This window comes from Diplotaxodon limnothrissa, linkage group LG6 (genome assembly GCF_057381915.1).
Source record: "Diplotaxodon limnothrissa isolate DT_005_m linkage group LG6, D_limnothrissa_male_GT1.1, whole genome shotgun sequence".
In the NCBI taxonomy this organism is placed as follows: Eukaryota; Metazoa; Chordata; class Actinopteri; order Cichliformes; family Cichlidae; genus Diplotaxodon; species Diplotaxodon limnothrissa.
Genome location: NC_140601.1, coordinates 20,532,823 through 20,669,704, shown reverse-complemented (window position 1 = coordinate 20,669,704; position 136,882 = coordinate 20,532,823). Strand labels below are relative to the sequence as shown.

General features: G+C 41.0%; 7 protein-coding genes across 10 annotated transcripts; 4 read left to right on the top strand and 3 right to left on the bottom strand.

Annotated features, from left to right (window-relative positions):
- Positions 1-6,973: 6,973 nt before the first annotated feature.
- LOC146630463 (uncharacterized) lies at positions 6,974-21,639 on the bottom strand. Its single transcript, XM_085355864.1, has 6 exons — positions 21,529-21,639; positions 13,535-13,579; positions 13,177-13,215; positions 12,387-12,501; positions 10,328-10,489; positions 6,974-8,085 (listed from the first exon to the last, which is right to left on the bottom strand). The coding sequence occupies exons 1-6, from the start codon at positions 21,637-21,639 to the stop codon at positions 6,974-6,976; spliced, it is 1,584 nt and encodes a 527-aa protein (XP_085211990.1).
- Positions 21,640-39,266: 17,627 nt separating this feature from the next.
- Positions 39,267-62,136, top strand: mxd4 (MAX dimerization protein 4). Its single transcript, XM_085356925.1, has 6 exons — positions 39,267-39,456; positions 40,107-40,206; positions 43,537-43,566; positions 56,439-56,553; positions 58,661-58,823; positions 59,243-62,136. Exons 1-6 carry the CDS (start codon positions 39,393-39,395, stop codon positions 59,401-59,403), a joined length of 633 nt encoding a protein of 210 aa, XP_085213051.1. The 5' UTR covers positions 39,267-39,392; the 3' UTR covers positions 59,404-62,136.
- A 2,392-nt stretch (positions 62,137-64,528) lies between these two features.
- LOC146630461 (PRELI domain-containing protein 1, mitochondrial-like) lies at positions 64,529-77,529 on the bottom strand. 3 transcript variants are annotated; one of them, XM_085356923.1, is made up of 6 exons: positions 77,399-77,529; positions 75,916-76,122; positions 74,993-75,218; positions 74,056-74,169; positions 73,121-73,199; positions 64,529-65,542 (listed from the first exon to the last, which is right to left on the bottom strand). In XM_085356923.1, the coding sequence occupies exons 2-6, from the start codon at positions 76,005-76,007 to the stop codon at positions 65,421-65,423; spliced, it is 633 nt and encodes a 210-aa protein (XP_085213049.1). In that variant the 5' UTR covers positions 76,008-76,122; positions 77,399-77,529; the 3' UTR covers positions 64,529-65,420. The 3 variants fall into 3 exon arrangements, with proteins under 3 accessions (XP_085213049.1, XP_085213050.1, XP_085213048.1); XM_085356924.1 differs by lacking the exon at positions 64,529-65,542 and adding an exon at positions 65,670-65,762; XM_085356922.1 differs by lacking the exon at positions 64,529-65,542 and having other exon boundaries at positions 70,771-73,199.
- Positions 77,530-79,090: 1,561 nt separating this feature from the next.
- On the top strand, positions 79,091-82,138 carry ndufb6 (NADH:ubiquinone oxidoreductase subunit B). The gene is made up of 4 exons (XM_085355863.1): positions 79,091-79,342; positions 80,989-81,081; positions 81,810-81,854; positions 82,004-82,138. Exons 1-4 carry the CDS (start codon positions 79,163-79,165, stop codon positions 82,067-82,069), a joined length of 384 nt encoding a protein of 127 aa, XP_085211989.1. The 5' UTR covers positions 79,091-79,162; the 3' UTR covers positions 82,070-82,138.
- Positions 82,139-83,001: 863 nt separating this feature from the next.
- toporsa (topoisomerase I binding, arginine/serine-rich a) lies at positions 83,002-90,153 on the top strand. Its single transcript, XM_085355862.1, has 2 exons — positions 83,002-83,131; positions 87,246-90,153. Exon 2 carries the CDS (start codon positions 87,249-87,251, stop codon positions 89,646-89,648), a length of 2,400 nt encoding a protein of 799 aa, XP_085211988.1. The 5' UTR covers positions 83,002-83,131; positions 87,246-87,248; the 3' UTR covers positions 89,649-90,153.
- A 2,419-nt stretch (positions 90,154-92,572) lies between these two features.
- On the top strand, positions 92,573-113,731 carry mtap (methylthioadenosine phosphorylase). 2 transcript variants are annotated; one of them, XM_085355859.1, is made up of 8 exons: positions 92,573-92,653; positions 95,794-95,880; positions 96,035-96,093; positions 96,267-96,434; positions 106,773-106,875; positions 108,483-108,722; positions 112,927-113,049; positions 113,562-113,731. In XM_085355859.1, exons 1-8 carry the CDS (start codon positions 92,573-92,575, stop codon positions 113,598-113,600), a joined length of 900 nt encoding a protein of 299 aa, XP_085211985.1. In that variant the 3' UTR covers positions 113,601-113,731. The 2 variants fall into 2 exon arrangements, with proteins under 2 accessions (XP_085211985.1, XP_085211987.1); XM_085355861.1 differs by lacking the exons at positions 112,927-113,049; positions 113,562-113,731 and having other exon boundaries at positions 92,578-92,653; positions 107,969-108,546.
- A 2,351-nt stretch (positions 113,732-116,082) lies between these two features.
- On the bottom strand, positions 116,083-117,431 carry cdkn2a/b (cyclin-dependent kinase inhibitor 2A/B (p15, inhibits CDK4)). Its single transcript, XM_085356573.1, has 2 exons — positions 117,309-117,431; positions 116,083-116,343 (listed from the first exon to the last, which is right to left on the bottom strand). Exons 1-2 carry the CDS (start codon positions 117,429-117,431, stop codon positions 116,083-116,085), a joined length of 384 nt encoding a protein of 127 aa, XP_085212699.1.
- Between the last annotated feature and the right edge of the window lie 19,451 nt (positions 117,432-136,882).

The following is a 136,882-nucleotide window of genomic DNA, read 5'->3' as shown; positions in this document are numbered from 1 at the left end:
ATGTGTTTTGGATTTTGCATGTGTTTTGGATTTTGTACGTGTTTTGGATTTTGTATGTGTTTTGGATTTTGCATGTGTTTTGAATGTTGTACGTGTTTTGGATTTTGCACGTGTTTTGGATTTTGTACGTGTTTTGAATTTTGTACGTGTTTTGAATTTTGTACGTGTTTTGAATTTTGTACGTGTTTTGGATTTTGTACGTGTTTTGGATTTTGCATGTGTTTTGAATTTTGTACGTGTTTTGGAGTTTGCACGTGTTTTGTATTTTGTACGTGTTTTGGATTTTGTATGTGTTTTGGAGCTTGTACGTGTCTTGGATTTTGTACGTGTTTTGGATTTTGCATGTGTTTTGGAGTTTGCATGTGTTTTGGATTTTGTATGTGTTGAGGAGTTTGTGCGTGCTATTTGGAATTTGTAAGTGTTTTGGAGTTTATACATGCTTTGTCTCTAGGGGCCACCGTATTGTTCTAGCTTCTTTTGCTTCTACTGTTACAATCCTTGTGAATTTTACTAGTGTTACAATTAATACTTTTATTTATATTTGTTGATTTTGAGGCTTTATGCAGCCCTGGTCTGTATCTGATTACATGCAAGTTGCTCTGTGACTCCTTACTATACATTGATCAACTTGCTATAAATAGATAAAACGTGATAATCCACATTTAAACACCTTTTTATGTAATCTGAAATCTCACCGCTAGGTGGCGTTAAAGTATGTTTGATCACATGGGCCCGTAGTATTTGTCACTGTCACACTATTCTTTCACTGTAATGGCCTGCCTGTTTACTCACTGGCTTAGCCAAATGTTGGATCACGGTGCACATTTTCTTCATTTTCTTTCCCCCCACGGTGATAGTGGGTCCACCTCCACGTGTCGTTGAATGTGGGTGGTACACACTGATACCATCATGCCATCGATGAACCGGTTTATCCATGTTTTCTTCACTTGATGCTGTAGGCATTTTATTAAATGCATATTAACTTAGGAATGTATGACTATAGATTGTGACAGCAGATTTGAGCGATTCGGTTACTCTGAGTGTGTGTGAGTTTGTGAAATAAGAGTATTATTGTTGTTTTGAGTCAGGGCAGTGAAGTGAAGCTCAGCACTGGAGACGTGTCCCTTTTCAAAGGTAACACGTAAGCTCAAAACTTGTATAAGTGAGAAAATACACGCATTGGCCACTTCATTGGGTACAGCTGCTTGCTTATTAATAGGGGCCTTTCTAATTGGATTCTCTCCAGGTACTTGGACTGCGGGAGGAAGAAAGATTAGGTTAAGATTAGGTTAACTAGAGATTCTAAACTGTCCAGAGGTGTGAATGTGAGCACAAACATAGAGATGTTTTAGCCCTGTGACAGACTGACGACCCGTTCAGGGTATATCCTGCCTTTGATCCTATGACAGGTCGAATAGGCTCTCTTTCTTCCTTAAAGAAAAAAGGTTGAAATAATATGGTCAAGTTGACCTGGTGGAATTCAAACTGAGCATTAGAATGAGGAAGAAATGTGATTTAAGTGTATTTTAATGTGGTATTATTGTTGGTGTCAGACAGCTGAGTATATCAGAAACTGCTAATCTGCTGGGATTTTCACAACCATATCTAGGGTTTACAGAGAATGGTCTGAAAAAGAGAAAATGTCCAGTAAGAGGCAGTTCTTGCTGATTACAGTTGTTAGAGGAGAGTGGCCGAGAGTGGCTGGCTTTGAGCAGGTAGGAAAGAAAAAGGTAACTAAAACAACCACTCATTTTTGAATGCATAATACACCAAACCTCATTAAACCTTTGCCATAAAGAATTAAAGCAAATGTGAAGTTTGAAATAGGTCTAACTCAGTACTAGCAAGGTGTACCTAATAAAGTGGCTGATTAGAGTATAGAGGATCACTTCTCAGCCTCTTATACTTTGTGCTGTGATCATCACTGTTGCATTGCCAGCAAGGCAAGGACACAGATATCAAACTTCGGAAAAGTCAAAAACCTCTCAGAGTCAGAGCTGACTGCCGGATTTATTCTGAGTCATTCACGGCGACAGATACTCACGAGTAGGAGATTAGTCAGGCGGCAGATCGGGTGTATTTCACAGCAGAATATGTGAGAACTACAGGCGCGTATAATGTGAAGCAGAAGTACACACATGTATTTGGTAGCACATTTATTTTGACACAAAATCCACAGTTTTCTGTTCAATAGAGTTAAGCAGACGTCTGCGTCCAATATCGCAGAATCTCAGTGATGATCAGTGAGATGGAAGAAATCTAAATACAACCCCACCTTCTAAAAAACAAAACAAAAAAAACCCCCCAAACAAACAAAGCAAAAAAACATGATGGTGTGCAACCAAACAGACACAACAAACGTGAGAACATCTCACTCAGTATGCATCGGAAACCTCTGAATCTGCTTTACACCAAGATACAAAATCAACTTGATATCCATGATGACACGAAAAAGTTTTGGCTTTTTTTTTTTAAATCGACAGTTATTATGTTAACATTATACTCAACATTATCCTCACAATAAGCGACAGTGATTTTTAACAAGAAAACGGCACGGTTACTCTCTCACACATACGTACGACACGCTGAAGAGCCGCAGGTAGAATTGCACAAAGATACCTTCAAAGTACACCACATGTTGTAGTAATATTAATCGGAACTATTCCATGTACAGTCACATATACATACTGCTATATATGCTGCTGTCTCGTAGCTGCAGGAGTAGAAGGAGACAGTCTTGAGTTATCCTGAATCAAAAGGATTGGATGTTTTGTTTTTTGTTTTCTGGCAAAATGGTTCAACGGCTGTACCAATGTGAGGTTTGGGGTTTTTTTTGCATTTTTATTCAATTCTTTAACTTTTGCCATTACAAAATAAAATCAGTACAAATATATAGTAGATACTATCTTCAGAAGGAGAGAACAGTCCTTTACAGTCAAAACTCGAGCGAGGTAACAGTCTTATATCAGGCCTTGGCCAAAGAGTGGTAACAAAGGTAAAATCTGGGGCATATTTCTCCACACAAATTGGCTTCTGACAAGGCGAGACAAATCAAACCGCTTCTATTTACACTGAAGTCAAATGAAAGCAGGAGTCGGGATACAATAAACCCCAGTGTGTGACTCCTATGTTTCACCATCTTGTTCAGGTTCAGTCATAGAAATTAAACATCCATCCATCCATCCATCCATCCGCTTTCCACCAGCTCATCTGGGGCTGGATCAAAAGGGAATCCCAAACCTCCCTCTCCCCAGCCACCTCCTTCAGCTCATTCGGGGAAAGCACCGAGGCATTCCCAGGCAGTGCTGAGGGACGTAGTGTCTCCGGCGTGGCCTGGGCCTACCCCGGGGCCTCTTTCCACGGGGGCATGCCCAGGAAATCTCACCCAGGAGGCATTCTAATCGGATGCCTGAACCACCTCAGCTAGTATCCGATAGATCCACACGCTAACTTTGTGTTTTTGTTAATAGCTTCTATGCCGGTAGTGCAGTGGTTGAACCTGTTGCCTCACAGCAAGAAGGTCTTGGGTTCAAATCCATGAAGTGTTTCTGGGAGTCTGCATGTTTTCCCTGTTCTTTCTGGCTTACTCTCAGACTCCAAGCATTGTAAATTGCCCATTCATATGAATATGAGACTGGCAACGTGTCCAGAGTGTACCCCACCTCTGCTCTATGGCAGCTGGCAAAGGCTCCAGCTAAGCCTCCATGACCCTGAACTGGATAAGCGGAAGAAAGTGGATGGATACTTTCTAAACTAATATCAAGAGGACGCCATATAAAAATGGTATTTTTTGGCCTCTTTTCTAAGTGTAAAATTTAAAACAGAATGATGCCCCTTAAGACAATTATCCTAATTAAAATCTACAATAAAATGTAAAAAAACTAAGCACTCACTAACCAAAGCGTCAGTGACATTACAGCTCATTTGCTTCATGATCCATCACAGTTCAAAGGTTGTTGTAATGTGTGAAGTACAGAAAGAAAGCTGTGCGGCTCTTTTGCACAAATGAATGATAATTAAAGTCGAGGGAGAAGTCAAGGAGGCTCACAAACAGTCGTATCCAGGATTATCTAGCCTTGCTTCACTAAAGACAGACCAATACTCCAGGAGGAGAAGCGATTCTTGTAAAAATGACTTGTACAGCCTTGACCTTGAGCACAGTGTGGGTGAAGACACATCAGGTGATCACTGTGTTTCATTAAAATCTGACCAGTACTCTGGGAGGAGTATGGATTCTTGTGAATTGCGGTGGGACAAACGGACGACGGATGCCTCGCTATGGCGTAAGCGCACTGAACCTTCAGTCAGATGAGCTTAAAAAAAAATCAATACAAAACACTAAAGTTTAAGGTCAGTAACATGCAAGACACACACTGGGGCTTTAAAATACAACCCGATAATATAAGCTTGCACTTACGCCAAAGGCATTTTTTTTAAAAACTGCTGTGTTTGTACAATCGAGGGCCTTTGCCCAGCACAGCTAGCATATGAGTCATAAAGAGGTAAATGTCATTTCAGTTCATCTCATTTCCTGTCAGCCAGCATAAACCAGAATAAGGAAAAAAAAGTGTGAATACTATTGCTAAATACTATTTTTGCAAGTCTCACATGTAATATGAGCATTTTAAAAAGAGACTGCTAAGTACTCTTAGAAAATATTTTCGCCATTCGATTTACAGCTATTCCTAATCCACACACACACGCACGCACACGCTCAGATTAGCTGGGAAACTACGGATTCCTAACAGAAAAATACTTTTTCAACTAGGCACCACTGATCAACGACACACATTACCTAAAACTAATGAAAATGAGAAGAAACGCAAGGCTCCAAAAAGGCTTTTTTGCCAGTATGTCCAGAGGATGAACCATCTCTGTCAGGCCATCAGCGAGTCACTGCAGAGGTGCTTTGAAGATGATCATCAAGAGATCATCAGAAAGCAAACTGCCACTCAAACTTCCATGCAAACTCACATCTGAATGTTCAAAAGAGCAAATGTGACTTGTTCTTTTTTAGGAGTGAACTGTACTAAATTAGATTTCTCTCCACACTACTAAGAGTTAAAAGCTTTGCCCTTAGGCATTAAACAACTAGGGACACGAAAAAAGTGGCCTCCAGTCAGCGAACTACTGAGACCCTTGTCTCATAATAACAACTACGGCAAGACAAACATGTACAAATTGTGTTGTGAGACGCTCTCCGTTTATTTTTGAGCACATTGTTGTACTGACAGATAACTACGAGAGAGAACGTATGTGCTATCCCCCGCCAGGTGAGCATGGCAGGCTAATGTAATCCTTGGCCTTGCTCTGGATGTCAACTAGTCATCAACCAGGAGGCATTTAGAGAAAAACAGTCTGACTCTGCGAAATCCCGTTTTGCCACAGCAGTATTTAAAATAAAGGAGATTCTGTTCTGTGACTTCAGATGCTTCCATCGTACATTTACACCTTTGATATTTAACAAGCATCACTCGACACAAACAGTCATCACGATGGGCACGTCTTTCCAAAGTGACTTCTCGAAGCACACGCCTACAGACTGGATTGCCACGCTGGCATAACTCTGTTATTTTTTTTCTTTTTGTTAAAAACAAACAAACAAACAAACAAAAAAAAGCTTTCAGTCGAGCATCATGCTATAAAAAAATCCTCAAAAAACAGCTTTGAGTGCGTTTTTTTGTTGCAATGCATAACCTTTTACATTCATTATCAGTTTAGGCTTAAAGTGTGCGCCTAGTAAAAAACTCAACACGAGGATTCAGAGTGATATTGCCTTGCAAAAGGCAGGAGCACGTTAAAACTGCACTGAACCCAAAGACAAACAGCTGGCTAAGTATACAGTATACTGATGTAACAGTCTGAAACTATAATGTATAACTACAATATCATAGTAAAGCTTTGCCACCTGCACATTTAATTAAAGTTTGTACCCGCCCCCCTTTTTAAAAAAATCTTTAAGAAGGAGGCAACATAAGACACAAGGTATAAAACACTGACCCACTGAATCAATCTATCTATGATAAGGGAAGTGGGCTCCAATAAAAAAAAGAAAAGGTCTTTCAATGTTTAAATGCCTAAAAAGATGACCAATATTTTATGTTAAAATGTGTGGATTTGACAAAAGTCAGAATATTTTATATCCACAGGCTGGCAGCCGGTGATACGAGCTCCATTTCAGAGCTAAAAATGCTGCTTCGATGCTTCGTACAGAGAAACACTGACAAACATTTTATCATAGTGGCTCTAGCAAGAAAAGGATGCAGAAAGTGGAATTATTTTTAGGATTTTGAGCCATTTGCATTTTAAGAAAAGAACACCTCGTACTCCACAACAAACCCAAATCATCTCTTATAAATCACAAGAACTTTGAGGTCTGGGAATCCCAAAATAAAATACAGAGACCCCCTCCTAAAAATGTTACTCATCCGATCTGATGGCTTGCAGACATTTCTGTAAGCTCTCCAAGACTTTTCTTCAGTGATCACATTTTTCACTTCTTAAGTCTTCATCGACAGGCGGATGACAAATTAAAGGAAAACCCAGAAGCTGTTGGTATAGTTCACTCGTCTTATTAACGTAGTAGTCTTCCAGGGTTGTCCCCGTCCACAGGGCGGTCCATCAGAGGTCACAGGGTGGTTGGATGAGTATGAAAATCATGTCAATAATTTTGCTAATGCCTGTGCAGTCACCTGATCTCAGCTCAGTTATACACTAATGGAAGATTTTGGAGACTTTCTACAACCATCATCCAAATGCCCCTTTTTTTTTAAAGAAAAAAGGACAAAAAAAATAGTGTGCCATCCCTTCAGTAGATTTACAGAGATTTGTAGAACCAACACTAAGATGCAGTGAATCTGTTCTGATAGCTCAAATCTTCCCTAAGACCGATCGCTTTCTTTTTTTCCTTTAATTCGTCACTCATCCGGTTACACATGCTATCCCACTTTTCCTTCCTTCCATGGCTGTTTACTTACAGGGACTCCACAGTGATGATAGCCTCGTTTCTGTTAATGATGACGCTAGAAGGCGAAGAGACATGGCCGCGCTGCTCCGCGCAGTCGTCCGTGCTGGACGACTGTGCGGCGACCTTCTTTTGCTGGGAACAGTCCACGCCGTCCTGCAGCACCTTCTCCCCTTCCTTCACGACATCTTTCCCTCCCTTATCGAAGCGCCCCTTCTTTGGTTCCTCATCCTCTTGTTGCCCTCTTTTCACATGGCAGCGGCACACCTCAATACCCGAGTCACCCGTCAGCCGTCGATGCCGGAAATGGTCCTCCTCATCCTCGTCTTCGTCCTCCTCTTCTTCTTCTTTTTCCCTTTTTTGCTCCTCCTTGCCGCCGCAGTGCACAGAGACAGCCACGTTTGATAAGAGGAGAGCCTGCTTAGGAGCTGAGTGCAGGGGCCTGGTTTTTGGATCATGAGGTGACGTCTCTTCTTTCGCTCTCTGAAGAGCCATGGCTTCGAGTGGGTCCGATGGAACGAGAGGGTGGACTTGACCAGCGGGAATTGAAGATAGCAGCGAGAGGGGAGAGAGCGGAAGGCGAGAGGAGTGTGAAGGACGGGAGTGCAAAGTGAGAGCAAGTGGATGAGATGGAGGCGAGACTCCTTCACTACCGTTAGAGGAACATCTCTGCACCGGAATGACATCTGGAGTGACCGCAGGTATAACATCAGGTGGAACCTGCGAGGGTGGCGATGGCATCAGCGTGAAGGGGACCCCGACCCTTGGCACCACGGCCAAATCTCCTCCTGCTTCACTGGGCGTGGACATGTGGCTGCTGTCATACGTCTCATCCGTCACCTGGACAGAGAAGGAGGTGCTGGATGGGGAGGTGAGGGAGCAAGACTCACAGGAGCAGCTGGTGTAGTTATCAGAGCTCTGTGAGGAGGTCAGACCGCTGGGGCCGGGGCCCAAGTAGGGAGGGCAGGGGTGACGGTGGTGGTGATGATGGGGGTAAGAGGAGCTAGGACCTACTGTGGCACCTCCCTGCAGTGCAAAGATGGAGCTGTAAGGAGGGGGAGGGGTGCTGGGCTGCGCAACAACCTCCTCGTAAGAGGGCAACTTGAAGGAAGCCAGAAAACCTGTGACGAAAGAAACACACTTTTAGGCTTCAGCTCCGGGTACGCAGACTAGTGTTACATGTCAGTTAGCTTTCTCATGGGGTTATGCCTCATTGGTGTGGTGTGGCAAGCTCATTTGTAGTCAAAGCTTACTCCTCCCACATGCCAGGGCGGAGAGGGAGCTTCACGGTGAGATGGGTATGAGTGTGAACCTGCTGGCGTCACGCTCCTTTGGTTTTGTGTTATTTTTAGAATCTGTGAATTTTTCCTTCCCAATTTCTGTCTGAAGGTGTTTCTGCTATTCTAGCATGTGATGTCTATATTTTTCAAGTTTTGGGTTTGAATTCTTTACTATTCTATAGAGTGATCTCTGGCTTTACTTTATTCTTGTTCTCCTGAAGTCTTTTAGTTTTTGTGTTTTAGGTTCTTATCTCTGTTGTAAGTCGTTTTCCTTTGGGTCACAGTGGTCCCTCGTTTATTGCGGGAGTTACGTTCTAAAAATAACCCACGATAGGTGAAATCCACGAAGTAGCTAACTTTATTTTTTACATTATAGATGTTTTAAGGCTGTAAAACCCCTCACTATAGGGTTGTGCGATATGACCAAAATCTCATATCCCGATATAAGAATTTTATCGTCCCGATAACGATATAAATCACAAAAATGTAACATTTTCTGTAAATTCTGTGAATCTCGACTTGCCGGAAGTGTTTCCAGCTGCGCGTCATGTAGCTGGAGTCGAGTGTTTTAACCGATGCATGAAACGATACATTTTTAGACGCAAGTTGTAACGGCCGCTGTTTTCTTTGTGAGTATTTATTACACGACGTGCTGCAGGGAAAAGCCTGTTCTAACTTTTGAGTCTAAGGTTTATTTTTTAGCACCTGATGGCTCTTTTTTACTTGTCATCCGTAAATAATCTGCTCTTTCACGTGATTCAGTTTATTTTGAAAAGTCTCAACAGGATCTTGAGCTTTATTGTGAAAACTGTAAAAAAATAAATAAAATAAAAAAAGCATGCAAAATTGCACACAAAAAAATCTGTGAAACAGCAAGGCCGCGAAAGGTGAACCGTGTTATAGCACCACTGTATTTCTATTTTCCTTCCATAGTTAGTCACATCAAGACTCAAGAAACAACTTTTTTCCTATTACTTTCAGCAGTGCTTGTTCTCCAGCCGTCTTTCACTTCCCTAATTAACTCACAGTTTATAAATAGTTCAGTCTTCCTTATTGTCTGCTGTACCTCATGTTTCCCTTGAAAGTTTTCTAGCTCCTGTGTTTCATTTCTGTTGCTACATCAGTTATCAAAGTTTTGTATTTTCTAATACATGTCCATCAAAGCCTCCTCAGGCAAGCTGCAATAACATCTTTTAACAGATACTAAAACTCAGGATGTTTGCTCTCCATTTTTATTTTGTTTTAGTTCACAAAATTGGTTAATTCTTTTCCTTCCAAAAGTCTAGTTTTTATTTTTATTGTAGTTAACTAAAACTAGCTGTGCAAAAACATTTTAGTTAAGTATGAAACCTTGTGCTACATCTGGTGTTTGTTTACCACTTCTGGAATAGTTGGACGTATATGACGCAGCATGTGAAAGACCATCCAAAATGATAACCTTTAACTTTGTTTCCTAAAATGTCAAAACTTCTAGATTAACGTAATTTTTAACTGTGTCCATTCTTTGCGTGATCACGGTTTAATAACAATGCAAATAGGTTTCACTAGGTTTACAAGAAGCTGTCAATCGATCACAGTCCACACAGTTTTTCACCACAGGCAAAAGACGGAAAGCATCACTAATGGAGTAAATCTGCGGTAGACTTGAGAGATGTTTGCCGATAATAGAATTTAGATAACAAACATGTCCTCAAATGCATCTTTGCTCTGAGTTCTGTCTGTGCCTTTGGCTGGCTTTTGCACTGCATCACACACTGGTGAGTTGCAAACAGACTGATGTGCACACCAAAAGCTTCTATATGAAGATTTTTACTCGCTGTTACATTACAAGCATGAGCCTCTTTCCTCAATTAAAAACTCCACAAAACAGTTCATTTAACAAAACACGCTTACATTTACTGCTTTATTACTTCCATATGATGCCTGTTAACAGACTTATTTTGAAGTATCTAAATGTAGGCATATTTCTATTTCCTCAGAAAAAGTGGTGCAAGGAAATCATAACGCATGCAAAGTCTGTGGAACTGATTAATTTAGTATTCAAAAGCTACAGCATGTGCGATTTAAAATGAAGCAAACATACTGAGGTCCAGCATTGATGAAGGGTAGTTGCAAGCGCCGTTGTAAGCGATCAGATTGATTTCTCTTTGCCTCTGCTGCTGTTGAATTCTCAGCTTGGCCCGGCGGTGGCGGTAAGCACAGAAACAGCTGAAGAGGATGAGCACCGTCCACAAGAGCCAGAACCCTGTAGAAAACAGGAAATGAGTGGCCATCGAGATAAAGAAAACAAACAAACAAAGGAAACGTAACCTTCAGGTCTGTTAGCTGAATTTCATCTCAGATTTACTCGGCTTTCACACAAGTTTTGCTTTTTTATCAAAGGACTCATTGAGCTTTCAGGCGCATCAGGTAACCAACAGCCCAGCGCACACACTATTCAAATTTTCTGTTTGTGCAAGCGAGCCAATCCTAAAACAGCTGTCTTAAAGACGGGGGAAGGACACATAAAAGCACCGCACCAAGGCACATTTCAATAAGGAGAGATAAGGAAGAACTGAACACGATTTATGGAGGAATGTGACTAGACTCTGACGACCTATCACGGCAGCGGGGAATCCCAGCAGCGATAGGATTTAGGACAGGAACACCCAGGGTGGTTGCGAAGATGAAGACTGAGGGTTGGGAAAGTGGTAGCAATGTAAAGACCAGAAAGCAGCCGAACCCCCAAGACGACAGATGATAGATTACAGATCTTCCTTACTGAACGTAAACATTAAGGATTATTTTAAACTGAACCATGTAAGAACTAGAAACACTCCAAGAGCGCAAACCTCCACCAAGAAAGGAAGATGTGTAACATCAAAGTGAGGTCAGAGGTCAAATATGACATAAAATCTGGATGCAAACTGTAATGTGAGATTTTGAATCCGAACATAACAGTATCATCTCCTACAGGTTGCCAATATTAACAAAATTTAAATTTTTGAAATTTGACCTTTGTTTGAATTTAAAGGAGAGGTCAGCGGTCCAAAGTAACATAATATTTAAAATCTCCATATATCGTTCCCTATATGTCCATATGCTGTCAATAAAAACACTTTAGCCTTCAGATCAATCTACTGAATTTAACCTCCTAAGACCCGAACTCTTTCATGGCATGCATTTTTAAATTCTCTTTGCCATTTGGGCTGATTGGGACCTGATTAATGTAAAAACAAAGAATTACCAGATTTTTTTTTTTTTACCTGATTTTTGTTTCTGAGAGAAATGAGATCCACATATGAGGATATTTGCTTTAAATTTAGATAGAACAGAGGTAGTATAATGTCCTCGTAAGTGGAAATCAGGCCCTTGTAGAGCAAAATTTTGTATTTTGGTCTAGACAACCCAAAATGTGATGACCACATATGTGGACGCCAGGTCCTAGGAGGTTAAAGTAGAGGTCAAATGTGACAATGTGGTATTTCCTATGTTTTTGCAGTACACATCTAATTTGTAAGCATCATAGTTTCTAGGTTAGAATGTTTTTTGTCAGTTTTCGACCATTAAATCATTAAGTTGACATCGAAAGTAGTGCTTTAATGGGTCTATTAAAAGAAACCAGAGATTTCTTCTGGTTCTTCCTGTTAAAAGGGAGTTTTTCCTTTGAACTGTCACCAAGTGCTTGGTCATCTGGGGTTGTCTGAGTGTTTATTATGATTATGATGATTATGATGATTATGATTATTATTATTATTATTATTATGATGATGATTATGATTATAATAATAGGGTCATGTTGTTGTGATTTGGTGTTACATAAATAAAACTGAATTGAATGTAAGCCAAATTTTAATGGATTGTTAACATGACCCCACTCTACACGCCTACGATGTTTTATCAGAATTCATTCGAAGCTTTTTAATGTACCACGTTTACAGACAGGAAGAATGACAGCTACCAAAGGCTATAAAAAACATCACCTCCTTGGCGGAGGCAACAACATTAGTAGATTATGAGACCAGGACTTTAGAGCTGCAGGTAAGCATAATAGGACACCTTGAATGTTTCCCAGCAGGTCTGAGTAATGAACGATAAACAGCCATTAAATCAGAACCCTTTCCTCAGTAGCACAGCAGAGAAGAAGCGGTCAGTTGACTCACACCAGAGTTCATAGTAGTAGGTGCAGCAGCCCGTCTCCCCGCAGCAATGTCCCGTTTCACACAGGTAACCTGGACTGTTGTTCACTCCAGGACAGTACTTTGGATGCCTCGCCATCTAATAGATAAAACACCACATCGCAATGTAACCACAGTGGAAATATTGTAGGAAGGTCTAAACTGGAGCCCAGTGCTAATCGTTGCACCGCCAAGATGTCCAAAATCCAAAATCCACTGTGGAAACTCTGATCAGAAAAAAAAAAAAAAAAAAAGCAGCCTCACTGACAAAATAGTAAAATTACAGTAAATCTATTTAGCTTGCCTGTATAGATAACACATCTGGTATTCCTATGCTCTATCAATTTCTTCCCCCACTCCAATTACAAAGCAACATTTGCTTAATTTGTAGATGATGTCCCCTCTCTCTCTTTCTCTCTTTTTACGTCTATTTTGGTTTTGGTGTTCACAGATGGATCATGAAGTTAACCATTTATTATTTGTGTCTTTCTGTTGTTTGTTAATGAAGCACACAGTAAGTCTAACCAAACTTTAAACTACTGATACACACACACTTTTATGTGTACCTGAAACCCTAGAAATAAAAAATAGTTATCAAAAGCATCATCAGGTGAAAAGTATTATTTTATATTTCATATTAAATCTCTGATACTTTTCTGTTAACAATGAAATAAACAGTTATTGCATCTGTAATCTTACTTTTTATATGAGTGCATATTTAATGGCAGCTGCGGGTAAAAAAGTATTTTAAAAAATGTTTTAAAAAGCCTCCCACCTTATTGATTGTGCTCATTTCGATCTGTTTCACAGGCACCTATAGTGAGAAAGGGAAGAAACTAAAGCAAGTGAAAACCCAAACATTAAAAATGTGCACATCATAAAAAGCCAGCAAATTTCAAAGCTTTTACATTATAACAACCTCAATGAGCTCAGACACTTGAGCAAAGCCATAAACCATACTAATAAAGCACTGAGGAGAGGTTGCTAAATCTGTCATGTGCATAGTTACCACACAAGACCCAAGTGCTAACAAATAATTATGCATTACTATAGCAACCACTGAGGAAAAGGCTCTGAGGCCTTTTTACCCGTGTGGACAATATTTAGTTGTGGTTAAAGGTTGAACTCCCTACCGTAGCTTCTTCGGTTACATCCAGCCCTTGCAGGGACATAGTCATCTAGTAAAAGGCAGAGAGAGAAAACAGTTAAAATGGAGCTTAAAAAAAGTAAAGGGAAAACAAAAGATATGATGTGTTGTTATTACAGTAATTCAAGCATATAAAGTTGGCCACTAAAGACCCATTTTCCAGTATTAAGCCGGTGGCTACTACTGACTTTTCAAGAAGAAAGAAGGGAAGGTCGCTCATACAACCGTTCCCTGTGCGCTCCCCGTTTCAAATACATGCCTGTAACTACCAATTATTTTCATTACTCATTAATCTGTTAGTTAACTGTTAGAGTCATAAAACATCAGAAAAGTACCCCACGTCTATTCTCAAAGCTCAGCTTCACTCATATTTTGATTGAAACAGTGCTGATCACAGTCTGCATACTTTGTGTGTGTACAATGCGCACATATCTGTGCAACTATTCTGAGTAAGAGAATCACCTCTGCTCTCTATTCATGTCAGTGACCTAAACGTTCATGAATAATCCAACTCCACATGCTCCTCTGACAGTGAAGCGTATTTAGCCAAGAGACACTTGTGTTTACTGTTATTTAGTATAATATGTGGCACACAACTCTGCAGTACTGTATAGTATCCACTTGTAACACCTGATGCATCCACAGGGCAATTAACATTGCATCACAAAACATTATGTGACATTAGTGGAAGAGTATCAACCTGACAAGGGCAGACAGGCTCCAAATAAGTACCTGGCATTATAGCAGACACAGGAAAGGATACATAACTCACATTTTTCTCATCAGAAACTGGTGCGGTTGTAGATAGAAATATGTGTATATGATTACAACCGCTTTCCTTGAGATGCTTTTATAGAAAACTGCTTTTCAATTCAATTTTATTTATATTACACCAAATCACAACAGCGGGAAAAACGTTGTTTCAGGAAGAAACCTGAAACAACGTTTCTTCCTGGGGGTGACGGGAGGGATACAGGAGAAAAGACACACTGTGGAAAAGAGCCAGAGATTATTAATAACTAATGATTAATCCAAAGTAAATGTAGAGTGCTGTATAAACAGTGTGAGTGTGAGTAGGTGAAAAAAGATAGGTGGAAAAGAAACAGTTCAGATAGGAATCTTATGGGAAGCCCTCCAGCAGCCTTGGCTCGTTGCAGCATAACTAAAGGAGGATTCAGGGTCACCCGATCCAGCCCTAACTATATACTTTATCAAACTGGGAAGTTTTAAGCCTAATTTTAAAATTAAAGAGGGTGTCCGTCTCCTGAATCCAAACTGGGAGCTAGTTCCACAGAAGAGAAGCCTGAAGGCTGAAGGCTCTGCCTCCCATTATACTTTTAAATATGCTAGGAACTACAAGTAAGCCTGCAGTCAAGAGGGAGCCACTAAAGAGAAACTAATATGCTTCCTTTTTCTAGTCTCTGTCAGTAGATTTGCTGTAGTATTTTGGATAAACCAAAGGCTTTTCAGGGTGGCACGGTGGTTAGCACTGTTGCCGCACAGCAAGAAGGTCCTGAGTTCAACTCCACCATGAGGCCGGGGTCTTTCTGTGTGGAGCTTGCATGCTCTCCCCATGTTTGCGTGGGTTCCCTCCAGGTTCTCTGGCTTCCTCCCACAGTCCAAAGACATGCAGTTTGTGGGGATCGGTTAATTGATTAATCCAAATTGCCCAGCGTGAATGGTTGTCTGTCTCTGTGTGTTAGCCCTGCCACAGACTGGCAACCTGTCCAGGGTGAACCCCACGTCTCACCCTATGACAGCTGGGATAGGCTCCCGCGACCCTGAAAAGGATAAGCGGAAGGGAATGGATGGATGAAGGCTTTTCAGTGAGTTAAGGGCAACCTGATAATAACAATGCATTACAATAGTCCAGCCTAGAAGTATTAAATGCATGATCTAGTGTAGAGCTGGGCGATAGAACGATAACGATATGTATTGCGAAATTAACTTTTCTATCGAGGAAAAGTTAAACTATTGCGACAGGCCTCGTCTCTCTTGTCCTCTTTAAAAAAAAAGAAAAAAAAGAAAAAAAAAGAACAACAGCCAATCCAAATTAAGTAGCGCAGAGCCGAACCAATCACAGCCGCAGCGTCACGTCACGTGACTTGTTACGTACAGCACAAGTGCCAAGCCGCACATGTGTATTTGTTTGAAGCAGCCAGCCGCCGTGCCGCCCGGGTAATGGAGGAAATGAGTGTGCCGACTAGAGAAAAATCAACCGAGAGCGTGACCGAAGGTTACCGAAGAGAAAACAGATGATGGTTCCAATGCCGGAGAGATTGTCGAACAGAAGGGCCATAGAAGTTCCGTAGTGTGAAGGTATTTCGACTATTTCAAGTCTGACAAAAAACAGAGTAGCGCGCACTGTAAATGTGCCGAAAGCAAGTCTGGAAATACAATAAAGCGGTGCATGCTCAATCTCTGACTGGAAGCGCTAATTCGTCATTCGGCTTTTGTCAGACTAAAGTAACTGTTAAAACTGTTTGAAAAGCTAAGCTATACAACAAGGAGAGATTGAGAATTTCCCTTTAGTTCTCAGTTTATTTGATATTGACAAAAGTTAGTTTTGTCTGTTCTTCTGTAAAACAAACTAAGATTTATTTTTAGAATTAATATTTTGTTTCTAAGTGGAATTGACAATTTAGTCTGTTTCGTTTGTTCTATTTTGAAACTTAAACGCTTTAGCGGCTGCCTTTTGTGTAGTTTGCAATATTTGCCTTTATTTATCTGAAAAAGTCTCATGTTCCTTAAGTACATCTACCCTGTTGAACTTATTATGGGATGGGAAATAAATATTTAAATCAAAACAAGCTGCTGATTATTTCACATTTTACTTGTGAGCAACGTCACATTTAAATCTTACAAATATAGTTATTTGGCTTATATCGTGATAGATATCGTTATCGCCTGAAATGAAAAAAACATATCGTGATATGAAAAAAATCTTATATCGCCCAGCTCTAATCTAGTGTTTCAGTGTCACTCTGAGACAGGATGTTTCTCATTTTAGAGATGTTGTGGAAATGCAAGAAAGCAGTCCTACATATTTGTTTAAGATGCGTTTTGAAAGGCATATCCTGGTGAAAAAATAAATGAATAAACCCCAAGAGTCCTTAGTGTTCCTGGAGGCCATCCAGAGTAAGCATCTGGTTAGACACCATGTTTCTAAGATTTCTAGTACCAAGTACAATGACTGACTTTAGAAGCAGGAAATTAGGGCCTCATTGTCTTTGATACAGTATTTGGCATTTGTCATCTAGCTTCATGGATAGATAAAGCTGGATGTCATCTGCATAACAGTGAAAGTATATGCTATGCCCTCGAATGATACTGCCTAAAGGAAGCATGCATAATGTAAACAGAATTGGACCTTGCACAGAACCAAGTGGAACTCCATAATTAACCTTAGTGTGTGAAGATGACTCCCCATTTCCATGAACAAATCAAAGTCTATTAGATAGATACAAAATGTTAAAATTTCCATAAAAACAATTCCTGGATTCTAATCTTGATGTACCAACCAGGCAAAATCTTTCCCTCCAAATATCAATATCAATTCCATTTTTGATTTCAGTTTTAGCTATCCAGCACCAGTTTACAGTAACAGTTGTCTCAGGGTGCTGTATATTATAAATTAAAGCCCCTATATTGTTAGTAAGAGAACCCTAATCCTCACACAATCCATTGTAAGCAAGCATTTGGTGACAGTGGGAAAGAAGAACTGCTGTTTTAACAGGATGAAATCTCCAGCAGAAGCAGCCTCAATGAGGGGCAGCCATCTACCACATGGATATAAGAGGAAGTACTAAGGAAAATGAAGGGAAGTATAGGGGAACCACAAATGATAAACAAGGCAATAAACAAAGAGGCAGCAGATAATAGTTTCTGACATGCAGTAGTTGGATATGTTGTTTGTCCCTTCTCTTTCAGCTCTCTTTTATAATTTAGGCTTACGCCTTTGGAGGTTAACTAGAAGATTGGATGTGGTAATGAGATGACCCTCAACAAACTGGGAGCTGAAGGCTCTGCCTCCCATTCTGCTTTTAGAAACTCAAGGAATCAAAAGTAAGCCTACAGCTTGAGAACAAAGTACTCTCTTAGGATATTATGACACTATGGCGTTTAAAGATATAATAAGGCCTAACAGGATTTTGTTTTTTAAAAAGAAAGATTTTAAAATGAATTCTGGACAAATACAGTAGAGATTCTTCTGTAAACTGATAAATATTGGGTTATGTTACCTACCGTTGCAAATACCAGTGTCAAATGTAACAACCTCTGGGGACTTGGCCTATACTGATGGAAAACATAAAGAGTCAAGACAGGAAATGTTCTGTCATAAATACCATCAGGTTGAGTTCCTATGTGCTTCCTGAGAGGTAAGCCCACCACACGGCACAGGATATGCATACAAGTGTGATGAGAAGTCATTCAGGCTTCCTCAGATACCGCAGACTAACCACAAATGATTTCCACCCAAGGGTCCTGACAAGTCTCCATAACTTTGCTTACAAAACCCCCCAAAAGAATAGTAAAAAACAAACAAATAAACAAAAAAAAAACAAAAATTATGTGCAAATGGCATCATTTTACTTTCAAAGCTTTTCTTAGCAAAGTCAACCAGTTCCCCAATGTTTAAAATGTAAACAGACCAAGTTCCTCGAGCAGGAAGAACACTGAGGAGGCTCAAGTGTTATACACAAATATTTACTGCAACAAGGCCAACCAAGGAGGACAGAGTGCAACAAAACAGGTCAACATGTGAAACCACCGTCCAATACGACAACAGGACACATTTATACAAACACAACTCATTCATGTGTACTGCACAGTTTTTCCCTCTCTGAAATAGTGCAGGTAAAGTGCTGTGAAAAGTATTTGCACCTTTCCTGATTTATTTTTTCCCTCCATATTTATTACACTTACATGTTTCAGATGTTTTTAAATCATGATTTGTCCAAACCTACCTGGCACTATGTGAAAAAGTAATTGCCCCCCCTTGTTAAATCATGAATGAACCACATTGACCATATGAGTTCAGTTTTACTTGCCACACTCTGGCCTGATTAATGGTGGACCTGTTGAATCAAGAAATCACTTAAACAGAGCCTGGAAAGGGTACAAAGCCAGTTATAAAGCTTTTGGAGTCCACAGAGTCACAGTGAGACCTATTATTCACAAATACAGAAAAACGATTATTTGTCTGCAGACAGACGCTGAGTCGCTACACTCCTGCATGTATGCTCAGTAGGCACCACTGAGTGTCTCTGGTAAATGACCTCTGAGAGACCCCTCCTCAGACTGACCTCTTGTGACCCTGCCTAAGGAAATAATTATCAGCAACTGGAAGCCCAAAATAACCATTGTGTAAAACACTCTAGTATTCAGACCTTTCTCTAGCACATTCCACTTCAGAGCCTTAAAATGCTCCACACTTTATATTTTCTCATGACCAAGCTGAATTTTAGTTAAAAAGTCAATGCAACAGCATCAGCAAAGCTTCTTTATTTTACCCTCAAAAAGTCATATTCATTCACTTTCATTTCCCTTAGTTATCCATGCCTCAGCAGTTTGAGAGTCACTGCAATGCTACAGTAAATAATTACTCACAATGTCAACCATCACAAATACAAACAACCTAAATGGAGCCCTATTTATCAACCGAACAGAGACACCCAATTAATCTGCCTGTGAAATAAACCACACAGAGTAACAACAGCAATCAACAATTAATCAGAAGACTAGCAAACAAAACAACGTTACGACCTGCCTGTGAGAAACTCAGCGGCTGGTAGAGAGGGGGAAACTTATCCATATCATGGAACCGCAATGTGTGGGAGAAGCAACAATGACATTTAAAATCATATCCAGCCAGAGGTCAAAGACACACTTTTATGTTTCCATGGAGTTGCAAGACACTCAACTCAAGACACTCACACACTCAACGGCATAGCAGGTACGGTACTTTCCCTCGTTTCCCTAAGGGTCACTGCAACGGATGGATTTTTAAAATCTTAACAACATCAACAGTTTGCATATTACGATGAGTAATTGACTATAAATAAATAAAAGCAGCTCTTGTGAGTCTTTTTATTAAAGTAAGATCAAGCTATGTAAAAGCTTAATTGTAAAAAAAAAAAAAGTTGGGATGTTGAGTAAAACTTAAATAAAAATAGAATCAATGATTGCAAATCTCATAAAATTGTACTGCAGGCAGGCCAGTTCAGCATCTGAACTCTTTGATTTGGAAGCCATGCTATGTCATAGATGCAGTTTAGCGTTGTCTTGTTGAAATATGGAAGGCCTTCTCTGAAAAAGGCATCTTCTGGATGGGAGCACATGTTGCTCCACCATTAATGCTAAACTCTTTCAGCACTGAGCGAGTCTTTCCAGATGTGAAAACTGCCACGTCGACAGGTGCATGCCATCAGCGATGCTGACCTTTGAACTGAGCACTGATAACAAGCTGGATGCTCCTTTTCATCTTTAGTACGGAAGACGTGGTGTCCTTGTTTTCCAAAAACAAGTCTAAAACGTTAATTTCTCTGACCACAGAAAAGCTTTTTTTAAAATACACCACAGTCAAAGAGCTTTGGTCCAGAGAAAGATGGACTTTCTGGATAATGTTCCCGTCTGGCTTTGTTTTTGCTTGATAGAGTTTTAACGTGCCTTTGTGCATGGCATGGTGAATTGTGTTCACCATGATTTCTGGAAGTGTTCATGAGCCCCTGCTGTGATTTCCATGACAGAATCATTCCTGTTTTTAAATGCAGATCCACTTGAGGGCTGGAAGATCGTGAGCTTTTTGGCCTTGTTCAATGCACACAGAGATTTCTCCAGATTTTCACAGTCTTGATGATATTATGGATTGTATATGATGAGATATTCAAAGTCTTTCCAATTTTACATTGAAGAACATTATTCTGAAATAGTTCTGCAACTTGTAGACAGCTTTCTGCATTACTGGTGAACCTCTCCCTGCCTCCCTAAGATGCTCTTTTTATACCCTATGATATTACTGATCTGTTTCCATTTAACCAAATTATTTGGAAAATTTTCTTCCAGCTTTCTTTTTTAGCACCACATACTTTTCCAGCTTTTTGCTACCCACATTTCCGCTTTGAAATGTGCTGCTGTCTTAAATTCTTAAATTCAATTCAGCTAAATTTTTTCATGATAAAGTAAAATGTCTCAGTTTAAACATCTGATGTGTTTTATATGTTCGACTGCAAATAAAATATAGGATTATAAGATCTGCATTTTACACAGTCTCCCAATTCATTTAGAACTGGAGTTGTATTCACTGAATACTTTCAGACAACACACTCAAAGCAGAGAACAACACAGTCATTGAACAAACCACTTCCCCAGTTCAGTAGAATAATGTTCTTCTTCTTAACAGCCAAGAATCACAAGGTGTCTTGCATTAAAAAGCTCTTGTTTGTCCATTTGCAGGTTTTTAAGCCACATTGCTAAACAAGGAATTTTTACTTGTCCACAAGTCTTGAAAACTACAATCTAAAACTGAAATACGGCAAATCATAACCAAAAATTCATTAATTTAGTGTCTAAGTTTAAATTAATATAAACCAAGAATCTTTGCTTTTTCTTAAAGGATTTGCACACCAATCCTGTTATGTCTAAGATATTCGTTGTACACGACCACGTCTACAAGTCAAACTTACAGATATTTTGCATTGGCCACAGACTTACAGACAGCCTTCCCAATGTTAAAAATAATTAAATATAAAATAAAACAGAGACCTAAGCTGACTGACTGCAGTGGTGCACAAATACACGTGCTGTCTCGTGTATGTCACAGATGTAATGACCAAAAGGTGACGAAATAAAAATAATAATAATATGCCGAGGTCACTGCTGTTTGTCAACAACCCCACAGGCCGAGGGAAGCATGTTGCTCTGCAGAACAGCTGCTGACAGCTGCGTGCGCATCAAATGTAAAGCTGTGCAGTGCATTACCTCCATAGTCTGCAGCCCGTGGCAGAAAGTCAGCGTTTTCTCTGGATCCATGGCTAAACCCTCATCACCACTGTCCCATTCCACAGACAAGACAGCATCCCCATCCGCCATTCCCCCCAAACGGGCTGATGCCCCTCCCCGCCTCCGCTGCACGCTCCGGTGTACTGGGGCCGCTCTCTCGGTGTATTTTACGGCTGGACCTGCGCAAATTCACAACACAGACGGCTCAGTCGGCTCCTGTTGTTTGCTGTAGTAGAAGGAAGATGTTTCACTCGTAGAGACGGACGGAGCCGAGCATGATGTCATGCTTTTTTCCCCCCAGCCACCACAGTACTTACACGGGAGCGCTGTATGCTTTGATTGGCCGGAGCTCCCAGCAACAGCCTCAGAGAGGCTGCTTTCACGGTCCACACGGTGTTGCTCTATTAAACACAAATATAACCACAACGAAATAAATAGTGGCAAAAATATAAGAGCTTTGCCCAGGTATGTTTTTTTGCTGAGGCAAAATAAATGTCTGAATCTACTTAGTTTATATAAATATTAACAAATTAGTATTGAAATTATGAAAATAATGTTCTTAAGAGCTCAACTTTTGTAAAACTTTTGCAGCACACCTACCTGTATCAGATGCGAGTTAAGTTTTCAGTTCTATTTGACATTATTTAATAATATAACTTCCAAATAAACTGCATGCATCGCAACATTTCGGAACGTTTATTTACAACGGAACTGCTTCGATACTGTAATTATTAGCCGCAAAAAGCTGTGACGGCCTCCTAAGGCTAAATTGCTTGTTAAGTCCCAGCCAATCAGAATGCCCCCTGTTGCCACGAGGAGGCTGCTGGCGTGCAGCACGAGCGGAAACGACCGCTGCTGAAGGACAGTGACATTGATTGATAGATCGATTTATTTATTAATTTTAATGTTGTTGTTTTTTCAGGTATGCGCGCGCGCAGGCAACCACGTAAAGTAAGTAAATTTAAAAATTGTTGTGCTTTATGTTGTTGTTCGTTTATGCTGTGTTTGTTACAGGGGCGTAACAAGTCAGTTCTAGGCCCCGAAGCAGATATCTGTGTACAGCTTTAGCCTTGAAGTGGAGCATCATGGAAACTGTACAAGCAATAGATAGAAGAAGAAGAATGAACATGGAAAGCTTGAAATTAGCTGAATACAAAAGGCCAGAACAATTGGAAAAAATTGCAATTTTTCCAGTAAAGTTCAACAATTGAATCAAATATTTTTGAACTTTACTTTCTTTGAAGCGCTGAAAGGATCAATACTGAATTTGTTATATGCTGTCTTTTGAAAATGAATTTCAGATATGGAATTTATGCCTTTTTGTTATTGTAATGTCTTCACTGACAACCAAAGTCAGAGGTCAGGGGATTAGGCGTGTTCACGTTAGCTTAACTACACTTTGGCTCCTCCATCAGTCAGACGTTACGCCTTTGGTTTGTTACATGGTAACTTTGTCCAAGTTGTTACTATTTTCACTGCTTAGGCAGTGTTTCAATTAATTTGTTGTTGCATCCACCCGTTTTTGGTGTCAGTGGTTGTGAGGAAAAGTGACCAAAATTGTTAAATAGAAATCATCTAATTTTTTTTATCGCATTTGTCAGCATTTTTGTTTTGTTTTTCTATTGGTTTGTATGACTTAATGCGTATTCTGTCCTAAAACCCAAATTCCAAATCCTTTCATCAACTGTGCTGCCAGACCCAACGTGGGTAGAAACATAGCCAGCAGTCCACCACAAGAGGGCAGCAGACAACATGCTTTTGCTTTTGGAGGCTTTTTTCCCCCCCCTTCAGGGTTCAATGACCTGTTGTGGAAAACAACACTTAAGCTCAAAGTGAGCAAAACGAGGGTAGTTACAGATGTATACATTTGTAGTTAAGGAAGTCATTTAGTCTTTTTTTGTCTCTTATTCATTGTGACGCACAGCCTCTCCTTATGTTCTCTTCAGTAGGTGTGTTTAAAACCCTTGAAACAAAAGGTTAAAAAAAGACTCTCTAAGCTGCTTTTGTTGCCACACCTATAGTTTTCTCCACGTTTCACACCTGTGGTTGAAATCCCTCACTGTGTAATGCACATTTTAGAGCTTACACACTGGTTTTGATTCATCTTTCTAAGGTAAACCCAGTTAATTAGCATGGATTATAGGTTGCACTCATTATAAGGGTGTGTTATCTACTTTATTTGTAAAGGCACACGTGTTGAGATGGTGTCACAAATGAACTTTAACATTTCTCAGTTTTGGTGAGTATGCAAAGTTTGAAAATGTTTGCAGCTCCACACACACGAGCCAAGACAAATAATTTCTTTCCTTCCTTCTTTTTATACTGTCGCCTCATACCAGCTCAACTGTGGCACTGGACCCAGGTTTACTGTAATTTACAGAGCACTAAAGAGAAGACGATTGGTCAACTTGTTTGTGACAAAAATACACTTCCTCCACTCCATTTTATGCACATGAATGCCCACACGCACACATACACACACGCATAAAAAACAATATGCTTTTGCATACAAGAAACGGTCCAGTTTCTGTTTAGAATTCGCACACTTCATTGTAAACTTTTACATCCCTCGACTGATTTGTGAGTCAAACTGTGCAATATGATTTAGAGGAAACTCAAAATGAAACTAATTTCATATTTTGTGTATTTCCACAGTGAGGTTGGTGTTCTATGTAATAATTACTCTGGCTAATTGCTTTGTAACTTCTCTGTAGCTCATGAAATTTCCAGGTTACATAAATTTCACGCTAACTGTCTGAGACGTGACCATGCAGCACATGTCTTCCTCTTCTTCCTTGCAGTCTCACGTCAGAGTGTTTTCTCTTTAAATTCTGAGAGGGGAAGTAGGTACTGCACAAAGCAACATACATGCATATATGTCAGAATAAGGCTGGCATCCAGATCCAGCAAATAATTTTTCTACAGGCATAATTTAAGAGTTACTTGTTTTCTGTTTTCCAGGAAGCCCAAATCATCACCCTTCCACCGCCATGCTTAATAGATGACATGATATGTTTGTGCTCATATGCTTTGTTTGCTTTTTCACCAAACATGGAGCTGTGCATTATGTCCAAAGGACACTGATCAAGATTTCTAGAAGATGCAACTTTGCAAACCTAAGACATGCTGCCATGTTCTTTTGTAGAGAGAAATGGCTTTCTTCTAGAAACTGTTCAGTCTTTTTCTAATTGTGCTGTCATGAACTTTACAGGCCTCAGCTAGCATGGTAAATGTTAAGAGTCTGAGATATCACATCGGGGGTTTTCTGGAGTTTCTCTGAGCATAGCACGATCAAACCTTTGCTTGGACGTCCACTCCTGAGAATATTTTGGCACCTGAATGGTCCAGACCAGCAGACTGTCAAAACCTTTGCTATTACAAAGGTAGTCACACTTGCTGATTGTAAGTTAATCAAGTGCATTTGACTCTTAATTTCTATGAAAGCAGCATTCCTTTTTAAACGATTCAGATATGAAATATAAAAAAATAAATATAGATTTTCACCCATCTTATATCTGAATCAATTGTAGTTCCACAGACGTGTAAAGCAAATAGGATAATAATACAATAAAAGGACAGCTTATGTCTGTGATTAAGCGCAGATGGAGACTAAACTTGAGTTCATATTGCAGACTTTGACACAGTTATCAATAAAACGATTATATTACTGTGAAGACCGTTTCCTGTAGCTATGCGTGCTGTCATTTTTAAACCTATCAAACGCTAGGTGCTCGTAGGGCTCAGCACCGGTGTCACGGCAGACAACAGACCGGGAAAAGGCACAAGTGGTGTAACTTCCCCTTTCTCTATAAATCTCCAACAGAAAGCCCAAAGGAAGACGTCACCAAAGCTTAATAATTTGCTAATGCCAGGAAATGCAAAGTGGTCTAGCACTGCAAAAACAGCATGCATCTGTCTGCACACACCACACTGTCAATTCACATCCTGTGTCTCGTGGTCATGTGACATTTAAAAATGCCACTGTAAATGACAGCACAGTGCACAGTGGGTCCCTGATGGGCCCCTGAAGGGGAGAGCGAAATTCCATACGCTTAGCATTAGTATCAGCCATATTTCCAAGTAGTGAAGGAGCACTGCATGACAAATGTTAACTTTGTTTGCCTTTTTTTCTTCATGCAATCTCCTTTAATCGTATGCATATGCTTGACTTTTGAGAAAGCTACTAACCCACAGGTGTCCTTGCGATGCTTTACTGGTTTCTAAAGGCCCTGTTGTTTCCCTGAGTTTGACCTGCTATTTTAAAGCATGCAAAAACCACAGGTTCTTAATTCACTCAGACGTCTAATGAGAGCTCTGCAGATTAAAATCATTGATAAAATTCAGCACTGTAACATCAAATTGATTGTCTCTGTTTGAGTCAGCAGCCTCTTTTTTTTGGTGATTTTTAAATGCGCCATGAATATTGTGCGGCATAGTCCTAGATTGATATATTTCAAATCAGCTGATCTGAAGGGGATTTATTGACTTTGAGATATTTTTTATTTGATCTATTGTCTGGTATGGTATATTTTAAAGGACCAGTCAGAGTTTAAAAAATGTAATAAACTTTTAAGTGAATATATTGGAGAAAATAACTAATCCAGTGTTTGCCTGATAGCAGACAGAACTGTCAACCCACTGCGCTCAATTTAAATCTTCATTCGGCTCGGTGGAGAGGTCACTTGCAAAGGTCGAAGCTCAGTCCTGTGCACAAACGATGGCTATGTGTTCATGCCCCTTAAAATTTGTCTAAGAAGAACCTACATGCTCATAGTTACACCCACGGCCAATTTAGAAAAACAAAATTAACCAAACATGCATTCCTTTGGACTGTGGGAGAAAGCCAGAGTACCAGGAGAGAACTTAGAGACACATGAGGTGAGCATGCAAACTCCACACAGAAAGGCCTCAGCTGGCCAGTGGATTCACCCCAGGACCTTCTTGTTAATCACCAAAACACTGAGCTGCACGTAGGACACTCAACTATATTCTTATTATAGTGATCATAGTGTATGGCTGTCTATTTCCAAAGCCCTCCTAGACATGTTAATCAATGAATTTGTTTATGTAAAACACTCTTTTGGAACAAATCGTAAGGGTTTTTGTAAGTGAACTAAAGTCCATGTAACACAAAGCCACAGCACCCAAAAGATGGAAGGCTGACGTCATAGTGCCAGAGACCATTGCATGGATGGCAGCATGAGGAGGACCAAGACAACAATAGGCAGGTGGTTTTAATGATGTAGTTTCTGTATGGATTTGGTCTGTATCCAGATTTGACAGTTTTGTTTTGTTGCCTGCTCTGATTTTAAGATTGAAGAATTTCTCAATGCTTAATTCATTTTATATCAATTGCAAGACTCAATACATTAAGGCACTTTAAAATTTATTTGCTGTTTCTACAAGCAGCCCTTGGGCAATTTCTAATTTCTTGTCTCATCAGTCGGTTGGTGGTGATACATGACATTTAGCATGAGGCCTTTGAAAGATCCTCCTCCAGCTGTCCCTGGTTAAGAAACACAAGAGTCACTGGATCAGCGTCTTTGGGCTCTTTGTTTGAAGTATGATGGCAGTGTGTTATTAGAGCCACTGTAAATCAGCTGTGCCTGTGCTAATATACTTCAGCTGTCAAACAACTACACAGAGACACACACAGAAAAGTGTTCCTCTGATGTTTGTAAAGGATCACAACTCTAATCCGGGAGCAAACATTTGTCATTATGTTCTGCAGCAGCACAACCCTTCACCAACATACAAAAACTCAATACTGGTCAATATTCACACACGCACACACACAATGGGATTGAGGGCTTTTACACTCTCATTGTCATTGACATTCGGTTTGCAGTATTGTATTTCTTTGAGATTTGAGAGTTGAAATGACTGTTTCTTGAAAAGGCCACACCTTGGTGCTGTGAATTGAGGAGCTGTTTGGGGCAAATGCTTCCCTGAAACATTAGATTTTTCTCCACGCCACTTTCTTTGTATTTTCTGATGAAATTATTGTTTAATTGTAGGCAGTCTGAGGGAAAACATGATTCATCTCTCTCTAATGCTGGAACAAACACAGGGGGGGGGGGGGGGGCATGTGACTGACAGGCTGTTTAGCACTCATACTCGTACTGTGTTCCTCTCGTTGACAGTAGATTGAACTGACAGACACCTCCTTGAGCGCATGCACATACACACATGCATGCATGCACACACACATACACAGTGGAACCACAGGCCAGACAGAGCTCCATGACAAGTCCTGGTAATTCAACCATAGTTAACTTAATGAGGGTAGTAGACACCTTGACACATACACATACAAGGGGCATGCTATCAAACATGATTGTCGTAGTGTTGAGTGAGACAACCAAAACATCATATGAGAAGACTTGATCGGGTTACCTCTGCAGTCTGAAGTGTGCAGCTGCATAGCAGAGCAGCGTATCATAATCCACTGAATTAGTTTTGTTTGCTGCAGGCTTAAAAAGATAACCTACTGAGCCACCTACATCATGAAATAAGCTCATGGCGTTTTGCTTCTGTACCTCAGCCATGGAGGTTTTGATCATGTTAATACGACAGCAACAAATGTACATACGTACAGTGTGAGCAGTAATATGGGTTTCAGTTTATACTTCATTTGGCATTAACACTTGTTTTAAATTTGAGTTTACTTGTAATTGTGTGCACATCGGTGATGTAAAGAACACTTGTCTGTTCAGTCGAGCAAGAGAAAAACAGATCAAAGTGAAACGAGGATCACATTCACAGAAAGGTCATCTTTGGCCTGGGACAGGACTAGAAATAGATGTATATAGATTATTCTGCAAAATCCGATTTGAGGGGAAGTAAAACATTGGGGTCAGATAATAAGGGGGAAAACCACAAAATGAAATAGTTGAGTTTTTAAAAAAAACAAGAATAAACAACAAACAAGGTTCCCCCATATTAATGCAGTTCCTCCGCCACCCCTCCCTCTGCAGGACCGTGGTGACTTTCAGTGTTTAGTGCCGCTTCTGCTGCTGACACAAGGCTTTTGTTTCAGCCTGGCTCCAAAACAAGAGGAACCCAGAGGACCATACGAGCATAACAGGAGCACAACAAGTGAACCAAACTCGGACACCCTACTGACTCCTGTAACCCAGTTAGCAGAGGAAACTTCACACAAGTAGAAAAGCCAGTTCCTAGTGCATGTCTGCAATGTGTCTGCTTTCCCCATGTGAATGCTTTTTTTTTCTTCTTTTTTTTTTTTGCTGACAGTGGAGGGCTGACTAATTACAGTCCAACTACTGCAGCCACACTTTGATAGGCACCACGCTGCTGCAGCACACAAGCATCTGCAGCCTGCATCGCTGCAGTTTCTGGGGACAAGAACAAACTGTTTTCTGGTGAGAAACTGTCAATATGGTATGCATAAAAAAGAACTGTGTGATACTGTAACATGAAGCCTCTTTTCCACTTGCACTCATTTTTTTTATGCCACACCTGCTTTGAGTGCCACAATGTGAAAGAAATGCTTGTGAGAAATACTTTTGCAAACACCTTTTTATTTTTAGCTTTTGTGTTGTTTTTTCTTACCACATTGCTTGAGTCATGTTTTATCTGGTTTTGCCCTCTTTCTGCTCCTTGTGTGGATTTGTTGCTGCACATTTGAGTCCTTTGGATTCTTAGCTGGCCTCCACTGACTCTCTCTGTCTCTCAGTTTTCTCTTCTCCCCTGCTCTCTATTTTTCTTTTTTCCTCTCTTCTGGAGTCCTGAGACACAGTGACCCACTTCCAGTTCCTTCCTCTCTCCAAAGCAGAGTGTGTGTAAATGTTAAAGTTAACGGTTTTTGTTTTTGCAGCCTTTTTGCTGCACAACGCCCCCCCCCCCCCTTCCCTTCTTTCCTCTCTTTTTTTTCTCCCATACAACAAACCCAATTCCACTGACTCTCTCTCTCTCTCTCTTTTTCTGCGATTCAGAGAAACTCCGTCAGTTTCTATGAGCATATATGAGCATGTGTCCAAAGATGTGCACATATACTTGGAGCAGCAATGAAAAGATTTGAAAGTGCTTACACAAGTCTGGTGTCTGACATGCCATGCAACCTGTTAAACCTATAGCTGAATTCTGCCTCTCTCTCACTCCTGTTTCTTTTACCCCTCTTAACTCCAGTGTCTCCTCCCTCTTGTTTTTCTCCCTCTACCTTCCCCCCATGGCTGAGTCTGGCAGGGCCACGGGTTCAAAGATGTGCAAGCACCAGAATGTAGGTCAGCCATCGGTGCTGAGTTACCGATTAGAAACAGCTGTGTGTTTGTGGGCCATTTTCTCCACTGAGGCCATTGCAGAGAAACGGTGCAGAGAAAAGCTTTGCTGTCTTTGAACACCCTCTGCTCTGAAACTCCTAAACTTCATTCTACTTTCACCCCCCTAGAGATGGGGGGGGGGGGGGGATGAATCAGCCACTTTGGCTTTGGTCAGCTCATCTACAATGACATGTAAACAAATCTAGTCAGGTAGTGCTGTCCTATATGCATGCAGAAACAATAAGCATGTTTAATTTGTCGCTCTTTTGTTCATAAATGGTAGTTCCTTGATCCCCCCCCCCCTTTTTTTTTCTCTTTCCTCTGAGCCCTTAAAATAGTCTGGCATGTCTGTGGTTCTGTCTGTTGTGTTTGAATGAAACCATTGCTCAACTGCAGAATGTGTTTCCCTCCTTATGCTGTAACTAATGTGTAGCATGAAATAACTGGGAATGAGGGTGGGGGGGTGTCTGTAAATGACACCAGTACTGGCATGTCTAGATCAGCCCTGGATGCCCCACCAGAACAGCCCTTATTACCAGTGCCTGTCTATATATACAATAATTACCTTTTGCCTGTTAGAAATTCATGTTTAAAACCCCTAAATACACTAGTGTTGTTGTGTGGGAGGAGCGCAGGGAAAAACGACATCACTCCTTGCACATCCAAACTATGAAACAACCCTCCTTCTAGTGCTGTCTGAGCACCGGATATGAGCCAAACCCTGTACCTTGCAGCTGCGTGCCCAACATGTCAAATGGGGAAAAAAATAAATGCATGCAGACACCCAAACACATACATTTACATGTAGCAAACTCAACAAAGCAAATGTGCGTGCAAGCAAACAAAGAGCATATACAAAGGCTCAGATGCAATCAGTCACAGAAGCTCAAGTTGTACGGTATGTATGACCTCGAGTGATGTAGTCATCACAGCGGCGTGCTGTCTCTGACAATTGTCCCTGCCACGCCCTTTTGAACACTTGTGAGCTAGCTAATGAAAAGCTTAAGAAGGGCATGTCAGTAACAAAAGTACGGACGCACACTGACACACACACAACTCATTACTCGCACGGCACGTGTGCATTTTTTAAAGATTGGCAGAGCCCAGCTGAGAAACTGATCCTTCGACCAAAATATATGGTGTCCCCCATTTGTGCACTATGTGATATTTGTTCTGGGTCATGGCATCATTTAGCAGGAATAGTAAAAAGTAAATTACAGTGCAGAAGTGGTTAAAGATGTTTCTGCTTACTATTTGGAAACTCTCGTGCAAGTGAGCGAGATGTAGAGCCCCGACGCTGTTGTCACATGCTCCTGGGATGGTCCTAATTTCCGCATTAGGAAATTGTTCTGTAGACCACTGTGTGTTCATCTGACCTTGAGTTGGATTGTGGAAACAACATGAATACGAGTCTCTTTTTAAAGAACACGTCGGCAGGTGTTTCCAGTAAAATATTACTTTGCAAGTCAGGTGCCTAAAAGTCTGAAATTTCCATAGTTTCTGAATGGTTGCCCTGACTTGCAAGGGTGTTTTCCCAGTTGGGAAATTTATTTTTACCTTTTCCAGCTCTGCATGAATGTGGAATTAGCATAAAATTTGAAAACATAAATAGGTGCTTCCCATTAAACTACAAATGCGTGTGTGGATTTACTTCTGGCCTCTGTTCAGCTAAAATAAATGAGATGCACTGTCCATTTGAGAGTTACAGTTACAGTTGTTGGTGGGTTTATTCATTTTTTTTACATTTCTGACAAAGCAAGCTTTTCCTGATTGATGGTGACGCTTTCATAGGTTAGCTGCTACACATGCAGGAAAAAACTAACCTTAATAGTTAAGAAGGTCTAAGTACTCAAGTATTTCACTCTCAGGCTGATTGATGTTGATGTTTTCTACAATCAAAAACTACAAACTTCAAAGCAGCCTTTCAAGCCTACAGGGGCTGGGTGTCTCACTTCCAGTGAATACACGGAAGTGCACAGTCACAAGTCACAACAAGTCCAGAGGTTAGACGCAATGGCACAGTAGGGATCTGCAAATCCAGACATCCTGACAGGGAACCTCGGCAGAATGTCAAACTCGCTTCTGAACTGTGAGACATGAGCCTCGGTTTTTCTTTTTGTTTCAGAAACAGAGTGCTTTCATTTGCTGATATTCAGCCATCATGAGGAGAAAATCACATCCACTGGTGGGTGGTCTGTCACCATATGTCTATGCTGCCCACCCACAGGAGAAGATCGGCCTGGTTTGCATATTTATAGGGAGGATGTTTGCTGTTGGAGCCCGCTGTTTGAGTGTATGAATTAGCTTAAGTTCGCCAGTTGCCATGGTCACCGATATGGTTGTTTTATTTAGGCCTGCCCCCCTCCAGGCTTCCTTGACTTTCTGTAGCTGTATGGGTCGTGCTGTTGTCTGTGTTTCCGCCTGGTGGGACACCCCCCCCCCCCCCACTACTAAACCACTCCAGCATGAACATAAATATTTAATAAAAGTGAATCAAGCAGAAAATCTATAATGATTTACATCCTACATGGCATATTATGAATGCAGCAGTGCCACGCACTCAGGTTTTAACACTGCATGAGATCGTGGAGGACGCATGGAGGACATATGCCACAGCAACATGGTGCTGTCAGGACAGCACAGTGCCCAGGAGGGGAAGGAGGATGTGACAGTCGCTCTACCACATGCAAGGTAGGCAGAGAAACCCAGGAACTGGGAGGGAGTCCAAATGAGAAGAGCCAGACACAGAATATTGTCCAGAGTCCACCGCTAGTTCCACAAGAAAAGGGGTTGGACCACAAGATTTGGAACAGCAAAGGATAGCCGAACAGTTTGTCACCTTTCAGCCTCTCGTTGTGTGGACAGCCGTCAGCTCTGTGGGAGGAGCTGCACAGATGGAGAAAGCTGGGCATGCTGTATGAAGGGACATGGGAGGAAAAAAATTATTTTTTGTAGCCTCAGTGTGCACAAATAAACCCAGTGCATTCAACAAAATCACTAACAGAGGACCTAAAGAGCAGTCACCTCCAAAATAATAAAATCCACCCCCTTTTTTTTTTTTAAAGGACCAAGGCACAAATCACTTCAGAAGTTCCAAAGCTGTTTCATCATCTGTTAAGAACATGTTTTTAAGCCATATAGGCCCTGAAGGTATCCAATCTGTGAGCATGTGTACATCATATCAGTCTCATGCTGAGATTAGCACAGACGTTGTTCAAAGAGACGTGACACCTAGCACATTCACTGTGCGCTCGGACTGCAGTGCTGCCAAAGCGAATACTGACCTTACAAAACAGAAAAAAATGATGACCTTCTCAAGTCATCAGAAACGCTTGGTAAGAAGAGATCACTCACCACAAATGTTGCATGATTGTGGAAGGGAAATGTCTTAAAGAAATTCAGTTAGATAACGAAAAGAATGGATACACAGTAGATCCCATTTACAGAAGAGCGGTGTGGCCGATTAATAGTATAGAGCATGTAGATTGCACCCACACACAGAATATGACCTGGGAGGACGTCAAACAACTTCACGGTGATAGGAGCTGAGTCACGTGACCTTGTCTCGACCTGGAGAGAGGGCTGAGAGACAAAAGGCAAAACCAACACACCACTTTGAACAGAAATAAAGGGAGTGACGAGTAGTGGCATTTTGTGTCTGGGACTGCCCGACACATCTGAGAGAGTCTGACTGAAAGAAAGACATCTGATGGTTTGAAGCCTGCCAACATCAAAGGCTTTTAGTCGGGGCCGAGATGAGACTCGAGCTCAGAGGTTTTGTTGTGCGACAAACTGCAAGCTTCACCATGACAGCGTCCTTCCTTTTAAAAGCAAAACAATGTGATGCAACATTTCTCAGCGCACCTTCTCATAAACATTTGTTCGCCTTTACAGTAAAATGTTAAAATAGAAAACTTATTTTCACCTTTTTTTTTTAGCACTTTTTAACAGTTCTAATTAAACACTGATAAATACAATATTGTGGTGGTGATCGTGGCTCAAGAGTTGGGAGTTTGCCTTGTAATCGGAAGGTTGCCGGTTCGAGCCCTGGTTTGGACAGTCTCGGTCGTTGTGTCCTTGGGCAAGACACTTCACCCTTTGCCTACTGGTGGTGGTCAGAGGGCCCGGTGGCGCCAGTGTCCAGCAGCCTCACCTCTGTCAGTGCACCCCAGGGTGGCTGTGGCTACAATGTAGCTTGCCATCACGTGTGTGTGGATGACTGGATGTGTAAACCGCTTTGGGGTCCTTAGGGACTAGTGAAGCGCTATACAAATACAGGCCATTTACAATAAATAAGTAAATAATATTACATGATGCAATCTGATGTGTGGCTTGCAGTACAGTAGTTGGACAGACTTATTGCCTGTTGTGGACACACCCCACCTCGCCCTCAGGAACATTTCCAGACAGTTAATTCATTGGCATTTCTTTACTGCATCAACACCTATGACACACAGGAAAATGCATCAGGATAGACGAAGGAACATGTAATTTCAATGACTAAGACTGTTTGTGTCAGCGTCTACTACACAAAACCTGTGGTGCGCTGCATCACGCTAATACCGAGTGGTTAATTTTCAATAGCAAGTGTGAAGTCACATGAGGCGTTAGTACTTTTTCAGTCATGTGAATATGAGGTGTTGCTCAAGACCAATCAGAGCTTGCTCATAGTGAAAAAAGAAATCACCTACATGCATGAGCACGAACACTGAATTTTTAGATATCAGCTTTAACTCTGTGCACTCTTGAAATCGTCTTTACGGCTTGAGTTTTACTTCGTGGTGCAAAAATGGCAGAACGCAGACCACACTGAGGAACGTTGGCCCAGAGGATGTTGGGGAAGATGGGTGGAGGGATGAGACGGAAGGAAGGTAGCCCGTAAACAATCAGTGTCAACAAGATAAACAACTCCCTAAGCCTGCAAATCCCTCTCCCCTTGTCGCTCATTAGCGTTCCTGATTTACAATCGCACTGAAGCCCCATGAGTACACTGCAGCCTGGCTGCAGGGCTGGTAAAGCTAAGATAGAGGTGTTTTATTACCAACCCCCCACCTCATTTGAGCTAAAACTTTTTGGGCATTAAATTAGACATATATGTATTTACTGAAATAACACCGTCCTGGAACATATTTATAATTAAAGATCAAATGATAACCAAGTAAATAAAATTGACATGTCTTGTCATTTCTTGCCACGTCTTTGCTGTTTGCTGCCTCCGCTGCTTCAGATTATTAATTATTGAAAACATCTTTATGACTCATGGGCACAACTGTAAGTGTTGTGAGACTAGCTTAGAAGTGTCATGTAAAAGAAAAAAAAAGCAGTAACCCCAAATTCAGTCACTTAATGGAGGCGTTTTAGGCTGTTTCCTGTGAACATCGCTCTGATTAGGGGATTATCACTTTGATGCTGGTTGCTTAAAAAAAGTGTTTTCGATATTTTGTTTGTCACTGGTGACTAAAAATGGAAAATGTTGATTAAAAATGAAACCTTGCATTTTCATTTCACTGAATCTTCACCTTCTTTGATTTCTTGTCATCACAGTTAAGCCTTCGCTTTTGGTTTTTGATAACTGTATGTGGAAGGTTTCTGCAGATTTGGGTCTTGGTGTCGCATAATTATCTTACTATAGTACACAAAATGCCTGTGTTTGTTTCTTTGCCCATGAACTCCTCCTAGATGATTGTGAGCTGAGCTACCAAACTAGGCACACAGATATATCCTCAGGCTTCTGAGGGTTCTTATCTATATCAGACATTATGTTGTGACAATGTAACCTAGAAAAAACTTAGCGACTTGCAAATACCTGTTTTTAGCATTTATGCACCTGTGACACCTTATAAAAGCATTATGTCAGTTTTCAGTTCATGAGAGTAGCATCTCATTTATATCCACTAAAGTTTAATTGTGCAGGCCTAGCAACAGGCTAAAATGGGCAATTTTTAGCACCCCTATTTTCCCCAGTTTTCATATGTTTATTTGTTCATCTTATTCACGCTGAGAAAATTAAGTATATCAGTTTCATAACAGCACAACCAAGCCAATCAGTTCTGTACTAGTAAAAATAATACTCCAGCAAACAAGGAGAAGAGAAACAACTTCAAAGCCCAAAATGAAGAAGCTCATAGTTTGATTAAAAAAACAAAACAAAATACTGGCATATACAGTTTCTGATCATATTCTTACATTAACAACATTCAGTAATTAACCCCCCCCCCCCCCCCCCCAACATTAGTTTAAAGCAACCACTATTAAAAAGGCCAAAAATAAAGTCTCTTCCTCAGTTGACTTTATGACCTAAATTTCACAAATAGTCATAATGCTCTTATTCACAGTTCAGTGCTATTAATTTGCAGCACAAATGCCATTGGTCTGAGGCCAGATGGGGCTATAGCGTTGAGGCATTTGACTATGATGGAATGATGGATGAGGGGGTTGGAAAGAAAGAGCAAGTGGAGAGAATTGTCATTTGTATGACAGGCCTGAAGCAATGAGCAATGCAAGGCCTGGGCCGCTGTGATCATAGAGCATGCAGATGATAAGTCTATAAATAGGCGTATGCAGCAGGAGGGACAAAGGCTATTTCCTCTCATATGATGCAAAGGGATTGTTGGACTTCTGCACTGTAATGAACGCTTGAGAGGTTGACCAGTCACCACTTTTGAAATTTAGGTTCAGGTGTATAAAATGTGTGAGCCTGGTGTCTGATTTGGCCACGCTGCATTTCTTTTTAATGTCTAGTTTATGTCTGTAAAAATACTCTGCAGATGTCTACATGACAAGTGTTTCCGGTATTATTTTTAAACTAAAATAATTTAAAATTCTAAGCACACATTTTATATTCTGCCAACCATGCTAACTTCTTTGTGAAACATGTTTTGGCTGAATTTTCCACTGGAACCGAATGGGTTGTCAAACTATGCCACTGAATAATTACAGCAGCCCAAAAGCCACATCTTTCTACTTAAGAGCACTCGACTAAGAGAGGAAACAGAAGTGATAACATGCACAAGATGATGAATGCATGCTTGCATAAAGGATCTTTGCAGGATCAAGGTCAGTTTACTTGTAGGCATTTGTTTTATAGTGCTGACCTCCCTCTGAGGTCAAACAAATGCTCATACAACAAAACCCAGAGGAGGCAAACACACCCACTGTGTCTCCATAAGCCTGTGGCCTTCTGCGATCAGAAACCAGCTACAAGATTATGCAGGTTTCAGTGGCACAGTGCATCAAATGTACATGTGGGCCCATGATAAGAAGCGTTCAAGTTGCCTAACGTCTCTGTAATTACCCAAGGAATAGTCATGAGATGTAGTCCAAACGCAGCATCAGGCCTGGCCGGAGAAAATGCAGCAACTGAGCAGATGTGAAACACTTGCATTCTATGTGTGATGGGTTATATTCTCACTATGACTGTACCCAAATGCCGCAAGGCTAATTTCGTCTCTGTTTACTGTGCTCTTCGAGCACACATATTCTCAGTCCTCCTTGGTATTGTCTAAATTCAAAGGAAACGCAGATAAAAAAAAAGCAAATAATTCCTTTTTTCTGATCTGTGTGCATGGGAGGAGAAATCTGTTTACTGACAAGTAGGCATGCCTCATAAATGTGTATTAAAAGGAAAAACAAAGCATGGAAAGCATTCGTGCAATCCTGTCTATTACATTTCTCAATGCATTTGTTTATTTTGGAGCATTATTAAGCGAAAACAAGAGTTCAAGCTGACACTCAATATTAAGTCATGCAAAACACAGGAAATAAAAGCTTTGGATGTCCATCAATTCATATACAACTTGATTCGCACCTGACTGTGGTTTCTGCATGGCTTGAGATGACTGAGCCAAATTCTGAAACCAATTTTTTTTTTCAAAATGTCAAACGATCTAAAATCACCCGCATCCTGAACAACGTGCACAGTTTTAAGTGGACTGAAAATTCTCCAGCTGATAGCAGTGACAGTACGGTTAATATAATGCTTATAAAGATGATATTCAAGATTTAGCCTGTTTTCTGTGTGTTTTTATAAAGATGGTAGATATTACATATATTTCAATTTGAGTTGGTTTGGCTGCTTGTGGCACCCGTACACAGCTTCACACATTTTAGCTGTACTCTTTTTTTTTTTCTTTGCACATCGCACTTGTAAACTTGCTGACTGTCACAGACTTAATGTGTATTGTATTAAATCTTGCAATTCATGATATACTGCCTGCAGTTTAAGCACCACAAAGACCCTGTGAAACACATAGTATCAATAAAGTACAACAAGTACCTTTTCCTCATCATCCACACTGAAAGTCACTTCCCCCTCAATGGTATTTCTTCAGAAAGCACTCCCAACAATCTAATATCTGACTGCTAGATACATAAACTGCCAGCCATGCGAAGCATCTGCAGGCATCCCCCTTATTGCTCCAGCAATTGCAACACCCAAAGTTCAGCTGCAAGCCTACACAGCTGAAAATTAATAAACACTGGGCTTCGCTTCTGATGCACTTTTGCAGATGAAATTAAAGGTGTTGCAGACAGAAAAAGCTGCTATCAGAGATAAAACTAGAAAAATTGGAGTCACACGATTTGAAATATGCTGAGTGATGAATCATGACCTTAAAGTTTTAGAAAAAAAAAAGGGGGGGGGGGGGGGGGTATTTTAACGGCACTAAATTAGGTGAGTTTTATTTTATGTTATTTTATTTTGAGGACTTGGGTTTATTAGGACTTGGACTGGACAAAACCAGAGACTTTTTTTAAACCTCAAGGTGGATGCTTTGCTTTTTTAAAACTGCTTTGTAAAAACGAGTTGAGAGAATTTCAAAGGAACTATCTTTATTTTCCTCAAAATACCAGACAAGAAAAGTAGTTCATCTCATATCTTTTGCACCAGTAAAGCCTGCATACTTTCTGCAGACTCATAAAAGACTTTCACAATGACTTGGGCAGGAAATGAACACGAATACTGAAAAATTTTCTCATGTCACACACGCATACGTGAAATTGCTGACGTATATTTAACGGAAGACAAAAAAATAGACCTTGTTGACTAACAGACCGGAGGGGGCAGTTTACGCTAAAGTCCAAGACCAAAAGCATACTTTTTGAGAAGTCATTAAATTTGGCAACCAAAACAACATCCCAAGTTCAACCGTAGCACACGCCCAAGACTTCCTTCCAGCCAATCAGAGGGCTATTTTCCCGCCTCAACCCTATCATGTACTGAGAAGGCGGACAGCTCAGGCTTGTTGCTAGGGCATGTCCCTGCTCGCTTTAACTGCGCTCAGCCAATAGAGTCGGATCTTATAGTTTCCGCCGAATTATTGGTTGAGACAAATGCCAAACGTTTGCCTATACGGTTTTCCTATTGGCCAGCGCTTCCATCAGTCATTTCAGTGAGTTTTAGTTAGCTGCTGTTGATATGTAGTTTGGAGTCACCAAAGACTCAGAAGTGAACGTAGCCGCGCATACATACCGCTCTGAAACATTTTTTAACGTTTTCATTCCATTCATTTTATGACTTTATGACTAAGTAGTTTCTATTTTTTTAAATAACGAGACAACAACAAGATGGAGCTTAATTCCTTGTTAATTCTGCTGGAAGCTGCAGAGTACTTGGAAAGAAGAGACAGAGGTATTTCAAGCTAAACAGACAAGTTGTCAGCATTTCTAAGCCAGTAATTATGTCGTAAATGGGGATTGGGACGGCAACTAACTTCATTTTTTAAAAATAATTTGTTACGTTTTGACGTGCACTGCCATAGTGCAGGTATGATGTCACTTTACAGACAATGGGACATAGACCAGGCGATGGGTGCAAGCTGCACTCTGGGAGTCTGTATGCTAGACAGTGATAGGTGTAAATGTTTAATTTATAGTGTGTCATTTTTTATAAAATATGTTAGTATCATTTCCGAATGTGTGTTGTTGCAATCGAGTGTTTTTCCTTTGGATTTGGATGTAAGAAAATGAGTAAACAAGCCTGACATTGAAAATATAGGACAGAAATCGTTATGCAGCGGTGGCTATATCATAATATAGACCTCGGTGCTAAAAAAGAAAGAAAAAAGACTGCACTTTAATCGATCTTATTAATGATTTATTACGTGTTGTTCCTCTTTAATTGAGTCCCCGGTTGATATTTCACGTCTCAACTATTTCTCCAAAATGACTCACTGTCATCTATTATTATTAGGATGATTGTAATTGTTTTTGTTTATTTGCTTTGCCGTCCTTGCAGACCAAGCTTAAATGTAACACTCATTTTGCTTTCTGTGTTTACAGAAGCAGAGCACGGGTATGCCTCGGTTTTACCGTACAGCGCCGAGTTTTCCCGAAAGAAAACGAAAGCCTCGCCAATTTCCAAAAAAACTCAGAATAATAGGTAAATATAATCCTTTCTCCCTTCCCCCCAGCTTTATTTCTGACTTCATGCCAGCTTATAAAAACACACACTCACTCTCTCTCACACACACACACGCTGTCTCACTCTCCTGTCTGCTGCCTGGGCTGGGCTCTCTGTTTTGGGCTCTCCAGTAAACAGTGCCACGCGTACACTGTCAAGCCTGCTGCTCTCACTGTTCTGTTTCACTCACACCTATCTCTGAGAGGAGAGAAAACACCGCATACGCCCGTAACCTTTCGTTTCTGCACCTTGTCTCACACAGTTGCATCCAACCTCTGGAACTGTGTGAAGCTTTTAAACAAATGTGTGTATGTGTTTGTCTTTTTTTTATGTGGTTGTTGCGTTTAAGCTTTCGTGCTTCTGATGGAAGTAAATTGATATTTGGAAAGGAAAGGGAACCTCAGCCCAGCACACCCAGAGTTCATTACTGGTGTTGTCTGGAGGATTGAGTTGCTCCCACCGAGTTTAACCCCTTTATTGTGCAGCTGTGTAAGAAGTTAAAGCGAAATATATTACATAAGTGCACGGCATAGCTTTCAGTTTCGGTTTGTCTGCTTCTTCTTCTCAGACCAGTGCCATTGGCAGATTAAAGGTCATTTAAAAACAATCATGGCAATTAATGTGTGGCTGTGTAATGTGTGACCTATGAAGTTAAAACACCCGTGCAGGCTTATGTTTGCTTTCTAAAAGCAAAAATAAAACCATCCAAACTTTCAACTAAAAGTAGGCCATGTGACAAAGAAAAGCAGGAAATCCTCACATTTCAGAGGCTGGATCCATTTAGTGTTCAGCTTTTTTTTCCCATCCCCACCAGGCATGGAGAAACTTGCTTTCTAGGCTACATGCAAATTTGGTTGCCCTTCGGTCTCATTTACAGTAAACAGGCTATTGTTGAAATGATTGTGTCAATCTAGTTCCGTTCCTTAGAAGATTAACACATTACGATCTGATTTAATAAAGTGAAAGATAAAAAAAGAAGGGAAAAAAGCATTGGCTAATAATAGTTTAGGGAAGCAAAGTGTGGAAATGGCTCGGCAGTGAGTCTGATGGTTACGACAGTGCACGTAGATGTACGCTAGAAAGTAGTGTCATTACGAAGGGTGACACAGAGCATCGGAATCAGCAAATAAGGTGGCGATTGCTGACGCCAGTTGCTGTTTTTTGTCCTCCGTGTCACGCCAGTTTTGTGTCAGGTGACTGCTGAAAAGATAGCTCTGTAGATAAACCCCTTAAGATGAAGAGCGAAAAGGCTTCAAATAATTGCAGATGATACTTAATAATATTTTGATTTAACTGGCACAGAAATGAATAAAACAGCATTAAATAAACAAAATAACAAAAGTGTTTTTGCACGCATTTCTGACATGGGTATCAGACTTTTAGTGTGGCTCCATTCCCATTGTCTCTGTTAACTTCCACTCCTGTTTACAACGTGTGGGTGTTCTGATATGAAAGTGATACTTGCACTCGTTTGGCAGAAATGTGAAAGCAGCACCTTCCACATTCCTCTAATCCACAAGTTAACGTGCATTATATTTTGTGTACACCCGTGTGATCGAGTGAAGGGGTGTGGTGTGGATGTGGCAGGTGGGTGCGGCGCCTGAATAAGGCGGGCATCTACGCAAGCATATATGACAAACACCAGACCACTCGCTGGGCTTCATGCAGCCAGGCCTGCGTTTCCATACTTTTTCTCGTGACAGAGCTTGGGGCACATCCCCCACCCCCGTTACGCCGTTTCCCTTTTTACACTCGCCCTCAGCTTCTTTTTTTTTTCTTTAAGTGTAGACAGGAGCTGATGCAGGCTCCTAGTTATAAAATCAGAACAAAGCAGTAATGTTTAATGTTACATCTGCAACCTAACACGGATAATGTGTGTTAAAGCGTTTACTTAAAGGCTGTTATTACCCTGCTTCATCGCTCTGTCACACCATATGTGAAAATTTAGGTCAGCTGACTTCGTTTTCCTCCTCTAATTCCTTGATTTGAATGTAGGAAAACTTTTTGAGTCCTCCCAGCTTGCCTTTTGGCCATTTGTAGCTCATAAAAAAGTGATAAAAGGCTTATTTTAAATGCCTCTGATTGTTAGAGGATGATTTTATGACATGTAAAAGTCCTCCTCATGCCATCCTGTGGTTTTACATAACATGTAAAGGTGTGGGCTAACCTGCTGTAGTTACAGGTCTGTGAACATTCTCTTCCTCGGAATGATTTCCTGGTCGTGCCCTGTGCTTTGACTGGGACATTTCCCTGATTTGTGCAGGTTTGAATAGCACAACTTCCTCCACGATGGCTCTTTGTCGGCTTCTAAGATCAGCCGCCCAACATCCTGTGTTGTCTTTCGGGATGATTTTGTGCAGACGCCACATTATAGCAGTCGCACGGTCAGCCGTAACCCGTTTTGGTGCGCAGGACGGCGTTGTGGCACACAGCTGTGGGAACCAGTGCTTCGCGAGCACAAGGGCGCCTCAAACAGTGGAAAATGTGAAAAGGCTTGTTGTCAGTCTGTCCCTTTTGTTGTTGCTGTTTTTGTTTTTATTGCCGTGGTATCCATGACGGTCTCATGAACAGAGGGCCTGTTTCAGATGGACCGCAGTGCCCTCGCCGCTTCTGGCTGCGTGTCATAATAGGGGTTCTCCTCGGAATAGCCCACACACTGATGAATTCTGTGGCGTCCGGGCCTCCAGACGTCTGAGAGTGTTTTCATCCCGTGTCCACGCTGAGCAGCCGCGGCGGGGGCAGTGGTGCGTGGATGCTGTTTGTATATGTGTAGAGGGGGGCAGGCAGGCTGTGTCACAGATACAGCTCTCTCTCTCAGGGCCATTTTTGCCCTCGTGTGCGTGCTCTCTGACAGATGTCCCACAGAAATGGGAAAAGATTTTAGAAGTCGTTTATCATACATTTCCCAGTCTTTGCATGTCTGTGCCCTTGATCCACCTGACTGGTATCCATAGACAACAAATTTGTCCTGTTTTAAGCATTAAAATACTGCATTTATTTCTTATAGTACAGCAGCATTCAAATGCTTAAGGCCTACAGCCACCGGAAGGCAGAAGAGCTAGAACATAGAGATGAATCTAGGCTTCTCTTTGATCTCTTGACACACATTTTTCTGATTGTTTCTCAGATCTGTTACTTAACATATTTGCCCAAATTGCTTTCATCTGCCTTGCTCTCTGATCAAAACGTGTACTAACTAAGCCTCTCACTATTATACAGAATCTGATGTCATGTCAGATGATTTTTTTGTAGTATTTTAGTAGTAGTAGTGTAGTATTCCTGCCCTGACAGTCATCTTTGTCATTTCAGATCATCGCACAATGAGCTGGAGAAACACAGGTAAGATGACATCTGACCCCCCTCGATCTTGCCCGTGTTTGATTGTGTGTTGAGTGCGTGTGTCTTTTAGTTCCTGACATAGGTAGTAATTGAAGAGCTTCATGGGGGCTTTCAGGTATTTTCTCCAAATCAGAAACACTAGTACGACAGATCAGATCAGAGGTCGTCTTCAAAGAGCCAAAGATTTAATCTGTTAATTCTTGTGCCTGAAAAACAGATAATAACCTGATTTCAAAGAGCACCTTCACGCTGTCTCCGTTTCATGGATGAAACTCATGTCCTTGTAAGGAAGAATCTTGGGTTATAATCCTGCCCAGACTGACACTTTGAAAAGAAAAGCAGTAAATCTGGACTTCACCTATCATTCAGCACTGAAATTGGGCTTTTTCTCCTTCCTGGAGGCACAGAATCGCAGCTCATGGTTTGCTTGTGTGTGTGGGGTTTGTGTTTTTTTACTTCACAGCTTTAGAGTTTCTTGTCAGGAAGCAAACGTCTCTTTGATATCAAAAAGGCCTTGCTGCTTCAGAGTAGATTCTTTAAAAATTGCCTTGCAGACAGGAATAAGAAAACAGCTGATGTGACTATCAGCATGTGAGCAGTGGCTGAAAAGGGTGTGTGAGTGTTTGCGTGTGTGAGCGAGCATGACACATGCTGTCACCCACGATGAAGGCCAGTCACATGGCCGGGAGTGAGTAATGGATGTGCGTGGCAGAGGGAAAAACAAGCCCGGACATATTCCTCCCTGACCTGCGAGGCACAGGAAGGCCCCGGCTGATTACACTGCAGGTGTTGAGACACAGGAGTTACCTCATGTCCGACGATGGGTGTGGCTGGTTACCAAGCGCCTGTGACGTCCAGTCAAACTGACAAAAGTGGGTGCCAGTAAAGGGTTTACTCACTTCCTTTGTCATCACCGCAGCCACGAGTTTCTGAAAAAGTGGAGTTTTCATGACAGACATGTCACTGATTCCATGATGGAAGGAAAAGAAGAAGAAGCCCTTTGAAGAATAAAGTTGCGTTCAAACACGCCGTCACATTGCATCATCACCTGTGACAAGCGAGGAGTTATTCTGTATAATTTCATGCCTTGTGTTTTTTCCTGTTTTTGCATTCACCATGCCCGTTTGTGTGGAAACATCTCCACCCTCTTATTTGAAATGACAGGGCTGCATGGTCACAAGGTTTTGCCACGTGGTCCACCCTGAGTCAAACCCCCGTCTGAAAGCGTGGCCACAAATTACATGGTCAGCCACTATACAGGTGTTAACAAGGCTCAGACTCTGCCTTTTGGCACAGCCATGTCTGTTGTACTAGCGACCGTCGTGTGACTAATACGCAACATTGAAACTACTAATAGTTTTTTATAACTGACAAAAAAAGAGACTTCTGAGCTTCTAAAATGAGGCAATTTTTGCTCAAGTACCTTTTGATTTTCTTTTTAAAGCTAATGGCGGCACAAAATGAGCAACTTGAAGAATGTTTTCCTCAAACTTGTAAACGGACATTTGCGTATGACTATGAAGAATCTGGCATGCCACTTGACCACGTTATCAATCGTGATCAGGCTTTTGTTGCAGTCACACAGAAAGTCTATATCTGATAACCAGTAGCTATCATCCAATGAAGATTTAGCATTTTACATTGTTCATGCGCAAATTTATTTTTGAATTTTTAAGACTTCCTCTTCCACACCGACAGATGGACTAAGACGCCTTATCCTAGATATATGAAGCCTTGAATATTCAGCTGCTGGCCTCAGAGTCAGATTACCTAGTATATGAAACTTGCAATGAACCTTTCTGACGAGCTTCTCACATTTGATTTGTAGCTTAAAGATATAAAGAGAAGAGCTTTAACAGACATGCTCAACAAAAGAATTTTTAACTTCTGATTCATAAGAAAACCAAAAGTCTTTAGGTGTCCTGTTCAACCAGTTTAATGAATGTATGACCAGTTCAGGGGTATCTGCTTAAAGCATCAGCCCTGTTTGATCTGCAGTATCGCCTCAGAAATCTGTACCTCCCACACGCCCTTGGACGCGACTCCAGGGAGGTGGCTGCTGTTTGAGCCCTGACTCACTGTCTTTGTTTCTTCGTGTGTTGTTTTTGTTTCCTCCGCTGCTGCACAGAGCAATCCTTGTACTATACATTCACGAGGTAGATAAGGTGGCGGATGAACGTCTCCTTAGAGGCCGAAAGGCATCGCATGTAATAGTACCAAAATCACGTTTTCTTGCATGAGAATGTCCTCTAACCAGATTTTATTAAATAAGGGAACACTTTAGTATGCAGTTTTTAACTTTGAGCAGTTGACAAAAAAATATGAAATTATTTTGTTTCATTAACAACAGATGTTAAAATAAAGGAGATAAAACTGGAAAATGTTGATTGAAATTGGGAAAGACCTGATGTCAAACAAGTTTGGAAGGTGGTTTTCATCTTTTAAGATTTTTTTTGTTTGGTTATTACTTTTTTATTGTTTTTTATTTATTTATTGATTACTTTAAAATTATCTTTTAGAACTGTTTGTCAACAAAGATACCAAACTTTCCACATGCAGCCAAGACTGAAACGGTGTGGCTAATCGGTACATTTGCTGAATAATCAGCTAAATGATTAATCAACTATTCATTGCTGCTGTTATATGAAGCTGATTAAGTTGGAACTTTTTGGCTCTCTGGGTACCGTTCGCTGACCTCGTGCATGCTAGGTGTCTCTGGCAGCTGCTCCGGAGACACCCTGCATATATTTGTGTCCCATTATCAGAGTCAGTCAGCTGCTTCGTGGATGTGGAGTCCCACAGAGTCGGCTGTCCTGACACTTATCTGCTGCAGCCTGATTTTTAGCTGTGACAGCTCTCTATAGACCATCTCTTGAATGACTGTGCTGCTTTTTGTTTTTTTTTTCCTTCCCTCGTCAGACCTGCAGAGCATCAGCTCAGAGTCTATGTGAAACTTAAGTGCAGTGTGTTTGTTCTCCACGAGCATTGCTTCCTTCCCATTTCTGACTTTAACCGCTTTTGATCACGCTTATGACAGCTCAAGTTTCCTTTTCAAGCAACGCCAAGAAATTACGAAACTAGATGTTTTACTTTCCCACATATCACCTGTTTACAGGAAGCCCAAGTCCAGTCTGCATAATCTAAGCTGTCTGGTATGTTTGCCATGCCTGCCTCGATCGAAAAAGAAAAGAGAAATATTTAGAGTTCTATTTTTATCCCCACCCATTTTGGCTCTCAGGTGCTCTTGGTTTCAGTTTTTCGAGATCGTAGCGAAGCTCACGAGTTTGCAGGCTGATTTCGACAAACAGTATCCTCTTACACTACGCTCTGTATCACACTGCAGACAATGTGCAGCAACTGTGGAGCACCCATTGAACTCGGCTTTAAATTTACATGCACTTCATGGACACGGGAGCAAGCCCTCCATTTGTCATGGTCTAGTCTTCTCTCTAATTAAATTTACTCTCCATGTTTCTTCTACTCCCAGCTGTGAATGAATCACTTTTTTTTGGCAGTGAGCAGGTCCTTTTTTCCTCGAGTGAAGCACACTTATGTGTGTCTATGCCGGCCGGGCAGCACCTCTTTGAGTTACGGCAGCGTGCTGGTGGGAGGGATGCCCATCCACGGCCCTGTTACTTCACCTCCTTGACATCTTTTCTTTGCCCCACCCCCACTTTCCAGAGTCCACATCTGTCTTTTCTGTTATCTGTCTTTTTTTCCCTCTTCCTTCTCCTTATTCTCGCTCTCCTTTTCGGCCCTACTAAAAGCCCCTGAGTCAGCAGAAACTTGAGGCAGCGAGGAAGAGAAGGAGGGGCAGGGCTCTCTTCCTTCTCACTCTTTTTTTCTTAGTGACAAAACTCATCTGTTCCCATTTCTCCTGTTTTGAGGTATAAATCCTTGTCGTGTCTTCGATTTTATACCTATGTTTATCCTGTAAATGTGCAACGCTGCTTTTAAGGGCTGCTGTATATCCTGCTTGTTTTGCGTATTTTTTATTTTGAAGTTAAATGTCATGTTTGCCTCTCAGGGGCTGCTACGTAATTAAAGTTTGGAAAGTTTTCATTTTTTCCTTCCAGTTTTGGTTTTGGTGTGACGTCCTCACATGTGACTGCATGTGCACTTTAGTTCCCTGCTGTCACAATGCCAGTTAAATTCCCCTTTTTGTTGGCATCATGGAGGAATCATTGTAGTTAATGATGTCTTGTACGCAGTCTAATTACAGAACCTGTAGAGCAAGGATGTTGTTATTTGTCATGAGATTGAATCAGCCAGTGCTGAAAGAGTCAACTACATATAGTCGACTATATGGATAACTAAGTTTTTCTTTTATTATCTGGAATAGTTTAAAGGCCGGAAATTATTTTTCCATTATTGTAGTTGATGGTTTTGATTTTAAAATTGTGTAAAAAATTCAAGGTGACATTTTTAAAGTGACATAAAACTGAAAAGTGTAAAAAAACACACACACAAAAAAACTGTCTGCAGACGAAACAGAACAATCTGGGTTGAGTTAAAGATGCAGTGGGAATAAAAATAAAATCTAGACAAGCAAAGACTGGAGGGGGAGAAGAGGCTTAGTTTGAACTTTGACAGGCCTCATCCTGCAGTTCTCTCTCTGATCTAATGGTGCGCTCCATTTGAAGTGGGAAATCAGAAATCACGACTTCCAAGTTGGAATTGTCAACTGGGAAAGTCAGAAAAGCCCCACCAATGACATCACAATCCAAGATGTCGACAGAGCATGTAAACAGTAGTAAAAATGTAAACTGTCTGCAAGTGTCACAAACGCACTGTTTTTGTTTTTGTTTGCGACACGCTCAAAAAAGCATGCACTGAGCAGTGACGGGGCTCTGTCCACCAACGTGCTACAGCAGTGTTTTTAAAAAAACAGGGATTGCATTATGTCGCTTGAGATGCATGAATGGCTCTACTTTATGTATGAGCAAAAACAAATCCAGTTTTTCCTCGCTTTTCCGACCGCTACTACGAATGCTGAAACGCAATCAACTTGGGAGTTACGCCACTCCCAGCTTCAACAGTCAGCTTAGAGGTAAAGGAATACACAACTGCTGGGGACTACTCCTCAGACGTATGTGTGTACGCTAAAAATAAGTCAGTGGCAACATTTGACTTTTTAGAGCCTAAACAAGGCGTAGGAGGTCTAGTTCTGTCTTGGATTAAAAATTCCATAGTGGATTTTTGTCTTATGGCACTAAATCCTGTTGGATGACTCAACTTAAAAAAAATCTTATATATCTGTCAACTTACAATCAAAATGTAACAAACGTAGTCCTTATTAGTTTGCGTCGTTACCTGGAAGAACATAGGTAAAGAGAGTAAAGTTTGGGTTAGCTGATGCTTTGTCCTAATACATGTGGCCATGTTGGCGTGTAAAAGAAAAGGTTTGTCCAAACGTGTGTGTGTGTGTTTACTTATCCAGGCATGGGACAGTCTGGGTTTGTAGCTGAGCTGTGTGTGACTAAAGGGTAACAAACAGGCCACAGCTGGACGTCAGCAGCAGTGCTCCCATGTGGAATTTTCTCCACCCTGAGGTCACCCAGCTTTAAGAAGTTCATCAAACCCGTTTTTTTGTAAAGCCCGTGGACGATCTGCTCTGGCGGGTGGGTGAGGCGCGGGGGGTATCTTTACACGTAATGCAAATATTTCAGGCCACCGCAGACCTACATTTACAAAAGAATGTTCTCGTTCCAGCTCAGGTGTTACTGTGTTCTCCGCAGTAAACTCGGCTCGTTGGCACAAAACAGTCGGTGCTCATAAAAAAACAGCAGTGTAGGATGCACTTTAACAAGGTGTGTGAATAGCTTTGGGGTTTCCAGGATAGGAAAAAGAGAGCAATTAAAGAAAGACCCAACTAGACACAGAAGTGCGATGACTGAACCATTCATGGTTCGGCCATGGCTGAGGAGGAGGTGGAGAAGGAGGAGACAAAGACATTCTTGAGTGTTGCTGAAGGGAGGAACTTGAGGCAGTGTAGGACGTGGCTGTTATGTGTGTCAGCCAGGCACCCTGAAATTCAGGTCAGCGGAGCATACACACATACACTGGAATGCAGAGTTAAATAAGAGAAGCGGCTTATGGGGAAAGTTTGAAGATGGATGGCAGGTGGGGTCACAGAACTAGCAGGCCGAGTATTACTAGAATGCTTCGCATTCAGCGCTGTCTGCTTTTTTGGCACAAGTGAGCCCCAAGTGAATGTTTGTATGATTATGCACTGATAGGCAAGATTACAGCTGCAGGCATTCTGGTTTTGCACTTTTGTCCAGCAGTAGTTTTAAACCTTTTGGTAAGCGAGCTCTAAATCAGCTACTTGGAGAAACAACGTAAAAGTGGAAGGTAGTGGAAATCTCTTCTTTCCTCTTTTCCTGACCCCTCTGGATTTTTTCGTAGGCAGGCCCAGACCTTCATGCAGGACCCCACCCCACTGCTCTAAAACCCTCCTTCAGATGTAAACAACTCCAACTTTTACAGTCAACATGGAGCCAGGAATCCTCTCTCATGCCACTAGATTCCTGCATGTTAATCATTGACAAGGACCATTATAAAACCAGAGCACCCCATGTCAGGGGAACGTGTTTATGGTGCTTGCTGAACTTGTCTCTGCTAGTCTGTCCCAAGATTTGCGAGATGTACTTTTCATGGCACGCAGGGAAAGGCAATTAATGTCCAGGTCTGTCATCTGACGTTGGCATTGAAATGGGATGTGCAGAGAAAAAACCTTCCTCTATTTTTAAGCCTCCGCCATCTCTGTTTCGCTCGCACGCTCTCCCCTTTAAAATCTGTTTGACATCTGTTTCTCTGTTAACACCGCAGTAAGCTGGCTGTGCTGAGAAAGGGATTTTGTAATGATCCTCGCTCGCACAGGGGGGATTGTTTGAGTACACGAAAACAATCAAATGAATCTAATTACTTGGCATTCCCAAGCATGCCCCGTGGAAATTCCAGTTTGTTTTGTGGAAATTGTACTACAGTGAGTGAGCAACACACTGCTTCTACTCTTTCCTGTTGTTTAATCACCAGAAAAGCATGCTGAGCTTTTCCTTTAGAGTAATTCACCGATAAGTGAAGTAACCTCCCTCTGCCTGCTTTGCTGCAATCGTGTGTGTGTTTTCAGGTTTCTGTTTGCTCCTCGCGTGTGAGAGCAGAGTCATGTGAGAGCGAGCTCCATGTTCCTGCCGTCAGGAGAATGTGTTTATGGGGGACTTGTATCCGTCTGTCTCACCTTACAGAGTTGTCACTGCACACAGTGGGCGTGTGGGTGTGGCGTCCCCGATGACAGAAAACAAACATAACTCGTCCCAGACGACTGACATTTCATATGAGCGAGATAAAGACTTCTTGTGTCTCCCTGCGCCTCGGTGCGTGCCTTTCTTCTCACTGGCGTGGGCAGCGTGGTGAACCACTCTGTCAGTTTCACATGAGCGTGTCTTATTTTTCTGCCGTCTTGTTTTCCGTGAGATCGCTGTTAAATGGGAACGCTTACGGGGCTGACCTGCAGGGTGACAGTGAGACTAATAAAGGCTGGGTGTGTCTTGTGTTTCTGTCGGCAGGCCACTGGGCAGGGTCTCAACTTCCCTGCTCTCTCACTCCTGAAGATATATTCAGCCTGATATAAACCTGTAGCAGAAATTGCCATGTTTATAGCTAACAACAAAAAATAGTTTTGGTTTCTATGGCTGCATGGATGGTAACTGTACAGGTAGTACATTTTTTATGCAATAAAAGGGGGCGTGGTCGTTTTCAATGTCAAGTTTATGGTGACTAGGCTGTTCATGCTTGGCTGCAAATTCGCTCTCTGAGCTGCAACCTGTCGACCGTGTTTATGGTGCTGTTTTCTGACTAATAACAAGCTCTGCTGTGGTTAATTGTACTTACTACCGGGTTTCAGAGTCTGTGTGATACTTAGCACTTCTGGATCTGGGGGAAAAAACACAAACAACCAAAAGGTTAAAAGTGGCTTTAAAATGTGACTTGAATGTATGACATCACGGTGCCTGTGTCCATCTTTTATATGCAGTCTGCAGTTATGTCATATAATCAAACAAGCAGTCAGAGAGTCACATGGGTTTAAAGCAAACCTTCAGGTTAAAGAAACTTATTTAAAAACAAATGTAATCACATGATAACCCAAACTAACTACTGCAGGTTATTTGGAGGTAAAACCTGAAGTGGACAAGTACAAAATATCAGTAGGAAGTCCACAAGCATGTGCATGTACAGCTATGGTAAAATACATGGTCTTAGCCTTGTTTTTTAAGCTTTGCTGTAAGAATAACGAATAAAACTATAAGAATAACAATTCCTCAAGAACACAGTTTTTGTATCCTCTCATATGCGTCTTGAGATTGAATGACTGCAGTTCTGTGCCTGCTTAAAGCTGAGCTGATCAGAAACTCTTCTTCATCTTGATGTCTTGTGGGCTCAGCTCAAAAGGAAAATAAACAAACAGGCATAGTTGTTGCATTTTCTGCTTCTGGGTACTGGGGCAGCTCTAGCACTGAGAGCTAGCATTGTATCATGGCTTCTGATGACCTTTGACCTCTGTTTAGTAGGCCTGGCCCTGTGCCAGACAATCCACTCAGCCCTGTGCATATGGGTGGAGGAATGTGCTGGGCTGCAGTGAGCTCATTAAACAGTACAGTGAGCAAGGGGTGAAGGTCTGTTGTTTGCACTAGCTCGCCTTCTCAGGCCCTTTGTGTGCCGATGGAGCCTCCTGAGGGACACTGTGTCCACCAGGAAAGTGTGTGTGTGCGAAAACACTGCACAAATGGTCACTGCAACCTTTTTCCTCTGGTGCACAATACATCAATACCCCTAACGTGCACACCCAGCCTGCCACAGATGCACTTGAGCTGGAAAACAAGATATATTGTTTTCCTTCCAAGGCCCAGAGTGTGAGGAGGTCTGTGAGAATGGCCTGATCTGTACCCGACAACCTTGGAGCGCAAGTCAGCGGTTTGGCTTGTTCCAGTTTCAGCAGTGTGCAGCTTTCTGAGCAAAAGTTCCTTTTTTTTTTTTCACCTCCCCGGCGTAGTCTGTGCTTTGTTTTGGCTCTGAGCTGCTGATGGAGAAAAAAGATGGAGGGGGAGGGAAGGCCAGAGATCAGACACAATCATCCCGTGGTGGCAGCACATGAGAACAGTCAGGTGGTGATTTCTGGGCAGAAAACAAGTTGATCAACCAGATTCACTATTAAATCCTCAACTGCAGGCAAGAGTATGGGGCAGTCTGATTTAGCATTTTTAGCAGTTTTTATTTGCAAACTTTTATAAACAAACAAACAAAAGGAGACCTCTTGCAAATATTGATATTGTTGTATAACGAAGCTCCAATCCTTTCAAACAAAATCTGCCTCAACCCCAAATCAAAGGCTATCCTATTTTCATACCAGACAAATTGGAAAATTTGCAGTGATTCACAACCATGTGGCCCGGTGATGGGGGCAGTCTGCTTCCCATCATTAACATAGCATATGCGTTCACCTCGTGCAATGCTTTGCACAGCGGTTTTAGGCAATCTGATAAACACTGCGTGACCGGGGCTTTTTTAAGTAATAACAAACCTGTGTGAGAGGGGGTCCTAAACCCCGCTCCGAATCAGCTGTGTGCTCCTGAAGAAAAATTTCTCGTGGCGGGAGAACCCCTGCTGCTGCTGCTAATGCGAGGGAGCTTTCAGGGACACACGTGCCAGGTTTAATTCTCTTAATTATATGCAGCTAAGCGCCTGCTTCTTCTCGGCCGGGGCAGAGTGCACACTTTTGTTACTGTAAGGTTAACTAGTGGGGATGGTGTGGGAAAAGCTAGGTGTTTCCCCTCATTTTAACCTTTGTGTAATGCTAGGCTAACCATATGCTGGTTTCACCTTCATAGTTAGTATTCAGATATCAGAGCAGTATCAATCTTCTCATCTGAAATAGTGAACAAGTGGGTTTTTGTTCACCAGTTTCATGAACTGAAGATCTGCTAAGATACGTTTTTTTCTTTAACCGCAGAGATCACATTTGAGAAGAATTCTTCACAGGGGGGCAACGACGAACTTTTTAGGTGCAGCCGACAGACACCGGTCTCCACCAGTCATTGCATATGAATGCAGAAAAAATAAAAACCAAAGCTTCTTAAAGACTGACCCATTATTGCTTGATAGCAGGTGTGGACTGAACCAAGATCGACTCAAATTTTGAAAGCACAACCTTTGTAAGCCAGAGAGCTTCTGGAAACAAATATTTTGTCTCTGGCCTGCAAATTCTTCTTACTCATTTTTAGCTATTAAAGTTGGGTATATATTAAAAGTGTTCTGACACTTGGATGGCAAAAGGGGAGGGGCCTCCTTGAGGTTTTCTAAACCTGTCCAGTGGGCTATATTTGAGTCTTTCCCGAGCCGATTCTGTCCCCCATCCTGGGGGAAGGCAACTAATCCGGCATAACAAAGCGAAAAAATGTTACATGTAAGACCCTTTCCAAGAAGCTGTTAGCCCACATATTTGGCGAATCAGCCAACCCTAGCAAAATAATATTTTCATTTTGGTCCCGGCAGCATTTCACTTTATTTTTTTATCTTTTTTGCAGCTGCAGAAAACATGGGTGTGGTCTTCTCCCTTTGGTGGCGAGTTTGTGCGTTTAACTCTTTGCTCATTTGTTTCTTATGTGGTCAAAGGGCACCAGGGCACACTTCTCTCTTCTGCGTGGCAGGTAAAATATGAGGCCAGGATACATGAAGGGCCTGAGGTGAATAACACTGGTGAAAAAACACGGAAAAAGAGTTTTCTTGAGGTGGGTAGTCGGGCAGAGTATTCAGGGAAACGCCTTGTTTTTGTTTTTTGTTTTTCGCTATGAGAGAGCAGTAGGGGCAGGGTGAAGTGCAAGATGGTTGCCCATTGGCTCAAGTTACCCTTTGGATGATGCGTATGGAGCGCTGCCTAGTGCAGCTGAGCACACTGCACTGAAAGGGTCCTTTTTTCAAACCAGAGAGAAAGTCATCCACATACTCGGACCCCGCTGCAGAACTCCTGCTCCTCCCTGCCTGCTTCCCCTGGCTGCAGACCAAGCGCTTCATGTGGCTCGAATGGGGTAAGCTGGAGGTGGCCCCCACCCCTGTCCTCAGAAGACACTTGTTTTCCAGTGGGATGAGGGTGTGTTAGTGTTGGCAGGGTGGAGCAGAGAGTTGAAGGGGTTCAGCGGATGGGGGGTTAGGCGGACTTGCCTCCTGGGAGAGGAGGTAATAAAAGACAGAGCACTTTCACATGACCCTTTCACACACCTACGTGCACCTGTAGAGAGATGACACGTTGTTTATTAAAGCCATATCTTTCTGTTTTTAAGATTATTTTCTTAATAATTGTGCAATCAAATCCATCAAAATCGATACTGTGCATGAAGTGAGACTGGTCAGATTTATTGCCCACAAGATGTCTCTGGTCGAGGTCTAAGTGAAACAGACGTGGCTACTGAGATGGTCTCATTTTGCATAAAAATGAAGGTGACGCCCTTCCTGAAAAAGAGCTGGGGAGAAAAAAACACAGAGTGTGTAAAGATTGTGTATGATTGCACACTAACCGTGGACTCAAAGAGAGCCTCATTTCTCTGATTAGGTTTATCTAAGCTGCGGCAATGGCTGGTGGAGACCTTGTGTTGTTGGAGTTTGTTTACCATATAGTCAGAGTTCCTCAAAGGAACAGGAGAAAGGCAGTAGTGGTGGTGGAGGGAAGGCTAGCTCAGAAGAATGAAACAGTTCATGGACTAGCTTGACTAATGGAGGATTCAAAGGCCTTTTTGAACAAGTCTGAATGGAGCAAAGTCAGAGAGGGGATCTTGCTGATAGGATCTTCTCTTAAATAACATACAGTATCCATAAAAAATGTAACTCTGTCTTCACTGTCTCTCATATAAACATCCAAATGACGCTGTTTACTCGAGGATCCAGGGCAGGGTTGTTGGCCTGCAGGGCTTTGGCAGGGATGCAGGGTTCACAGTTTCGCTCTGCGACCTTATCACAGCTGCCATTTTGATTGGTGACTAATTTTTGTCTCTTCTTTTGCACGTTTTCTCAGTTTTAGCGTACGGTGGGTTTGCCATTTTGCGCACACGAGGTTTGGAAAATGTCGGTCAGACAGCTGTGCTGGAAAGTATGGGGACTACTATACTATGCACAGTGATATTTAGGTCAGCGTGTAGCACACTGGCACTCTGCCCATACGCTAGTGAGTGTGTGCACATGTGTTCAGAAAATTGTGAGCAGGTTTGGGGAATGAATAATCACCTCATAAATGAAAAGTGCATACATGAAAATCCCAAAAGTGTGTGTGTGTGTGTCACATGTTAGCTTACAAGAAGAAGATGGATAAACCGTGGCTGGATTTCTAACAATCTAATCATTAACACAGTATATCTCACTATTTTTATTATAATATTTGCAGTTGCTCGTGAACTCTTGATTAGTTCACTAATCACTGTTTGACGTAGCTCGTCTCAGATCATTACGCACAGCAGTGACAGTAAATGTAAGACTATCTGTGTCAATTTTGCACAAGTACAGCACAGCCTGCGCTTTGTTGTGGATGAGGAGCTTTGAACATGACTAACCACAGATCCTCTGAACCCCTCAACCCTTTGAAAATGTCTCACGGTCAAGCCCAGAGTCAAAGTGAAACCAAGCGTGCAAAAGAGCGTCAGGCCACGATCGCGCAACATTCGCTCGCGAGAGCAGGACATGTAAAAAGGAAAAAAGAAAAATCGGTGTGTGCTTCTCATGCACACACCGATTTTTTGTGTGTGCATGAGGTTTTGTGGAGGTTCTTTCTCACTTTCTGCCGGTGGATGTGTGCTGACTCACTTCTGTGTTTGCTTGTGTGCTTGCAGACGTGCCAAACTACGGCTCTACTTGGAGCAGTTGAAGAAGCTGGTGCCTTTGGGTCCAGACAGCACGAGACACACCACTCTGAGCTTGCTAAAAAGGGCCAAGATGCACATCAAGGTACTAAAATGCACAAACCTTATGAATCATTCAAGTGTTCACGTGGCACATCGCATGTTGGATTTAAGCGACGCATACATTTTAATGTTTTCACCAAGCATTTATCTGATGGAGTGTTAGGGCCACTTTAAGAAAAATATGTCGTTCTTTTTAAGATTATAGTCAAAAAGTGGAGACTGAAGTTGTCGTTTCAAGTCAAACAAACTGCCAGGGCTGCTCTGTAAAACGCCTTGTGTACATGAGTTAGTGAAACAACATCAAACATCAGCTGTCTTATTGTGTGTTGTGACACAGCATATCCCCTCCGTACCGCACGAGGGTGTAACCATCGGCATCCTCTCATCTGTCCATTGTCAGCTATTTCATTTTGCATGAATCCGACCAGCTCTTTGAAATTTTTTGAGGCTTTTTGTTTCTGACCAGAAGCAGCTTTCTGCACCATCTGTTCAACATTCTTATATTTGTCACCACACTGTGTTTAAGTGCCAAAAGAGAAATCATTTCCTTGTTACTAAAACTGATTCGAGTGTAATTTCATTAACTCACAAGGCATTTTGTAGAGGGTACTCTTAAAATAACACAATGCGGCCCTAATACTCTTTCGCAGTATGATGAGTGAATTTTTTCCTTATATTTTATTTTCTGAATAAACTATTGACGCTCCTCTGTGGGGAGGACCCCACTGGAGGGGCACCGAGCCACTGTGCATGGGTGTGAACACCCAAGAGAAGAAAAATTAAATTAAAAATTAGATCCAAGTGAGAGGACTTAACTTTTTCTTTTTTTTTTTTTGCTTTTGGAAATGGGGTCATACCAGAAGAAGCATGAGAACCTCTAGACTAAGCAAACAGAGTAATCTAAAAAATCTTCTCTGTACCAGCTTCATGCTCTACTTCTCCTGTTTCCTCTAAGTAATTTTTTTCTGCACTTTAAGTGTGTCGTTGTTTTCTAATTGTTCAATCAGGATGGATCGGTGCTCAATGAAAATAAAAATCAAACAAAAAAGAAGAAGAAAAAAAAAATCTTAACACAGAGCCTTCAAAGTAAAATATGTGGGAGACTTTGTGGCTGATGTTTAGATTGTGTATTTAATATTTGGCTTTGCCAACTTTTCCTCCATGGTTCATTAAACTGTTTCACTTCACAGACACCAAGTGACGTGCTAAAAAATGCTCTGCAGCAGCAACTAGTGAGCGGAGCTTAAAAAAAGTAGCAGCAGTGCTTCTACCCGTGCTGTAGAAGACCAACCATAAGTAGACTTTAGGACACGCCGCACTGATCTTGCTGTTTACAAGCAGCAACAGTGTGGTTGGTGGAAAATCCAGACGTAGCGAGTTTTAACCCTTCATTTCCTGTTTACTAAGCATGTCCTCTCTGCTCAGACGACCTGCGCTAATTCTCGGCATTGCGACCGTTTCTTCTTACGCGAGTTCGCTTTGATTCACCACTGAAAACCTTCATATACAAATAAGGGCACAAAAAAAAAATCGAACCCCACTCTGAGTCAAAATTTGACTTTGAGTTCAAGTTTATTTTTAGTTTCAAACCCGTGAACCTCACACAGTCATTTGGCTACTTCCCCAATAAAATGTTGAAATTCAAGGTCGTGTTGTAACTTTGACAGAGATCTGATTTAAAGCAGATAGAAGATAAATCTGGTTTCATTTTTTTTGTTAACTTGATGAGATCAAAAACAAGAACTAATATTCATGTTTCAGCTAAAGTAATACTTCACCCTGCAGCAGTGATACAATAGGAAAATACTGTGGTTGTCACACTAGGAAGAAGTGTTGTCTTTTACTGCAGAGGAAGCTTTTTTGGTCTGGATTGTGGGTTTAACCATGTGTATTATGTGGTGTGCAGTAAAGAGAAGGCAATTACTAGAACCCTGCACAGGCATGGACTGAGGTTGCAGATGAAAAAAATCCATGTCTGCAGAACAGACACCTTTAAACCAGTCTTAAGTATGCTAAGGAAGAAAATATGTATACTAGAGGTCTTCACTTCAGTTGCATACTTTAAAGGCAGAGCAAAAACGGGGAGGTGGTCCAATCCGGTGAGCATGGTCGTTAATTTTTCGGCATTTTTGTGTGTGCTTTGTGTGCAGAAGCTGGAAGAGCAGGACAGGAAGGCTTTAAATGTGAAGGAGCAGCTTCAGAGAGAGCACCGCTACCTCAAACGCCGCCTGGAGCAGCTCTCCGTGTCCGGATCTGTGGAGCGCATTCGCACCGATAGCATGGGCTCCACCATCTCCACCGACTCAGAGCAAGGTAGGCTGTCCTTAAAGAGCCAATCACACCTTTCTGGATTGCACTTAGACATGGATTGCGCGCCGTATTATTAGAGTACACTGTAAACGCTCTCCATGAGCCGGTTCTTTGTGCCTCAGATGTCTCTGTAGTGCTTAGTTTGAACTGTTGAGGTATGTTTGATATTCCTGAACGAAGTAACACACATGCAGTTGTTTGTCATTGTAAGGGATTATCTGCTGGGGCACAAAGATCTGGCTGTTTGTGCGGAGGTAATGGCTGCCTAAATCCGGGTTTAATCTCCAGGCACAGCAGGCTTCCTAATAAATATGCCCACGTACTGGTTGTGTGGAAATAAACAGTTTCTTCTCTCTTGATCAGTTTCTAGCAACACTAAAACCCCCCAAAACATTGTGTATTTTTTTCCTTCTTGTGTACAGAGGTGGACATCGAGGGCATGGAGTTCACGCCTGTTGAGGCAGACAGCGTGGACAGCATCAGCGACGGCGAGGAGGAGGACCAGTACAGCCTCCAGAGCAGCTCCAGTGACAACAGCTACACGGGCACACATTCCCACAGACTGCAGCCACACCACTGTTAGACCCATGGCGGACATCCATCTGTCGACCAGCTTCCTCACCCATCCACGCTTCCCTCACCTCATCCCCCTCCCTCCCACTCTCCCCCTTTTGTGTTCACCTACGCCGCCCACTACCTACACCACCTACACAAGACCACGATGGCAGTACCCCCGAGCCTATTCTGTCCACACTTAAGACTTGCTGACTTTTCCTCCCTTCTCTGACCACTGATCCTACCTCACCATACTGTATCCTGCCTGACCCCGCCCCCTCCTTACACACCTGCCCTTTTTACCACCCAAACAGCGCAGAGCAGAGCTTGTAGTTTTTAATCTGGGTTCTGTGGTCAGGTGCGCAGCTTTGACCTGTTAATTGGTTCGAGAAAAGTAAAAGGAGAGAGTTATTATCAGGTGGCAGTAATACCACACACAGTTTGTGATATAACAGATGAAGCAGTTTGGTTTGTTCTGCAGTATATGCAACATTGGGAACCTCGGTAGTCATTTTCATCATACAGATTCTTCCCTTTTACACAACAGGATTGTGCAGGAGGTGTCCTGTCCTTTCCTTGAAACATCTGATTGGTGAAAAATGACGAAACCTTTAGAGTTTCTCATTTGGAGGCGGTGGCAGGATGTTCTCAAACCGCTGCCACCGCCCGAGCGTACCCAGTATGGGAAGCATTTTGCTTCACTTTTCGTGCGCATCGAACAAACAAAGCACGACTCTGATACCTTCACAGTCACTGTGCACTTGCGAGAAGTTTATCCACCACATCGAACTCTCCACAAAACGGTGAATTAAGCTTGCCCTTAAATGTCCAAACTTCTTACTGACTCAACTCTGCACACATGCTGAAAATGTGTCCACAGACCACCTGAGAAGGTTCGAGAGCTGCAGCAGAGCAGGAAGAATGTAAATAGATGTACAGATACTGTAGAAACCCTCGTGTCTCCCCTCTGGTTGGGTTGCCTAACCACTACTCCACACTACTGACCACTACACTATACCACCCTATGGTGTGGATGGACTACTATGTCAAACAATGAGAAAAAAAAAGGAGTTTCCTCAAAACTAAAACTCTACTCCTTACATTTGACTCAAATCTTGTTTCCTTCTCAGTAGCTAATTGATGTAGCAATAAATACATGAGGCAGGTGCTTCCTCTGAGTGTTTAATCGATTCTGGCAGACCATGAGGTTCTATGGGAGACTTTTTTTTTTCTATTTTTCTTTTTTTATTTCTAGATGGGGATTTGTCGCTCACCATTAACAGACCTGCATCTCCTTCACTAACGGATGCTTCTCTGTGAGCGCGTCACCATCTACCCAGATCTCGCATTTCTCTGCAGCTCTTGTCGCCTTCTCGGTCAGAAGTCGGTGGTATTTTAAATATTTGTTTAAATCGATTAACAAGTCAAAGCTGTAAACACCCGGGAGGGGAGGGAGGGCAAGCTTGTAGTGATTTGTTCATTTTAGAGGCACTCGTTTTTATCTAACCTAGCAAACTAATCACTTTCCTTATCCCCTCGGCTGATCTGTGGCTTATTTGCGAAGCTTCGGGCACGGCTGAACACCGATGTAGGTGAACCTTGTTCTCTAACCCGTCTGTAACTTATGCACATTAGTCACTGTTGACGAACAAGGCGCTTCTGTCGCTCTCTGACCGTTTAATAATCCTTAGCCCCGGTCTCTGGCAGTCCTTTAGAGCTTGGCACTTTAAAAAGAAAAAGAAAAAAAACCACACAGACACAAAAAGGGGCAGGCCATTGAGACGGATCTGACCCCACCCAAAAAAAAAAGAAAAGAACTACAAAAGACTCGAATGAAAAAGAAAAATACTTGCATACAGAATCTACTCGTCACTGAAAGTGAGTTTAGCCAGTGTAGTCTATATTTCTTGTATTAAATTTTGTATTATATTTTCCTAAATGTTCTCTTGTAATGAAAAGACAAAAAAGAGTGAGTATATCTATCTTATCTATATATAAAAAAAAATATATATATAAATATATATAAAAATATGAGTGACAGCCAGACAGACAGGAGGCCAGGCTTGATGAAGGGAGAGTGGGAGCAGGGGAGCTGATAGACTGGCCCCTCTCCCTTTGGGTGACTCTCCTGCTGTCATTCTGTGCCTTGGTGAGCCTTCGACCTCCCTCCTCCTCCTCCTCTTTGGCCCTTACTCAGGTCACGCTCCCCCCTGTCCTCTCCCCCTCTCGCTTGCATCCCTCCCTCCTCCTCCTCTGGCGGGGCCTTTTTTTAATTTCAACGTGAGACACTTCCATGCGTGAGGGCCGCGTGAAGAGAGAAGACCTCATAAATGAGTAAAAATTATCCCCCCCACCTCCCCCTTTATCTCAGTTCCTACTGAAGCCGCTGTTGTACTACACCCTGTCCAGGCACTCCTCCGCCCTCTCGCTGCCCGCCCGTCTGCCAGCGCCGCCTCTGTCATGGAGATAAAACAAACACACACACACACACTGGTGAACTCCCATGGCAGCTTCCAGTCGCCCCGAATGGTCACCGAAGGGGTTAAAAACTTCTGGGCTTGAAGCGTGTTTATCTTTATTTTGATTTTTTTGTCATTTTATTATTGTTGTATGTTGACTTGTTTGTTCGGTGGGAGCCACTGGGAGAGGAGCGATAAAAAAACAGAATAATCCAATCAATGGCAGCTTAACGGTGTTATCCTCCGAGCTCCCGGTGGTGCGTCCCAAACAAAGTGTTACCCATCGATCAGGGGACCTCTTGAGACACAGCAATATTACCATCTTGTGCTTTCTGAGGGAGGGTGGGGCGGGCGGGGCGCAGGGTTTTTAAAGACAAGCAGGTGGTTTTTGCTCTTGACTCTGTGGTGCATTGTTTTTTGTTTTTGTTTTTTTTTGGTGACCAACTCTTATATATATTTTTTAATTTTTACCTCCTATCTGCACTCTCTCCATATTCTGCAGGAGGGGAAAAGAGTAACTATAGATGAGGAAAAAACAGCTGTTTGTTTTGGGGTTTTTTTTAATCATCGAGTTTACATTCATGTCAAAGACTTTGTACATGACTGTTTGTAGCAAAAAATGTCCTTTTTTCAGTTTGTCAGTCAAATGAACAACTGAGTAAACCATTACTAAATGGCATATTCTCTCGCACAGAACCTCCCACAGCGATAATTGACATAAAAAGAAGCAGAAGACAAAAAGAGGGAGGGAGCGGGACGATGAGGCGGTGGGGGGGGGGGGGGGGGGGGGGGGGGGATAGATAGATATGAGATTAGAGATTTTAAAAACACATACATATATTTTCACTCAGTGTAGTGTATGAGCAGCTGATTGGACATGCAGACATTTTGCTTGAATGTTGGATGGATCGTGTTTATGGGAAAATCTTTTAATGATGTGCCTTGGGGGGTGGGAGGGTTCTTTAAAGAGATTGTACCACTTAATGAACACTGTTGAATCAGTTGCCCTAACTTTAAAAAAAACAAACAACGAAGTTCCCCATCTTGTTCCACTTCCCTTCTCGTGACAGAAGAAGCAAACGGTTAACGGCAAGACACAGAGACACAGAGGAGAGTGGGGTTGTGCTGGGGTGGGAATGTTCATCAACATCAAAGTGGGATTTTATTTTAAAAAACAAAACAAAGTCATAACAAGTACACAAGAAAAGATTTGATGTTATTGCTTTCATGCTGCTGTTGCACAGAGATTTCTAAGAGCACAAAAGTTTGTTTTTTGGGTGGGTGTCAGCAGGCGGAGAAGAAAGAGGGTGGTGGGCATGACGGAGTATGGGGGGCGTCTGCAGCTCACGTGCACACAGATGAAGTGAGAAACACGTCTTTCTGTCCCTTAGCCTGCTGCTGCTTTAAAGGTGCTTCTACAAACCCACAGAATGACTTCCATGAAATCTTATTCCTGCCAAATAAAGAGTCACTTTTGAATCTTTTTAATGATTAATACGATAGCTTTAACTACCTGTAGGCTTTAGGTCAGCTTCCTGCTTTCTGCACTTCAGCCTTTTATTTTGTATTTTCTCCTTAATTGTTTTGTCCTACAACGTTATGGTTCCTTTTTTTCTTTGTACCCACATAGAAGCTAGAGGCTGAACTGGCTTGGATTTAGTTGAGGGGGAGATGATGAGGGGGTTTGTTTGGGCTGAGGGGGGAGTTCTGTGCCAGAGACCTGTGAATATGTTGCTTTTAAGCAGATGTGTAATTCAGAAGATGTATAAGTTCCATTTTTTTTTTGTGCGTGTGAGCGTGCGTACACGAGTACCTGGTGCTGGCTATGCTTTAGCAAACACTTTAAGGTATTGTGTATTCTCTCATTGTAATATAATTAAAATGTTTTATACAGAAAGCCGTGTGTGCTGGTGTCATCAGTGCTTTTCGGGGGAAGGTAGCAGATTAAAAACTGACGACCTACAGCTGAACAAAGCTGAAAGAAAATGTAGGTAAAGACGTTGAAAAGTTTCGGGGTTTCCTGTTTGGTTTACGCAGCTGTGAAACTGGAATATTGGGGGGATGTTTAAAGTTCAGAGTTCATCTTTTGTCAGCGTGACAGCGAAGAGACATTGGGTGACGGCGTCAACAAACAGGCGCAATTAATTCGACAAATAACTTGTCAAACTTTTATTAAATCTCAGCTTAACACTGACGAGCTTCAAAACATGTCTAGCTATTAAACTGAAAGTCCAGAGATTTATGGACATCTTACAGCACAAAACCCTAAAGACTTCTTAAAAATACATCACATGAATAATTTTTAATGATAAATAAAATGTTGGAGCGAAAAAACAAATCCAGTCGATTCCATCCTGAAGGGAATGCAGTTGTTGAAAACAGTTTACAACAGGGGTGTCAAACATACAGCCCGAGGGCCAGAACCGGCCCACCAAAAGTGTCCAATCCAGCCCAGCAGATGGGTTTAGAATATTGCAAAGAAGAAAAACTTACATTTTTGACATTTCACTGCATTTGTCAGTTTTATTATTTTATTATTACTGACAAAAACATCACGCACAGCATAGCATAATACACCTAAACAAAAATAATAAAATTATTCTATAAAATTAACAGTAAAGATCTCTTATTTATTCATTTCATTTCATCCAGAAAAAAAAATTCTGTTATATTACAGAACAAAAAGACCCTTTTTCTGTTAATTTATGCTATTATTCCTTAACGTGAAAGCCAAACAGCCGTCCTTGTTTTTCATAATGCAGAACAACAGATATATTTAAAATTGCACTTCATGTTCATAACACATCATCGTTTAAGCGCGTAGTTAAACTTCTTTACACTGAATCTAAAGGGCAAACAATTGGCAGTGTGTTTTTAAGACTTTATTAGGCAGTACTGTAGTTTCACTGGTCCGACCAACTTAAGATAAAATTACTCTCTATGCTGCCACAACACAGAGTTTGACACCCCTGGTTTACAATAAAATAAACTTCAACAGTAAAGAAGATTTTACTAAAGCTTTAAATTAGCTTAATTTTTTTCTTGTGATTATCCATGCATCAGTACAGACCTGCTGGCAGAAACATATATGCTTTCCAAACATAAGAACGATATTACAGCAGACGCTGTGTGCTGACACCTGTAACAGATATTCTCTGCAGTTTATTGCAGTGTCAAACCTGAAAAAATGAACCGTAAAGCATTTAAGTACAGTTAAGCATTCAACTACAGCTCTGATAACTAACCGATGAAGTTAAATTAAAATTACAAAGTCACGTGATCGTGATTTGGTCTAATTTGAGCTTTTAGCTGGAGCTCAATAATAAATGATATGTTAATAAATATAATAAACTTGAAAGAGCCAATGAGAAGAAAGCATATGTGCTGATAATAACGATGTTTATAATCGTCTTTGACAGCAGATTTGTCAGCAGAGGTAACCCGACAGAGGAGTCAGACTGTTTCTTATTAAGAGAAATCGTAAACAGCGAGCATACAGCAAAACTTCAAGATGATCGAGATGATCAAAGGCAATCATGCCGAGTCCACACACACACACACACAGACACACAAACACACAGTGCTTTCAGATAAACTGCCGGGGTTTCTGTGGGACGGCAGCAGCTGAAGCCAGCGTCTTGGCTGCTTCTTTGGCCTTTTCTGACGCGTCCTTCACTGTGTCCCTGAGCAGCCGCTGGGGCGCCTCTCCTGTGGGAAGAGAGCGAGGGTGAGGCGGGAGAGAACGAGGACGACAGGCATCAGCAACACTGTGAGATCCTTGCTGAGATCAGGATGCTCACTGACACTTCTGTGGCCGATTTTCTCGTGACTTTCATGATTTAGTAGCTTGAGAAGTGTGCTGCCTTTTTTTGTTCTTGTTGTTGTTTTCGGAGCCACCCACAGGAAACAAGCACACAGAAACACACGCCTTCAAAAATCAAAGAGAATACTTTTACTACAGTGAAGATAAAGTGAGCTCCTCTCCGTGCACTTGTTAACTTTTACCAGATAGTGCTCACTCAGTTCAGCGCTGTTACTAAGTCAGACCTAATGATCACAATTGTGACTTTCCTCTAACAGTCATTAAAGGTAAGGAAAGGTAAGGTGACACATACAAAAAATAAATACATATCAACAAGGACCTTTCTAAAAAGGCTTCACTGAATAAGTCTGCACTCTCATCTGTATGCTGTCAGGAACAGCCTCATACTGGATTTAGCGCCAGGGGCTGCACAGTCTATTTGTGTCTGCCCTGACTATGAACCCCACAACCTCGTGTGAGAACAACAACCTGAGTCACAAAAAGACACAGTGATCCCCCCCCACTCAAACACGAGATGATAAGGAGATACATTTCCTTCAATTCTGCACTTTTATTTTTTTAAACCGAGACGTAGATATGAAGTGCGAGTGTGCGTTAGCGCTGTCAAAGGGAAAGGGCTCTTTGTGTGTCTGAACGCTGACAATAACAGCGGGGAGGGACTCCTTACGGTCAAAAACAAAAGTCTCTCACGTTTTTTCAAGGCAGCATTTTTTAAACAAAGCAAAAATTGCTTATTGGATTTAAATGTAGTAAGCAATATTAAAAAGAAAAAAAATCCAATCAGCAAACTATAGTAAAATTCATATCAGCAAAGATATGAACTTCTGGAGACGTGTGGTACTTTCAGATACTCGCATGCCAACTGTCTAAGAAAACATGTTTTGTATCCCAAGATTGTATCTTGGATCAAATCAAATAAATGCATAATTATAATAAAGGTCAATCAAATGGACCAATATGGCAAGGCCATGATGATCCAATAGGTAAAGTAAATCCTTCAGACAACAATTCTGATGGCTAAAGAGCCAAATGGGACAGGCGGAAAAAGAAAAAAAAAAAAAAAAAGTATTATTTTGTATTTTGTCTGTGAAGGTTCTCAGTCATCCAGGTCATCGTAGTCAAAGGCGCTTGCAAAGAAAAGCGTCTGGACTTCTTTAAGTTGCTTGAAGACGTTTCACCTCTCATCCGAGAAGCTTCTTCAGTTCTAAGGTCAAATGGTGGAGAGTCCCAGATATAAACCTAGTGGGAGTGACCCCCCACAGAGGGACAAAAGGACCCCCTGATGATCCTCTAATCGCCTGAGCCAAGGTGTGAAACTGGGTGTGGGTCCCAATCAGCCAGAGTTTCGGGTGTGTTCATTGTGAAACCTGGCCCCACCTTATCATGCGAATTCCTGAGGTCAGATGGCCCAGGATGTGAGTGGGCGTTAAGGCATCTGGGAAGGGATCTCAAAACTGGATTATAGATGGCAGAGAGTTGGTGTCGTAAACCCCCGCCTCTGTTCAAAGATGGTCGCTCACAGTGGACATAGATTGCTTCTTTCACTCCTCTTTCAAACCATCTGTCCAAAATGTGAACATTGGCATCCTCGAAAGAGTGTCCTTTATCCTTAAGATGCAGATGGACTGCTGAGTCTTGTCCTGTGGAGGTGGCTCTTCTGTGTTGTGCCATGCGCTTGTGAAGTGGCTGTTTGATCTCTCCAATGTAGAGGTCTGAGCATTCCTCGCTGCACTGTACAGCATACACCACATTGTTAAGTTTGTGTTTTGGCGTTTTGTCTTTCGGGTGAACCAGTTTCTGTCTGAGCGTGTTGCTGGGTCTGAAATACACTGGGATGTCATGCTTGGAGAAAACTCTCCTGAGTTTCTCTGATACACCGGCTACATAGGGGATGACAATGTTGTTGCGTCTGTCCTTCTTATCCTCCCTCGCTGGTGTCTGGTCTTCTTTTCTGTGCCTCTTTGCTGACTTTAAGAACGCCCATTTAGGATAGCCGCACGTTTTGAGTGCTTCCTTTACATGTGTGTGTTCCTTCTTTTTTCCTTCAGGCTTAGAGGGAACATGTTCTGCCCGGTGGTGTAGGGTCCTAATTACTCCAAGTTTGTGTTCCAAAGGGTGATGGGAGTCAAAGTTCATCCTGAACCTACACAACCCAGAGAAGAAAACACACCTGATGCCAGTCAGGAGAAATGGGTTAAGAACTTTTCAGACAGGATTCTCACTGAACCTGAAAAGAAAGTATTAGCCAAAGGACTCAATTTTGCCATTTCTCCACAACAGTTGCCCATAGTGGACCTCATCACAGCCACAGAATCTGCCATACGGATTAATAAATCCGTATGGCAGATCATGGGGCGATGACTTTACCTACTGAGCTATCCCTGCCCCTATCACTACTCTCCTCAGTGACAACAATACCTACGAAGCCCTAAAGCGAGACCCCACAAGCAGCTACAAAAAGAAAGTTATAGCTTGCCTTCAAGACTTTGAAAAGGACAAAATTATTGACCGCCTTACATATCACCGCCTTTACCCAGGGGATGCCATACCCTGCATCTATGGACTTCCTAAGATCCACAAGGAAGCTGTCCCACTCAGACCCATAGTCAGTAGCATAAACTCAGCCACTTATATTGCAAAACACCTTGCTACCATCCTTGCTCCTCTCGTGGGGAACACCCCACACCACATCAAGAACTCCACCGACTTCACCGACAAGGTCCAGAAACTTACCCTGGATCCAGATGAAACCATGGTGTCCTTTGATGTAGTCTCTCTCTTCACTTGCATACCCACCACGGAGGCCGTGGAGACTGTCAGAAAACGATTACAAGAAGACAGCTCCTTGGAGGACAGGACCAACTTCACACCCGATCAGATCTGCACACTGTTAGACCTCTGCCTCACCACTACATATTTCAAGTACAACGAAGGCTTTTACAGACAAAAACATGGCTGTGCCATGGGCTCCCCCGTGTCACCTATTGTAGCCAACCTTTACATGGAGGAAGTGGAAAGGAAGGCTCTTGGCTCTTTCAAAGGAAGAGTACCCAGCCACTGGTACAGATATGTGGACGACACCTGGGTCAAAATCAAGACACAAGAAGTGGAATCCTTCACTGCGCACATCAACGCTGTGGATAAAAACATCAAGTTCACCAGGGAAGACACAAAGGACAACTGTCTGCCTTTCCTGGACTGCGCTGTGCACATTGAAGAGAACGGCAAACTCAACATCGAAGTTTACCGGAAGCCCACACACACGGACCAGTACCTCCTCTTTGACTCCCATCACCCTTTGGAACACAAACTTGGAGTAATTAGGACCCTACACCACCGGGCAGAACATGTTCCCTCTAAGCCTGAAGGGAAAAAGAAGGAACACACACATGTAAAGGAAGCACTCAAAACGTGCGGCTATCCTAAATGGGCGTTCTTAAAGTCAGCAAAGAGGCACAGAAAAGAAGACCAGACACCAGCGAGGGAGGATAAGAAGGACAGACGCAACAACATTGTCATCCCCTATGTAGCCGGTGTATCAGAGAAACTCAGGAGAGTTTTCTCCAAGCATGACATCCCAGTGTATTTCAGACCCAGCAACACGCTCAGACAGAAACTGGTTCACCCGAAAGACAAAACGCCAAAACACAAACTTAACAATGTGGTGTATGCTGTACAGTGCAGCGAGGAATGCTCAGACCTCTACATTGGAGAGACCAAACAGCCACTTCACAAGCGCATGGCACAACACAGAGGAGCCACCTCCACAGGACAAGACTCAGCAGTCCATCTGCATCTTAAGGATAAAGGACACTCTTTCGAGGATGCCAATGTTCACATTTTGGACAGAGAGGACAGATGGTTTGAAAGAGGAGTGAAAGAAGCCATCTATGTCCACTGTGAGCGACCATCTTTGAACAGAGGCGGGGGTTTACGACACCAACTCTCTGCCATCTATAATCCAGTTTTGAGATCCCTTCCCAGACGCCTTAACGCCCACTCACATCCTGGGCCATCTGACCTCAGGAATTCGCATGATAAGGTGGGGCCAGGTTTCACAATGAACACACCCGAAACTCTGGCTGATTGGGACCCACGCCCAGTTTCCCACCTTGGCTCAGGCGATTAGAGGATCATCAGGGGGTCCTTTTGTCCCTCTGTGGGGGGTCACTCCCACTAGGTTTATTTCTGGGACTCTCCACCATTTGACCTTAGAACTGAAGAAGCTTCTCGGATGAGAGGTGAAACGTCTTCAAGCAACTTAAAGAAGTCTAGACGCTTTTCTTTGCAAGCTCCTTTGACTATTTTGTATTTTTTAAAGTTATTTATTTTCATTTCATTAGTTCATTTTTTTTAAATTAATTAATAAATTTTTAACTTATTTATCTAGCTGCCAGCATTGCTGAAACCATGTTAATAAAAAAAAAAAAATCCACCCCTGTGTGCGATCAAAATGTCAGAAATATTTCAGCATTCCCGTCGTCTGGGTTTACCCACACTGCCTGAACGTTAAAGAGTCCTTGCAGACTACAAACACGGGTGGGAAATAACCTTCCGGTCTGTTTCTGTGCTGTGGCATTTCAGGTGATTTTCATTCATTATGTTATGAAACAAATACGGCTGTTTACATTTAGACATCTCAGGACCTGACGACCTCTGAACACACCCTCATCAGTCCATCTCTCTGTATGTGCTCTTAAATAGCAAACTAACACATAACCATAGATTTCTCCTTTACACTGACAATTTCCCTAACAAATGAACGAGGTAAGGACAAACCTTTTTGACTAAGAAAATCGAATTCATCATTGTGTTTACCACCAGAATACAACATATGCTGAAATCCTTCTAAAAGTGAGTTTTGCCACTCTGTAGCCGTTTCGGTAATGCCTCTGGGCCGTTATTTTGAAGGTGTGCGTGTACAAACAAAGACTGAGCAACAGTGCTTAAAAATGCTCTCATAAACGCTCTGCTCACATTGATTCTTGCTTAACCCATATGGAAAAGATATATATAAATCTTATAAAGTTTGTATCTGTCTTGTATGAAACTTGTATGTTTTGGATACTTACTAAAAAAATATATGAAAGTAATGAGAAAGTGGCCACTTTCATGAGTAAATCATATAAGTTTTTACTATTTCTTTTCCATATGGGAAGATAAGGCTGAAAAACCTTCCCTCTGCCCCAAGCTTACACTTCTCTTCCAAACATGTAGAAGAAGTGTAAGCTTATACAGTTGGTATGAAGTGACCCAAAGGATACATTGTGTTGTTTACATCAAATTCTATTGTCCAATTTTGGTGAGCTTGTGTAAATTGTAGCCTGAGTTTCCTGTTCTTAGCTGACAGATTGCACCTGCTGTGGTCTTCTGCTGCTGTAATCTATCTGCTTCAAGGTTGTACATTCAAAGATGGTCTTGTGCCTTCTCTGGTTGTAATGGCATAACAACATGGTATGCAGGGTGCTCAGCTGCGAACAGGAAAGTACTGCAGAGGGTCATCAACACAGCCCAGAAGATCACTGGCTGCTCTCTGCCCAGCCTGGAGGTCACTGCAAACTCTCGGTACCTCAGCAGAGCTGGCAATATCATCAAGGACCACTCTCACCCCAGCAACCAACTGTTTGAACTATTACCGTCAGGCCGACGGTACAGGTCACATAAAACCAGGACAAACAGATTCAGGGATAGCTTCTTTCCCAGAGCTACCACCGTAGTAAATAAGCACAAAAACAATTGAACCTATTCCATACCGTCACTGTCATTATATTATGCTGCTATTCATACTGTCATTATATTAATGCTGCTATGCTGTATATATTGTACATACTATTGTTTGAGTACTTACGATTGTTTTTTTGTACTTTTTATATTTTACATTTATATTTATTATTGAAACTTGCACCAAGGGAGTGGCACTCCAATTTCGTTGTACATAACCCCTAACCCTGTACAATGACAATAAAGGCTATTCTATTCTATTCTATTCTAATGAGTGACAATTTGAGTTACTGTCGCCTTCCTATCAGATCCTATGGCTCCAACAAGGCAAAACTGCAGCTCACTGGACATTTTCTCCTTTTCATTCTCTGTAAACGTAGAAATGGTTGCGAAAATCTCAGCAGATCAGCAGTTACTGAAATACCCAGACCGGCCCATCTGGCACCCTCAACCACGGCACATGTAAAGTCACTTAAATTCCTCCTCATAATGATGCACAGCTTGAATTTAAGCAGGTTATCTTGACTGGGTCTAAATACCTAAATGGCACCCAGCTGCTTCCACGTGATTGGCTGATTAGATATTTGCATTAACAAGCATCTGAACAGGCCTGCCTAACAAAGAGTCCAGTGAGTGTGATCTTCTCTACATGAAGGTTTGTGCCAAATTTGATGAAATTCCTTCAGTGGTTGATGATGACTCAAAACATCACAACCGTATTTAATTCGTTTTAAAATAAGAATCACATCAGAATCAACTAAACAACACATCTACTTCTATACTCTAAACTACTATTTAGATCACTGTTGCTCAGACAGGGTAAAAAGTTACTGCCTCAGCTACGCTGTCTACTCTGTGCAGCAACATGTGACAACCCCCGGGCAACGCCTGGGATGGCAGATGGATGCCTCAGTCCTAGCACACTTACCATGACGCTCAGCCTGATGCCGATTCCTGTAGTGGCATCAACAAAAGTGGCAACAGGACGGAATCACACAATCAAGACACACGTACGCTGCATCAGCACAACACACAGTTTGGAACAATGTAAATATTATCTTATTCTTTGGGGTTAAATTTGACTTTCCACACTTAATGTACAAATTATTTGAGGTTATTCGTAGTGCGCAGACTTACAGTACTTTTAAAAAAAAAATCCCTCAAATGTGAACATTTTCAGGTTTAGCTGGTGTCCTATTATTTTAAACTAAACCCTACCCAATATGAGAAACTGATAAATCAACACTAGAAAAAGTGACTCATCTGCAGATGGTTCATCTCTAAGTGTTGTTGTTTCTTTAATACATCTCTTCATACATCCCTCATTATGATTTACTCTGTTAAACTCTCTTTATGCAACACTGACTACCTAAATTATTTCTGTCCAAACCTAAATTAGGAAATTGTGCCATTTGTGACTGTAGCTGTCATGGTTTCACATCCCCCCGCCTTTTATCACATGGCACGTGGAGGAGTAAGATTTCTTCAGGCTATTTGTCAATTATGTATTTTCAGGATGCTGGGAAGTTTAGTGTTGAGTCCAGAGTGGCAGGGGTGAGCCCCTTCAGGTTGTTATGACAGCAGTCCTGTGTTTCTGGGGCGAAAAGAAAGCTCCATTTCCTGTTTAAGTTTTCCCCCCTTCCAGAAATGGCAACAGTTAAAAATAAGCTGTTTTGTTTTCCTCTGCTTTTCCTCCTGCTCTCTGCCCTGTTTCAGCTGGAACACACATGAAGTGTACATACCCTGCAGGTTGGACAGCGCGTATTCCAGCCCCTTCATGGCCTTCACCTGGTTGCTCTTGAAGCGAGCCAAACCAAACTCCTGTGAGAAGACAGAACAGGAAATGGCTTTACACAGGGGAGATTGTCTGGGAAACAACACCGTCTTGTCACTGCAAGTCTCTGGGGATATCCAAACAAGCCTGGCATCTTCCATATTTAATGATTCCAATTTAGTAGACTTATTTTTTGTTTTGTTTTTTTGCTGTAATTTCACTTCTCCCACTACTTTATTTTAGCATGAGCGCTAAAGTAAAGATCTGAAAATTCAGGACATCGGCCTCTAGAATGAAAAGAATTGCATCTATTCTATCTGAACCGCCGTAGAGTAGATGAAAGCAGACGAATAAATGCTTCTAAGAGTACTCATATCATTCCTGTGCTGACTGACATCTAACTTACCTAAAGGGCAGATGGGCTCTTACTGAAAGAAAAGAATTCATTTACCGTCTTGTGTCTATCACACAAAGGAAAGCCAGAGTACAGACTGTATATAAAAGTTGGGAGAAGCAACCATGACATCGCTGTGTGGTTTGTGGATTATTTTTTTTGAATTTGCAGATTTAGCACGTTAGACATTTATAGATGGTTAGCGCAAACAGTTGATCTTACTAAGAAACTAAGAAAACGGCACAATAAATCTTTATTCTGTTTAGTTTACTAAACACGGGATCATAACTTCTTTTAAAAAGGAACATCATGATTTGAATTTAGCAACCAAGTCCAAAAATGTAGGAGGATAGTGCTTACTTTGAGCTCCTAAATCAAATAAGAAGTCTGATTGTTTCCTCACAGAGGTCTGCTTGCAGCTACATGAGTTGCCCTCTGCTGGCAATGAGAGTGAATGCAGGTCTCAGGCACATTTATATACAGTGGTTTTGGCTGGGGTCTGTCTGTACCTGAATGGGTTTGGAGAAGCCATAAATGCTCGAGGATATCCACGCCTCACGTTTCAGCTGTGTGGTCGCTGGATGCTCCACTGAGCCTTGGAAAACACAACGCTCCTCAACAGACTTGATTGGGAAAGAAAAGTGACAGCAGGTTATAATAAACTAAGATGCAACTCAACAGATTTACTATGGAAGTCATCATTTCAGGATTTTAAGTAACTCGTGGTCTTGGCAACAAGATTTCTGGAGACGTAACTTCACTAAAGACGATCTTTCTTTCTGCAAAAGCCTTTGAAGGATTTGAAGAACTGTTTTTGTCTCAACACCTGCACAGAACTACCATGTCTCAAAATGTTTTCCATATTTTCCCATGAAGCCATCATGTTTCAGACTGCAGCAAATTAAAAACACAAGCATCATCAAGTATGTTGCAACGTAGTGCAGTTTTCATTAAAGTTTTAAGAAAAGATCATAAAAATATAACATTTAGTTGTGTGTATAAATGCGTGTGCGAAATAAGGACCTCTGTCCTTGTGTGAACTGATTTCTTTATTCCTGTTATTGTCTGTGCCAGACTCTGGCAACCCACAGTACTCTACAACACCTGTAACCACAACAGTGATGTGATGTCAGACCACATTACTTTCCTTATATCATGGCAGCAAGATGACAGCTTTGACAGAAGTCCTACACAGTTTCACATGTAAAAAAACAAAACACAAACAACACATACCTACTTTCACAGCAACTTCAGCAGAAAAACAAGCAGAGTCAAGTGAAAATTTTAATTTCTCTCCACCACACAAGATCACAAAGGCAATGATGATTAAAACCCATCAGGAAAAAGGCATAACACAGGAAACTGGCTGCGTGTTGATTAGAATCTCTCTGAAACAGCTCAACAAGTAGACGGCAGGAAAAAAACAACAACAACACAAAGCCTCACCATGAGAGTTGTGTGGTTGAGGTTCCAGGTGTAGGTGGTCAGGCTCTTGTTCACTGGGTCCACGATGGAGTCCTCGATGATGTACACAGAGCGAGACATGCCGGCGGGGAAGAGCCGCTCCGCCCAGCGAGGCAATCGATTGGTCTTCATTAGAAGCCGTCTGGAGAGGAGCCGGTGGTCTGCTGTTACCTCCCGGTACACGACGTCCTCCGTGAGAACATGGGTGCTGGGTGACACAAAAACACACAGCCACATCACCTACAGGGTTACTGTGAGGCTTCTCATCTGTTTCTAGTGTATGTTCAAAGAGTGCACCATCATAATATACACCAAAAGAAAGAAGAAAAATATATGCAAGTAAAATATTCTGATGTCGTCTAAGTCAGGCATAAAAAAAACAAGAAGCACATAAACCACCTGCCCACCTCGATCAGCCAAACTTAGTTTTGCTTCTCTGATACACTGTCTCAGTTCTCAATCTCACTCAAGACTGACAAGCGTATTTTTGCTTGCGAGCCTCCAAAATTGAAACAATATACAGGCATCACCTGCACGACTGCCTAGTTTTGAAGAATGATTAAACAATACACTAAAACATTGCACTACATAATTATTTACATTTTCTAAACCACAGTTCAGCAAAGTTAATGTAATTCCTACTTTCCAACTAGTGAGGAGATCAGGGGAAATAGAAAGCATTTAAAAGATATCACACAGCATTCAAATGTTCACTAAAAGTAAAAGCCAGCAATGGTAATCCCAAAGTCAAAAAGGACTCGTTTTTTTGGCACCTTAATTTTTAGTAGCAAATTTTATGGCTCTCCATGTGACGGCTGAAGGAGGACTGACATCTGAAGGCATGCTGCTAGTGTTTTCTAATGAGCACCTTTGATAAAATACTGATTATGAGAATGCTGGAGTACCTGAATGGGTTTGGGTACCTCTGCCAGAAAGCAGAGACAACATGGTCCCATGTACTCCTGATGTCGGTGCTGCTACAGAAATACTTGACCATTTTTTTTTTGATGGTGTGCAGGACGGTGTGAATCCCAAACCCTGAGGTCCCTCGCTGTGATTATACAAATCAGTGAAAAGTTTGGTGCTGACTCCATCCACAGTCTGTGGTGATCCTGCAAAAGTGAAGGGAACAATGAGTAAAAAGGTTACGCGGATAAAAATGCTGAATAAAGAGTATTTTACTGCTGGGTGGGATGGACATGGTCAGCACCAATAGTCAGATAGGCTGTGGCATGTAAACGATGGTCAGTTGGTAATAAGGGGCCCAAAGTGTGCCAAGAAAGTATCTCAAACACTATTACAACTTCAACAGTCTGCACCATTAATAAAAAGCAGGATGGATCCACGCTTTCATGTCATTTACACAAAACCTCTGATCCTACCATCTTAATGTCTCAGAAATAGAGACTAATCAGACCAGGCAGCATTTTTACAAGCTTCTATTGTCCAATTTCAGGAAGCATGTGTGAATTGTGGCCTCAGTTTCCTGTTCTCAGGTGATAGGAGTAACAGCTTGTTCTGCTGCTTCAGAGCTTGATGTAGTGTTGGCTCTTTCGCATATCATGATTGTAACCAGTGTTCATTTGAGCTGCTATTGCCTTCCCATCAGTTGAATGTTCTCTGACAATCATTCAGACCTGCAACCAGCTCACTGGATATTTTCTCTCTTTTTTTGGGCTTATTCTCTATAAACCCTAGAGATGGCTGTGCAGGAAAATCCCAGTAGATCAGCAGTTTCTGAATGCTTAGAGCAGTCCGCCTGGTACCAACAACAACGCCACATTGAAATCACCTTAAACTCCAGCAGGTCATCTGGAGCATACCTGCCGGCCTAAATGCACCGAGCTGCTGCGATGTGATCAGTCGATTAGCTAAAACAATGTGAACAGGTGTATCTAATAAAGTGGCCGGTGACTTTATGTTTTTCGATTTTGTTGTATAGACTTCAATGGGTCCCCCAAATATCCATTTTTTTCCAATTACAGCACCAATAAAACATTTTTGAAACCACCATTTGTTATCTTTTATTGACTTTTCACATTTTCATAGCTCAACATGACGTAAGTCCTTACGTAATATACGCACGTCACCTTGACATATGGTTGGCTGGTTATCGTTACCGTTGGTTTGCTGGACAGCTAAGAGCTATCAAGTTAGCTTCCAGAAACCACTTAATTAACCACATAATTCAAGTGATTTACCTCTAAATGTTATACTGAGCTTAAGTAAAAGACCGGTTATTTCACAGCTTAATGTTAACTGAGTTCAGAGTTTGACAGGAGGTTTACAGCAATAATACCGCACTTCAAGTTTCGGTAGCCTCCCGTTCCGTTAAATGGCCACTAACCGAAATGTGAAACATTCCGGAAATAGTATAAGCAAGCTTACCTGTAGTTGCTGCTACTTTAATGCTAGGCTAATAAATATTAGTTGTTTGTTGAGCCTAAAGCCAACAAACTAACTGATGTTAGCTAGTTATATTCATAGTGTCATATGAACCCGGTCAGCCAGCTCCGAGTCGTAGGTCGGACCGTTTTACTGTAAAGCCACTTCCGGTTGTCGTTTTAAAGTAAAAGCTCTCACAAACATTTCTCTTTTCACGCATTGGAGACTGCTGTGTGATACAAAGACCTGATGGCTAGTCCCGAATTTTGAACCTTTAAAATATATATATATTTAACGAGGAACCTACAGTTTTCATAAAAGTACTCATGAAATACTTGTATTTAGATTCCCATCGTGCCTATTCTTGCCTGCTGGTGTTCTAATTTAAACAGTCAGCTAAAATAAACATTAGCTGCATCCGTTACAATGTAGTAAAGACACTTATTTAATTCTAGAAAAACAGTGAGAAGATGAAGCCAGTGAACAGTTTTTACAGTTGTTCACTAAACGTCACTATGAGACCACCCTGCAGTAGGATATGTATGGTTGCCCATTATATCATTTCACACTCCTTGAATTTGTCCCAGACCAACAAATTGCCAAAGCTTCTGCTTTCATGGAGATGTTACACTTGCTGATGATCAGTGAATGCATTGCATCAGGAGCACCTGGCTGCTACTTTACTCTCTTAATTCCTATGGAAGCAGTAAGAGTGCACTTGGGTTTTTTATTTACAGGGCTGCAGAGAGTCCTGTGATAACTTTCTTTTTCACGTGGCTGTGGTGTTGTTGAGCTCTCTCTGCTCAAACTCACATCCCAGTTTGCAAACCAGACTTTTAGAAATCATTGTTTTTTTAATGCTCACATGAACTGTGGAGTAGCCTAATCAAGACACTGTCCCTTTAAAAGGCCCGCTGAGGCTTCACGTCAGTCTTGTGTTTTATTTTGCCATCTAGTGGGCAGGATGAACCACAGACATGACAGTACCAGACATTTAAATTATTGATGAAAATCTCATTAATTCAGGTTTTCATTCTATTCTGGTCACTTTGAGGCTTTTGTCACCCACAAAACCAATTTCTGGATCAAACTATTCACAGATATTTGCAAGGAGGATGTAATGTGACAGAAGAGCTGGTGCAGGGATTACAGTCTCTGCATCAGTGTCAGGAAAACAAAGGAGATGATCATGGAGATAAGAACGATCCTCAAAGGGCTCCTGGCAGCAGCCTCCCAACAACTACAGACATGTACATAAGCAGATGCTGGAAAGAGCCTCCTGAAGCTTAAAAGACACTACTCACCCAGCACACACACCGTTTGTCTCCCTCCCTTTGGGAAAGTGGCTGCAGAGCAGAACCACCAGACTGAGGGACTTCTTCCTGGAGACTGTGACTCTGCTGGCCCAACCCAAAGGTAACAAACATGAGAAAACACCTGTGTCTTTGTAGTATCCACCACACACATTTAAAATTTGTTTTTTATTTATACTGTGAATTTATCATCTATTCCTGATTTCGGTATATATTGCTATTGTGTGAGCCCGCTTTTGTTCCGCTTAGAGCTGAGTGCAACATTTTGTTTCACTACTGTCATTGGTCCTCCAGTAACCAGTTCATGCAGCAGGTGGCGCGCTATAATACACCACAGAACGATATGTGTCCCATTTCCGACTCTTCTTCTTCGTCGGTGCACTTTCCTGCAGAGGGAAGTGTCCTCCATGGTGTCATTGTAGATCTTTCGAGGTTGAATATTAGTAAATAAGAGATGTCTGGGTACACACCAGACCAAAAGCTCCGTTTCGAGCAGATAACGAAGCTCCGGAGGCAGTGGCTGAAGGACCAGGAGCTCAGTCCGAGGGAACCCGTGGTACAAGCTAAACCGCCTGGCCCTGTCGCCAAGTTCTGGGCTGGTTTTCTGGAGCCCAAGAGCCTGTGGAGGGTTTACGTGAGTTCTCGTACACAGCTGATCCGACGACCGCTAATAATGACATTTACAGCTGGAATCAAACCGAGCGGTTTATCTGCTACTAGTAGCGTTTCATTAAGGACAAGGGCCAGGGTAGCTGTTTATTGCTAACGTGGTTGGCCGCGTTTACTTTGCAGGCTTCATGCCACACACACACAGACCGCATCTACTACAGCTTATATTGTGATGTTGTTCTATGTCAGTGACACAATCTAAGGTTTTCCTTGGATTATCTTTAGTAGATACAAGAACTAAACTGCCTCAACTAAGCAGAAAATACTCTAAAATGTATTTTTTGTAATGGATTCTTTGTTTCCTTGCCACAGAATAGCAACAACAAACAAACAAACATAAAAAATTAATGCTCAAATTGTAATTTTTAAGCATGGTGTCAGTAAAATCTGTTGCTTCAACAATACCTACTTAGTTTAAAATATGCACTATAGTTTAATGCTGGAGAAAAATTATGGTTTGATTGACTCACCAATAAGTTTACAGACAACATTTTAAAAGTGACTAATCCATACCTATGCTATTAAAAATGTTGTGTATTATGCATTGTTATGACCCTGACGAAGGCCATAAGACATAGCGGAATAAAGGAGAATAAATAAGATAAGATAAGATAAGATAACCTTTATTAGTCCCACACGTGGGAAATTTGTTTTGTCACAGCAGGAAGTGGACAGTGCAAAAGTTATGAAGCAAAAATTAGAATACAATAAGAATAAATACAGTACACAACTGTACAGAATAGAATAAAATAAAATACTATATACAGTAGAATAAAATAAAATAAATATACAATAAGATAAAAATAGAATACAAATACAAATACTATATACAACTGAGTAAAAATACAATGATGACAGAAAGGATTATTGCACTTAGTATTATTGCATATGTATGGATGTGTGTGCTTGATCAGTTAAAGTCTTTATTATGGAGTCTGACAGCAGTGGGGAGGAAAGACCTGCGAAATCTCTCCGTCCCACACCGTGGGTGCCGCAGTCTCCCACTGAAGGAGCTGCTCAGTGCTGTCACAGTCTGCTGCATGGGGTGGGAGATGTTGTCCATCAGGGATGACAGCTTAGCCGCCGTTCTCCTGTCACTCACCACCTCCACTGGGTCCAGAGGGCATCCTAGAACAGAGCTGGCCATCCAAATCTGTGCATCCCTAGCTTTTAGAAAATGTTGATACAAGGGTAGTCACTGCAGAGAACTTTACACAGAAAAGAAAAGAAAGTCAAGCAAGACAGAATAAATGTGTGTGTGAATGAGAGGAAAGCGGGTGTAATGGTGAAGATGCTAGAAGTAAAGATGGTGAAGGTGAATGGGCAAGATAAGATCAGATTAAATTATAGAAACAACTCAGGTTAATCAGTTTGGAGAGGTTCAGATGGTTTGGGCGTGTGCAGAGTGTGGCTTAGTGGATATATTGGAGATAAGATGTTGGGGGTGGAGCTGCGGTCTTCATAATCTGTAGAACACTGAAAATCTTTAGGCCCTTTATCTAAACCGTATATCACATATTCCACGTCTTTAGCAAAAGAACAAACTCAGTCCCTGTAAACATTATGATTCTGTATGTTCTTCTCTTTACTGATATTTGTTTGTCCTTGCAGACCTACAAAGCGTACAGAGGTGGAGTTTTCACATTAACACGGCTGCTGATACCCGCTTGGATTGTTCACTACTACGTGAAATACCATGTTGCTGTAAGTTTCCACATTTGATCATTTTTATTTATATCTAAGCCTTTAAATACAGGAGATGGATGATAGAGCCATAATATGAAGTTCAAGAAGATAGCTATTTTTTTTTAAAATTGTATTTAATTTGTTTGATAGTATGCAACCCAGGTAACTTGAAAGAAGAAATGGTAAATGGTAAATGGCCTGTATTTATATAGCGCTTTACTAGTCCCTAAGGACCCCAAAGCACTTTACATATCCAGTCATCCACCCATTCACACACACATTCACACACTGGTGATGGCAAGCTACATTGTAGCCACAGCCACCCTGGGGCGCACTGACAGAGGCGAGGCTGCCAGACACTGGCGCCACCGGGCCCTCTGACCACCACCAGTAGGCAGCGGGTGAAGTGTCTTGCCCAAGGACACAACGACCGAGACTGTTGGAGCCGGGGCTTGAACCGGCAACCTTCCGATTACAAGGCGAACTCCCAACTCTTGAGCCACGATCGCCCACGAAAAAAAACAACTCTAAAATGACATCCTGTACTTGTGTACAACTTAGCTTAGAGAATAACTTCACAAGGCAACTAAAAGAAAGAGTTTTAAGTTACAGACATGCAGTATTAACTTATTCTTGGCCAAACTAGAGAACCCTGCACCTTGAATTTCGTTTGTAGATGGAGATCATGTGACTGATTCGATCAGAATGGGTAGCATATTAAAATTCCGTGTCATTGTTCCCTACAGCAAAGGCCGTATGGCATTGTGGAGTTGAAACCCAAGCTGTTCCCAGTAAGTGTGACCCATTTATTATTTATTACTTCCAACAGTTAACTTTTTTTTGTTTCTCACATAATACCCCATTTATTCTTCATATATTTGTATAAATGTAACTGAATGTTACCTTGTTTTACCATAACTAATACTTTTTTTGTGCTTAGGGTGACACGATCCTGGAGACGGGTGAAGTTGTTCCAGATCTCCCAGAGACCCACGGCCATCATTGAAGAGGAAATAGTTCAGCTTTTTCCTTGAGTTTCTCTTGTAAAAAATTCTGTATATGTGATTAAAATACTCAAAAGTTATGAGTGTGAGCTTGACTTAACAGAATAAATTAGTGATAGTGTCTTAGTAGAATTCCATCCATCCATCCATTGGCTTCCGCTTATCCTTTTCAGGGTCGCGGGGGGGCGCTGGAGCCTATCCCAGCTGTCATAGGGCGAGAGGCGGGGTACACCCTGGAAAGGACGCCAGTCTGTTGCAGGGTCAACACACAGGGACAGACAACCATTCGCACTCATATTCACTTGCACATTCACACCTAGTGGCAATTTGGATTATCCAATCAACCTATTCCCACAAGTTGCATGTCTTTGGACGGTTTTAGTAGAATTTTTTTTTTGTTTGTTTTTTTTAATTGTGCAGTCAGTCGATCAGAGTTCATTTTTGCAAACATGGCCATGTGCAGATGAACACTTGAAAGATGCCTTTAAAAAAAAACCTTGTGACCATGATAATGTGACAAAGATGTCACCTGGGATTTTCAAATTTATACCAAAAGCGTATTTACTTAAAACCTCGACCTCAACTTAAAGATCACATGTGAAGTTTTCTGAAAATCATGTGAATGCAATAACTCAAGAAGAATAAGATACCTAGGATTTCTAAATTCACGCCATAAGTGCATCTAATCCATAAGTGTATCTACTGCACTTATGGCATGAGTTTTAAAGAAAGTCATCCTTCTCCGAAATGTTTTTGCATAGGTTTGCTGACAGGCAAAGGGCACTAAGAATATAATTGTAAATATGACGATAGTGCTTGATATTATTGTGAAGGGCGCTAATTTCCCCATCCCCCCCGAAGCCTGAAAATTGAACTTTTATTGTGAAGGAAGTTAGCGGAAGTTCCTCATTGAATTCACGGTCTGTTATGGAAGAAAAGGGGGTTCATAGTTCTGTCAACAGCCGCTTCAGGACTGATGGCCATATAGAAATTAATGTGTTTCCACAATAAGGGGAGAAGTAATCAGGTGTCACCGCATTCGTGGCTGTCTGAAGGATTCAGAGGTAATTATTACTTAACTTTTCTCGAACGTCCCGAGTAGCCACGGAGTTCCAAGCTTTGTAACGTCCGTAGCTAGCCTGCTAACTTGAGCTAACCTGGTCAATGTGTGCTCAAGTTTGAGCACACTATGTTTTGCTAAGTCACGTTGGTGTTTATGTAACATTTCATATACCCCAGGGGCTTGTTACTATATATGTAACAGCTCTTAAAGACGATTTTTAAGTTACAGTGTCTAGATATTATTCAACTTCTCCAAAAGGAAACACAAGTGTTGTAGTTGCTATGCTAACAAAATGATAAACAGAAACAAAGTGGGAAAACGGTTATTGGGGGCATTCCGGTGTATAGATTTTATTCTGTGACATGTCTGTCGAGATTATCGATGGCCAAGAAAGACATTTAGGGGCTGTGTAATATGTATTTTATCGCTCATGTAGCTCATAAATAGTTGTTCCGAATGGCTAATTGTAATAATATTACTGTTAACAATATCGCTCGCCATGTTATCCTCAAGCAAGCACCCATTCCTGTTGTTTGTAGTGTTTTTTTTAACCAACGTTTTAGTATAATATAATAACATGTAGCCCTACCAGTATATCAGTGCTCAGACATGAGCCTGCCACAGATGTGCCATCGTCATGTGTGTATATGTTGTATGATAGGCAACAAAATGAATATTACAGAACATAAAGCAGAAAAAGTTGTGTGGGTGGTGTTCTTATCTTAAGTCAAATTCATTAATAGACAAACAGTAACCTTATCGTGTACTCTTCCCCTCACGACCCCACAGGAGTATCTCGCCATAGCGAGATATTTATATTATTTATTAGTGATGGTCATCAGGGAAAGACAAATGCTTTACATGCTTTTAACATTGTAGACCCACCACTTTTCATGCACCAGAGTTTGAATTGGAATAGTCCTCCAGAAATAATGACACTATTTTCTGGAGAATTGATTGGTCAGGAGGAGGTGATCTCTGATCTTGCTCTGGAACTGGTTAGGTCTGCAGTATAAGTTACTATAGCAATGTTCCCCTGGTAAAGAAGTGAACTGCTTTCATAGTACAGAAAACCCAGATTTAGCCCTGAAGTTACATGGATAATCTTCAGCACCTGCTTTGTAGGGGGTTCTGGTCTATGATGACTTACAGCTGAATTACAGATGTAAAACACAATTAGTTTGTTATTGAGGCCGCAGTTAAGTGTTTCTGTACTACATTTAATGAAGACATGCATGTGGTGTTTTGTAATGTTCGTTTTAGCCAATGTGAGGATAAGATAAGATAAGATAAGATAACCTTTATTAGTCCCACACGTGGGAAATTTGTTTTGTCACAGCAGGAAGTGGACAGTGCAAAAGTTATGAGGCAAAAATTAGAATACAATAAGAATAAATACAGTACACAACTGTACAGAATAGAATAAAATACTATATACAGTAGAATAAAATAAAATAAATATACAATAAGATAAAAATAGAATACAAATACAAATACTATATACAACTGAGTAAAAATACAACGATGACAGAAAGGATTATTGCACTTAGTATTATTGCATATGTATGGATGTGTGTGCTTGATCAGTTAAAGTCTTTATTATGGAGTCTGACAGCAGTGGGGAGGAAAGACCTGCGAAATCTCTCCGTCCCACACCGTATAGAACAGGAGAAAACAAATAATGCTGACCAGTACAACACCCCACCTCTTTTACCGTATTTTCACGACCATAAGGCGCACTGTGCTAAAAGGCGCAGTCTCAGTTATGTGTGCCCTTACTGTATTTAACACACACATAAGGCGCACTGGACCATAGGGCGCATACAAGTACCGTATGCGTATTTAAAAATAAAGCGGGAGCAAACCTGAATTCGGTACCTTACTCACATTTCTATTGCCGGTAATCGTCATCATCAACAACACACAAGCATACAAGTGTGCATATTTAAAAATAAAGCAGGAGCAAAACTGAGTTTGGTACTCACATTTTTATTACCAATAATCGTCATCATCAACAACACACAAGCATACAAGTGTGCGTATTTAAAAATAAAGCAGGAGCAAAACAAAGTTTGGTACTCACATTTTTATCATCAATCAAACCCATCGAAGTCCTCATCCTCTGTGTCTGAATTGAACAGCTGCGCTAAATCTCCATCAAACATGCCAGGTTCACTGTCTTCACCGTCAGAGTCACTTTCCGTGCCGTGCGGCTCCTCGGAAACGATGCCGGCTTTTGCGAAAGCTCGAACAACAGTGCCAGCAGACATGTTAGCCCAAACATCTACAATCCATTGGCAAATTGTGGCGTAACTCGCCCGGCGCTGCCTTCCACTCTTAGTGAAACTGTGGTCTCCACCGGTCATCCATCGCTCCCAGGCCGCTCGCAGCCTTACTTTGAACGGGCGGTTCACACCGATGCCCAGCGGTTGGAGTTCCTTTGTCAGGCCTCCCGGAATGACAGCAAGCTCACAGTTCATTTGCTTCACAAGTTTTTTCACATCGGCTGTGAGATGGGCACGCATAGAGTCACAGATCAACAGCGATGGTGATGCGTGGAAAAAACCACCTGGTCTCCTTACATACACCTCCCTCAGCCACTCTTTCATCATTTCCTCATCCATCCAGCCCTTTTCATTTGCCTTAATGATGATTTCTGCTGGAAACTTCTCTTTAGGCAAAGTCTTTCGCTTAAAAATCACCATAGGCGGCAGTTTCTGTCCATTAGCATGGCAGCCAAGCACAACAGTAAAAGAAGACTTTTCATACCCCGTTGTGCGTATCGCTACCGTGCTGGTCCCCTTCTTCTCCACAGTGTGACTCACCGGGATGTCAAAAGTGAGCGGGACCTCGTCCATGTTTGTGATGTGGCTGGGCTGGATGTTTTTGTCGCCGATGTGTTTGCTGCAGTAGGAGCGGAAGATGGCCAGCTTTTCCTTATACCGTAATCCGCTGGAAGTTGCTGCGCTACCGTAGTCCTGGTCCGGATGGAAAAATGGCACCGTTTCATAAAACGAAAGCACCAAGACGGACCTCCTTGGAAATGTTCAATGTTCATCTCTTCAGCTAGTGAAACTGCTTTTAGCCGAATGGTGACCGTCGAAACGCTTCTCCCGCTCGCTCTTTGCTCGATGATCCACCGCTCGAGTCTTTCCTCCAACTCGGGCCACCTCGCCTTATGTCCGCGGAAACTCAGCTGCGTTTTCTTGACCTGCCGGAGCTTGTTTTCCAGCTTCCTCCATTTGCGAACCATCGATTCGTTAATCTTAAATTCTCTCGCCGCTGCTCGATTTCCATGTTCCTCCGCGTAGCTGATGGCCTTCAGTTTAAACTGTGCTTCGTAAGCGTGTCTCTTTGCCATTTTCAGGGTTGTTAAAACAACGATGTCCTGCATAATGCACATACCTGTTCTTTTATACAGGTATGTGCGATTGTCCCGGTATATACGATCAATGCCCACACTTCACCCTTTAACGTTCTCATGGTGTTCTCTACTACGTCCTCCTTACAACGCTATAGGGCGCGCCGCACTTTTTGAAGAAAATCTAAGACTTTTAAGTGCGCCTTATGGTCGTGAAAATACGGTATCTCTAAAACATGTAAATGAATGACAATATTGTGAAAAAGTGAAGATTAGGGACATCGTAAGTGGCTAACAATTGTATGTTGAAAAAACTTTTTTCAGTGCAGCCATTTTTACCCCAACACCGCAGGTAAACACAGATGTTACTGATCACATCGATTAAGGCTTTGGCCTGACTAGAACAGAAGCTTCATTAGTGGCATTGCTAACACCTGTGGCTGCTGAAAAAAGGTGTTTACAATATGTGTGAAGATATATTTGTAACTTTAATGTTTTCAATGTTGAACCTGACAGAAACCAAGTGAAGTCGCACAGTGTCAGAAAATGTTATCAATGTATAATGTAAAGTGAGCCACTCAATAACATCTGTATAAGTCACAGTGTAATCAAGTGCATAAAAGTTACATTCTTGTCCTCTAACAGTGTTTATTATAAAGTCAAACTAGTAAAGTTTAGAGCTCCATGAATGCCTTTTTTGGGTAAATGTATTTAACTATTTTTCATTTTCAACGTGTTTTTGTTATCATGTCAGATCATGTCAGCAGTCAAGCTCGCCCTGCAACTGAGCCAAAAAAATGGCAGAAAAAGGTCCTCCGAAACAAAATCTGCAGAGGTGTCACCCGACTCCAAGTGCCCCATCTGCTTGGACACATTCAGCAACATTTCCCGCCTTGACCGCTGCTTGCACAGGTTCTGCTTCCGCTGCATTCTCGAGTGGTCCAAGAATAAAGCAGAGTGTCCGCTGTGTAAACAGCAGTTTAATTCAATTTATCACAGTATAAAATCAGAGCAAGACTTCAAGACTTATGACCTGCAGCCAGTGGACAATGGCTCTTTTGGTTATTTTCAGGGAGTGCGGTTTAGATACCGCACAACTCTCACCGCAGCCCATCGACAGTTGAGAGGAAGGATGTCTCTGGCTCCTGACATTGGTATAATATCTGAAGGCCCAACAAATTCTTCCCAACAGCGGCCAGACCGTTACATGCGGCGCATGATGATGAGGCTGGCAACCCAGAGGAGAGCTGCAAGGGAAGGCAGGGCGGTGGCCAGTGTCCGAGAGCAAGAAATTATCAACTTTAGACGGGAGCTGTACCGACGGGGGGTGAGGGTTCGAAATGTTCAGGATGGTGGCCGCTCCCGAGACACCTCAGCGGAGTTTTACAGAAGAAATCCAGCCTGCCTTCACAGACTGATCCCCTGGTTGAAAAGAGAGCTGAATGTGCTATATGGAACCCATGGCTCTTTGGGCAACATGGTTCAACATATCATCATGTCACACATTACACGATATAACATGGAAGACGGAGCTATTCAGGAAGAGCTCAGGCACTACCTCCACAGTCACGCAGAGCATTTTATGCACGAGTTCATCAGCTTCGCAAAGTCCCCCTTCAACATGGAGGCATATGATCAGCACGCTGTCTACGACTGTCCGGCGCCTTCCTCAAATGAAGACAGCAGCTCCAACTCATCAATAATCGCTATCTCAGAGGATGAAGACAACTCTACAGGGTTGAACAACCCAGATGACTCCACATCTGCTTTGAGCCTCTCGTTGTGGGATGATGAGACACCTGGGCCGTCGTATTCTACGACAGCAGAGCAGGGCAGGACAGAGCATCTGTCACTCTTGGACTCAGACTCTGACAGTAGTTTGGAAGAAGAGACGCAAGAGTTTGCGTCACCACAGCAAATGAGTCCTCATAACCAAACAGACCTGACTCAGGGCAAACGCAATAATGAAGACTGTGTATCCTCTGACAGTGATGACTGTGTCATTGTGGGTTTTGTTAAACCAACAGCAGATCGGACTCCTCAGGTGGTTCAGCTTTCCTCTGACTCTGAGTGGTCTGCTGACGATACTCAAGAAGTGCCTCTTCAGCCTCAACACATTCGATTCACCAGTAGCAGTCCTGCAACTCTACATAGCAGTGATCGTAGTGGGGCTGGACTATCAGAAAATGTAGACACAGATGATCGTCACCACTCAAGTTCAAAAGAAAGATCAAGCAAGACGTATAAGAAGTCAGACAGAAAAGGTCAGGGTAGAAGATTTGACAGCAAAGAGAGATCTAAGGAGAGGCACAAATCAAAGGACAGACACTATAGGAGGAGGAGGTCAAGAAGTAAAGAGCGGAGGCACTCTAGCAGAAGCCCGGTGATCTCCCACAGCAGTGTGAGCACTTATTCCACTGAAAAAAGTTATTCTTATTCAAATGGCAGAGACTACTCCAGGTGTGACAGATATAAAAGGGACAGTGATTACACCTACCAGTCATATAGCCATTACAGCCAAGAGAGAAACGATAGTGGGCTCCATTACACACAAAGGCACTCGTACTATTACAGCAGCCGCAGATGCTCAGGTTTCCGCTCTCGCTCCAGTAGCCGCGACAAGGATTTACGGAGACGGTACAGGAGGCGCTCTCGATCCAGGACTTATTCCAGCAGCCGCTCCCCTTCTGCCAGAAGGAAATCTCATTATGACAAGCCTGGTGGGAAGAGGAAGTACAAAAAAAGACATTTAGAGGACCCCTCCAGTACCACAGCGTTTAACTCCCATGCAGATGGTGACTCCTCTGCATTAAGAAAACACAAGAAAAAAAGCAAAGAGAAGCACCGTAAAAAATCCAAAGAGAAGTCTAGAAAGACCAGCAGGAGTCTCAGTGTGGAGCTCCTCAATGAGGAAAAGGCACATGAGCGGGGCAGGCGTCACCATAAGAAAAAGAAGAAACACAAGAAGAAAAGCAAAAGGCACAAGAGCAGCGAACGCACAGAGAAGCGTTCACCCACTATCATTACCATTGATAGTGACAGCGATTCATTTGCTAATGACAGTATCACTCAGGCCACTAATGCTAATAATGATAAGCCCGCAGACGATAGGACAGATGACACAGTAGACACTACCTCTGCAGATACACTGTTGTAATCCTATATCAGATTTTTACCCTCAGCTGCTGCCACCATTTTTTTTTTTAAATCACAACAGTGTTCAGTAGGGTGAAAGCACATATCACATGTTTGCTATAGTGATATTACATTGGACACTGACAAACTGATGGTATGATGTATGCACAATGAGAAAGATGACCTTTTTAGACCTCCATGGCCTGATTTAAAACAATGCTTTTATATCTGTTATGTGCTACTATGTGTAAGACAAATGGAATAATATTGGAAGTGTCGTCTTTTTGTTGTTGTTGTTGGTTTTTTGTTTTTTAAGAGTCAGTTCTTACTCTGTATTATGTGCTGAGGGTCTCTCAGGGTTAATGCTGATTACAATTTGTGCTGCCATCAGTCGGCTATAATCTGGAGACAAAAGAATATAATGTTTTGATTTCAAAATAACTTCATTTGTATTGAATTTTATTTCTAAATAAATTGTAAAGATTCATTGTGTGTCAGAGAAAAAGAGCATAATTACCAGTCACAGTATTTCCCCCCTTTTTTTACTGTATTACGTTACAGCTTCAAACTCAAGCAAACAGTATAAAACAGGGCAGATCCAAGATGTGAATGGAGAATGTACGTAAAAGTACATTCAATTTATAGAAAAAAAAAATTGGTGGTGAAATGTTTGTAATGAATCTGAAAACATGCAGTAAACCACAGAAAATGATAACAATTAAAACCTTTATGAAGGTACTTAAGGTATGTGTTATTTTAAAGGGTTGTAAAATAATAATGCAAAACAGAAATAAAGTATTCAAACACAAAATCCCCATATTACATCTCAAGCTTCAAATGGAGTGGACTACAATATTCTGGTGAACTGAATTGTCCTACTATGTAATAGATGAGATCTCTGTTTGTCTGCAAACTCCTCCCACACAATCAGGAGTTCAACAATGAGAGCTGGCACACAGGTTACATCATTGTTCCCCTGAAGTTTCTTGTGTTTCTTTATCAGATGCTATGGCATCACTATATTGCCATATGTAGTAACACTGTAACACTTCATAAAACCATTTGATTTTGTGATAACATCTCATTAGTTAATATTGAATATATTTGTTGATGACACTTTAGTTTATGCAGTCAAGCTTACTTTACATAGTGACTATACCGTCTAATGTTGGATAAATACCATTCTAAAATCACAGTTTATCCAGGACACTATTTTATGCATTTCTGTCAGGTGCTTGTTATTCATGTTTATTTGTATTTTTAGTTGTGTGAAAAGGAAAATTTCACAGGACTCTCCCGTCATGGGAAATATTAAGCATACCTAATGAGTAATGTTTCTGTGTGACTTCATCATTTTGGCCCACACTTTGTTCCTTGAGGTTTGCATGCATTCATTTATACACTGGTGTCTTAGTGGTCTGCCACAGCGTTTCAGTCAGGTTGAGGTCTGGAATTTGCACACCTTGATTCTTTTCTTTTTCAGCCATTCTGTTGTAGATTTGCTGCTGTTCTCACTGGCTTGCTTCACAACAAAATTTCATCCAGGCTTTAAATGTTGGACAGATGGGGTCACATTTGACTTGAGAATACTTTGGTAAACAGAGGAGTTCATGGTCAACTCAATGACTACAAGGCGCCCAGGTCCTGTGGCTGCAGAACAAGCCCAAATCATTACCCCCTACATCACCCCACTGACACTTGGTATGAGGTGTTTGTGCTCATATGCCATGTTTGATTTCACGACACAGGTCACTGTACATTATTATGGTCAGACATCTCCCCTTTGGTCTCATCTGTCCAAAAAACGTTGTTTCAGAAGTTGTGTTTTTTAAAGTTGCAAACCTAAACTATGCTAAAATGTTTGGTTTAGAGAGAATAAGCTTTTTCCTGGTAACCCTTCCAAACAAACCATACTTGTTCATCCCTTTTCCAATTTTACTCTTGATGAACTTTAACTTTTAACATGGCAGTTAAGTGTGTAGTGTAGTCCCTGTAGAAAAGTAGATGATTTTTTAACCTCATAGGACCTGGCGTCCACATATGTGGACATCACATTTTGGGTTATTTAGACCAAAATACTCAATTTTGCTCTACAAGGCCCTGATATTCACTTACAAGGACATTATACTGCTACTGTTCTATCGAAAATTTAAACGAATATCCTCATATATGGCTCTCATTTTTCTTAGAAAAAAAAAATCAGGTAATTCTTTGTTTTTACATTCACCAGGTCTCAGTATGCCCAAATATCAAAGAGAAATTAAAAATGCATGCCATGGAAGGTCTTAGGAAGTTAAAATAATCTCTCCGAGCACTGCATGTTCTGAGCTTGGGTGTAGCCTTTGACGTTCACTCCTATGAATACTGGGACTTTTTTAACATACGCCTGAATGGTCCAGACCAGCAAACTACCAAAAACAGAGGCGCTCATATTTGCTGACGAGTGCCTACTTGTTAATCAACTGCGTTTGATTAGCAATACCTGGCTGCTACTTACTCTCTTAATTCGTATGGAAACAGTAAGGGTGTGCTTAGTTTTTCACAGGACGGCAACTGTTGGTAAACCATAAGATATGTAAATATGAAACCAAAATGAAAGTTAAGCGAGGAAATAATATTTTACTAAATGGTTGTATACTCAGTGAACAAAATCTTGCATACCAACTTTTCATTATATACCTGACTTGTTTCTTTAATGTTGCACTGGACGTTTGACGTGGTCATATATAGATGTAAATTGTTTTGCTGAATACAATCATACGATTACTTCATTACTTGTTTTCTTTTTAATTGTGCATTTAAATATATAAACATCATGACCAGAACAAACATTACTATAACAGGGATGTTTTATACATAAAAATAATCAAACGTTGCTTTGCTTTTATTTTGGAAAAAAACCCCAAACAAACAGGAAGAGGAATTTGATGTCCCGCTTCCTTTCGGATGTATAAAAGCCGGAATTTGTCTAGCTCTACTGTTAACAGCAAGAAAACTGTCGTTATGGCATCCGCTGTACCTATTAAGGTATTAACATTTACTTTAATATCGTTTTAGTGATTGAATGCTGTGTGTTTGTCTTTGACAGAGGAGAAACATCCATGAAAAATGTAACTTAAAGGCTGCTGGGGCGCCGTTAGGTATGCCAGGAGAAGCCCTTAACCGTTAGCACAGTGTTAGCAAAGCTTTACAAGTCTGTAAAGTACGCTCCCTGCCTTAATAATACAAGCTAAAATTCAGGTGCTAACGTACTGATTTCTGTTAAGGTGTCGTACTGTTAAAAGAAGCTAAAGAGTGATTATGTCAGGTACAGCTGGTATGGCACGTGGCCAGAGTAAGTGCACGCGGCTGCTGTACTGTTACAGCTGTCAGCAGGGTATCAAAAAATGTGTAAAACTGTGCAGGTCATAAAAGCTCAGTACAAGAAGCATGTTAAAACATTGCATAACTACACTTCTTATCAGAAAGATGAAGTGGGGAATGAAATTGATTGCTGTGTTTGTGCAAGCAGCTTTTCAACTGCTCATTAACACAAATGTGTAATTAGCAATCAAATGGAAGCAAGTCCATGCAGATGGATGTTCAAGATGACCTGCTGAGCACCAGAATATGGAAGATTGGGGGGGGGGATTTCAGTGACTTTGAACGTGACATTGTGTTAGTGCCACACAGGCTGGTCTACTGGGATTTTCCTCCACAGTTTACAGAGAGTTGTCTGAGAAAGAGAAATTATCCAGTGAGCAGCATTTCTCTGGGAAAAGGTGCCTTGTTAATGCTACAGGTCAGAGGAAAAAGACCAATCTACTTCGAGGTGATGGGAACAAGCTCACCAAAATGAACCATAGAGAACTGGAGAACCGTTGCCTGGTCTGCGTATTGATTTTTGCTCCAGCATTCAGATGATAGGATAGAATGTGGTGTAAACAACAAAAGCATGGATTCAGGTGCTGCTGGTGGTGTAATGTGATGGATATTTTCTTGGCACACTTTGGCCCGCTTAGTACTTAACTGAGCATCGTTTAAACACCACAATCTACATGAGTATCCGTAGTTTTCAAGTGAAATCGGAGGTACTGGGACACACCCATCAACATGCCTGTAGCTGTTCATACTTTGAAACCACAGATCCTGGCAGCAGTGTAAGGTGATCAATTCTCTACAAGTTGCAAGTAGATGTCACTGAACTGGAGCTTTGGGAGAGGCATTGCCACTTTCAACGATTTAACTAGAGCTGCTGAGGCACAATATGGAGTTTCTCTTCATATCTTTGTTTTTCATCCATGGATAGATGATCCAAGCAGAAACAGGTGTTCCCCCCTCCTTGTCTTGCGGTACATCTAACTGTCCGCTATTGGTTGTCACGACAAGGTATGTTTTGCCCTGTAGGGTAGTGAGTCACATACTTGGTTCATGGCGCAGCTGTGGGGCAGATAGACACACCTGAGCTCAATCAGCTCATCACGCCTCCCTATTAAACGCGCCGGGACCTGAAGAGTTGGTTGTTGTTGTGTGTAGGACGCAGCTGGAAAGCTGCGGGCGTGTTTTAAGGAAAACGACAACCGGAATAAACATGTATTTAAGAGCGAATATGTGGTCAGGTCTGTCCTTACTGCCACAATGACTTAAAACTATGGAATGTTAATGACCATGTCTATCCCTTTATGACCAGAGAGCAGCCACCAAATATGCAACAATAGTATTTATGCTGCAGGAGTTGCTGCACTAGCTATGACAGTGTACTGGTGTGTGCTAAGCAGTTGTGAAGTATATTCAGTTCTTGGTTGAAACTGATAGAGGGATGTTGTGTCAACCCTATGATTGTTTTGGACTATGTAGTTAGTAGGAGTGCAACGATACACGGTTCGGTTCAATACTTTGGTGTCACGGTTCGATATTTTTTTGATACAAAAAAGGTTAATGCCTTTTTGATTTGTCATTTATTAAAATTATAAATATATATTTTAACTCAAAAGTACAGTTCACTACACTATACGCTTCTTCTGGGCTATATTCTCAGCAGCATATTAAACATATCAGGTCCCCATAAGGAGAATCATGTGCTAACGGCTGTCTAAATAACTCAGGTAAAGTTTGTAGCATGCCTGCTTGTTGTTTTTGTCTGCTTCCACTTGTCTTTGCACTAGGATGATGTCGGAGTAAATGTGCAGTCATATTCGTTGTGTTCCCACTAGTGCTGTCAGAGTTAATCTCGTCAAAATGACGTTAACGCCACAACACGGCTCGTTCTCCGTTAACGAGCTACCGCGGATCGCCCTGTGTGTCAGGCTGGACGACGTCAACGCGTTAACGAGCAAACTGCGCTAACGCACTAGTTCCCACCAATGTAATTGAGCATTGCGTGGCACATCGACATACTGTTTTACTTTTGTCCATGACGCGCTTACCTTCAGGGTCATACGTCACATGAAAACCAAAATAGTTCCAAACGCCAGATCTGAATGAGGGTGGGGGAGGTTCAACTTGCCATGTTCCAACAAGAGCTTAACTTCTGTCTTGCTCGCTTGCCCTGCGCTCGGTGAATCTGCGTTCGACTACTCCGCCTAGGCTGCACTGTCGAGCACAGATCCACTGAGCGCTCAACACAGACAGCATCGTCAGAAGGAAAGTTGATAAAATAAATTAAAAATGTTGTATTGTTCGATACATATGCGTACCGAACCGAAAGCACTGTATCGAACGGTTCAATATCGATACGAGTATTGTTGCACCCCTAGTAGTTAGTGACATTCTTAAAATATTTCACTTATTTACATTTAAACATTTTCTAGACAAAAATTATAAATGAGCCACGAAATAAGCTGTTGGATGGAGTTTTTCTCCTATTAAAATATAGTGAAAGGTTAAGTATAAATTAAATCATTTAATAAATGGCAAATTTGGCACTATTGTTGGCGGCTCCTTTCTTTCGTTTTTTTGTTCTTTTTCCTTTTTTTTTTTTTTCTGCATCAATTCTGTGGTCTTCCTTTCAACATCCTTTGTCCAATATATCTTCTGTACTTCCATTCTTCACATGTATGATAGTAAATATGTAATTAGCTGCTTTGAGGTTTTGTTTTGTTTTTTTATTTTGAAACGTCTTTTAAGAAACGTGTTTCAAGAGATTCATTCTATAGACTGAAGTTATGAACTGTTCTCATATCTTTCAGATTGGAATAATCGGGGGTTCAGGTCTTGATGATCCAGATATCTTGGAGGGAAGAACTGAGCGCTATGTTGAAACACTATATGGGAAGGTTAGTTGTATCTTTTGAAGTCGTGCTCCAGGTGAAGTAGTATAAATATTAGACTCTATTTGGGTTATGCCCTGTCTTACTTGTGAAATATTGTACTGCCTTGACAATGAAGTTTGTGTGTATATATAAATTATCCTGGTCCTCCTTTAAACAGCCATCAGATGCCCTGATATTGGGGAAAATAAAAAATGTGGACTGTGTCCTCCTAGCAAGGTAATGTGTTCTCTTTTTTTTTTTTTTTCCCCAATTGTGAAAATTTCCTCTCCTTTTTCTCCATCTAGTGGACAACTGTATTATTTGCACATACTAGTTATTTCATGTGTGTGTGGATAGATTTTTTTTTTTTTAAATTACACGTATTAAATGTTGAATTGTGCTATTCATAGGCACGGGAGACAACACACCATAATGCCATCCAATGTCAACTATCGAGCCAACATTTGGGCCCTGAGAGAAGAAGGCTGTACACATCTGCTGGTTACCACTGCCTGTGGCTCCCTCCGGGAGGAGATCCAGCCAGGAGATATTGTCATCATAGATCAGTTCATTGACAGGTTAGTTCTGCGAGTCCATTAGTAGGTTAAGATTCAGACATACGTTTTTTGACACATCATGAAACTAGGTTATCTTTCAGGAAAAGTAGAGCATTAAGTGTAGGCGGTGTCCCGTTTTTGTAGGTGGAGTAAAAACCTGGTGATAATTCCTATGAACACTTCCTGTATAGAGTGTGGAGCTGATCAACAGTTCAGTACAGGGATGGCAAAAAAAGAATAGGGAAAATTGTTTTGATATTTTTTTTATTTTCTTAGATAAACAAAGACCTCTACTATTCAAATATGAAAAAGGAGCTCTGCACCACACTCAGGACTTTCAATCAAACATGTAGATTAAACTCTTAACCCAACACTTGCATTCTTGCATGGCTAGGTGTATCTACTAAAACTCTCAGATGAGTTTGAATCCTCGTGACCTCAAGCTCCAGGTCAGATGTGAAGTTTCTGAAAATCTTGTGAATGCGATAACTCAAGTCTAAAAGATTAATATGGTGTGACAGCGCATTCATAGTTTCTGTGTACTGATTGAACTAAACTAGCAGAACAGATTTGTCTTTTGAGTATATAGACAGACCAGTTTTTGCTAAATGTTTATTTTTGTTCCTATATCTAGACTGACTCTGTCAGAAGTCATTATTAGTGGTTATCCTATGAGTCTGTTGTGCATCCTCCCACATATCGCAGGGATTACTGCTACTGGTAATCCCTGTGATTGGGTTTTCTAATTATGAAATTAACTTCATGCTTGCAGAATTCTGTTGCGGAATACCATGTTTACATTGTATTCACATTAACACATTGGCCAGGTTACTGGATAAGCCTAGTTAAATGTTAGTCTAGTCTGCCACAAGTCTTACAATCGTCTTCATTATAACGTTCACATTAGAGCAGGGGTGTCAAACTCAAATACACAGTGGGCCAAAATTCAAAATGGAACAAGGTCGCGGGCTAACGTTAATATTTATGGAAAAAAAAAATCTTCCTCCAGATATAAGAATGAATCTTTTCTTATAGACTCAAACAAGTTTAGCTGAAAAACTGAATATGGAACAAGCAAAGCTTAATACTAAACAATATATATATTAGCTGTATAATACCAGTAGGCCAGCTCTAATAGTAATTTGGTATGGCTTCGTGGGCCAAATGTAATGAGGCTGCGGGCCAAATTTGGCCTGCGGGCCAGAGTTTGACACCAATGCATTAGAGCATGGTGAGAGTGGTGTTTGAATTTGTTTTTCTTCAATTTAGAGCTTGCAGTTAGGAGGGAGAGGGAGAGATAAGTGGGTTTTTTTTTATTTTTTTTTATTTTTTTAAAACAAAATTAAGTGCATAACATGCTATATTTCAACCACATCCACAGTATCCCATTCAGGGTTCTCAAGCCTGTGGCTCTGTAGCAACTATTGAGGTTTTTGCCTGTTGCTTTGGCAAAAACTTGATGGAGATGGAAATGAACAATTGTTATATTTAAATATTTTTATTTCTATGTATCACTGCTGTAATTGACTCATGCTTGCTATGGCTTCCAAATTCAAAAATAGGTCACTGAGGAAACTAATGAATTTACAAGTGCTCGTGCTGATGCCTTTTAAAACTGGTCTTTTTCAAAATCTTATGTATTTATTTACACTTTTTTTTTTAAAAGCAATTGGACCACTTTGTTTTTTTTTTTTTTTTTTTATTAAAGTAGACTATTTCAAATTTGATTTATTTGCACACATAAATAGGCATCATGGTGGTAATTGGCCTAACCCTAAAAATATTTTTCTTCTGCCTCACAACACCGTTTTATAATTTATAAAAACTAAGAAAAAATAGAAAAAATAGTTCTGTAATTACATTGATGCTACAAAAACATTGGATCACTGTAATGAAAATGCAACTACAGCAAGCATGTTGGAAAGATTTTAATTATTTATTAATAACCTATACTTATGAGTATACAGGCTTCTAAGGTACACATGTTTTGCAGATCCATGCTGAGGGTTGTTTTACTATCAAGAGTGATTTTTGACAAAATTTTAAAACTTCTGACCTATAGACAGTTGATTACATTAAAATAAATAAAGAGTTCATATTTGTTTAACCATGACTAACGACATATTAATGAAGTTTGCTGTTTTGGCTTGGTCTGTAGTCTCCACACTAAGCTGTGGCCACCTACGGCACAATGTTCCAATTTTCCAATAGAAAGCATTAAAGTCTACCACAGGAAGCTGTCCTCGTAGTGCTGCAGACCACAGTGACAAGCACCTGGGGAGCCTCTCAAATGGACTGTTTGACTGTCCCCATCACTGCCTAAACAAAACTAATAACTGTCATTAAAGACATTTCCTGTTTGAGTTCACCGGCGTTCATGATAAGCACAAATGTGCATTCTTATAGTATCAGATATTTCAGGCACCAGTCTCATTTATGCATATGACAACCCAGCTTTATCTGTTCATGAAGCCAGGTGACACCCACCATTTAAAGAGATGTGAAGCCCTGGATGACCTCTAATTTCCTAAATCTAAATCCAGGTAAAACTCAGGTAATTGTACTCGGCCCTATTACTATTATTACTCAGGATTATCATGTTGTCCTAAAAACTCTCTGTAAAGCCTTCAGTTGATCAAGAATGCCACAGAATAAGTATTGACAGGGACTAGAAAGGGAGACCATATTTCTCCCATATTGCTTTTCTTTATTGGCATCCTGTTAAATCCAGAATCAAATAATAGTAGGATAATGGTAATGTTGTGGGTGCAGTGTTCCTTGACCTAAAAAAGGCTTTTGACACTGTCAGCCATGACATACTTCTTTTCAAAGCAAGCAGTTGATTGGTTTGAGTCCTATCTTCACAAAAGAGAGCAGTGTGTGAGGGTTGATAAAGATAAGTTGTCCATGTTGGAAAACAGAATGGGTATTCCCCAAGGATGTGTTCTTGGCCCATTGCTATTTAGTTTGTTTATAAATGATTTGCCTGCCAGTTGTCCAAAAGCTAACTGCCAACTTGATGCAGTTATACACGTACCAGCTAAGTCACCTGGCGAGGCAGCAGACACCTTAATGGTACATCTAAATGATGTCCAAAAATGGCTGGAACAAAATCATCTTGTATTGAATTAAAAACAAAAAACTGTTTGTTCTATTAGGAAACGAAGTTCATCTAATGATTTTAAAATCAAGTTGGGGAACGAAGAAATAAAGGAAGTCAAAGATTTTAAGTTTTTAGGAATAATTTTAGATTCACATCTTAAATTTGACAAGCATGTAAAGAAGATTTCTAAGACGGTCAAGGCTAATCTGAATTGTTTTAAGTTAATTCGGCACTATACCCACTTAGCAGCTCAGTTATTTATGCATTCCATGACATTCTCTCATTTGTCATATTGTATGACAGTTTGGACCCAAGCAGCACCATCTACAATTCAGTCTGTGGTATCCTTATATAACCAGTCTTTAAAAATAATGGATAAAAAAATCTGTTCGGTGGCATCACTGTCACATTTTAAAGAAATATAATCTACTTAGTTTTAAGAGTTTTAATCATTTGTTTTCTTAAATTAGTTTTTAAATGTATAAATACGATGGCCCCAGAGTGTCTCAATAGATGCATCCAGAGACAAGATGGTAATTGTATTACTAGGAGCAAGGTGAACGGCAACTGCAAGATATTATATTGCAGATCGACATTCGGTCAGTCAGCTTTTTCCATAAAGGCTTGCCATCTGTGGAACACACTTCCAACCGAAATCAAATTGATTACAGACATCAGATCCTTTACATTGAAGGTTAAAGTTTGGTTAAAGGGAAATCAGAGATGTAGTCATTTTAACTAATGATTTTAATTTTATTTTAAATTGTCTATTAATTGTAATTGTATTTATGATGTAATTTGGTTTTATGAAAATGTATGTTTTATTGCTAAATGTACCTATTTTGATTGTAAGCCCAACAAGGGACAATTGTTGAAAATTAGCAATAGCTATAAACCTATGGGCGTTAGTTCAAGTACAAAACTGATGTATGTTAAACTGCACTGTCCCTTTTTAAATAACAAAATAAACAAACACATTTGAAGTCCTATTCCAAACAAACAAGCTCTTGAATAATCAGGTAGTACTGTTTTACCCCAGCAGAGCGCTTTGCTCTCAGACTGCAGGTTTACTTGTGGTTCCAAGAGTTTCTAAAAGTAGAATGGGAGGCAGAGCTTAAAATCAAAACCAAATCAAAATTTATTTCTATAGCACATAATAATACAACAAAGTTGACCAAAGTGCTTCACAGTCGGTCAGAGCAATAGCATAAGACAGAATAAAAAGAAACAGTTAAAAGGAGGGCAGGAAACGACACGGATTTAAAAAAAAAAAAAAACCAAAAACATAACTAGCCACGAAATAACATACTAGTTTGAATCAAAAGCCAGGCTAAAATAAGTTTTAAGACGCAATCTAAAAGACTGGATGGACTCAGAGGAACGAATATAAGGAGGGAGGTTATTCCAGAGTCTGGGAGCTACGACAGCAAAGACCTCGGTTGCGTCAGGAGCATTTAATTGGAAGATCCAAGTGCCTTATTAGGGATATACAAATGGAGGCATTCGCATAGATAACTGGAAGCCAAATTGTTTAAAATTTTAAAGGTAAGCAAGAGAATTTTGAAATTGATACAATATTCTACAGGGAGCCAATGTATGTTGGCTAAAACTGGTGTGATGTGGGCATAATTTCTAGTACCAGTTAGGAGAGGCGCAGCTGCGTTTTAAACTGGAGCCGGTGAATAGAGGAAGATGGGAGGCCCGAGTAGAGGGAATTACAGTAGTCTAACTTGAAAGTGATAAGAGCGTGAATAAACTTTTTTCCTACGAAGGGAGGTATGGCTTTGTCTTAAATATCTGACGCAGCTGGTAGAAACAGGGTTGTTTTTTTTTTGTTGTTTTTTTTTTTTATTTATTTTTTCCCAACGACAGAGGAGATCTGTTTCTCGGGTTTGAAAGAGCTGTCCAGGAAAACACAAAGGTTTCTAACAGTGGGCGAGAGATGGCTACCAAGGGGACCTAACGCATCAGTTAGTTGTTCCAGCAGGGTGTGACTATCAAACACTACAACTTCTGTCTTATCCTCCTTCTGGCCTCTCTTCTGGGGAACCAGCTCCTAGTTTGGATTCAGGACATAAACTTCCTCTCTACCTTTTAAGATTAGCCCTAAAACCTTTGTGTTTTTTTTTTCTTCTTTTTTTTTTTTCTTTTTGATAAAGAATATAGTTAGGGCTGGATTAGGTGATTAGGCATTAAGCCCACACCTGCTCTAAGTTCAGACCCACAATGAACGAAAACATTCTGTGCATATCAGAGATACAAACTTTATGACACGTGTGTGTGTGTGTGTGTGTGTGTGTTTTTAGTATCCGTGCAACAATTACCGGTAGTAACAGGACAAGTGACTGAACACTGATCGTTGGCTTTTTAAAGACAGACTGGTATGTGCAGTAAATATTCATGGGAACAGGTTGAATTGGTTTATAACCTGTCAGTTTCCTTCTTGTCAACAGAGTCAAAGTGTGACTCAGAGTAACCTTGTTGACATAAGGATGACTCTCTTTTTAAGTGTCTCTGTCCGTGCACTGAAAATACTTGACTAAAAGAAATCATCTCCAAGTAATAAACTAATAAAGATCCAGTATTTTGAGGATTTTATAGATGTAAACATGCAAATAAATACACTCATATATGCACTTTCATATTTAGTGTCAAACCACTTTCTAAAACAGACTAGATATCTTATGGCAAAAAAACTGAGTCTAGTATTGTTTTATCCCTCAAAATCCACAAGAATTTGCAGCTTCATCTTTAATGCTCATTATTTTGTATTGTATGGAAAAAATCCTACTTGAGAGAGAAAACAGCCTCTGGTTAGGAAGCACTTGGTGACGGTGGGGAGGAAGGGGCAGCCATGTTCTACAGTATTTTATTTATTTTTCAGGTGAAGGGAAAGAGCAGAGGGAGAACAAGCATTGAGATACGATGATATATGACAAAACAAACCGGGGGGACGTAGATAAAAGGGTTATGGCTTGCAAGTGATCGCTGGTATTGTATGGCTGTGGTTAAAACTGTAGCACGCGACTGAGTTCTTGCTTAAACACACTTGCTGGTAAACCTTGATAATTTCTTTCTGTTTCATGGAGGGGGAAAAAATAGCTTGTCAGCTGTTTCTGACCTCAAGGCATACACACATACTTCTGCTGTAGCGTACCAAGAGCACAACCTTGTGGGAGTGTTGTTCTCTCAGTTAGCTGACAGCAGAGATTTTATTAAATGGCACAATATGTGCATTGAGAGGTGTAAAAAGGATTCCTTATGACTCATGAGTTGGCATGCATCTAGCTGAATTGAGGTAAGTTGTAGTCTGCCTTCCCTAATTTATGTCAGTGTGTTCTATTATGAATTTCAACATGAGTGAGTTTGCATGTGGGTTTGCCTGTTTTGTTGAAGTCGATAAACTACTAGTATCAAGAACAAACAAGATCTGTTTATCGGAAATGAGGAAGTTGCTTGTTGGGACATGCACAGACTTGTCCCACAGCATGTGACAGCATGCTGTGCTGCTGAAGGCTTTACTTCATGCCATCACCTCTGCTTATTTGTTGTGTGCAAACCACATGGTCACTATAAGAGCTTACTTTGTCAGATTCTAATCATGGCTAACACTGTGCTAAATTGTACTTTTAAAATGCATCTACGGACTGTCAGGTTCTAAGTTTAGCCTTTACAACAAATGCTTTTGCTTTTGGATGCAGCTCGTCTTATATTGATTTATGCGTGCTCAATAATCCAGGAAAAAAGTTTATGTAGTTCATGTAGATTCAGTGTTTTCAGCACAATAAGTGTTTCATCACTGATCCAAACAACTTTTTTTTTTTTTTTTTGGTTTCAACTAACTGCAGGTTTTCCCAGCCACATGAACAATTCCGTTGCATTATGGCCGACATTAGCACCATTACCTAATAATGGGCCACAAGATCGGTGCCATGACTGAAGAAATTAAAATTACTCTTTACTGCTTTATTTATTTTTTGTTCTTCTTTGGCCACTTATGAGTTTGGGTTGCAGGGTCAGTCTAAGCAATAATGTCCAGACCTGTCTCCGTCTGGCCACCTCATCCATCTCTATCCATCGGACATTTCTGAGCTAATAAACAGATGGAATCTCTTCAGTTGTTCCAGGCATTTCCAACTGGAACCTCCTTCCAGTTGGAAATGCCTTAAATGCCTCATCTAGGAGGCATCCAGGCAACATCCTAGTCAGATTCCTGAACCGTCTCAACTGGTTCCTCTTGATGGGTTCGGAGCAATGTTCCCTCTAATTTTTCACGTGTCTGAGCGAACACACAAACTCCCTGAGCGGTCCCTTGGACCACTCTGAGCGACATCAGACGTGTGCACTGTGGTCACGCCGGCATCTAATCCATCCAAGTTACATGGTTTATTAAAATAATCAAATTACAGCATTTACATTTATGTTAGACTACTTTTAATTAACTGCTTTAGCCCACTTACAATGAAAATGTAAAAAATTCTTCACCTGTGCAGTATGTTAACACTATTGGAAGTACAAATAACTAACTCCAATTTCGAAAACACAACTTGATTTTTTTTTTTTTAAATTTATATTATAAAGCTCTGGCTTGTATTATGAGTCTGTGGTCTGGGAGACAGTCCTGTAACTCTGTCTGCAAAATATAGTATATAATGACTAGGGATGGGTATCGAAACCCGGTTCTTGTTGAGAACCGGTTCCCACTGTTTCAATTCCTTGGAATTGTTTGCCATTTTTGCAAACGATTCCCTTATCGATTCCAGTTGAGGGCAACTTGCAAAGTAGATATTTCATTTAAGGGAGGAAACACTACGAATATGCAAAAGCATTTGCTCACAAAACACGCGATGACCTTAAATGAATGTCGTGTTTTAATTCTGCTCCGGACTCGTGAATCTCAACCCAGCAGCAGTGGTAACGTTTGCACGTCCTCTCCCGTTAATGCGGCAGGTAAATAATCAACTAACGGTGCATATTATGTTAGCGCGATCTGCCTTATTACAAAACCTGCCATTACTGTGCATTTAGGTGACCATGATGAGAGAGACAGAGTCTGGCTCAGATGCTGGCAGTTCTCGCTGCAGTCTACCGGTAGCGTCTCCTTTCAGGCCAGGATAGACGAATGTCACCAAGCAGTGACTAAGTTTGTGGTAAAAGGCTGCCGCAGCAGGTGCCCCCGATTTTCAGTAAGTGAATGTGTTTAATTGTAGGCAGGGACATTACTGGATATTCTTGTGTAATTGCTACAGAATAATTTATGTTATACTTTGTTATTGCTACAGAAGAATATTTATTTTATTATTTTACATTTACAATCCAGCCTAGGCTTACAATGTTTTTTCCAGGGTCCCCAGGAAAAAACATTGTAAGCCTAGGCTGGATTGAAGAGCCGTAGGCTGGATCTCTTAAGGTCTCACTGCTGGGTTTGTAAATGGCCTGTATTTATATAGCGCTTTACTAGTCCCTAAGGACCCCAAAGCGCTTTACATATCCAGTCATTCACACACTGGTGATGGCAAGCTACATTGTAGCCACAGCTGCCCTGGGGCGCACTGACAGAGGCGAGGCTGCTGGACACTGGCGCCACCGGGCCCTCTGACCACCACCAGAAGGCAACGGGTGAAGTGTCTTGCCCAAGGACACAACGACCGAGACGACCCAAGCCGGGGCTCGAACCGGCAACCTTCCGATTACAAGGCGAACTCCCAACTCTTGAGCCACGATCGCCATGTTACTCCTAAATTTCTATCTTGTTCAAAGAGAAGATATAAAACAAAGTTCTAAGCCAGCAATGTCACCAGCACGGCCCAAAGAACAATCACACCCACTTCAACTAAAACTACTCTTGCAGATGTCAACATTTCACCTTAACTGCATTTTGTTAAGGTGTTGTTTTGAAACAACATTATGGCTTATTTGACCAACATACAGGTCTCCACTATTCATTGTGTTCCTTGTCCCAAACATGTCTTTCCTTATTATTCCGTGTAACAGTTAAAACAGTCACACAGCCTTCTCTGAACAATTGATGCGTCTACTTAAATCTTGGGAAGCACTGACATTAGCTCTAGTCATGCATGTTGAAAACAAAACCAATGATCTGCAGCCGAGGCAACTCGGTCTTCCATTTCATGATTTGTTTTTTTGTTTTTTGTTTTTTCCAAGTATGAGATTTCTCTTAAGGTGCAAAGCACACTGAGGCAAAGCAATGTGGAGTGTGTGCTGATACGTGAATCATCAGATTTGATGCATGGCTGGAATTCCCCTCTTTATTTTAAAAACAAGTGCTGGTGTCCCATTGACGAGCGCGTCATTTCATGCTGCATACCTTTTTGATTGGTTATTTGGTCAGTATCTTTCATTGCAAGTGTATTGCTGTATAATGCAGGACCACTGCTTGAAGCCACCATCAATGTATCATCACAATTCTTTCACTTACGTAATCTTTCACCTTTTGGATTACTAAAGTAGTCAGATGGGTCTGTTTGGTATATACCAGCAGAACCTCAGCATGATGCAGCTAATGCTTTTGAATACAGTTAAAAAGGAAATCATGTGAATGTGCACAAAGTCACTTCTGGCAAGCTGTACAAGACAAGTGCAAAGTGGCCATGAAGGCAAACAGTGGCTACTTTGGTAAATCAGTAATATGAAGTAAATTTCTTCTACATTGAAGAACATGGCTTTGTCCAAACTGCATCCACACAGAATTCCCTTTATACAAAAGAAGCTAAGAGGCTACATGGAGCACAGAAATCCTGATGTTTTCAGGTCACTTGGATAAGTGAATCAGCCTTTTGTGCAATCCTGACCTATTGCCATGAAGAACCATGGGGACACAGGCTGGCACTTTGCCTCTTGCAACAGCACTGACTCAGCGGAAGGGAAAACTTTAGGTCGGTTGTTATAGCGAAGCTTGAGACCTTCTTCCATTCTGTTGATGTTTATAGTCCTGACTGCTGTGAAACTGGTCATGCCACAAAAATTTGCAGATTTCTGAGCCAAATAGTCCTGATTATGAAATGAATGAATTCTGTACCTCATTCATGTCGACATGTTGTCTAGAATGATTTTGATGGCCATTCCCAGTATTTCTGCAGTTATTCCTCATATCTTTTCACACTTTTTCTCAACTTTAGGTCAGATAAACTCATTAAAAAGAAACAAAGTTATTAATCTTACATCTTTAAGTGTTTTTATATTTTTGTCATTGAAACAAATCTGCTTTTTTTTTTTCTGTTTTGTTTGTTTGGTAGGACAACCAAGAGGTCTCAAACACTCTACGATGGTCAGCCCACCAGTCCCCCAGGTGTCTGTCATATCCCCATGGCTGAGCCTTTCTGCAACAAAACTAGAGAGGTAAGTCTATAAATCTAAACACGTCCTACGTCAAACTTGTTATTTTGTAACTGACATGTAATTTTGCTCAGTACAGTGGTCCCTTGCTATAACACGGTTCACCTTTTGAGAGCCTCGCTGTTTCGCAGATTTTTTTTTTTTCTTTTTAAAATAGTGCATTGTGTTCTGAGTCCTGATCAGCTGTAGACCATTGTCAGTCAATCTCCTTCATGCCGTGTCTCCTGTACAGTACAGAATGCGTTCAGCTTGTCAAATTTACATAAATCTTCGATCGCTAGCAGTGTGTGACTGAAGTGCTGCACTGTGTGTTTTCTCCCCAACAAACACAACAATGTCGACAAAACGTTTTGCACCATCAAAAGCACCCGTGATAACACCCAAAAGGCAGAGGAAGATGCTAATCATCGCACAAAAAGTTGGACTTCTGGACATGCTAAAGGAAGGTAGAAGTTACCATATTTTCCGGACCATAAGGTACACCGGACTATAGGGCGCATTAAGCGAAACAAAACAGTCAGATAAGTCAAACTTTACTCATCTCATTGTTATTGCTTCCTCTACTTCCGTACCATTGATTCATTAATGTTGAATTCTCTGGCGGCTGCTCTATTCCCATGTTCTGGACCTGAGAATAGGGTCTGATCTTTGGTTTCATTCTATAATGCTGGACTTATTTTTCTACGAAGGTTTGAACTTTGAGTGTTTAAACAAGAGAAAATGTGAGTGTTCATGCCTGTCTGAGAAAAGTGTATAAAGTGTGTAGTGAGGGGTTTTACAGCCTTAAAATCTATAATAATTGTAAAAAAAATAAAGTTGACTACTTTGCGGATTTCACCTATCGCAGGTTATTTTTAGAACGCAACTCTCGCGATAAACGAGGGACCACTGTATACTAAATTCTCCTAAAGTGATTATTTTTATTCAGTGTAAGTATTGATAGCATAAAGTGCACATCACTGTGGGTCTTTTTGTCTGACAACGTAAAGGAGGTTTTTTGGGATGCTTTTCTAGACGTTACATGACTGAGGTGCATATGAGAGCACAAATATCCGATGCAGTCAAACTGGACATTAAATGGTCTTTAACCTGCCAGCTCTCTAGCACCAAGTCTAAGCGATGTCCTGTTGGATGGGAAAGTAATACAGGTAATTTGGTGGTGAGTTGTGTGTCCTGTCCTCTGCGGGCTCTGCTGTGGCAGCACCCTCGACTGAACCAACGTACCATTCTAACAAATATTAACCCCGCATCATTTCCAGAAATGGGAACCTCGACTAACGTGGGATATCTGCTGCTGTGTGCTGATGGAAAGGCTTTACTGTCTGATTGCTGGTTACCTACTGTTTGTTGTTTTGTTTTCGGGCCACAGAATGCACCAGGTTGAATAAAACCATAATTGTCTTTAAGTTTCCAATATTGACATGAAAAACTTCTCCTGGTCAAGAAAAATAATGGACCTTCAGAGACAGTGTTTTCATGGGGGTAGCGTCTGTGTTTAGAATGAATGTCTGCTTATCTGCAGTAGACTGAAACGGCATACAGATAAGCAGTTGCCACCCCACCTTGGGGGTTAGTGATTTATTCCAGAATGACGGTGATATTCCCTGCAGGTTTTGGTGGAGGTGGCGCGGAGTCTGGGGGTCAAATGTCATGTGCGAGGGACCATGCTGACTATCGAGGGGCCTCGGTTTTCTTCGCGGGCAGAGAGCCTGATGTTCCGCCAGTGGGGTGCTGACGTCATCAATATGACCACCGTGCCAGAGGCGGTCCTCGCCAAGGAGGCTGGCTTGTGCTATGCCAGCATTGCCATGGCAACAGACTATGACTGTTGGAAGGAGCACGAGGAAGCAGTGAGTGGCGGGCCAGAGGTCCTAACTGTCGTTTTTATTACTTTGATGTTTCAAGCTTTTATTTGTCTTGTGAGTCAGTGGCAGTGGATGATGCCCTGTTAAAGTGGGTCAGTTAACGGTGCATCGTGCCTCTTCCCTGGCCCACTGCACAACAAACGCCAACCTAAACATTTTAATTTTACACGACGAAATTAAAGAGCATTATTTAAGAGCTGAATGAATATGACTGATTTTAAGTGTAAGCTTTTTGATATTAGGCCTGAAGATAATTGCACAACTTTAAGAAAAGGGTAGCATAAAGCTAATGGCATTAGGTTGCATTTATATCATTTATTTGCAGCCTAATCATCATGTTTGTTCTGCGATCCTCAAACTGGCTCCCTTACTTTATCTTTGCTAAGCTGTGATCAGCAGAGTTTGCAGGTGAAGTTCTCTGTTTTTTGGCTTTGAAAAAATAAATCACTTTTTAACATTAATTTCTTAACAATACACTTATTTTTGGGAGATTAAGGAATATGCATATCATTCTCCTATGCCAAAGCTTAAAGACACAAATCACACCTCAAAGTATGTAGATTCATAATACTGTGACTAAATGTCAACAAGCGCAGCAGACTGTTTTGGAGTTTACCTTTCAAACCCTCCTAAACGACAGTCACCCTGTTCAGCCTGATCCAGCACATGCCCTGATGACTTGTGTTGGATACATTTAAAAAACAAAACAAAGACGACACTAGCAAGCTAAGTATTGCTTATCATAACATCTTTTTACGCATTGCAGACATGGTTTTGTTTCTTTACAATGGAAAACAAAATTTACCAACAAATAGAAAACTGCCTTATACCACAACATCAGCTCTGGGAACTTTCCTGCTGGCTGGCCGACCAGGTAGAATCAATGACAACCTTTTAACTCCATGGTGCTCTTCAGAAGCTCATTCAAAGGCCATCTTGGCAAGCTGTGCGAGGTCAGCCTTGGCCAGGTCACGAGTTCCCTCAGTTGCTTTTGTGCAACACAATTTAAACGCACGTCCACTTCTTGCGTCAAATAGCGCACTAAAATAATTTCAGTGCAATTATATCCAGTCCTCCCAGATTACCTCTGAGATAACAAAGTCTGATATGTTTATGATGCCAAAGCAATAAACACTCGTTTTGTACAGAAACATGTTGTCACGTCTGCAGTGTTCAGCTCTGGGAACAAAATTAGTCTTGCCTTTTTGTAATTAGAGTTAATGGGTTAGTTTTAAGCCATTTAATTTTAGTCATTCGATTCAATTAAAGTAAAAAAAAAAAAAAAAATGATATGGCCAGTTAAGTAGCAGAGGGCACTGTTTATCAGTCTCAGCTGCTTTGGCATTAATGAAATTAACAGGTGCACTAGAGGGACAACAGTGAGACAACTCTTAAAAGGGGAATGGTTTTACAGGTGAAGGCCACTGATTTTTTTGATTTTATTTTTTTTTTTTAACCTCATCTTTTCTGATTGTTTTTGCACTAGTTTTGCATTTGGCTAGCATGAGGCCTGGATATCTGGATCCTAAAGAGGTTGCACAGGTGGGCCAACTCCAGGATGGCACATTGATGCGTGCTATTGCCAGAAGGTTTGCTCAAGGAGAGCTGAACAGGGCTGTAGAAAGTCAAATCCATCAGAAGGACCAGTATCTGCTCATTTGTGCAGGGAAGAACAGGACAAGAACTGCCAGCGCTCCAAAGTGACCTCCAGCAGGATACTGGTGTGAATGCCTCTGATTAGCTAGAGAGCGTCACCCTAGCTGTCATTAGGCATCAGTTGTGTTTCATTTCAGGCTGTTCATGAGCCAAGTGATCTGGGAGATCCCCCAAGACACCATCCATTGTCCCATTAGGAGCATGGTCCAACATCGCTGGGCAAGCATGTGGGGGCCAAACTGAGTACCAGTGTGAATTACAGTAATGAAATGTCAGCAAAATGGACTAGTCCGCTGCTTTTGATCTTCAGGATGCCTTTGAATTCAGCTCTCTGTAGGTTGATACTTTTCAAATTGATCATTTCCAAATTATGTGGCATCCTTTCATTCCTCACACACTACCCAGTCCGTATCAGTATAGATGTCCAGTATTATTTTTTTTCCCCCACACTGAAATCTAATAAATTTGCTTTCATTTTTTTTGAGCAGTGTATTTTAAGTAGTGGCTGTAGTTTTAAAGTTTACTGTATCACAACGAGTTTCTAAACCAGATCGTTCACTCTCACTATAAATGATGGGTTAGAGGTTTTTAACATCTGTGCTCCATAAGTAGATAAAAGTATCTGTGGCTTCTTATGGCTTCCGAGTGACCTGGCCTCTGTCAGGCGCTCTGGATTATGCAGTTGATCTACTGCGTGTGGGCGAGCGCCGGCTTATGTAGAACTGATCCAGCCCAACTCACAACTCCACTTCCGAGTTCCTGCAGCTGACCTCTTCCCCCTCCTGTTAGAGAATGCTCGCCACATCCTTCCGCCCGCCCCCCCCCTCACTCCCTCGCAGCTTGATACTACCTCCTGGCCTCCCCCCCCTTGTCCCTCTCCAACCAGTCGGCTTGTTTGCCAGTCTCCGGTGGAAGCCCTGCCAGAGGAGGTTGAGTCACACTGAGTCATCAGCTACACTGTCTTCATCCTGACAAATACCACAAAAACATGAACCTAATCATTGAGTGTGACATAAAAACAAGCACTCAAGGGAAGGGTTAATGAAGGTTACAGGAGGTACACAGGATGGAAGTAATGTTGTGCAACTTACTGTAATGTACACTGTAGTTGTGGCTGAATGAATTTCAGAATGGATTATGAACTAATACTTCACTGCATTTATACAAGAATATGGGAATGAGAACTCCACGTTTGTGCGGTATAACTGCTTATTTCACCGTTTTGATTTTTAGTTCCTCCATTGTATTGCATTAGCCACGTGAGTAAAGTGATTGCTAGTGTCGTATACATGGTTCAGTAGGCTCGAAACTGAACCATGTAATGAGTCACTAAATTTCAGAGCACAGGTGATGGTTGTAAAATGTACGCAGCAATCCCAGTACAGGTGCAAAGAGCAAAATATTGTTTTTCCACCTACTGCTGTGACTCACTCACAGGTCCTGACGTGACTGATTTGGTTAAGCCGGTACTTTCACAATCAACTGTTCTCCGTGTTGTCCAGTAGCTTTGTTTCTGCTGCACTCGTACATGAATGTTTTAATTCTTTTTTTTTTTTTTTTTTTTTTTTTTTTTTTTTTTAAATATGGTTTTACTAAACCAGTGCTATTAAGATCATATTCACATACCTTTTTTCCACCAGCACAGTGAAGGTGCAGTCAGTTGTGCCTTGGTGCCAGATTGAAGGTTTTATCAATTTATTTTTAAAGGATAACATTACAGGGAAGACAAGCATGTGCTCCATTTGCCAGACATTTGTGAATTTCTCACACACACGACTCTGGTTTTGGTGGTTCTTAGCTCAGCAATTTTGTGTTGCCCTACTGATGCCGGCTTTTTAGCATCACTTCCAGTCATTTGTGGAAATGCACTAAACTGGTTCCACATTGGGGGACTGAGTACTGTTCACAATAATCTTGTAAATTATAGCCACACACCACCTTAGTAATGCAGAAAGTATTTTCACACTAAAGATCATCGGTTTTTGTTTTCAAATTGGTAAAAATTACACCTGTAATGCATAGCTGCAAAAGAAATTATTGTTGTTGCATGTAGAATATGAAAGTGTATCTTTCTTGAGAAAGCGGACATCTACATTAACCGCACTGGCCTTTTACGGGAGGAGTGGGTGGTGTCATTTTTCAGCTGAGTGGATTTTATTCACCATTATGTTGAACTGGTTATTGGCGTTTTTGTGCAATTGTGACTTGAGTAAAGAGGCCACATTATGTGTGTTACATCTTAGCGACTGTGAGTTCACACTGTCGTTCTTTTAAAGTGTATACATAATCTATTCATAATAGCTCTGATTTTACAAGATGGTGCCTGTCTTTACATCATGCTCTGCTTTCAAGAATTGTTCACAGAGGAGTGTTTACTTCACTCAAAGTAGACAAAATAAAAATACACACCAAGATGGTTATTTTCGAAATGCGTGGCTGTGACATTTTAAAGGAAGTGAAATTTGCACCATTGCAAGTGATTCCTCTTAAATGGCTGCTATACATTTTTTCTCTTTTCTTCTTCTCGTCCTAGGTCTGTGTTGACAATGTACTGAAGACGATGAAGGAGAATGCAAACAAAGCTAGCAGTATCCTGTTAACAGCAATACCCCAGATTAGTCAGATGGACTGGGCTCAGACAATAAATACATTGAAAGTAAGCCGTCAGCTTTATGATGATTCATTTCCATTCTGCAAGTTGTGAAAGAGGGTCTGTTTGCTTTCTATCTGGTTATCGTGAACTTTGATCTCACTTATTTCTCTCAGCATTTCTAAAGAATAACAAAACCTGATGGTGCATGGCTTTTTTTTTTTTTTTTTTTGGGGGGGGGGGAGCCTATTAACAAGATGATTTTCTAAAAGGGGGGGCTCACTCAGACAATAGGACACATTGTGCTATGTTGGATCTCTTGCAGTACTTGCACCATGATAAACATGTATTAATTAAAATTTTGAAAAACACTCTGTATCCCAGTGTTTTTGCACAGACTGCCTGAATTTCCTTAGTTTTCTCTTCAAAACTTTCTTTAATGACAGTGCTAACTTTTGATGAAAAATGAGTACTTTCTTAAAGACAATGTTGATAACGACTTTTCCTAAATATAGAAAAGGCTCCTTCACTCTGTGTCAGTGACACACTTTGGTAATAACATATTTTCTTTCTTCCAGTCGATGGCTCAGTCTTCAGTAATGATACCGAAGCACTAAATGCAGAGGAAACTACTAGAAAGGATAAAGAGACCAGACAACCACCCACACAGAGTCAAACACCGACTGCAAACTCAACCCTGCCCGTCCAATCATCATCAGTGAATCACAACAAAGTGCCTCACATTAAATAATCCACTTTTTTTTTTTTTTTTTTTTGGGGGGGGGGGGTCTTTATTTAGTTGGATGTTCAGTGTTTTGTGTTTACTCTTGACTCTGATTCAGAGATCACTCATTTATGTCTGGAGCATGTTTTCCTCTCACACAGTGTTAGGTGGGAGGGCCCTTCCACTCTAGCTGTAGTTGAGGAAATGGATGTTTGTTACAGTTACCACATTTGGGTCTAAACATTCTAAGGTTTTAAGTATTCAGTATTTTGTGGACACATTTGTGTATGTTTGCTGGTTGTAAGCCACTGGTGTCTTAGTTTCTGGTTATATGAAGATGATTTTTAAAGCTTTGCAAGTTTAGCACACAAAGACTATATTACTGCCTTAGTTGCATTTAAGCTTCTACTCTTCGAGCTTGAATCTATTGTCAGCATGAGAATGACTGAACGTCTACATGTTACTTCAATCTGGCCACTCTTGTGGTCTTTACGGAATCATTTCATTTTTATTTGCTCTTTATGACTGTTTAATGACTAGAGAAACATCTCATTTTGAATGGCATGCTGCTCTGTACCTGCAAATACCGTAACCAAGTCAGTGAAAAGCTGTCAAATCGGCAGTAAACCTGTACCAACAGTGGTAGTGGCGGGGAAACACCCAAATTATTTGCTATACTGACAGTTTTTTTTTTTTTTTTTTTTTTCTCCCCCCAAAGCATGGATTGAAATGGGAATTTTGTCATGTTGCATCATATTGTAGTCATTTGAGATTTTTCTTGTTTAGATTTTCTTAACTTGAACTTACTCTGTACATTGCACAGCATATTTAGCCTCTTCTTCAGCAGCCTGTTTTTCTGTAGTATGAATAATTTGTCTCAATAAAAGTTAGACTTTGACTAATCCAAGTTGAGTTTGTGGTTAATTGAGTTACTTGGACTTGCAGTGAATATTTTCTCAGTTGGTTTGCGGCATGTGTTCATATCCTAAGGGGAACAATTTAGGGTTGTGTTTTTTTTGTTTTGTTTTTTTGGTTTTTTTGCTGCTCTTGAAACAGGAGTGTGCTGGAAATACTGATTTAATCTTAAAGATACTTTTGTCCGACACAGGATGAATTAAATCTTATTTGAAAGGGTTTACTATTGTTACAGTTTATGACAATTTAAAAGCAGCAAACACTAGAACTATAGAGTGGATTTCTGTATGTTGTAGAATACACCTTTGGTTATTGGTGAACTTAAGCCATCCTCATGTTTAACATAGCTTTATACAATTTATTATTTTCTTTAATATCTTTTCAGATTTTTATTTTTTAATGAGGAGTCAGTAATGTACCACTATAAAAGTAATTCTGACCCAAAACGCTACTAAAGCACCGTTAGGCGAGCTCAGTAAACGTCAGTTCTTCACTGAATAAATAAACATTTGCACAAATACTGGCATGATAATAATCCTTACCATGCGCTGTATGCAGTCTGTATCGGCTCAAAACCGCTTGGTTGTATTTTTATTTTCATGTTTGAAATAGAGCAATTAAAATAAGCAACACAAGTAAAGCAGGTGAACAAAGAACAGGCGCAGCGGGTTGCCTCCAACTCCGTACCCGTCAATTTACACGCTGGAAAAGGAAGCGGGACGGAGCAGTTACAAACTTGTCTACGGTAATCCTACCCCAATTTAATAAAAGTTTAATTTATTCAAAAGCTCCTTTGGGATAATTAAACTACTGAGTTCAGAGTTACGTATTTCATGTATTTTCCATTTGTTTTTAATTCTCCAGTACGCATCCTACAGCAGTCCAGCCCTCAAACCAGTGTTACAGTTTACATCAAGGTGCAGAATATCAGTATTAGGTAATAATGAGATTAGACCTCAGTAGTGTGCATCCTGGATTTAAAAAAAAAAAAAAAAAAAAAAAAAAGTTCACAAACTTCGCAAAATTTCCAATTTCTTTCTAAAATATCTCTTGTATTATTTAGTTAAATATCTGATATGCAAACAATATAATTGGGTAAAACTGTACATTATATTTACAAGGAAAAATGTTTAAAAAGTGAAAATAAACACTTGGGAAAAACCCCCCCAAAAAATAAAACAAAACATAAAACGTATTCTTAAATTAACAAAAGTTGCGATGTTGTTGTGTGAAAATGTGGCCTACATTTTTACACAGACCCATCGACAACCCTAATTTCGTTAGAAATAAAATAATGATACACACCGAAAGTGAATAAATAAAGAGCAATACTGCATTTTACAGCAAAACTTCAAGTGTGTAATTTCGGCTGAAGGCCTTTTTAGGCCCCTGCTCTGCAAAGTCCACCTTCAGAACCGGCTGCAAGGAGTTAAAAAAAATAAAAATAAGACATCACAGCGTTAGGGATTTTGCAGACTCTCCAGGAAATCAACAACATCTCTATGGCCGTGCTGTCTGGCTAAATCGACAGGCAGACGGTTTAACTTGTCCCTGGCCTGTGGGTCTGCGTGGTGCTGCACTAAAAGGTGCACAGTGTCCAGAAAGCCCGTCCGAGCAGCGTCGTGCAGCGGGCTTGCCCCGGTGCTTGAGTCCCCCACGTTGGAATTCGCTCCATGCTCGAGTAACAGCTGAGCCACCGACGTGCTCCCCATCATCATTACCTACACACACACACAAAAAAAAAACATGACCGGGAATCATATTAACCGATTTAACTGAATCCGATTATTTTACTCTGAAGCACAAAAACTATTTCATGTAAGCCCACCGTCACTCACTAATATAGGCGCACATTAAGCACAAGTACAGCGCCAGTTAATTATTTTTGCACTATTTGCACAGACACTTAACCCTGTGCGTTTATTTATTCATGTATTTATTATCATGCGGCTGACTTTAGTGTTGACTTTCATTTTACTTGAACCCGAGTCTTCTACACCCAACCAAAACAGGCCTGCTGTGACTGACGCGACAGGTTTTTTAAAAAGCTCCAAAGAATGTAGATAAGATGGATTATTGTAGTTGTTGTAGTGCAACAACTGAAGAGGCATTTCACTACCGATCAGCGCAACATGTGGGCCATGAATTCAAATATATATATATATATATATATATATATATATATATATATATATATATGTGTGTGTGTGTGTGTGTGTGTGTGTGTGTGTGTGTGTGTGTGTATATATAAAGAATGCGTAAAAATATATTATGATGCTTTATATTGTTAAAGTATTTTTGTGCCACATATATTGCAATGCAGCCTAGTTTTTTAGGCCAATCCAAAGGCAAGAAACAATATTATAGTTTCATTTCACTATTGATGCCGTTACAGCTTTTACAATAAACCAAAGGGATCCGGGATTGTTGCTTTTCCTCAATAAAAATACGCGACTTCCATAAACACAACAAAGCGCGTCACTTTCAGACCCGTCGTTTCTTTCTTTCTTAATGATTATTATTATTATTACTGACATGTATAAATCTCTAATAGCTAATAGTTGTAAAAAAATAATAGAAATAATAAGGATTTATGCCTGCGTTTGCCATTTGGAAACTTTGAGTTACCCCGCCTGATGAGACCCGTGTAAGTGGGAGAAAGTGGGCTGTTACTGACGGCACTGACCTGCAGAGCTGTTCGTCCAAAACTGTTCGTCCCGTTAACTTGAGCCCCTCTCTCCAGAAGAGCCTCCACCGCTGCCGTGTTTCCCTTCGCCGCGGCTGTGGTCAGTTCATCCTGGAGAGTCATTGTCACGTCCATAAAAACCTGCTGCGATAAGCTCCGTGTCAGGCTGCTCTGACAGGTAGCCCGGTGATGCTTATACGAGGAACAAAAAACGGCACTTAAACGCAACACGGTACCCGTCGAATAGTCCCGGCTCCTCGCTGGTGTGGTCTTCAACCGTCCCCGGCTCAACAGTTTTTTTGGATCCCCCGGTTGCCTGGGTCGAATCAGCAACGCCGCTCATCGCCTACCGGTGTGTGTCCGGGCTTGCCTATCGCTTGAATTGAGTGACGTCACCGTCTAGCTGTGACTGCAGAGCCGTTGCAGTGGTGCGACTGTGCGCATGCGCCTCAGAAAATTCGTTTGAAAGAACACGTCCTGCTCCCGGTGCTTAACCGGGTTTTTACTGTGAGGGGATGCTGGAAATGAGCTTTTACGGACAAATGTGACAAACCTCGACTAAACAGAATTGGGAGTTTTTCGTGATTTAATTAAAAAACGCAGCGGATTAAAGTAACTAGGTAGGCTGCATTTTTATCAAGTAGTGCTGTAGAATCCTCTTTGAGGAAGGCCTATTTATAATTTTGTCTACGAGTTAGCTAAATGTAAGTGTTCTGCTGCTTTATATTTTCACAGCATTTCAGTGTAAAAATATTGTACTTTTTACTGTTTTTACTCCAGTGCAGTTTTTAAACTTCTATTTTCTATTTAGTGACAAAGTGGGCAGGTTAATTTATTACTGCTACTATGCTGCTAGTTATATGTAAAGTTACAACATAAAGCAGTAATGACATTTTGCATAATTACTGCTTTTTCAGGGTGACCATTTATAATATGGTAATGTTAAGAAGCAAATCAATCTAATTACACACACCCACAATGGACAACTGTACCCTCAAACACAATAATAACATGGACTGAACCACCACTCACAACCACTAGCACTTTATATAGCCTCTGTAGAAACTATCTACACCCTCACTTATCTTAACTGCACTACTGTATAGCTCTGTGTAAATAATCATTCTGTACATTCGATAATTTTTAATCCTACAACTGTTTACAACTTGCATAGTTCCCATTTCTGTATAGCTGTATATCCCAGATTCTGTAAAGTTATTTATTTCATATTCTGTATAGTTTTTCATATTTATATCCTGTTCATATCCTGTACATAGCTTGTACTCACTACAGCCTGTACATACTTATAGTTATAGAATATTCACAACATACTTCATACCGTGTACATTATAACATACCATAATAGACCCATTTCTGTAATATACTCACATATCTATATTATTGCTAATATATATTGTAATATATCTATATCACTAAAGCACTTCTGGATGGATGCAAACTGCATTTCGTTGCCCTGTACCTGTGCATGTGCAATGACAATAAAGTTGAATTCTATTCTAATTCTATTCTATTCTAATCTAGCTGGCTGTGAATATATCCAATCAATATTGTGACTTACTTTGTGCAGTTCACATTTGAGCATTAAAAACAGAATATGACTAAGCAGTCTCACCCATCTATATATTATAGCTGTGCCAGAGTTTTCAGTATCACATTATCTTCATTAGGGTAGAAATCTGTGTTCAGATAACATTAAATAGATGACAATACTCCGAGAAAAGGAGACTTGAGGTTCCACAGCTCGATGGTAATTGACTAGCAGCAGTAACTGTATAATTAATGGTTTCCTTATGTCTGATATATTTGATTATCTAAGCCAAAACAGATAAAAGTAATTGTTTAAACTTTGCTTTTTTCATAATGGTAACTGGTGTCATAGTGAAACTGCAATGCTGTGTTTCTTCATTTTTAAACCAGTTTTACCACATCTGGGCTTGTTCTACCTGTCAGATGACAAAATCTTTTTCATAACCTCTTTCCCGTCATGTTCATTCACTCAACCAAGCTGCTCTGCTGTTCACTGCTCCCCACTTCCTTCTGGCGTCTAACCTCTAACCCTTTAGAAATACAAAATCTATAATCCTTTATTATGCATTCCTCAGCCACCATCTTCCCCTGGCCACTGTCCGTTGTACCTAACCATGTTTTTATAACCTCTAATCCACAGGTGTCGAACTCCAGGCCTCGAGGGCCGGTGTCCTGCAGGTTTTAGATGTGTCCTTGATCCAACACAGCTGATTTAAATGGCTAAATTGCCTCCTCAACATGTCTTGAAGTTCTCCAGAGGCTTGGTAATAAACTAATCATTTGATTCAGTTCAGGGTGAGATCTAAAACCTGCAGGACACCGGCCCTCGAGGCCTGGAGTTTGACACCCCTGCTCTAATCAGATCTGGGTACTGTGTCACACACCTCACCTGCATAATCTTAAATTTCTCCTTAAAAGGGGAGAACCTCAATGTGCAGGTGTTTCCTTAGACGACAATGCTCCTCAAGGTCAGGTTTACTTTTAATCTTGACCTTGTGATCAGCATATGAACGGCCATAATGGAGGAGACGCAAACACAGACAAACAAACAAACAACCTCTGTAAATGATGTTAATTGTTAGCGTCACCTCTCTGTAAAAAAAAAAAAAAAAAAATACACCACATTATTTGCTGAAATAATTCTGGGTTTAGACTTGAAATATAGTTTCTACACCTACAGCATATGTCCAGGATTTTTGAAGCCTGAACTGGGAAGGTGTGGTCTGTGTTGCTGCCTGTTGTCACGCCATTCACCATCTTATTTTGAGTTTCTTAGGAATAAACAGTTTTGAAACTGGCTTTCGCAGCATGCCACGCATAGCAAGTCTTGTGATTTGACGTATGGTTAGTAATATGATTAGTAATAGTTTTAGGATGATGGCTAGTCAGCATACATGTGGGCAGTAAGCAGTTCCTGATTTCATTCTTTGGATGAATCGTTTTGAGCGATGCTGCATTCAGATTGAAATAAAACAACAAGACAGACTTACTTTAAGGCACTTTATTTAACGTGTGTAAGTATTCAGGCATCTGTAAAGAAAAGTATTTTAGCTTTCTTTGGGTTTTAAACTTCGCTTTTCCAGTGAAAAACCTCTGCTTAACCCATTAAGCTCCAGTGTCTTACTTCCTTGTCGCTGTGTACACTTTATACTCACATAATCGCAACTGAAGAGTCTCCCTTCCGGGTTTATATTTTTTCTTTTGCCTGAAAACAGAGCTCAGAAGAGGTGTGGGCGTCTTTGTCGTGTGCAGAACAACTGAATTGCCAAATTGTGTGTCACAGTTGTTTCAGCTCAATCCTGGTTTCAATCTTTGAATGAAGTGTGTTGAGCAATGCTTCATTCAGGCTGATTTATCACACTCAAATTAAGACAGAAAGTTGAAGTGGTCATGTAGGAAACCAGACGCCTTTCAAAGCAGAGCTCAGGGCAATAAAATGCATGTAAATTGAATACCAAATTTTGAATTTCTCAGCTAAGACTGGGATCACTCTCAAGACCAGGAGAAGAAAGTATCCTACCTTTTGACCACAAGAGTCTGTTTTAAATCTTTTTTTTTTACATTAAGTTATTGAAGTGATTTCATTATGTAGTACACTGGCCTCTTTTTAGTATTATTATATTTGTTGATATCATGGCTGTTGTGTTTTGCCTATATGTTTGTGCACTGTATGCTGGGTAGTTTACAGGAAATAAAGTTCTCATTTTTATAACAGGCTCATACACTTTGCAAGCACAATTTTGCCTTCTCTGTGAAAATTCTATATTTGGTTGATATTTGAATTGAGGTGACATTGAGTAAAGTAGGTAGACCCTGTGCACCAGATATACACTAAAAAGGAACCGTTCTTTAAATATTTAATGCATGCAGTCATGACTTCAACAGTTTCTCCTCACGGCTATTTCTTAATGACCTTTTGGATGATGGGGAATTTCAAGCTGAAGATACATGGAATTCTTTGGCAACACTAGACTGCTAATAGATGAAAAAATTCCTAAAGACAATTTTTAGCTCAGTCAGCTGAACTGAGGTCATCCTTTGTACGTGCCTCCACGTTTTACAACAATGGCTTCCGCTTCAGGATTGGACGGAATTCAATCAAGCTCACACAAACACGCAGTCAACTGATGGGTCTTTACCCAAACTGTGCTCAAGGACAAAGTCAAATCAATTGTTTCATGTTTTTTTATGGTCGTGGTTACTATTGACCATTCCGTTATAATAGCCCTGAAGTCATAAACTTTAATTTGGGGGTGTTTTGACATTTTTTGAGTCTGCCTGACTTCACATTGGACTTAAATTATTTTTAGTTAGTGCAATACAGCCAACCAATGACAGCAAATCTTTCTTAACTGTACTTTACACATTACAGTAACCTGTGAAGTGTAACCGACTGACCACGTCCGGCTGACCTGTTGCACAAGACCTGAAAGGTCAATAGTGGCGTAAGGAGTTAACTTAGGTTCCAATAATGTGCAAGGATTTTCCAAGCTGTAACCTTTGCACATGTTAGCAGTTACCATGTTAGTTTAAATAGTAAAAACAAAAAACTTGCATAAACACTTGAATAAAAGCTTCTTTTTTAATTTTTGGCTGCAGGTTTTTTTTCTCCTTTTCAAAAGTAGTAGTTTGCCGAGGATGACTGTGCAGCTGTTTGGTATGTAGGGCATTTTCTTCTCTCTTTTTAAAAAACAGTAATAATTATGGTGCACATAATGTAGTGTAAAAGCAAGGACATACGGATGCAGTGTGTCACTGCTTAGTTTAAATACCGTTGAGTGTGGGTGTAGGTGTGTTGGCCTGGAAGTCCCCTGTATGCACGCACTCGTGTATATGTGTCTGTGTTTGGTTTAAGAAAAGGGCACAGTGACTGAACAGCTTATGCACCAGTTTAAAGTATGAAAAAATAAACAGGTCACTATTTAAAAAAAAGGAAGAAAAAGGGCATTTAAAGTTAGCTTTATAATAATAACAAACCGATTCATCAAAACACGTCTTGTTCAGCGGTTTTTCTTTGTAGGGATTAACTTTGTGACATCACTGCAGTTGGAATGTCCTTCTGGTCAGAAAAATGCTCTGAGAAGAAAGGCCTCCTTTTCAGAGGTAAATTTAGCAACTTAGTTTGGGGGAAAACCAGTCAATAGTGATGTGGGCATCATTGTAATCTGCTAATTATACATAGAACTATATGGTGTTTCCCACAGAGCCTCTTCCAAGTTATATTCCTCGGTTTAGGAATTTTGTGCTCCGTTTGATGTTTGCTCTCGATGGCTTCTGAATGTGAACAAAACCTTTTAACGATTCGGATCTTCAGTTTTTGTTTTTTATCTCTCACCATTCGCACTTTGCTCTGTGCCTGCCGCCGTCCTAACCACAGTCCTCGAGAAGGGGAATACCTTCGCTCTGATTCCCGGCGAATGAAATCACCTCCTGCTGACTCTTCGTTTGAAATCCCCCTTTTTTTTCTATTGTCTGTTTTGACCTGAGTCTCGGCTGCCTGCTAATTAATTTAATATAAATATTCTGATGCTGCTCGTCGTTAGTTTGCAGAGGCAGGCCTGTCTTGTTTATCTAGGTCTGTTTATATTCTTCCTCAAAGCAAAAAAAGCAAGTTCAGCAGTTCAACTTAAAAAGTATGCTTTTATGTCAACCTCTTCAAACACACATAGGCATGTTTACAAAGTTATATTCCACCTTCATTTTGCCTCCACCCAGTGGCATCAGCACACCGTGGAGCTGTGTTTTCTTCCTAAAACCACACTTCTATTGATAGCTGCTAAGCAGTTCTGCACAATCTGTGGTATTTCGCCATGCTGTGATGAATCCCTGCCCTGCCCACCCACCAGGCTTTCTAATTATTTCCCTTTATTGCATCATCTCGATGTTACTGGTAACTTAATTCTTTCTCGCACGTCCCTGAAAATTAATTTCTTATGTAAACTGTTGTCAGGCTTTCATTGGATCGGTGACTTCTCGGTGACTTGTGTACCTAGAGAGGACATACCGGCTGATCCAGCCTTTCTCCCAATATTTGCAGACCGCACATGACATCAAAGACACATCAAAAACCGAGACTAAGGTTAAGCACACATAATTCAGTAAACTGTATTGCTGATAAAGTCCTTGTTATGTCTGTGTTTTTGCTTTGAAGTCTGTGCACGAGCTGAGGAGTAATAACCAGACAGAGGGAGGCTTTGTTGTGTATTTAGGTTACTTTTTTAACAACTCTATAAGTCATCCATTCATTAGATACGTATTTGGTTAGTCTTTCATTCTTTTTTGCTGACTAATCACCATCTTCATTCATCATCAGTGAGCTAATAACACTATTCTAGACATTAAACTCCTTTTAGATCTTTTTTTTCAGTCGGCTGTATCTGCAAGGATTTGTTTTAATTCATACATATATTGTATTATACAGTAAATTTATATATTTAGATATATATTTAGTTGAGCACAGTTAATTATATTAATGCTTACTAAACTTAAAGGCCTCCAGTATATATTTTATGGATTAATATATAAAGAGTGGAAAATACTCACGGTTATCTGCCTGTGGAGTACTATTTTGTATTTCTGATACATAGTGTGAACTGTTCAGGTCTAAATAACACAATTATCCTCTACTATATATTGTTGGACACTTGGCAGTTTAGAGTGATGCTTTAATAGCTTTTTGTAAATCAGCTTGAAAAGTTAGTTTATGTTGGTTAAAAATGACACTGATACACTCACCATCTACTGTGGACAATAAATAATACAGTGTTTGTTGTTCTAGCTTACACCGATTGACTCCCAGTAAAATCCAGAAATGCTTCCCATAGTTTTCGAAACGAGAACTGGAGGCAGAGCCAATGGAAGCAGCTCTCGGTTCAGGCTGAAGGGACCGACGCCCTCTTTATTTTTCAGATTAGACTGAAAATGGGCTTGTTCTTATATAGCACTTTTCTACTCTGCATGAGCAGTAAAAGCACTTTATATGACATGCCTCATTCACCCAATCACATAAACTCTTATATAGAAAGCACCTATAAGTGCTTTCTATCCAACATTCGCACACAACTTGGAGTTTGGTATCTCACCCTCCTGAGCTAGTCCCCTCAAAAGTTTCCCTTTTAATAAAGCTTATAGTTAAAAGTGGATCATGTGACCCTAAACCATCCCTTAGTTATGCTGCTAAGGGCTAATGCTACCCACTCTTTAATGAGCTTATATGCTACTATTGCACGACATTACCTTCATGTTGTTTGTGTCCTTCGTAGCTCTTTTGTCTTTCCCCTCTGAGACCGGTCCCAGCACATAGCTGCACCCTGCCTGAGCCTGGATCTGCTGGAGGTTTCTTGCTGTTTAAAGGGGAGTTTATGTTCGCTACACAGTTGCAGACATTCTTGCTTATAGGAGTTTATTGAGATGCTCTCTATAATACTCAAGATGAGTATTGTTAGGCTCCAAATGTCAAGCACAAAGAAAAGGTTATCCGTCTTCTCTGTAAATACTAGATAATACACTCGTAGTGACTTGGTTGCCTTACATTTCTGTGTCACAATATATTTATTCCCGATGTTAATTTGTTTAAAAATCTTCTAAATGCATCTTTTTAATCCAAAATTCTCCTGAAGTTTTACGTGGGTATTAATTCATGGTTTTAACAAATAGTGTGGGTAGAGCACTCCACCCTTGATCTTATTTCGTCACACACACACACACACACACACACACACACACACACACACACACACACACACACACACACACACACACACACACACACACACACACACATACGGTATCAGACTGTTTGTTAGAGGCATGTAAGGTCGCCAGTTTTCAGGGACTCCAGATTGAGAGTAGAGCGTGAAGAGAGGGAAGGATTTCCTTCCACTGACATTTTCTCATTGTGCCAGTCACACACATACTGAGCAGCCACCCGCCCACATATGTACGACTGCACCGAGCCGCTGAGCCACCCTAATAATAATGCTGAAATAGATAGAGACATGGTAAGTGTGAGAAGCCATATTGACTGTCAGAAGGCTAACATGTGGTTCTTTTACAATGTTTAAACAGTCGACTACTCTAACAAGGAGTCAATTGTGCACTGATACTGGAGATATTGAAATGTTCTGCATAGTCTGCTCATAGATGTGTGTTTCTCCAGATTTGGACTTGAGGGAGTAATAAAGGCAGCATTGCTTCCATTGTTGGTTAGTGATTAACAAGAAAGGTGACATCATTCCCCCTTATTATGACAGTGATTACTGGCAGCACCTGAAGATATGCTTACACAAACGAAACCAATGGCTTTATGAACTCTTTATAACCTGGTGGAAGCACGTCGACGAGCTCTTTCTAATGTTTCATCAATATAATAATAATAAAAGTGTTGTTTTTGTGAGGCTAAGGTTGTAGCTCTTTAATTTTTTTTGTGTGTGTTTTTTTTCAATAATGCCGAAAAATGCCACACACTTAGTTGTGGCATCTTTGCAGGCTTTTCTAAAGTTAATTTTAGGACACACTCCTGCGCAATGTAATTATGTAAACAGAAAAGGATACAGGCTTGATGTGACCTTTTAAAAAAATCTACTCAAATGTTCCCAGCAAGTTTTGTTAGTCTTATAACTAGTATACAACATGGTAAAAATTAAAAAAAGAAGAAGAAGACAAAAAAAGGTTTTCCTAATTTTTGTCAGAGGTTTTTCCAAACTCAGAATTTGGATTTTCTACCACAGTCCCACAGAAGTAAAAGCATCTTGAGGTTTTTTGTATACCGTTACATCAACCCTTCCCCTCAATGAGTTCCTGCCAAAGATAGTCATGTCCGCTCTCAGAGTTGTGTGGGTGGCCTGAGTGACTGCATGTTTGGCTCAGAGGCAGCTTTATGGAAATGTGTCATATTTATATAAAATGGAGATCCACGAAGATTCAGGGAAAGCTGCGAGAAATTTTATGAAGAGGGAAGTTTGGGGGAGGAAAATATGTGACAATAATTATGTGGAAATTATGTGGTTTTCAGGTAATTATTATTTGCACTTCCCAAACTCCCTCTAGGAACACCCTTGCTTATTTCTGCATTCCCAGATTAAAGCGTAATGAGATAATAGCTTTGTTAAAAGGTGGGGTCCAGTAAAGGTGTTTGCTCTGTGGCAAGGGTGTGTTAGGCAACTGTCTCCACCCAGTTGTTTATCCTGCCATCAGGATTTCTACTGTACTCTTCATTCGTCCATAAGCAATGAGTGTGAAGTAAACATATCTCTGTCTCAGATTTTTGTCCACGCTTTCTCCAAGAAATCTAGTTCCCTGTGCTCACTTCCTGTGTGTTTGCGGAGGCGTTTAGTCAGTGGAGCTAGAGCGTGGTTTGATTAAGGCTGAACCATTACCTAAAAATGATATCAGACACGGAGGAAGTGAATATATTCGGTTTACAGACACCATGAATAAACACGATTTAAGATAAATATGCCAGACATGAATAGTGTAGGTATTGATTTACCTCATAATTAAACAGCTGAATAAATGAGCAGTGATGGTGGGGAGTATTAATAGTCTCCTGCTTAGCTAATCTATAAATACAACATTCATAGGCATGACTTCTTTAGATATTTACAAGTGAGGGACCACTCACAACAATACTCACTAATCAAACTGTCTCTAAATGTGAAAAGCAGATATTTCAACTTCTATAAAAATTTGTTATGGCCTGTTAACAGAATTTGGGGTCACTGACACAACCAATTTGAAGAGGACTTGGGAAAAGGAATTAAATATAGAGATCAGTGACGAGGTATGGGACAAAGTTTGGGAGAATGCTAAATCTCTGAGCGTCTGTAATAAAGTTAAGGCAATCCAAATTAAAATCCTACACAGAGCTCACATATCACCTTCTCAACGCCATAAATACAATTCAGACCTTTCTCTGCTGTGCCCTAAATGTAAAATAGAGGTGGGCAACCTCACGCACTGTCTATGGTCCTGCCGCAAAATACAACAATTCTGGTTCCTCATAAAGTGTGAACTGGATAAGATCTTCACCACTGAAACTGAATGCAATCCACTGTTGTTGTTTTGGTTATTTGTTTGTTTGTTTAATTTTGGTGTCAGTGTAAAGTTTAAAACTCAATAAACACACAGTTAAAAAAAAATAGTCTCCTGCTTTTTTGTGCAAGGGTGACTTGTAAGATGAACCGAAAGAGAAACCTATCGCTCTAAAAAAAGTAGCGTCACATGATAAACCAGTCCTAGGATTCAAAGGTGCAATCACTCGTACTTTTCATGACTTTTGCTTTACGATAAGAGATAACTATTTAGATGAGTATGTAGTGTCCTTAGTAACAGCTATTGCATTTTAAATGCCAATTATCTTTTATGGTCATTATTTTACAATCAGCCAACCTTAGATTACCCTTTCACTATTATAGTTGACTGAGGATTTTTTAAAACATTTTGTCACTAGGGGGCAGAATAGTGACACTCATTTACAGTGAAGGTGCTCAGTTGAGCTCTGAAAAGGTCATTGGATGGTGAAAAGTGCACTGGTTTTTGCTGTGCACAGTCTGCCTCGAGGACCAGCCATGCTTCTAGGCTGCTGATTATCTAATTGATCTTTCTGGAAGATAAATCACTTCACTATTGTCTCTGAGTACAGTCAACTCAGTGCCGTGTTCGGAAAACCAGTTTGAGATAATTTGAACTTTGTGATGTGGTGTTTTGTCATGCTGGAAGCAGGCATCAGAAGATGGGCGCCCTTGGATGGATATGGTCAGCAACAATACTTGGGTGTTTAAGCAATGCACATGCGATTATATGGCACCCGAAGTCTGCCAAGAAAATGTCCTGCACACCATTGCACCACCACATCCTCAGTCAATAATGCAAGGAAGTGAAGTTTGGAGTGGAAGCCAGTGTGGTTCTTTGCTGCTCATCTGCATTCAGAGATGCTCTTCTGCATACCTCGGTTGTACCAAGTACTGAGAGAAGTTGTTGGCCTCTTATCAGGTTGAAGCAGTCTGGCCATTCTCCTCTAACCTCCGGCATCAACAAGAAAACTGCTGCTCGCTGGAGATTTTTTTCAGTTTTCAGACCATTTGCTGTAAACTCTAGAGATGATTGTGCTGTTTTCTGGCATGTCTAGCACCAACAACCACATCACATTGAGAGTCACTTAAATCGCTTTTCTTTCCAAGTTCTTCATCAAGTTGCCTTGACCGTGTCTGCATGTCTAAATGCAACGAGTTGCTTCAGTATGATTGGCTGCTTAGATAATTGTGTTGATGAGACTGCTGCTGTGGTGATTTGGCGCTACGTATATAAAAATGAATCAAACGTGTGTACCTAATAAAATGGCAAGTGGTGTCTAGGAAAAGTAAAATGTACTAATGAAACCAGTCTCATGTGGCTATGAAAGCCTATTTTCTAAATCTGTCATGTTGCTCAGAGGTGCCTCCTCACTCATCTTGTCTCGGCGAATAATCGATTTATCGGCCACCAAAACGAACAATTCACGCTGCGGCGTGAACAAAAGCAACGCGAGATTACTGGGCCCAAATGTTAGATGTTGAAGTCAGCAGAGAGGAGATAGAGGCTACGGCAGTGCGGTTTGAGCTCTTCTCAGACAGATAATGTGTGTAGTCACCCACCCTTTCTCCCTCCCCCGCCTCTCCCACATCATCACCATCCCTCCGGGCAATATGAGACGTCTGGGAGAGCAGAGGGGTGAAACTGGAGAGATGCCGCAGTCACTGGCCCATGTAATAGAACGATAGAGGAGGGTGTGGACACACACACACACACACACACACACACACACACACACACACACACACACACACACACACACACACACACACACACACACTCACACTTTTGTATGTTATAGTGAATATCCTGAGCATTTTGATTTGGTTGTGTTTAGACAGCAGGCTAACCAGCAGTCCAGTTTTGGTACCTCTTGTTTTCCTTCTTTTAGTGTTGGTAAGAACAAAAAACTGCAGACACTCAGGGGTGGTGGATTGGGGAGAAATGACAATGTCTCTATTCTCTCTCTCACTTGTATGAAGCAGGCCCCACAGTACAGGAGCTTGCTTAAACTCATTAAAAGTAATGATAAAAGCCGTTTTTGTGCAAGTTAGGCAGGCTTTATGCGTGCTAGAGCTGGATTTGGAAAGTGCAAATGTGCACAGAACAAAGTCTGTCAGACAGGCTTTGCAGAATTATAGCTTAATAGAATTAGGGCCTTTATGGACTATTGATTGAAATTTGTAATATGTGCTCATAGTCATCCATCCAGTTTCTTAACCACTTGTTGAGCTTATTCCATCTGTCACTGGATGACTTGGATAAGTTGCCAGTCTGTGACAATTAAATGTAAAATATGTTTTTTATTTAGCTGTGGTGTCTGATGAAATGTGAACAAACACTGTCCACACTAACGTGTACTTCCTTCATATGCACCAATAAATAATTTCCATGGGTACACACCATGACGTTAGCAAAACACAAGCTTTGTTTATACATTAACACATACCTGTAGATTTACAGTAAATGCCCTGAGAGATTATTTGCCTGCCCGCAGGGTGGGAGTAATTCTGTTTATCACAGGCCCAACAGCTTTAACAGCTTCCTGTCATGTGATCTGCCTGGCTCCAAGAGGTCTGGACAAACCACCTGTCATATGGATGCAAAGAGTGAAGGCCGGTATCTCTGTTCAGGAGGTACGATCACAATACAGCAAACACGTAAAAACGAGCTTTAAGAGACACTATGTATGTGTGTGTGGCATCTATCTGTGTCTCCTGCCGTCTGTGGTAAACGGAAGTATCTAATTTCCTAATTGAAATGTTGTAAATTATAAGCAGTCAGCAGGAAAATCATTAAAATCAGGTGGCCATATCAGCTCAGAAACCACGCGATTACAATGAACAAATGCCCGATTGTCTGGCGGTAAATGTGACAGCTATACCGCAGGAAGTGCCAATGGCAAACAATCACATGAGAAATTCCACTCGCAGGCGGTGAAGAATATCCCATAAATCATCGTTAACTTCTAATTTGATCCCTATTTATTCCACAACTGTCCACCTGAGGATTAGGCTTCCCATTTATTATTGCACCACTAGATGGCACTGTGCCAACGACTATTACCCCCTCTCAGAGCACACTGACCTTATTCCCTATCTATCTAATTACACATTAGACCGGTAATATGCCATTCCACATCCATGGGTCTCAGATGAATGGTTTCCCCCTCCCTTCCTCTTTTCATCTCTCTCTCCTCCCATCCTTCCCCTTTCGCCCCCCACCCTCCCCACTCTGTTCCAGCCAGCTTCCCTCAATTACTGTCACGGGCAGGCCACAACATCAGGGGAGGCTGTGTGGATGGATGGGAGGGTGGGGTGTGGAAGAGGAGGGAGCAGAAGGAAAATGTGTATTATGGATGTGATGAGAGGAGGAGACAGTTGCTGACATACCAGCACACGGTATATGTTTACAGGTGTGTTATACGTGTGCGTGTGTGCGTATGTGTGTGTGCCTGTGCAGCTGTGTGTTTGTGTGATATGCCCATGTGGCAATCGCTTGCCACACGCCGTTGCTGTTGTAGCAACGATGCTGTGGCAACAACGGTTTGACATTTGTGAAGGATAAATATATTCCACTTAGACGAGAGCTATTACCCTCCACTAGTTGTGGTGGAAATACAAAAAAAAAGCTGAGCAGCTGCAGTGATTGTTCAGCCATGTTTCATTTGCAGCATTTCACTGTCAAAATTAGGCAGACCGCTTTTTGTTAAAGGTTGTTTTTCTCATATTTTATACCTTGCAGTACACCAATGGACATTTCAGATCTGGTATTCAAAGTAAACATTTTTTTGACAATTTGAACCTAGTATCAAATCTAAGCATCTAACATTATTTTTCAGCTTTTTTTTTTTTTTACATAACTTTTGTGTTTCTGTTTGCCTTTAAATATTAAATACTCGTCAGTAAGTATTTAATGCTCCTGGCCTGCAGTGTTTAGTGCACTAACCGACATCTCATGCATGAAGTGTGCCTCCAAAGCATGAATGTGAGTTACACCCACAAGCCCGATGTTGTAAATTAGTTATCACGTGCAGGTACAGTGCCGTGAAAAAATATTTGCACCCTTCCTGATTTCTTAGTTTTTTCCATATTTGTCGCTTACATATTTCAGATCATCAAACAAATTATTAAAAGATGGTAACCCGAGTAAATATAACATGTAGTTTTTAAATTATTTCAATTGTTTAGGGAAAACATTATCCTAATCGACCATATCCGGTGTGAAAAAGTAACTGCTCCCCCTTGTTAAATCATGAATTAACTGTGATTTACCATTTTCACTAACCCCGCCCAGGTCTGATTACTGCCAGACCTGTTGATTCAAGAAATCACTTAAATAGAAGCTGTTTGACAAAGAGAAGCAGACTAAAATATCTCAAAAGCAATATATCAGGCTGCAATTCGAAGAAACAGCTGAGAAACAAAGTCAATGACATCTATCTGTCTGTAAAAGGTTACAAAACCACTTCTAAGGCTCTGAGACTTCAATGAACCACAGTAAGGGTCATTATCCACAAATGGAGAAAACTTGGAGCAGTGGGGAACCTTCCCAGGACTGGCCGACGTACTAGAATTACTCAATCACTCATCCAGGAGGTCACAAAAGACCCCAGAAAAACATCTAAAGAACTGCATGTGTCACTTATCTCATTTAGGTTTACAGTTCATGATTCAACACAAAGAAAGAGACCTAGCAAAAAGGCATCCATGGGAGAGTTCAAGGAGAAAACCACTGCTGACCAAAAAGAACAAAAGCTCGTCTCACATTCCCCACAAAACACTGATGACTTTTGGGAAGATATTCTGTAGATTAAGAAGACAAAAACGTAAGATTTCAAAGGCTTAAATCCGGTTGCATTTAGAATAAAATCAAACATGGTTGTGGTTCACGCCCAGAAGCCATGAAACGTGTAGGTGTGACAAATGTGAAAAAACGCAAGAAATAGTTTTTCGCAGCACTGTAAATATATTGATTTTGAACTTTCCTCTGTGATTTTTATGTTTGAGTCAATCCCCTAGTTTATGACTGCAAAATCTTTATGTACACCATTTTTGTCCCCACTACAGACATACAGTATAAAATAATTTCATTTTCTGCTGGAACTGTTCAAATGTTATGGACGAGAAATCTGAAAAGCACTTATTAGCCCTTAAAGAATAGCTACGTTTTGCAATCTGTTGCTGAATAGTCGATGAAGATCTACACCAGAGGAGGACAGACATTGTTGTTTGTGCCAGTGGAACTAAAAATAACCTAACAACGAAGGTTTGAATTATTATTTCGTTTCAAAATGAGTTGCTTAGAAGCTAACAAAACTCTGTCAAAAGATGTGCGTCTTAGGTGTGGATCAGGCAAAATAGGTTTTAGATACATATGTGATGTTGAAACTTACAGAAAAGCCTTGAAGCAGCCGCTCTGACTTTAATGGATCTTTATATTCTTTATTTTCTTTCAGCGTTACTGCTGTTACATACAAACCCCTCCCAGTGGCTTAGCTGGAGCGATTTAAAATTTGTGTCATCTAAAAATGCTGGGAATTTTCACATTTTTTTTCATGAGAGATAAAATTGTCAAACAAAGGAATATTATACATTTTTCCCATCAAAGTTCAGCCTGAATACATATAACAGCGGACCTATGGTTCTTTCTTAAATTTACATCATAGTGGCTGCTGGTTTAGCTTGCTGGGTAGATCAGGTGACCCATAGATCATAAGGCTAACTCTGAGGTTAACCATTGTTTATCCCAGCTTGCCTGTTTCTCCACCGTTTGGTCACAATAGCACCTAAAAACATAGGCTGCAGACTTGAGACTCCAGAAGGGCACGATGAGCTGCGATGCCATTTGCAGCTGACATAAAGGCAGCGTTTAATGTGCTTGGATGAGAATGGGTTGGCCCAGAGTGCAGATGATGATGTATGTGTTAACAATCAGATTTCCAGTGTTCCTCCGTCTTGCTCTCCACACACTTCCAATATCTGGCAAACCCTGGAAAAAATGGTGTCAAACACAAAGCCATTCTCTAGGTTTCTGCTCAGCTCCACTGCAAACCAGAGCATAATGCATTCATGTTTATATGCCTGAGATATTCGTCTGCCTGTTTTCGGTGCAATTATTTGTATGTGTTTTTACATGTTGCCTGAGGGTCTATGGTTCAGGAAGCAGTATTTCTCCCATTCCTTAGATATCTTCTTTATGAACCCAGGCAAATCCGCTTCATTAAGAAGCCTTTTCACACCTCTACCCCTGCAAAACACTTCATACATAAAATCCCTAATTTCCTGTCTGGGTGAGTGTAAGTAATTGAATCATTTCACACAGAAGAAAGATCAGTATCACACTGCTGGAGGTGTCCACACAGACTCAGGGACACTGTGGCCACAGATGTATACATGTTTGGTTAGATCAAGCATAGAGTTTTTAGGGCCTTGGTTTACTACATGTACTGTTATACCCGTTACATCTTTTTTATCCTGGTGGGGGATTTCCTTTCTTTTTGGGAGATCGCTGAGTACTCTTGGATGAATTGCGAGAGTTTAATAAATATGGTAATCGCCCCAGCTTTTCCTCTCATACGATCAAGTGCTTAACAATTTTATGTTTAGAAGAAACTGATGGATGGATGACCATAAGATTTGGTGCAAAATTGTCCAAAGACAACACACTTGCACTCCCCATTAGTTGCATACTGAAGGTTGGTAAGAACTCATTGGCAACACATTTTAATGCACTCAATACCCCTTTAGCCTTTTTTCTATGTGTAGTGTAGCATAAAAACAAACAAACAATAAAAAACCAGCAACTCCTCCCAGAAGAAAGAACTTCATCCTCTTAAACCACTTTCACTAATAATGAAAATTCCTGCAAAGACTCAGGAACAGAACCCCTGTCTGTTAATGCAATTTGTCAATGCATCCATACGTTACAAAAACAAACATGGGATAAAGGTTTGGACAGCTCCTGTGAACTGATGAGACAAAGTTTTTTGGGAAATCATGGATACTTTGTCCTCTGGCACACTGGGGATTTAGATCTGTGCTACATCTACCCTGTAGGCACATTTTAACTGAAAACACATCTGAAATCCTACACCGTAGTCTACGCTGTAACCCGACATGCACCTCTCTAAGAATGTAACTACATGTCCCGTCGACATAGCCTGCACAAATATAAATGTGGGCAATGGCATCACCACAAAGGGATGAAGGTTGGTTTGGTTAGCATATGGTTCAAAAGCCATGGTAGGGGTAAATTGCACATTCAGCATGTATTACAACAACACTGCTCTCTAGTCAAAGAGCTCAGCTACTGTTAAGTCCTGTCTGTGGTCCAAAACCCAATTGGGGCATTACAAATTGGAAAATATGACAATTTGTAATGTCATATTTGCTGCTAAAATCATACATCAAAAAACAACGGGACAGTGTTTTTCTTTCAAAGCGACAGCAAGTAGTTTCATAAGCTGTCTTGTTTCTTACTGTATGTGGCCTTTTTATTCACTGTACCAGGGAAAAATGACAACAGTCTTTTTTTTTGTGTGTTTTCAGTTTGGAAACACGCACAACAGTGAAGATGCGCAAGTGAGGGCATAGCTGACCAACCACAACAAACATCCAGAGTCCAGCAGTAACACAATGTACATACACACACTGGGCAGGCTGTCTGTACATTTTTAATTACGTGTGTTGGGTTTTAATCACAAATCTTTTTTGTGAGCAGATGTTTGCAAAACCAATAACATTTTCATCAATCTTTGAGCTAATTATAAAAGTTGATGTTTAGTACCATTGTGCCAAAGTACAGCCCCACAGAGGCACTAGAATAGCTAGTGCTAGTATTCAGCCATAGAAAGATTATTAGAGTGTAAAAAAACAGTGATTTGGTAAAAACTCACCTGATACATGGACTTATTTCACTAAGATGGGCGGGATAATGTTAAATTAATAGTTTACTACATTTTTGGACCTCTTGCTGCTACAAACACTAGTAACAATATAACAATAATACTTTCCTAAATAGGCTCCAGGAAAACTTTTCTTGTGCTCCTTTGTCGGTTTAGTTGTCCTCGTAATTTTAAAGCTAGCCACAGTGCGACGGCCCCGTAAACAGGACGACAGTCTGTCAATGAGCTGCTCCGTCAAAGCAGATGGGGGTTAAGTACTTTGCTGGAAGGTGAATGATGATGAAACTGTAGTTGCAGATAGTTTGTCATTTTCATCACCCTGTCCGCATTTTCACTATCAGTCCATGCACTTGAACTGAATGAGCCTGAGACCATTTGTCTTTAAGCATTTTTAACATGGTTGCTTTGGGTCGTCTCACTCAGAACTGGCTGCATTATGAAGTCGCAGTATTGACTTCAGTGTTCTCTTCAGGTTTAAATACACGTGTGTCGGGCTGTTTATTTTCAGCATCTTGCAACTACAGTCTTTTTGCCAAATTAGCTCCAGATTGATAACTGCAATTTACTAAAAATAATTCCCTTGCTCTCAACACTAATTCCTTTCCTAACTAATTCCTCTTACCTCAGTCCATCTAATGGCGCTACTGCAGACGAGGTTAGAAAGGGCTTTTCAGGGCTACGGGGAGGGGGTGAAAGGGTGAAGAGTGGGGTGAGTCTGTGGCGCTTTGTTGCTGCACATTAATTGAATGGGCTTGGGTCCTGAATCCCTAATTAGGGACAATGGCTGTGACATGGGCAGTGCAGAAGCAGAGAGCTCTTCTGAGAGGTAAGTGGGGAATTGAAGGACAGCCACGGGAAAGCACCTCACGCTCTCATACAGCATCCTCCAAAAGCCTTAAGAGACTATTGTGCGAGTGTACAAGAGTGCACGCACACGCGTGAACAAGCAGACACACACACACACACCAGAACACACACACACACACACACACACACACACACACACACACACACACACACACACAGATACAAATGAAAGAGAGGTAGAGTAGGGGATGGAAGCGAGATGGCGCTCCAGCAGCCTCTTTGCATCGCTTCCTTCTTCCAGCTCATTGACTGATGTCACAATAAGAGAGTGAGAGACGGGGGAGTGCATCATTTGTGGTTGGGGGTGGGGTGGGGAATGGGAGAATGACGTTAGAGCTGAAAAAAAAAAGAAAAAAGAAAGAAAATAAACATCTTACTAAGAAGCGTCAGACTGTGGCGGTGTGGATTGTTTGTGTAGGTTTTGCAGCACGTGCAACATGAAATAAATGTTTTCATGTGAGCATTTTGTTGACTAGTGGGTGTCTTTGCACCATATTTCAGCTTAGCAACGTCTTAGTACGTCTTCATGATGGACCATCAAAAAATCATTAAGAGAGTGCTGAATGACAGTTACGTACTAGTTCTGTTACATTAATTGATTTAGAAAGGCTCATTTCGATTCTTTTCAATTCTACCAGACATTTTCAGAGAATATTTTACTCAGAAATATTAAACTGGTGAT

Coding starts and splice junctions, on each gene's coding strand:
- toporsa (XM_085355862.1), top strand. CDS start 87,249: ATGTCAGCAGTCAAGCTCGCCCTGCAACTGAGCCAAAAAAATGGCAGA.
- LOC146630461 (XM_085356922.1), bottom strand. CDS start 76,007: ATGGTCAAGTATTTCTGTAGCAGCACCGACATCAGGAGTACATGGGAC. Junction 75,219..75,915: donor AGGTACCCAAACCCATTCAG/GTACTCCAGCAT, acceptor TGTGTCACCCAG/CACCCATGTTCTCACGGAGG. Junction 74,170..74,992: donor TCAACCACACAACTCTCATG/GTGAGGCTTTGT, acceptor TTCCCAATCAAG/TCTGTTGAGGAGCGTTGTGT.
- LOC146630463 (XM_085355864.1), bottom strand. CDS start 21,639: ATGGCGGATGGGGATGCTGTCTTGTCTGTGGAATGGGACAGTGGTGAT. Junction 13,580..21,528: donor ACGGGCTGCAGACTATGGAG/GTAATGCACTGC, acceptor GCCTTTTACTAG/ATGACTATGTCCCTGCAAGG. Junction 8,086..10,327: donor TTCATCAATGCTGGACCTCA/GTATGTTTGCTT, acceptor CTTTCGTCACAG/GTTTTCTGGCTTCCTTCAAG.
- cdkn2a/b (XM_085356573.1), bottom strand. CDS start 117,431: ATGACTCTCCAGGATGAACTGACCACAGCCGCGGCGAAGGGAAACACG. Junction 116,344..117,308: donor TTGGACGAACAGCTCTGCAG/GTCAGTGCCGTC, acceptor GTGTGTGTGTAG/GTAATGATGATGGGGAGCAC.
- mtap (XM_085355859.1), top strand. CDS start 92,573: ATGTATAAAAGCCGGAATTTGTCTAGCTCTACTGTTAACAGCAAGAAA. Junction 106,876..108,482: donor TCTGCAACAAAACTAGAGAG/GTAAGTCTATAA, acceptor TATTCCCTGCAG/GTTTTGGTGGAGGTGGCGCG. Junction 113,050..113,561: donor AGACAATAAATACATTGAAA/GTAAGCCGTCAG, acceptor TCTTTCTTCCAG/TCGATGGCTCAGTCTTCAGT.
- ndufb6 (XM_085355863.1), top strand. CDS start 79,163: ATGTCTGGGTACACACCAGACCAAAAGCTCCGTTTCGAGCAGATAACG. Junction 79,343..80,988: donor AGAGCCTGTGGAGGGTTTAC/GTGAGTTCTCGT, acceptor TTGTCCTTGCAG/ACCTACAAAGCGTACAGAGG. Junction 81,082..81,809: donor ACGTGAAATACCATGTTGCT/GTAAGTTTCCAC, acceptor TGTTCCCTACAG/CAAAGGCCGTATGGCATTGT.
- mxd4 (XM_085356925.1), top strand. CDS start 39,393: ATGGAGCTTAATTCCTTGTTAATTCTGCTGGAAGCTGCAGAGTACTTG. Junction 40,207..43,536: donor AAAAAAACTCAGAATAATAG/GTAAATATAATC, acceptor TTGTCATTTCAG/ATCATCGCACAATGAGCTGG. Junction 58,824..59,242: donor CTCCACCGACTCAGAGCAAG/GTAGGCTGTCCT, acceptor TCTTGTGTACAG/AGGTGGACATCGAGGGCATG.